The sequence below is a fragment of the Sinohyriopsis cumingii genome, chromosome 15 (genome assembly GCF_028554795.1).
Source record: "Sinohyriopsis cumingii isolate HCF-2022 chromosome 15, ASM2855479v2, whole genome shotgun sequence".
Lineage (NCBI taxonomy): Eukaryota > Metazoa > Mollusca > Bivalvia > Unionida > Unionidae > Sinohyriopsis > Sinohyriopsis cumingii.
The window spans coordinates 145,677,664-145,821,842 of record NC_142975.1 but is presented as its reverse complement, the minus strand read 5'-3'; the positions used below and the strand labels follow the sequence as shown (position 1 = coordinate 145,821,842).

The 144,179-nt window shown below is 36.4% G+C and overlaps 1 protein-coding gene across 2 annotated transcripts; it reads right to left on the bottom strand.

Moving 5' to 3' along the window:
* Positions 1-61,270: 61,270 nt before the first annotated feature.
* On the bottom strand, positions 61,271-140,432 carry LOC149782999 (casein kinase II subunit alpha). 2 transcript variants are annotated; one of them, XM_089934561.1, is made up of 13 exons: positions 139,902-140,432; positions 128,443-128,529; positions 122,386-122,497; positions 120,263-120,364; positions 111,002-111,052; positions 109,259-109,318; positions 104,680-104,763; positions 104,124-104,234; positions 97,924-98,025; positions 88,582-88,682; positions 79,455-79,603; positions 76,305-76,391; positions 61,271-64,456 (listed from the first exon to the last, which is right to left on the bottom strand). In XM_089934561.1, the coding sequence occupies exons 1-13, from the start codon at positions 139,994-139,996 to the stop codon at positions 64,356-64,358; spliced, it is 1,242 nt and encodes a 413-aa protein (XP_089790687.1). In that variant the 5' UTR covers positions 139,997-140,432; the 3' UTR covers positions 61,271-64,355. The 2 variants fall into 2 exon arrangements, with proteins under 2 accessions (XP_089790687.1, XP_089790688.1); XM_089934562.1 differs by lacking the exon at positions 128,443-128,529.
* Between the last annotated feature and the right edge of the window lie 3,747 nt (positions 140,433-144,179).

Sequence of the window (144,179 nt, the reverse complement as noted above, 5' to 3'; positions counted from 1 at the left end):
GTATCTTTTTCTGTTTAATTCAGTTCTTACTGGCTGGAAGTCGAGTTCATCAAAGTCGTTGAGCAAAGCAAAGTTTCGGAATTAAATGGAAAGTTGGCTTTCATTGTCACGTTTTATAGAAATTGCTGGGATATAATGCAAGCTTTTATTACTGACAATTTTGCTTCTTATTAGAATCTGGATTAAGTAGGTGTAGTGGACATTAAAATGTGTAATAAAAAAGGCGTCCTATAAATTTTATTTGTTTATCATTGACGCTTCTAGAAAGGTTATTTATTATTTATGAGAGAAGCATTAAGAACCACCTTTCTGGATCATTTATTAAGTTTCCACGACCAAACTAAGACTTTCCACAAGAGAAAAGGATGAGCATTTATCCTCGTTGCAAGTGGTTTGCAATTGATCATCTTTACGACTCCATGGTCTTAAGCTAAGTAACAGAAAGAAATCAAATCCAACACGTTTAGTGTAAAATCTGCAAATATTTTAATTTTCTAAGATACAAATTGAACCTTTTATATGAACTCTTATTATTGTGAAATAAACCCCAAATGATCCTAAATGTTCTATCGCAGGTGCAAAACTCAATGAATTTTCTAAAAGATTTTCGAAAATCCTGCATGGCCTGATGTGCCACATTGATGTATTGCAGAACTTCTTTAAATGCATTTACAATAGTCCTAAAATAGTGTTAATCCAGTCAATGAGCACATTAGTAGTTCCCAGGAATGCTTTTAATAATTCCGCTGGACTTATATCGTGAGAACAGTTACTCCACAGACTGATCTTAAGATACGATGAATTATTTTCGCTTACCTCTACTCAAAATAAAAATCTAAGACAAAATAAAGAACCAGGATGTGGATCATTATTTACTTTCCAGAAAATTGTTAGGTTCCATGATCATGCCATCATGTTTACAAAAATTACCAGTATCTTATAAAGTACGATCTACAATCATGGACAAAAGTTAGCTTGTTTACAAATGATAATTAGCTTTAACCACATCTCATTGAATTATTTATTTTAATGGAAATCTTGCATGACGATTAAATTGATTGAGCTCAAAACTGAAACTTTTAAGATTTTAAAAAGCTTGATAAATGTGAAAAAAAAGAAAACTTTTAGATTGGCTAATGTGATGCAGTGTAATCGTAGTGTCACGTGCTTTTGCCATCGTTAACCCGATTTTCAACTGGTATTTACTATGTGCATTAAGACAGACTTCTAGATTCACCAGAACAATGATGGAGAACGTGCCAAGATTCCGAAATGAAAAGAGACAGCTGAGAATGTTATTTTTATTTTTATTTTTATTTTTATTTTATATTTTTTTTGTGTGTATGATTTTTTTAAACAATTAAAAACATCAGCCCGGACACGATTGTTATGATAATTTAAATCATAATGCAATAATGATTAAGTTTACCCAAGACTTCTTTTTAATATCTCAAACTGAAATAATCACCGTATACTCTGTTGTACTGCATATACTTCAAAACTATCTGTAGAACAGTGTTTGACTTTCTGAAGTAACAACTGATGTTTCATTAGTTATATAAGGCTTTTTTTCCTCAAATAGGGCTCAATATGGGCCCATAGTTTTGAATTAGGTGACAATTGAGGCTTAAACAGGAAGTCCTATGTAAAAGTAGTCCATAGGATTAACCTTTATGTTACGGCTCAACGATTATAAATACAAAGGACCTTGTTAATAGTATCAAAGAATTATAACCCCTAGCTATTGTTGTTTTTGCAGGAAGTAACGTTTTAAATAAATTATATCATTTTTATGTATTGTGAAAAGTGTGCGATGATAAATGACTGTAAGCGAATTTTCTCGCTAAGGAACACATTAATTTCAAAGAATTACGTATAGATAGCGTTCGATGATATCTATAATAATGATGTAGAAATATGTAGAAGATTCGATTATTTGTACCCCGTACAGCGTAACGGAAGCGGCTATAAAAGACATGCAATCATGCAGTCTGATATGAATTTGCCTTCGTTTGTTACGTTTCAAAGTTACTTTAAACTTGAGTTCAAAACGATCCTCACCAATCTTTGTTTTACGTATTTAAAATACAAAAGAAAGTTATGGATAAGCAATTTTCTACCAGAAAGGTAGATGTGATTCAATGTGCATTAAATTATATGAATCGCAGAAGGCTTAAAGTGAAAACTTCCAAACAAATACAGATAATTACTCTGAACCAAATCCGTTTATGATTAGATTCTTCTCCTGATGTTCCTAAAATGTTTTCACAAAATTGATCCTTTATGATGAGAATAGTAAATGAAAATTGAAGATTATGATATGCTAAATTACACTCCTTGAAACATGCTTTAAACATCTTCGCACTTTTCCTACACGAGTTTGGAAGAAAAGATATATCTAGATTTGTGTTATCACAGACAGGAAGACATAAAATAGAAAGAAATATTGATGTAAAAATATTTAAGTTTTATTTAGTGACACAGTTAGTGTTACCAGAACACAAGAGACTTTGTTACAGTGCAGACAACACAATGGATATAATGTCTGAGGAAGGATCAGTTATAAAATGTAAAAATTACCACCACCAATTAAAAGTTCCGCATGATATTTAATGAGATTGTGACATTATAATCGTGCTCAAAGCTGCACCGGTGATATACATCAAACAGATATATCCCGTAAAATGCAAAGAACTAATCATATTGAACAGGATTTCGTTTTTACTTTAAATTAGTTCATGAATGTTATAAACCGTTAATAATTGTTGTACTTATTCCATTCAGTTGTTTTTATTTTGGGTTTGTGTTAGGTAGGAACGAAACAAATAATGTACATCTAATTAGGTCGAAAAATGAAAAGCCTGTATTATTTTTATATAATAAATATATGTCACATATGTAACTAAAACATAAAAGATATTAACATGTCCGGCTATCAATTAACCTTTTACTACAGACAGGCTGCTCATAACAAGTTCAATTTATATGTATTTTAGCATGGATTTCATAGTTTATAGGCTTATGATGGATAAAACATGACTTGATTTATAGATAGATTTTCATTTATGGGAAATCTCTGGAGCAGTTACTTATAAGTTTCGAAGGATGAAAAGGTCGTTGAGATAATTAAACATTTTAGATTTGCCAAACAAACACATGTGCATTAAAAAGAATTAGTTTCTTCATATTCCTGAACCAAAATTGAGATAGATCGTAAAATGTTGGGTTTACACTGAGAACAAGTTAGTGTAAACGTCCAGAGTATTGCAGATTATTTACGCACTGATACAAATTCGATCTCGTAAAAACATAAAGTCACTCTCATGTAAGGATATCAGCCTGGGTTCAGTCTTGATCAAGAAAAAATGATTATCCCGTCATAAATAAAAATGTCATCATGAATTTAACGATAATAAAACAAACAAAGAAACAAATAAAAATAAACAGCAACAAAAAAAATCAAAACAACAATTACATCAAGAGCTTTGCAACTGGAAATTGAACTACAGAAGCAGTACTTAAGTTACAGGCACCATTTTCCATCTCAATTCAGATGTTGATATCCAATATTTTAATTGCACATATCTGGCAATTAGCGTTGCATAAAACTTTAAGATTCCTGAAAATACCAATAATATCCATTAGGGTAATATTTGGTGTTATTGGTATTGTCGTGGTAAAATATATTCATATTTTGATTTCAAGAACGAACAGAAGTCTTTAGTTTTTTTTGGTGTCATGTAATTATTGTTTGGAATTATTTGTGAACTTTCTATTTTTGTGTCAATTCTACCTCAATGGTTAACGTTATCACCATTTACTCTTATTCTATTTTCTACTTATTCCATAGAAATTTTAAAGTTACAATAATCACCAGGAATTAAAACAGTATTTGTTTCGTTCGTTTCATTCATGTAGCAACATATATTGCTTGAGACCATTGGAAATGTTAAGCAATAACATATTCTGTTCTCTGCAAGTGGCTTTTTCCATTTTTGTTATAAACTGGATTTTCAAATATATCTTAGTTTAGTGTGATTGTTGCATTAACATAGATCTCTTTCTTTTATTGTTTTGTATATGCTTTCCTTGTTGATACTAAAATAATGTATTCATGATGTACTTATTTATTACGCTTGCACATCTTATCATTGATAATGTTCAATGTGCCTATATCATGCTTCATCATGCTTAAATAGGTTCCTTATGAATTATCTTATTAGTCAAAGCGTTTCGAAGATATTCCAATAACTGATTTGCCAAATACGTGAAAGGTTAATACAACAACTATGCCATTATCTATTTCTGAAAAACACAATCCAGCTGCTGAAACACCTACACAAGCTGAAAATGTTTACGTATTTGCCTCTAGCATATCAAAATTGTACCTGCTGTTTTGCATTTCTTTTCCGTTGTTTTCCTGAGTTCAAAATCCTTGATCAAGTTATTTCATACCTGTTTATTTGTTCATACGTTAGTGTCTTGTCCATCTGCTTCCAGAGTTTCGATTGTAAATTGGAATGATCAGCTTTACAACTTCTTAAATATCTATTGTTGATGTAGACCAATTATAAAGTTTAATAGTTTTTTCAAAACATTATGTGTTCAGCAGTCATAGCAGAGCTTATGTTCCTCGGTAAAATGTGTTTATAATGTTTTGGGTGTCACTAGACATTTTTTTATATATTAACCAAAGATTAACAAAGTCTTTTTAAGTTTACATTTACTTGAACTGTATTAAAATTTGCAAGTACTAAATCTGCACATGATATTGGGTACTCAGTTTTAAAGTGAGTCAGTGAATAGTCAGTTTCTTTAATGTCCATTGTCAAACGTTTGACATATATTAAACAATTTCTTCAAAAGTATGTTTATGTTTCTGTGAGAACAGATGTGTGATAAACAAAGTGAAACATGATATTATTTATTTTATCTAACGATAACTGTGGCAAACGATAAACTTACATTTTTGTAAAAGCATTTCTGGTTTTCGTATATTTGTAAACATTTCCTTTTTGTCTTCTATAAATAGTTACACTGTGGTTAATTGTTAATTGATAAATCCAACATCGCACTGAACAACATTCTCGAGACTGTAAAGAAACAACTTTAATTTTAACAAAAAGAAGATGTTATAAATAGCCACATCATCATCTTATGATTTTGAACCTTGAACAGTCATCGACGTTTAATAGTCCTCTTGTTCTTTCTTTGAACGTTCAAATTTGGTTATATATATTCGTGTGAACGTTTACCAGGTTCTCTAGCAAGTTCAACTTTTTTCGATTATACGGGATATTTTTGCTTCCTTGCATTTGCTCTCTATGGTTTTATCTTTTTTTTTTTTTTTTTTTGGTTCACTTTAGAGGCATCTTGCTTTTGTCCCCTTCTATTTAATTTATGAGAAAATGCTATCAAGTTGAAGATAAAAGATCATGCGAAAAATGTTGAATCGTTCATGATGGTTAGCATAATGACAGGAAATTCTATGAACACACATGAACTTGAATATTGTTGCATGATGTATTTTTCTCGTTAGACTTGACTGCGTAATGCAAAGATATTCAAGAAGTAATAACGTTTGTAACAAGTGTGACTGTAGGCACAAAACGCATCAGCAACAAAGCAACCGTACTAATTTTATTCATCAGGCATTTTTTTCTTCAAAACGCATTGTTATTATTGCTCTTCTTCTGTTATTAGTATTAGCTGATCCTTTGACATTTATATTTTTTTAATTACGAAACTTGCACTTTGTGCAAATAGAGGATAAGCTAACGTAAATGGCAAAATTCTGGGAAAGAGTCTAATTCCGTTTGCTGTCAGCTAGTCATATTTCAGTTCATTTTATTCAGTTACCAAGTTGTCAGTTCAAAACAATGTGCCTAATATTAATGTCACAATGTAAATAACGACATGTGACAATTATAAACTTTTAGCAGTTCTAGCATTTACAATGATTTCTTTTTATTTGTTTTTCGTACATTTTTTCCAACTCTTTTTTCAGTCTTATTTCTACATGTTATCGGAGAAAATAGACTTGTTGTTATTTTTGTATTCTATTAATTCCAGTTCTTTTCCTAAAGGAGTCTTATTAATCGCTTCTATTTTTAAATAACACAAATGGATGGGCTGGTGAATATTTTGAAATGAAAGAAGTTGAACATAAATACAATGATGATGATGATATAAGACTAACACAAGTGGTTTGATGATGAAGATACAAGCTCAAAACAAAATCGAATTTAATAAATTCTTCAGAAAGTATGGCTATACTATAGCCGACAATTTTATAATCAAATATATCTAGAAGTATTACAGTGATAGTGGGTTGAATTATACATCAAATCCAAAGAAGGATAAGGTAATCTAATTTCTATTAGAATCACCCCCAAAATGACGGAATAAACATTTATCCCCTGCTTAAAAGAGAGGAGAACGAGGATTCAGTTTTACGGAAGATTTAAATACTGATCATTTGGTAGATATTCATATTTTCCTACTTCTACCACAGAGGATGAATAGACTATGAAACGCAGAAGAAACACAACCTTAAATGTTACATTGAGCCTATTGTTCAAAGATGGAAACTAATAAAATACACAAGACTGGATACAACTTTGAATGATTAGAACGAAGTTAGCTATGGAAAGTAATACTTACTAGTATATAAATAAATCATCAAATAAACAAACATTTTAGAAAGTTGTGTCCAAAATAAGAAGCTGGTACTAAAAAAAAGATGCCATAGATAAAGAAGAATACCTAACTTAATAAAAGCAAATTGTTTGGAAAAGATTTATCCTAAATGAATATCCAATTGTAAAACGGTTATGTACGCCACAAGAATAAAAATAAAAGAGACGACATACAGAAATAATATTATTATATACCTTTGTCTGTACATAGTGTTTATTCGCTTTGTTTTTTTATTCCCCTGTTTTTTATACTGTTACAGACTATATGTCAGCCTTTTGAATACATCACTTCATTGCCTTGGTACTGATGCTTGGATTTAATATCAGTTTAAATGACTCTGTCGATTTCCATAAATGTTATTGTCCAATGATGCTACACATTTCATCACCATGTCGCTAGTTAACAAAAAGATACCGTCTCCATTGTCAACATAGTCCAATTTAACATTTGAGTCTGATATGTAATGTATATGTTTTCGTCCATGTCGTACCATTGCTTGCATATGCTTAATAGCTTCATTACCTTCATAGCATTGACATATACTGTTGCAAAACAATGTGCAATTAATGTTCTGGTTTGATGCATCAAAGATGCAGATTATATATACCCAATGTTTGTATTGAACCATAAAATATATTTGTTTGTTAAATCACTGACGTTTTGAATAACGATATATGTTAAACATGTTGGCACTTCATTGAATACTATAACATTTATCACATCGGGTGACAATGTTCCCTAGTAATCAACAGTACTAGCTCCATGATTATATTTACAATTGAGCGAAGATAGCAAGGCAGCACGTGTAGACTCCTTTAATATGGATGCATAGTGCTGTATTTCTTTGGTGCGTTGGTTCTCTTCAGTTATATCCAGTTTTGATGTTGTGAAATAATTCTAGCGCTGCTACTGATCCAATTAAATTGCTTCACATCAATGATACTATCTGAACTGAACGCATCGCCATCACTTAAAGGTAGTTTTGTACTCAGACATCAGTCGCATCTGGAAATAAACAAGATATTTGCATACTGACTTTAGTAACTCTGGTATAGTTTTGTCCCGTAAGAAGTCCCATTTCCCGAAGCTGCCTTCCACGCTGCCAGGTTTAGTAGATTCTTCTAGAACCACGTGTCACTCTGTGACCTTTATCTTTTCACAGTCATGACTCTCAGAGTTTAAAGTGTAGGTATCAAAATAGTTTAATATTAAAAAGTTATTTTCAACATAGTAAATGTTATCCCCTTCAGTTCATTTGATATGGTAGATAGTTAAAGTGAGTATGAAAAAACATTGAGTTGCAGGACAACGGTAATTTTGTTAATTAGTTTAATTTATTTATTTAATTTTTATTGGTTTGTTTGTTTCATTTTTGGAAAACTGGAATTCATTTACCAATGATAGTTTTGCCTTTACCTTTGCTTACAATTAGCTGAATAATGTTCACCTATAGTTCGTTTATGGAATTGGTCTATTATGTGTGGATACATTGTGCATATTTAGTGTTTATCACATTCAAGTGTAATCATCTTTTCATTGATATATCTAATCAGTTAATTTCCTTTATTGTGACACCAGATTCATCAAGGTTTTACGCACTCTGTACATTTCTGGGATTTTGTATTTCAGAGAGGGTCTTGGGGGAGTTGTTTTGTTTTTGATTTTGATATGTGGGTTTTATTCTGTTTGGTTGTATGTTTGAGAGTGCTTTGTTTTCTTTCTTTTTTTGTTTTGTTTGTTTGTTGTTGTTTTTTGTTTGTTTATTTTTTATTTATTTTTTTTGCTTTTCTTTCCTTCACTTTTTTCTATTACAGTTGTTATAGTTTTTTCTTCCAAAGGTAAAACATGAAATATCATTTCCTCTGAATATGATTGTACTATGCGTTTCACTTGTTTAACTACAGTTTCCATCAAATGAATTTTCTCTGAAAATGTAATAATTGAAAGTCTGTATTTATGCAAAGGTGTACTATGAAAGGTGTACTGTGCTTTTGCTTCATGCAGATGGTGTAAATAAAATTTCCTTGCAAAATGAGTTGCTTACTATTTGTGGTGATTTTTTGAGATTGAATACGAGTTGTTAAAATTATTCATGGTAAATATTCTGTCCACGAATGCATGACTGATAAAATCTTTGTGCGATTGTTGCTATACGTTCTGTGAATTAAATATGAAACACGTAACAATCCACGTTTTCATCAATATCTGTGTGACTTCCATTACCATTTATGTCATTCAAACAGCTTGCATTTGTTTACACCGTATTAGCTTTATTACCGTATCTGAGATTTAGGTGACGTGCAAGTTTTAACTCGTTCATTTTTTTAATGCGCAGATTGATCACAACAGTTACATTTTCTGGAAAATCATTATCTTAAAAAGTTTTCACGATCCTTAAAAATGCTCTACGTATTGTGCTTCGTCAATTCATTACTCTGATTTGGCACACTTATCTTAGCCTATTCGTCATCTTCTATAAATTTAAACAATTGCATACCTCTTGCCTTTAATTTTCGTGGTCTTTACAAAATTATGGATGTCAACTTGTTTGTCTTATTAAAATAATTTTGTTCATAAAACATACCCTATGTCGTTTCTCCTTTCAAGTCTTTTAGTTCGTGAATAACCGAATTCACTAATATTACTCGCCTGATTTTGAAAATTTCCTCGGCAAAGTTAGAATGGTGTCATACTACCAGTCATATTTAATGTTTTAAAATGTTGCTTGTTTCACCAATTTTCCATTTTTGTTTTCCAAATTATCAGTTATTAAATAATCGAATAAGCTGCTCCATACCTTTAATCTGCTTTCTTTCTTGCACGATTCAAGCTAAGTTTGTCTAGTGATATTTAGTGGATGTTATTTTATCCATTATTTTTGTTACGAACGTTCAACCCGGTTTCAGTTTAAGCTGGATTTTTCCACATTATAGTCTTTAGTATTCTGTTAAACCTCTCCAGTACATGTTCTTTTTGAATGATTAAGGTGAAATATACTCAACGTTACCCTTTCATAATAAAATCCTTAACTTTTGCTGCGAAACGTTCACTGATCAAACTATAAACTTGCAGACCTTTTCTCCTTGAAGATTTCGTTGAAAGCATCTCTGAAGTCACATGCGTTTCTTTTCTTTATTTTTATTCTCTCAGCTTTATCGTATTTCGAGATGTCGTTTATCACTGTCAAATCGATATGTATTTGTATATAGCATTGTATTATTCGTATGCTTGCATATCAACAATGTCTGACACTCATGGGTCATCAACGTAACTTGCATAAATTTGCCTGTATGAAAATATTTTAATTGTAATGTTATCCCAATGGATTGATATTTGTGTAGAAACTGTACTGTCAGATTCGTAATAAACAAACCGTACATTTCGCTCTATTTCAGACATTTATGATGGAATAAAAGAATCCAGTGAGGAAGCTACACTTGAGAAATTGTTTTACAACAATCAAACAGGACATCCATCGACAAATAGAACTTTTTTTTCAGCAATTTGCAACGTTTCCTCTAGACTTTCAAAATAAGGAATGATTTCACATTTGTTACATTCTGACATTTTTGGTTGATTCAAAAACAGATACTTCATATTCTTTTTAATCTTTGTCTATTGACTTCATACAGTTTACAAACGTTTGCCATGATACAAATTTGTACATTTACTCATGTCAATTATGTAATTTAATCCTTTTTCTTACGGTATTGTTTCATCAATCGTGATAATTCGTATTTCTATGTTCTCAACATTCACTTTTTCTAGAACATTGCATGCTATCTTTCTTTATGTTTAAAATCGAGAAATCAACATTTTGATTTTTATTTTCTCGTTTACAAGTAGCTTTAATTACACTGTTATTCCATCCAAACTAATTGACAAATATCCCTTATTTCTTGAAACTAAGATTGTTATTTTTATGATAATCTAATGAAATATTTGTATCTCTTCTTTGAAAACAGTCCAGTCTATGACAATATAGCGTTATACCATTATTACGTTCATATAATTAGTTCACTCGATTTTCGCTCTCTATGTTAAATCAAAGTATTGGAGTGTATGTTATTTTGTTTCAAACCAAATAATAACTATTGCTATGGAGCACCCTCTTTGCGTTTTCGAAATTTATAAGTATTATATGTTATTGTTGTCTCATGGAAACAATATTTGTTCCGCTGGAACATCTTCGCACAATGGTGCGAGGTTGTTTAAAACATTTTGAAACGGATTGTTTCGGGATTCTCACATTTATACTTCTGCACGTCTCAATGCTTCTAAACGTATTCATATTGATTAGCACTCGATTGAAAAAAGGCGCGATCAAGAGCATTTTTGGCTGATATTTTCATAGCATTTTCCCCTCACCTTCAAGTGACAGGTGCAATTATTGACAAAACTTAGATAGAGGAAGCTGTTGTCGGCGGCAAAGATGGAAAGCCACTAAAAAACCGGTAGGGCGCCACTAAAGAACGATGCCCGGATTCCCTCGAATTCTGTCGCAGCGTCAGAAAGTATGATCAATGTATTTAGGTGTGGGAAGCTGTTGATGGCTGCAAAGAAGGAAAGCCACTAAAAAACCGGTAGGGGCGCCACTAAAGAACAATGCCCCGAGTGCCTTGAACTCGGTCGGAGCGACAGAAAGTATGTTCAATGTATCTTACGGCAAGAGTAGAAAGAATGATTCATATGTAATCGAATACTTTTTTTACCCAGGTAATTACTGAATGCTTGCTTAAATGTATTTGCTAACCAACACCGATTAATTTAGCGCGAATATTTTCACCAGGGGCCCTTACATCAGATTATGTGTCTTACATTGAAACGCTATTAGATGCACTCAGTTTAATACCTAATACACGATGTTTTCACAAATAAGCCTCAAGATGTTTCATTATTGTTTTTTACGACACAAATTATTACAAAGACAAGGTGATTTTATTGGTATGATGTTGAATACATCTCCAAGCTGCAATGGACAAAACTTTTGTCATGAAAACCAAAATGTCGTTCATTAAATATTTGTCTTTCATATTAATTGAGGTAAACTGAAATAGTGCTAATACCCTTCAGCAGTAATTAATGCATAGAATTTGGGATGATTCATAACAATTAAGGAAAACACTATTATACCAGATTAAAACCAGTTTTCAACAAAGCAAGCGGCTGCACAACAAAAGCTGCAATGAGACCATATCTGCTGCTCTGTCCTTGTATTGTTGCAGTCAATTTAGGAGTAATTTGAAGACACGAATTTGAAACAGCTGATTACCGATATTTTTATTGCTCTTGTTGCTGATATTACTCCTGTTGTTTTTGTTTAACAGAATAAGACAAGAGGAGAGAGAGAGAGAGAGTTGATATTTCTAAAATCTTGAAGCTAATATAGTGCCTCACAGCTATTGAGCAATTATCCTGACCCCATTTCGATTGGTTTCTCTAAATATTTTTTTTATATTTTAAAAAATGTGCATTATGAAAACAAATTTATGTGAAAGACAACGATACACTGAAGTACACTTTAAAAGAAGCTAGAAAGCATGTATATGTGGTATTCATTTTCTACCGTGCTGGGAAGGGGGTGGGGTCCTGTTAGCATTATCTTAATGAAGCATTACATCAAGCTGCTCAAAGAAAACTTAATTGCTTCAGATTTGTAACGATAATTAAACAAGACAAACCTCTGAAGCAAATGTAATTTTTTAAAAATCCAAATTTATCGCCTGACTTTTGGCGCATGACAAGCGCATAAATCTCTACTGACCAAACGAAGAGAAACATAGCTTTTTTTTTCTAATTATGAAACATGTGTGTACCAAAACTGAAATTTTCAAATGCATTTACGTTGTATCAATATGTTGAACATGCTGAATTTATTGGTAGCAAAATGCGGACCTATCCACTTTTAAAACTCTTTTCATCTTCCATTTACCTTTGAGCTTGTTACATACCAATCTTTTTCATCCATTTGCAAAGATCACACCTACACATGATAAGCCACGTATAACTAGTATGGCGACTGCATATTTCCATTAAAGTCTTGATAGTTTTTACAGTTCCAGCGATAAATATTTCTCAGTAAAAGAAAACGCGATTCTATGCTCAATGTTTTGAAAAAAATATTAATCAAAAGAATGGTGATTGTTCTTTGGCGACATCAGCTAATTTAATTTAAGAAACAATCACGCATGCAAAAGATTAACCTGAGGTCTTCTATTAGACAAAATCGTATTTTAAATAATTCATGAAAATCAACTAAGATAATAAAAAGCAGCTAAATAATAATAAATAATATCTCTGTTTTAAAGCACACCAGCGTTCCGAGTAGTTTAATTCGGGTGAATATAGATGATCATTGTTCACACCTAAAGTGAGTCAGTTTCAACTAAGAATTCCAGTTATAGGATATTCATGTGAAAAGATCATTACTTGATGCAGAAATTCCAGATTTACTGTAATGCATTTGTGACCGGATACTTTCATTATTTGATTTGGAACAGTAGACTACAGAAGACAAAGACAAAAAAAAATTATTTAGAGTCGGGATTACATCACATATAATAAACCTTAGCGAATTTTAGCCATTTTAGCGGGCAGAAATGATATAGCTAGATAATTTTCTGTCGGTTGGGAGACCGGTTTATGTCCACATTCTTCTGTGAACAGAGATGTGTTTATTTACTCCTCTAACTTAACATTTAAATCGCGCTTGTATATAGAGTGGATTCCATGTTACAGGTGTACCGCCCACCTCTCTCCTATGCCCGCTATCATTTGACCAATACCATTAATCGGATTATATTCTACACATGGCGTAACGATCACCTGTGTGGTAAATTGGTCATATTAAGACAGATGTCAACATTTTACTTCCCAGTTCCCGTTTGCAATCGATTTGAAAAATAGCCGCCAAAATTGTTGATTGTGACATTAAAAACAAAACGTTCCGGAAGGTGGAGTAAGGAACATTTCACATCATCGCAGCTAATCAGTAAAGAGAATTTCATGGACATATTTGGACAAATCACACAAGGTGATATGTTAACATGGCATATAACAAAACTGTACACACTATATGTAAAGTGTACAGACTATGTGACATAAAATATATACAAGTCTTACATTTGGCACAAAATCGAAGTAAAGTTCTTTATAAATCATGTTTATGCAAATAAAAGTTATCATCACCAAAAAAAACCTCAATCAAAACAAGTAAAAGGTATTATCCAAAGGCATGCAAACGTAAACTTGATTTAATTCGACAAAAGAAAATGAATTATGAAATTTTTCTATTTCTATTGGTAAAATGGAATTATGCAAGTCGTGCACTGACATAAGTTTAAAACGGTCTTAAAGAATTGGATTTCCTCCACATCGTGTAGAGTAATATCTACACGATCTATAAAGCTAACAATAAAATATTTTCAATTAACGAAAAAGCACAATTTAGCAGAAAAAAGATAAATAAATAAATAGATAATAATAATAATAATAATAATGAGGACTTTGTATAGCGCATAATCTTAAGAAGCTCTAAGCGCTTTACAACATTAGATAACACCTATAAGATTAAAAAAAACATATATAATGATATGATTACAAAAACAAACGACATGAAATTAAAAAACAAAAACACGCTCAAAAATATTTAAGGTAGGAAACATTATTAGGCTTTAAGTTTGTTCTTGCAGTCGAAATAAGTGAGTTTTGAGAGCACTCTTGAATGGGATCACTGTGTCTTTGTGTCTAAGTTCAGTGGGCAATTCATTCCACGTTGCTGGTCCCTGGTGGGCAAAGGAACGTTGTCCATATGATTTTGTTTTCATAGTGGGAATAATGAGTATACGATTGTCAGAAGAGGAGCGTAAGTATCTTGCTGGTGTGTACACATGGGTGAGGTCGGATAGGTATGTTGGACTGGAGTCCATCAGTGAAACGTAGCACAGAGAACAAATGTTGTGTTTGATTCTGGATTGAATGGATAGTCAGTGTAGGGTACAGAGCAGCGTGTAGGTGTGCTCTGATCGTGGTACTCTAAGGATGATCCGAGCAGCTGTGTTTGAACCTTTTGAAGTTTCTGGAGTAGATATTGAGATGAACAAGATATAATTGAGTTACAATAATCCAGTCTTTAAAGTACTAATGAACACACAAGTGTTTTAGTGGCATCAACTGAAAGATATTTGCGAATGGAGCTGATGCGTCTCAGCTCAAAATACGCAACCTTGTATATGTTCATGACATGTTGGTGCAATGTGAGAGTACTGTCCAGAGTAACACGTAGGTTTTGTACTGATTGTGTGAATTTAATGTTGGTGTAGCTGATATTTATTGTTTGAGGTAAAGGATGTGAATGAGAAAGTCTTTGTGTTTTGATCAGAATGGCTTCAGTTTTATCATCATTCGTTTGCAGCTTGTTACATGTCATCCATGATTTCACATCAGAAATGCACCTCTCTACACCTTGGATGGTAGCATCAACTTCAGTTTGGTGGCTAGATTTGTATATTTGGGTGTAATCAACGTACAATTGGTGAGACACTGGATGATGATCTATGACACTTGAGAGCGGCTGAGTGTATAGAATGAAGAGAACAGGTCCAAGAACAGACCCCTGTGGTACCAAGTAGGACTTGAACCACAGTAAGGCTGTATCATGAATGCCAAATACATGCTGGAGACGGTGAAGTAATATAGAATGGTCTATTGTGTCAAATGTTGCAAACAAATCAAGGAGGGTGAGGACTGTAATCTTTCCGCTATCCAATGCAGAGAGAATGTCATTAACTACTTTTAGAAGAGTAGTTTCAGTACTGTGGCAAGGGCGATATGTAGATTGTACATTGCTAAAAAGGCTGTTTGAATTCAGATGAGATACAAGCTGGGAGAGTACAATCTTTTCTAAGAGTTTTTATATGAATTGGAGATTCGAAACTGAGCGTTTGTTCTTTAAATGGTTATGGTCTAGTGTTGGTTTCTTCAGCAGAGGCTTTACAATGGCAGTTTTGAAAAATAATGGGAATTCCCCTGATGTGAGAGAGGTATTAATAACATCAGATAGTGAAGGCAATACTGAATCTAAGCACTCAAGCAGCAGTGACGGTGGAATTGGATCAAGTTCACATGACTTTGGTGCACTCTTTATCAGGATTGTACGTACGAAATCCATAGAGACGGGTTCAAATGCTGCTAATGGCTGCCACTCAAATTCTGTATCACAACTGTATGGTGACGACGAGTCAATTGAAATTGTGGTGTCAAGTTTTTCTCTAATGCTTTGTACTTTGTCAGGAAAGAAATTTGCAAACATGTCCTAAAGGTCGACTGGAGAGAAGGTAGTTGGAAGTGGTGTAGATTTGTTCCTTGACATTAGCTTGTTAGTAATCTCGAAGAGCTCTTTGCAGCTGAAACTTTCCATGATCTTAGTAGTATAGTGGGCTGCTTTCGTTGCATGGACTATATTTGTGACATTCTTCTTAGCGGCTTCATAGATTTGCTTATGAATAGTGAGTCTGGTGGAATGCCAAAGTCGTTCAGCTTTACGGCGGTCTCTTTTAACAGTGCGAAGCTGGTCCCTAACACTGCTATACCATGGAGAACACTTTTGAATTGATACTCTGCACTTGGTAGCTGGGACATGTTTGTCGAGCAATGAACGCAGGCAGTTATCTAGTTGTTCTGCTGTACGAGGTAAGCAAGTTGTTAGGTTTGCTTGGATGTCATGTATTAGTTTGGTTCTATTTATCATACGGATGTTTCTCTTAGTAGCAGATAAAGGTGGAGGGTTAGGGACTGATACGTCAAGATGGCATATAATGCATAGGTGATCTGATGCAAGTTCAAGGGATACTAGGGAGGACCGTAGAATGTTATGATCAGGTCTATGAAGAATCCAGTCTAAAATGTGACCATATTTATGGGTGGGTTGGTTAACTGACTCGTTGAGGTTGAAAACATTAATCGAATCTAGGAGTTTTGATGTGTTTGGGTTTTCGGGACAGTCAAAGTGAAAGTTGAAATCTCCAAGAATAATCAGGTTGCCGCCTATCGAATTTCCATACTCCAGGAGATTCGGAAACTGCTCCAAAAAGAGAGATTCAGTCAGCTTGTTTTTTCTACTAGGAGGAGGGTGGTATAGGCAGAAAAAATGGATTGACCTTTGCTCCAATGTGAGTGTGGTTTGGACTAGTTCAAACGATATGTGGTCGAAATTGAAAGTTGTGGTGTGGTTAAGACGTTTGATCATGTAATTCTTTGTGATGACAGCAATTCCTCCTCCGCGAGAGTTACAGGGGAACGACTTGATGGAGTAAGCAGTGGGTGTTAGATCCGCGCACTTGGGCTCATCGCCTGATGGTTTTAGCCGTGTTTCTATCCGGGAAAAAACGTCGATATTCTATTCGTTGATAAAATTAACTATTTCTGTGCGCTTTTCCGGTGGTCCTACTGACTGGGCATTGAATAATGCAATACGCAGAGGTATATCTTGGACAGTTGACACAAAGGTTTACGAATTGATAGGGATTTGAATTAGGTTATCTAAATTAACGGTCGAATTTTTAAATTGTTGAGCCGGAAAGGGCATAAGGGAGGTAACTAGAATTCTTCTTCCTGTTCTACGCCGGCAATTTTGAAACAACGTTTCTTTTTTCGCTTCTGTTTACATTTAGGTAATGATGACTGTAGTCCCAGTTCGTTTAGTCTAGAGCACAATGTAGTGTGGAGAACCAAGGAGTGGTCATTTAAAGCAATTAATGAGGGTCCATCATAGCATAAACGGGTTGACTGGCGTGTATCACGTGATGGCGGTTTGTTCAATAACAAATGAAGTTGTAGTGGAGCAAGACAGCTGAGAAAAAGTCTAATTGTTCTCGTTTCCAAAATAAGGAGATGAAGAAACAGATACGAACTGAACAGCCAATACATAATGAACACAATAACGTAAACGAAGACAGGCAACAAGCACAAATATCATGAAAACGGCAACAACAAAAAAAGGAACAGCTGCTTCAAGCCTATTAAGCAATAGCGGCCATCTTGTGTAGCAGGCTTTGTTTACAAACATTCGATCTTGTTTTAAAAAAGTCTTTATAATAAACTGAAGCATTTCTATCCAAAAAGAACATGGACAAATTCAACAGAATGTATTTCTTTCCCTCTTTTTTATTTTTGTTTTGTTAATTGCTAAAATCATGTAAAATATTTTAGCGACATCCCGATATACCAAATCTTGAAATTAAAAAAATAGATTATTATATATTTGAAACAGCATATTCACAAAATAAGAGTTGTGCAGCGTTATGACCTTTGATCTTGAATATGTTCTCATGGAAAGAAGATCACTGAACTCGTCGCAGATAATGTCAAGATATAACTGAATGCTAAGTTTTGTTTAAATTGTTGTATTGTTAAGCCATATGGTTAAAAAAAAAATCGAGATAAAACCAGTGTACCTGCACTCGTTCAATTTTTTTTTTCAAAATACGTGCACAAACCTGGTTTGTTAAAAATCCATTTTTTGTTTGTGTTAATATGTTCACATGTCGATACTTATAAAAACCTGGAGCCCTGGGTGGCCGACTGGTCTAAAGAGCTCGTCGTTACCGATCACTGCCATTAACACCCGATTCCGCATGGGTTAGCATATTGGACTCGGTTAATGTGGGTATTTGAGAAAGTTGCAGTAGCTTAAAAATGTTAAGATGGCCGTTGTGGCAGCTATTGTGATGGTAAGATAGAATCAATGTTCAGTTGAGACCATTTCCTTGTCAGAAGGCGCATCAGACATGTATATCATCGTAACTACGCTATTTTCATTTACAACCAACTGTACATAGTAAAAAAAGTGCTTTATTTTTTAAATCCAACGTTAATACAATCATCCTTTCAGACGAAGTAGCGATAACAAAATTTTCAAGTTCTATTTCCCCACATTATTGGAATTTCGGGGGGGGGGGTGCAGTTTCGTTAAGAACCAATTAGACCACAGGATGAGACAGAATACCAAACGTCGTGACTTTCCTCTTAGGAGACATGATTAGTATCGTTACTAACTATTGCTAACGGTTAACGTACAACAGACTGCCAATGGACGATGTGCCGGTAGTATTATTTCTTTATTTAACGTGTGCAGTGCATGCCCAACCATTTAACAGCACCATCATCAGCAAGGTGCAGAGCCTGCAGTCCACCAGGGAACTTTGTCAGTTGGCAGCTGTTCACAATGTGCGACATGGTATGCAGAACTCCACAGCTACATGAAGAGTCAATGGCCTGGAGTCTCGGATATGCATTCTGAAGCGCCTGTCGCGAAGAAATAGTTCGATAGTTTCAACTATCCAACGAGGCAATACTCTGGAAATTTTTAACAGCAGCCCTGCATGCGTGTCATATGCCGCTGTTAGATCAAGGAAAACGACTACAATTTTAAGGTTTCTTTGAAAACCATTTTCAACAAACGTAGTCAGGGCAAGAACTTGATCGCAAGTGCTGCAACCAGGCCTGAAGCCTGTCTGCTCAACAGTTATGATGTTCTTCAATTCCAGACCTATTCTTTGGAGAATCAGGCGTTCCAGTACCAGAAAACAGACTGAAAGCAAGGAGATTGGCTCACCGCAATATGGTGATCTTTGCCTGGCTTTAGGATTGATATAATCTTTGCCTGGCGTCACAAAGTTGGCATGCACGTTTCCCTAACAACCCGGGTGTATAAAGAAACCAGCCATACCTTTGTCTTCGGGCCAAGATACTTCAGAAACTTTGCCTGATTTGACGTTACAGAGCACCTTTTCAAATTCTGCTGATGTATATGCCCCTGGAGTATTTTGATCTAGTTCATCAGACTTCTAATGGCAGTATTTTCGCCACTTATCTCGTTCTTGACCCCAGTAGTAATAACACAATATACAAACTTCAAACATCATTCGGTTTTCTTTTCAGAAATGTTCGGTATCGGTTTTAAAACAGTATAATATTAGGGTATATTAGAATCCCTATGGCGGAAAATAGCTCCATTCACTAATAAATTGACATTTAATTTATTCTAAAATGAGGAAACAGTTCATCGGTCACAACTTAGAAACTTTTATTAAAATAAACATAATAAACTATAAGTAAGTTTATGCCGGACAAGTAACCTTTAAAACAGACACAAACGTCCTACGGGTCTTTTCCAAAGTTGTGGTCACACATCATGCTAACTTCAATTCACATTTTCTATTAACTATAGAAAACAACGAGTGAAATTAAATAAATGTCAAAATAGTGAATATTCAAGTACAAAATACAATTACTATAGCATATAATGAATAAAAAAAAATAACAAACACTGCCAATTAAATATATAAGATAAGTCGAATTTTCTCACGCAACGCGTGATAAAGTGACTATACATTAATTGAAGCAAGCTGTGACAAATTAGGAACAAATATTGATATCCTAACTGATCGATTACATTTTGATCGCATGTTGTGTACCTATCCGTAATTAGACGACTTTTGAGGCTCTTGACCTAGCCTCGGGCAGCTTTTGTTAGCTTGCCGACTCTAAAGATTATTTTGATGGATGACGTCAAAGTTATGGTGAGTAAGACATTAATTTTTAATAATATAATTAGTGGGGGGGGGGGGGGTTTGACAGGATGTTTGTAAGTAAAAGGCACTCGTAATTAACGATTAACCACCAGGATTGCATTCAAAGCGTGGTCGATTACGCTAAAATAAAACACCCACAAACGGTGTTTATGATCTTTTTATTAATACGAATAAATAATATTATAACAGAGGTTAGAGATTTTTACGGAGATTCGAACCCGGGAAAGCCGGTAAAAGGTACCAATTGCTTTGCCAGCAAGCACCAACCCCTATAGGTATGACTACATTATTTATTCGTATTTATACAGAATCTATTAATGTTAACATGCATTCTACTGTAGAATTAGGATAGCATTTTCAGATCGGTTTGATGTCTTTCATATATTCCTAATAACTTGATTGGTGCCTAAGGAATCTGGAATGATTGTGTACATAGATAAGAATCAATAACTAGACCAACATGAGGGTGAGTCTGCTGCGCTCTATTACATATACCGCCGACTCTTTCATATCAATTTTGGTGGGGTGCCCATGATCGAGATGGTATAGGGGTTGGTGCTTACAGGCTTACACGATTAGTGCCGATTCTCCCTAGAGTGCGAATTAAAAATTCTGTAACCTGTATGATAATATTATTTATTTGTATCGTTTATTTTTGCATACGGTTTTACTTTTTAATTTCTTTCTTTCTTGTTTTGCCTCTCAGATTTAATGACTTTTTCAAACTGATAGAATTTCAAGGACTCGCGGCACTAGCTATATTAAACAATATATATATAGGTCTGGAACGCCATGATTGGTTGATAATGAATATAAAATTTTAGCGTTAAAAAGAATCCTTTCAGAGCTTATCCTATTTTATTTGAGATCAATAGAGACAATGTTTTAGTAATGGAATATAAATCCTTTGACAAACATGACTTTTGGAAAGTGCATTACTAATGTTTGCACCCGATTCTTTAATTGCGGAATTTAAAACACATTTTAAACACATATAATAAAAAAAAAGAAAAATGATGTGGGATATGTGTCTTTCACAAAACAGAGGCATGATGAAAGAATGAGTTTATGCTAAAAAATATAGGATTGATCATGAGCATTCAGAACTTTATAATTATTGAATTTTTTTATAACATGTTGATTCCATAGATTCACTATGAGAGCTGAATTCGTTAGCTTATTTCCAGCAGGAGGAATTTTGATTTGAGAACTGAATACCTTCTCAAAATCAATTTTTCGCAAAGCGGAACTGTTGCAATTGTGACCAGTTTGAATAGATGAATCCAGTGTGTGTGTGTGTGTGTGTGTGTGTGTGTGTTCTTCAAATCTGTCCACGTATCAGATTTTTGGCAAGGCCTAATCGACAAGGTGCCAGTTATTTTTGTATCACCGCTTTCTGGGTTAGCGACAGACTTTCCACTTCCTTGCAGCTGATTTTTTCGGCTCGATGACTTTCTTAATAGATCAGTTAGCTATTGTTACAACATGTATCACTGCTGTTGGGCTTTAAATACTTCCTTCATGGCTGATCGATGAATCAGTTTGCTATACCCTCAAGGAAACTATTCAACCCGAACATCTCAATCACGAACGTATTTGTATTCAAGCAAAATGCTCCATACGTAATGGAATGACTGAGATAATAGACAGAAAAAATGTGATTTGATCAATCCTAATTTTTGTTTTAAAATTAAAAATTGCACATTGGGCACAACAATAGCAGTAACCACGCGTAATTTGCGCACTCTCTCCACCCCCTTTGGGTTCCAAAATTTGCCTGTCTCTTGATCATGGTAACATTATATAACTGTCGCTTGACAGATTCCCCAATGATCGACCCTTATTGGGGAGTCTCTGTTGGGGGATCTGTACTCACATCGAGCGAGATATCCTTCATTTAATTTAATATCAAGCTATTCGACGACCGCGCTTCCCTCGCGTTGAGAAGGAGATGCTTGCTATTATGGGCTGGCAACTTCCCAACGCTGGGATGTACACAAGAGTCCAACACCGGAGACGATTTCTTTCACCAAAGTGTCAGATATCGGTGGTGCCATGAGTGGAAGCGGGCGAGATCCTTATCCAATACTCCTATCTTATGTAGGCTGGTGACTTACCTACATGGAGAAATGCCATAAACCCCTCCTGGAAACGGAGGTGATTCTCCAGAGATGAAGAGGAATAAGTTTGACGCTCCTTCCTGGCCCCATAGGCCCAGCGACTTCTGCCAAATTTGAGGGTGTTGAGTAAATCGCTAACGATGCGGTACTTTTTGTTTTGTCTCTAAATTTAGCTGGTTTCAGGTTTAGTAAATGGAGGCTTAATACGACAGAGTCGGACAACAAAACCTACTTAGCATGCACAGCGTATGTTTTTAATGCTGCCGCATTTTTGTTGTTTGTGGCCTGGTCTGGAATGGGATTTGACATAGGTAAAGGACTGACTTAGACTAAAGACAACAGAACAAAACATTTTTTGATCAACTCTCAACAAAATGAGACATAAAATAAAACGTGGACTGGGGAGAAAATATAACACAAAAAGGATACGATCGTTGAAATGCCAAATGATGATTTAATGATGTGTTGAGCACCAAAGAGACACACGTAGAAAGATAGAGTTTATATAGAAAATGGATATTTCTTTTATTGGAAATAGACTTGGATACCCGACTGGGATCATTTTGCTTTTGTTTTTATTTTAAACCATCAATTACTAATTGGAACAGGACGTAATATTCTTGAACTGGGAATTAGCGCCAGGAAAAGATATATCAAAGCAATAATAGCAGATAATATATTTCGAAAAATATTATCAAAATCGATACAATTATATCGCGAACATAACGATTCTTATTTATGTGTTATCGAAATATATTAAGAATTAAAACGTTTTTTAAAAATGTATCTACTATATAATATTCTAAATATGAATCGTGTAAGGAATTACATAATAATAATAAGTAATGAAAAAACTTGAACGAAAGGTGTCCCCAATATATTTCTTGAGCCTACTGACTCCAGCCTACACCAGAATACAGACTTAAATGTTGCCAAGTGATGGTGTGTGACATTATATTACAAATATACTGCGATTTATGTAAAGCGTTACAGACAACTAAGTGAATTTTTAAAGAATTTAAAACTAAAACAAAAAATCGAACCAAAATGTATCACCATCGGTTATCCATCTAGGAATTTCTTGCAGTGGCGAGGTGAACTTTTCTTTAAGGAAGGGGCATTTGTTGTAACAATGGTCATTTATTTTATAATAAATGGACGATATCAATTATGAAATTTTAATCGTTATGGAAGCAGAAACATGCATAAGCTCAATCACAACTTTATTAAGATATAATAAAAAGAATAAGTAGAACAGATTTAAAGGGTTTTATTGATTTGGCGAGAGGCAGAGGGGAATATTTTTTTTAAAGGTGTGGGGTGGGCGGTTAGCAGAGGCTGGGAAATATTGGATCATTGATTGTTGTAGTTCTTTACCACATGGCTTCATTAAGGGATTGGAGTAGTAATGACAGAAGGGGAGTATGTGATGGCATTATATTCCAAAACATAACGTGAATCAGGTAAGGGAGCTACAAGTGCTGGAAACAACTTCACTCGTAAGGTGTCCCAACTATATACTTCTCAACCTCTTGACCGTACCTGTAGAAAGAATTTTGGGATATCAACGGGGAACACACACACACACACAGACACAGATATATATATATATATATATATATATATATATATATATATATATATATATATATATATATATATATATATATATATATATATATATATATATTCACACACACCAAAATAAAATTCATGTAATATTTGACCATGATCCAACCCAAGACAAGAAAGGTACTGAGAGAAGGGAATGTAGTGTTATATTAGATTCCAAATATGAAGAATAGTGTATGAGATTTCAGAGCTGCATGTGCTGTTCAAAGACTCTCCGGCGGAAATGGGCAACCCGAACACTATATGCCTCAATGTTGGAAACATATTTAAAGGTAAGTCTAATTGGGGGCCCTGAGAGACCAAGTGGTCAAAACCGCTCCCAATCGCTGCCATCTCACCTGTCCTCGTGTTTTCGAATCTCAAATTCGGCTAATGTATGCTAATGTAGGTATGTGAGACACCTTTTCAGTAGCTTCCCGGAGCCGGTAGTTCTTTCAGGGGTTTTCCCGGCTTTAGCTCCGCTAGTGTACTATCAATTGCCGATAAATGACGTTAAGCCCAAAATTAAGAACAACAAGTCAATGTAAAAAGAAAATAAAGATTAATGCATACAAAGTATTTATTTTCAAAACAATACTGTTTTTGGTTGACTTGTCCCTAGTACCATTCTTCAAACTGGGTACATGTTTTATGTGCGTTGTTCGTTAGAGAGTTTTCAACAGCAGTTTCTGGCTATATCATACTGAAGTAATGTGAGTCAAGTACATGACTGGGGTTCGTCTGAGTTGGTACAGAACCAGCGATGCTTTTAATACGACTATCAACAGAGCTGCTGCAGTTGCCTTGGAGAAAGAGAATAACAAAAGTTTAATGACTTTTTTCTTCTTCATAATCAAATACTTTTAATGCAGTAAATCACTGAAACACAATATTTATTATTTCTATTCAACAAAAACATTCCCATAAGAATATAATTTGTTCTGGTACAAGCCGCGTCTGCATCATTATCACAAAATACACTTACTTAAAGTGCAAAATATTATTGGAACATCAACTGCCCATGAATTTGAGCTCTTGAAGACCACACCTATACCCAATGAAGCTGCTAGTACACTTCATATATCTGCAAGAATGGCACACAGTGAAAAAATCAAGATTTTCAACCTGACCGCACTTAAAGAAGGCTGATGTACAATCACCACATGTGTGAACATAAGCACTGTAAGAACAGTTCAAAGTCTGGCTAATAAATGATGGCAAGGTGAAAGGAAACGCAGAAAATTATATGTTGTACATCCATATGTCCATATCATTAGTCTCTAAACTATCAGTACAAAAACACGCGTACGTGTTCAGTTTAGTAAAGCTTATGCCAACCTATATCCACTTCATAAATTCCTGACTGCCCTTTTACTTCACAGTTGTTACATGATCAGATGGTAAGCGTTTATATATGATTAGAGAACGAGTAGCAGAGTAAGGTTTTGACCAAAACAATTATTAAAACAAGTGTACAGATGTCATATAGTAATTATCAAACTGCTAAACGCTTGATCGAAAATACCATCACATACAGCGTGTGTATCAGTGGCTGCACGACGTATAATGGCTGGAGCTCGACGAAATGAAAAATACATGTAGAATGCTTTAGGTACATAGGCAAAATTAGATATCTTCCAGAATAGTGTATTATTTGTGAACAACAATATATACATGTTCATATGTGATGATTCTGTAGTTTGAACACGAATCATCTACATGCGTCATATCCTATCGGTGCCCAACTTATGTAATGACTTAAAATACCCTATTTTATTACACTTTATAAAATGTTGTCGGGCATTTCTGCGCACCTAAGGTTTTCATTTCCAATTTTGGAGCAAAACTCATACCGAATTCGACCGATTGTCGAAAATAAAATACAGCCCCGCTTACCATTTGAAAAGATGCAATTGTCACCAGAATATTCTGTTCAAAATAAAATTAATTTTGGACACAAGGGATACCACCCCCGTGTTTTCCTGATTCGTTATATGAAATGAATTACTTTGGACTGTTTCTGTCAGAAGTTCAGTTGAGTAATTAGGTCAGGTTTATAGCTAGTTTTACAAAAATCGACTTAAAAATGCCAATAAATGGCAAGAGATATTAAGCAAACTAAACCGATCTTGTAAAAAAGTTACTAAATTTCAACATTTCATGAAAAATAAGCAACAATTAATAGGATGTTATGTGTTTACAACGTCTTGCTGATGGGGAAAAATTACTACAGAATTTAGAAATAGACTACACCCGGGAATTTCTTGAGAATTTATGTTCTAGCGGCAAGTAGACACGTTGGGTAGCAGACGATTTTATACGTGTGGGACAACTTCTTGCAAAATTGGAAACTTGGATTAAAATGCAGTACTGTTTTAAGGTACACATTTCCATCTGTTATATAATGTATTTATTTATATGATTCTAAAATATGCGTAGTAAATCGGATTTCAAGAACGTCATGGAGTGGGTCTACTTGTTGCCATTTAGAAATCACATTTTCATGTGGATTTTGAGTCTAAATGTGGTATATTGTTGCACCCTTTATGAATATCACTTTTCTTAATAAAAGTACGATCGTTCTATCTTGACACAAAATGTATTTTTGATCCAAAATAACACGTGATCCAATTTTTACAGAAATGACGTATCATTGCGCAGAATTACCCAACGCGCAGAATTGGCCGACATGGTGGTATAAAACTTATGCAACACTTTCTTGCCAAGACAATATACAAAAATTTTGAATGTGGAAAACTCGTGTATCAAAAGGTATCTCTACGCAATTTATTTGACATGTCTACCAAGTCTGATTTCATTATCTTGAATAAAATATGGATCATGATTTTGATAGAAAGTGTTAAGCAACAGGCAAACTGAACATAACACTAGATATATCCTTTCTCATACCATGACCAGTCAGTAACACATCAAAACAGACTGAGGCTCTATTTTCTCAAAGACATTTTCTATAAATCCAAGGTAAAACTGTTTCTACTTTCCTTTTATTCATTTTAATTGCGTAGTACTGAAAACATCCGCTATTCCCGAAAAACTCCAATACATCAACTTTAGTAAAAATGCTGACCCTGAATCTAATATAGATCGAAAAGCATCCATATTGTTTCCTGCAATGCCAATATATACCACGTGTACTCAGTTTGGTGAAATCAATCATTAAAATACTTACGTTTGAAGAAGAAAAATAGTTATTTAAGTGGCATCATCCAAGGTATTCATCAGATATATAAACAGAGCGGAATGATGAAAAAATCCATACACACTTGTTTCTGTTATCATGCTCACTAGTCTGTAAAACTAAACACCCAATAGAAGACCTTTGACCTTAAAATCAATGTCAGTCAGCTTGTTCTTTGCCATTGTCTTCGTAAGCTGAATGAAATAAACACACACACACACACACACACACACACACACATAACAAACGCAAGCAATAACCTTAGGCTTTATTCCAAGATAAGTGCGGTTGTCAAAACTCCTGCACAAAGGTGTGGATATGTTGGTCGTCAGATCTGCACCATTTTGAATGTTGCAAGAAGTGTTTAAATGAAAACCACGTGTATATGCAATTATTCATACAAAGGATAGGGATAACGATTTTCTAGATTGCCACTAGTGTGCCATGCTGAAATTCTGATAAACATCATTTTCATCCAGAACCATCCGACAATGCCATCCATTAATGTGAAGCAGCTATAAAGATTATTTTGACTAGCCATCAAGGCTGCCATTTTGAATTTTGATCATGCATTTTTTAAATATAGGAAAATCTTTTTAAAATATTGAAACTTAAAAACTGCATTTAGCAAAAGACACTGCTATATAAATAGTCTAGTATATGTAGGACATTTCACAAATATATCTTAAAAAGTTATCTTTTAGTTTTGGCCCAGAAAAAAAGTGGGAGCAACCGATACACGAATGGATAATATGACATTTGAAACAAATTAAACAGAAGAACTCTGAACATCAAAAGACACATCTGGGCCATTGTCTAATATGTGTACTAAGATTCACAGAACAGTTTTGAAGTTATAGAAATGAAAGTGAAAATAACTGGATGAAAAAAGCCACATGGATGGATATGTTAAAGATATTGAAACCAACAAATTGTGAACATCAAAGGGCATATCAACACCACTAGTCCAATAAGAGCACCAAATTGTATACATATATCTATATAATTTGAATATTGCTCTGGAAACTGTAGAGCGGATAATGGATAAGCATATGCATACAATCATTCAAATAGCACACACACACACACACACACACACACACACACACACACATCTGGATCACAAGTCCAATATGTGTACCAAGTTTCATAGAAATGCCTTGAATGGTTTGAGACTTTTGCTCTGGAAATGGAAATGTTTATGGCAAGCGGGTTGCAGTTTAAAACAAATCAAAAAAATGTTCGCGCAATATAACATTAGCTTATCAAGAGGATGTGTAACGGAGGAAACCTGTTGCATATTCATAACCATAATGTTTAAATATTTCAGATCCACACACACAAAAAAATAAGATTAAAAAGACCTTGGCAAGAAAGGTTGTCCCAATCATGAGGAACATCAAAGAATACGTATAAAAGAACGTTCTTTACTATGATGTTAAAGTCGATGTACTAAAATAAGTTGATTTAAAAAACGGAGGTTAATTTTCTTTTTCTTACTTTTACATATCACTGTTCCTGAAATCTGTTTCAGAATCCACTATCACTGTCTACCCCCAGAAGCCAAACTGTACTAGCTGGAAGTCACATATATATGGGTACAATTACAGGTTTGATAATGGTGTAGTAATTATCAAGATCCCCTCAAAACGTTTCATGATTTCAGGTATAATAGTATGTGTCGTGCTCAGATGCCAACGCCAAACAATGTCAGCTTAAAACAAAAGGCCCAGTTATGCTGATATAACTCATCTGCCTTAAAACACTATCAGTCAACCAAATCACTTACCAAGTTATATAATATTGTAAGAACATGGTAGGTAAGTTATCTCCCAGTCTTTATATCCTATTAAAATAACCTATTTTACTCTACCTGATAAAAATGCGCTCTATGTTAATAACGTAATTAATATGTGATCTAAAGATATGGCATAGATAATAAGCACAGTCTCTTGCTCATAATCAAAGTCCAAGATCATGATAATAAAAAATTACTTTCAGAGTCATATAAATTGAATGCGAAATATAGTCTCTACATCTAGACATATATACTGTATAGTGTACATGTAGAAATTGTTCTTAATCAGACTCTTTTATTAACATTTTGGTAGTACAAGACTACTTAACGAGTTTGATCAAAATTTGATCAGAAATATAGTTGCAATAATGTTGACAACTTAAGTCATTCAGATGCAAAATCAAATAAATAATATGCATGAATTATACTAAATCATACTGAACCATGACCTTAACAATACAGGTTATTTTACCATGCTTGATAGGGGCCCCGAGTGGCCGAGTGGTCTAAAGCGCTCTTGTTAGTAATCACTGCCATCTCACTTTTGTCTGCGTGGGTTCAAGTCTCGGATTCGGCCAATGTGGGTATGTGAGAGAGCTTGCCAGTAGCTTCTCGTGGGTCGGTGGTTCTTTCCGGGGTATTCCTGGGTTCTTCGTCCACCATTAAAACTGGCCGATATGTATAGCCTATCGTGTGCTGAAAAATGGCGTTAAACCCCACAACAACAACAAAAACAACAACAACCATGCTTGATCAAAATCCTATTAAAAGTTGTCTTTAGGGTAAGGCTGTCGTGTTTTTAAAAAATGGTAAACATTGAAATGCAAAAGATTCATTTGCATGACAGAACTGGCAACCGGCAACAAATATGAGATATTTGCATTAAGATTATTGACAGGAAAAATCAGGTCTTCTTAATAAATTCTACAAAACGTATTTTCCATGATAATTCAGATTACTTGATGGGATTACTGACTTGTTTACTTAAGCTTCTACTCAAATTTTCTCTGAAAAATGACCACTCTACATATCTAAACACCTCTACATATCTAAACACCTATGGAATACAGACTGCCAAGTCATTGCTCTTTAGCTCTAAAGATTCCATAAATGACGTTCAAGTATCATAGTGGGACGATATACGGACAATGGGAACTAGCATTACAAGACCCCTTGAGAAGATATACGGACAAGATTTATACGGACAAAGGGAATTAGCATTACAAGACACCCTGGGACGATACACGGACAAGGAATATGTTGACAAAAAGATGGGGCTGTATACGGACAAGGGAAAGTGGGGTTGTTGTATAGTGACAATAGGAATGGAACAGGTGAGGTGACGTCACGGTACTAGAGATTGGTAACAATGTAGCAAGGGGCTGACCTCAATCGGACCAAACAGCGGAAAAAGTACCTAGAACGCTTGGTGGGAACGGGACTGGCAGGACATAGACATATATAACACATACCACATACAGACATAGATGGATGAACAACAATATATCACACAAACAACTAACTATACATCCTACTAAAAAAAATCTTTAAGGACAGAAAGCAAATCTTTTCGAGGATATGAGTGGACCTGAAAATGGCCTTTGTGTTGTTTTTGTGACTTTTTGGTTGTTCTTAACACCATTTTGTTAACATAAAGGGCATCGCATAGGTCTTCTTCTCTTCATCAAACTTCTTATGACTTCTGGGCCATAGAGGAGAACTCTCTTCAGACAGCCTTGTCTCTCCACATAGATTCGTCTTTTTCAAACGCTCGTATCGGTGATCAAAATGATTGTCCATGATGATTTCACATACATGGGTAAGTCCGTGCGGAACAGCATCGACGACAAGGGGCTAGATGATTCTTCGTTTGTCCACATCTTGTAATGAGAACAGGTGAAGGGAATGAAGTGAACGGGAATAATTATAGTGGAAGAACCGATCGAAACTGATTTAGTGTTTTCACCAATCCTAACACGCGTTACAAAATTCAGTCACAGTACGGAGTCTGTCTTCCGACCCGAAGAGAGCTACATGTGACGTCACATTCCCTATATAGGTGCGCTAGCGTCTGTGCGCAGTGAATCAATGCGACAGAGTTTTCAAACATGACAGAAACTAAGAAGACACAGAACTGGGGTGCACAGGCCGTGGAGACTAGAAGCGATGGTATAGCAGCAGCTAGCAAAGTCAACACAGTCCTACTTCCAGAAGAGGTCGATTTTAATTGTCATTTAGTCGATTTTCTTTCTTCTTTGTAAGACTTTCTTCCGGTACCAGTACCTTCGCCACCTTCTCCTTCATTACCACACGTTGAGGATTTTAAACAGAGACAGAAAGAAGAATTGGAGAAATTTGTACAACAGCAGAAAGAAGCAGAACAAGCTTTCCTCCTTCAACAGCAACAGCGAGAAGAAGAGACGCGAGAAGAAAACGACTGGAAGAAGCAGCAGAGAAGAAACAAGGTCTAAGAGAGAAGGAGGACGGTGAAAGTCACACAGTGACGGTACTCTGATATGTTGGAAGTGTTAAGGAGTCTGAAACAAAAGTATCAGACTTATTTATTACGACCCAAGACAAAAAGACCTTCTCGAGCTACACTGAGATACCACCCCTAGCTATTTCTACCAAATCATTAACAGGAGTAAGTCCAGAAGTAGTCCTTAGCCGTGGCAAATGCTCCAGGCAGTTAAAGCGGATTACATCCCGTTCCTGAGTTGTTGTTTTTTTATAATTAAAAATAACAAAAAACTCAACAACCATTTTCAGGGTCAACCACTTCTCTCGAAAAGAGATACCATTCATTTTGCCAAAATCAATTAAAATTCAAAATCCCTTTTTTGCCCCATGATGTATGTGTGTGAATGCGTGAGTGTAGGTCCGTATTATAAACAACCAAAACCAAGAGACACTTACTTTTTCTATCTGGTCTATTCAAATACAAATTTTACAATCCAGTTCACCACACAACACTTTAAAAAGTTCATAGACTTCTTCTGTCTTTTCTCTCTCTCTCTCTCTCTCTCTCTCTGTTTTATTAATTTCTTCATTTTCACAGGTTTTCCTCCTTTTCTTCCTCACTTTCTCCTCTTCTTCTTTTCTTCACTTTCTGGAAGTGTCTGGGTTCTTCCTTTGGGGAGGATACCTATTCTTTCTGTTCGGAACTCCTCTGTTCTTGCTCCTGTTCTTTTTTAGGGCCTTATGAAGAGCAATGTGCGTTCTCTTTACAATGATAACAGGTATCTTAACTTTTGTCTCTTGTAATGCCTGTCTTGCTTTTTTTGACTATCTGGACATTATGTAGCCCGACGCCCGTTCTTCTTACAGATATAGCAAGTATCTTGATTTTTATCTCAAAAAGAAGGGGAGTAGTCCATCGGCTTGTCGAAAGAAAACTTTCGTATGACACCTCGCAAAGCTCTGATCAGACGTTCGATCTGTGTTGGCTCTTCCATCGTTCTGGTCGTTTTGAGAGTGGAATGAATATTGGAAGGGAAAACACTGGCCCTTTATATATACACTTGTCTGACATGGAAAAAGGGACCCATGACATTTAAAATGTAGGCATTTGATTTTTTGCAGTCAAGATGAAACGATCGCAACATATCGTGAAGAATGAAGAAGAATGTAAGAGGCAGAAGCGTGATTTATCTCCTCGCACAGTGTCTGAAGTCTTGGCTCAAATTCATGCCAGTGATTTTGAAGATGACATGAGTGAGCCAGAATCCAAGCCCAGAGATTATACACCCAATCAAAGTCCACCACCACCAGCAAACCTTGAAAAGTAATATCACATTCGAGAGACGGAAAAGCGTTCCTTTGGAAAATTTAGAACTACGGCTTACACGTGCACGGTGAAGTTTAAAGATTTCAAGTCCGACGTACCGTTGGAGAAAGCAGAGGGGTTCATCACCGAGATGTGAAATTCTTTGTTAACCACTGTCACGGAATGGTGGAAAGGTTGTTAATTAAATACATGTACTCGGGTTTCGTTTCTTTTTCTCTGTACAACGATACCCGAGGGTGATTATAATATGGTCTATGTATTTCGAAATCGTGAGTACGATTCGTCCTGTGCCACACGTGCAAGGTGCCTTTGATAAAGAATAACGAAAATTCTAAAGGTATAAATACGTTACTACATGTAAAGGACCTTTACAATACTAATGGTTTTGTCAGCAAGCGGCCTGCTAAAAGGATTCGCACAACTCCAGCTGTAGGGGTAGGTAATGTTTTGGGTTTTAAGTGATAACTAGTGTATTACCATATTTGCCTTTGCATGTTTGTTATAGTTTTCTTTACATACCATAATGCGTGCATTTTTTATTCTTGTTGCGACGTAGTGCAGGACTTATATTGGTAATGTAAAGCTACATTTTTTAAAAGAATTGTTTACTATTGTCTTATCAAGCAGGGTTAGGTTTACTATTGAACCTCTGTTTTGTAATTGCCATTATAATATAATCTTTTTAACTTACCATGTATAACGTCCTTACGTTATGTCTGTATCAAGTGTAGTACACTGTATCGGGTATATTTTCAGCTGAGTGAGTGTTTTGATGGTAGGAATATCCGGGGTGTCCGGTGTTGTCAGAGGGTAGAAACGTCCGTGTGTCCGGAGCGTTTAAGGTGCCGGAGCGTCTAATGTCTAGCGTCCGGAGTGTCCAGAGGGACTAAGGTGACCCAGCTGTAGAGCCGTCAAAGGACCAGGGGGTCCGGAGGGTCTAATATTTCAAGTATCCGGAGGGTCTAATATTTCAAGTGATCATAGTATTCCGAGGGTCCGGAGTCTATATTGGTTGTGAAATTGATTCGGAGGAGCTGTGGAGCGGATATGGTGCACGGGTGACGGAGTGCATCTCCACACATGTATTTTTAGCTGTATGCTAATTTTGGGTTAGTAAGACCCAGTGTATTATTCAGGACTGGAAGGATATATTGTATATCCGTTCTTGTTTAGTGACATAATTTCGCTACCTGAGCGAATACATTTTTTTTACTATGTGTAAACACTTACATTGTTTACTATTTGAGTGAACTATATTCATCTTTCCATTATTGAATCATTTGTGAAATCATTTATCCTGTATTTTAGGGTTACTGAACTAAATTTATTTGTATTTTTTTTGTTCCATCTTTGAAACTGTGCGTTTTTTATGTTAAATAGATCCAATATTTGGATTATAAATACGCACACATCTTCAGAATCCACTATTCATATAAATCGCCACATTAAACCATATATCTGTGTCGTCAAAACGTGTTCTGTTGTTAATCCGAAATATCCCACCCGGTTATCTTGTTACAACCACAACGAAACTACAATGTCAAGCCAAAGAAGACGGTCGCTTCAGACTTTCCATTCATCACGAAAGTTTGAAGTCCTCCGTTTGGATCGGGTTTAGCAGCCCAGTAGACTGACACCTTCCAAAGTCATCGAAAAGATTCTACACACACACGTGCAACAATTCAACAAGTTTCACATCACCGATGGAAAAGCGAAACTGTTCATGACCCACGTGTCTCTTCCCAAAGGGAAAGGAAAACGCAGAAAAGTGTTGTTGGTGGACGACCTTCGTAGCATCAAGCGTAGCCTCGTTCAAATTAAGAACCCTCAAGACCAGATGTGTTTAGCCCGGGCCATTATGGTGAGACGAACGTATGCCGACAAGAATGATACGGTAGAATGAAAAAGAGCTTCGCAAAATATTCGAAATTCATACAGAGCCAAGCAACGTAGAGAAGCAGAACTCCTGTTACAGCAAGCGGGGCTATAGACCTTATTCCGTTACTATTTTTAGCTTGCCAAGCCTATCCCATAACCACGTCCGGTACATTCATGCGCATTTGACGTAGGGCAACTCCAGTGACCTACACATCTTTTATGAATTGAGAATTTGTCATAATAGATCGCCGCAGGTAGTATTAAACAGTAACAAATGAAAAAATATTGAACTTATTATATTAAAGGATGCTGATGGAAAATATGCCATTTTAATGGAATCGCTGAAGCAAAAGTCTATAGAATTAAATATATGCAGTATAACGACAAGAAAATAAAATTATATACAGGTCTTCCAAACTGTGACACCTTTCTGTGTTTATTTGAAGAAACGTGCACTCATGCCAAGAGACAAAAAACAATATTAATGACCCACTTTTGTAAATAGCTTGTCTCCTGAGCCACACACCAATATTTTTATTAAGCTTTTTAATTACAATGTTGTCTTTTATATCTCTGGTTTGATGGTATTCATTGCATTTTCCATGGTAATGAAATATTTATGTTACGAAAACTTTTTTTGGTATACATTTAACCTGGAAAGAATGTTTTTGCTATGAATTGTGTTGTGGATGCCTAAGAAGTTACAAACTCTAAACATTATTCTCAAAGAAAACTAACACAGTTTTGTATGTATTTTGTTATTGATCATGCATTTCTGTGATTTTTATAAGACCGTGTATGTTGAAACTAGTCATGTGCAGCTATTTTACACCTCCATTGGACGATAGTGTAATTGATTATATTTGTTTATGCTCGCATGTGTGTAAATAGTAACTATTGTCTTCAAAATTTCAGCAATGGATCATCCAACTTTGTAAGTCCTATCTGATGCAGTTTTTGCTCGTTTCTACTTTTTTCTGTATTAGGAAGGTTACTGAAATATTCACTCATGACTGGCGAACAGACTATTTCTGTAAATGGTGTACAGATGTCAAACTTTACGTCTTTGTAAGAAACTTCCTACACGAACATACACACTGTCAATGACGACCGCTTAAAAGTTGCCCTACGTTGATTGCGCATGGGTTAAATATTGGAGTAGAAAAACCCAGATTTCGACTTCCGGAAAAAGGTCTATACAAAGACACACGCTGTGGCATTCCCAAAATGCAAAAAATTGGAAGACGTCTTGGTACAACCCTACACCTTTAATGTGCACCCTCAAGAAGTACGCGGACCTTTGTTGTTTCGAGAAAAATATTTCACAGACGGAAAATACATTCACGTCTATCATCACAATGAACATTTCGATGTTATTACCAGTATCTCTGCATTCCAGGGATACAGTTATTACTGTAAGAAATGTTACTCTGGCTATAACAATCGAGAGCAACAAAAGCATTGTGGATCGAAATGCTCAGTATGTTTGGTCTTGGCATTATTGGTACGTTGAGAACCCTCTCTGGACGAAGGGCAGCCACGAGTACATTGCCCGGCTTGTCAGCGCATTTTTGTCAGCCTTGCCTATTACAAACAGCATATGAAGGCGCAAAGTTCACAGCAGAAAAGTGCTTGTCAACTGCTGAGATTGTGTCCTACTTGTAGACAAGGCATACGTACCAATAATGCCAAGGCTCATGTATGTTCAGGAAAGAAACAATGTCACACTTGTCACCAAATCGTGGACTTTGAACACCAATGCTACATTCAAAAATACCATTCCAGACAAGAGGAGAACGATCACCACAAGAAGAAAGGCAATTTCATCTTTTTCGATTTTGAATTCATGCAAGAGATTTGCATTCACATTTCTAATTTCAGCGTGGCTCACCAAGCGTGCGAGAAGTGCTTCCAAGAACCTATCTTTAGTCATTGCCCTCACTGCAGCAAAGATTCCTGGAGGACGTGAAAAAATCTTTCGGAGACCAAACACGCCAGCCGATTTCTCGCAATGGATCTTAGACCCCATCGACGACTCGTGGAGGCAAGAGGACATCGAACGTTACGGAGATTGTCATCGCTATGCCAGGGTAATGGCTCACAAATTATTTGGATACGATGGATAGTTTATTTTGAGATACTATACGGAACAAAGTACCGAACATCTTAAAATGACTTTGAACGGAGCCAAAATCATTTCAATGCAAGTTGGACAAGTACAGTTTAAAGATTTGTTGAGTTACTTGGCCATGCTTTTGAGAAGAATGCCTAAAATGTTTGGAATGAGAGAAATGACCAAAGGCTACCTTCCGTACTTCTTCAATACCGAAACCAAGCAACATGTCGTTCTACCCCATTTGCATGAGGATCACGACGACCATCCCGACAACATGCGTACCGAACAAAGAGAAGCTTTCTACGATTGGTACCAGACTCACGCATCAGACCCCTTCGACTGTCAGGAAGAAATTCTAAAGTAATGTCGTTCCGATGTGGACATTTTACGGCGTTGCTGTGGAAAAATTCTTGAACTGTTCATGGAATACTGAGGGATCGATCCTTTGAAAGAAGCCTGCACCATTACCAAAGCGTGTTCTTTAGTGTACCGCCAACGAGTCGTGCCCAAAAACACCCTGCCTGTCATCATCGCTCAAACAACGAATTTTGTTAAACGTCAATGCTCGGTCAAAGCCCTACGCTGGATACAATACTTGTGCGACATGGATGACAGACGGATTCAACATGCCCGCAACGGAGGAGTCAAAGAGACTATCAGAAGGTATTCGTTGGACGGTTGGGACTTTAAAAACCCCAAGATCGTGTACGAATTTAACGGATGCTTATTTCACAGATGTTCCCTGTTACCCTCAACGTGACACTAAAAATCAGGTTTTACAACAAACGTATAAGAAGGCTTATACCTGGCCACTTGTCAGCGGTGCTTGAAATTAGAACAGCAAGGATACCAAGTGGTGAAAATGTGGGAACACGAATACGATCACCGTTTGAAAACCGATCCCGATGAAAGTTACAAGCTGGTGAAAAAGTGAAGCCGCGGAACAGTTTGTACGGAAGACGGACAAATGCCACATGTTTGCTGTACCAAGCGGAAAAAGGAGAAGAAATCAAATACTTTGACGTGTGTTCGCTGAATCTTTACGCGTGCAAATATTGTCACTTTTCTGCAGGGCATCCGCAATTGATGACGGAACAAATCGACCTCGACAACATTCGACAATATGACGGATTGATCAAGTACAAAGTCTTGCCTCCCACGGACTTGTACCATCCCGTTTTACCTTACCATTGCAAAGGAAAACTAATGTTTCCCTTGTGCCGTACTTGTGCCGAAACTTACAATCAAGATCAACCTTGTCAGTACACCCAGGAAGAACTCGCCTTGACAGGAACGTGGGTAAGAGTAGACTTGTTTAAAGCTCTGGACCTGGGATTCCAATTGTTAGAAGTGTACGAAATTTATCACTTTCTCAAGACACAAAAATACCAAAAAGGCGACGAGATTCAGAAAGGCATTATCGCAGACTATGTGGATGCCTTTTTAAAACTGAAACAAGAAGCCAGTGACTATCCTTCATGAAGCCACACTCCCGAAGACCAAATGACATTCAAAGAAAAATACTGGAAGCAGGAAGGCATAACTTTAGACCAGATCGAGAAAGACGAAGGGATGCGATCGTTTGCCATACGATAAAACTGGGATAAAACTGCACAAGGACCGTGTTAACCAAAGACAGAATTTTGACAGAACCTTCCCGCTACTTCCAGATGATTCATGACAAAACCACATACACGAAACACGTGGACGTCGTTTGTGAGGACTTGATCATAGTCAATTATGAAGAAGAACTGGACTTTGTAGAAGCCACGAATTCGGCTTACGTGACAGTCCAAGTTCGCTTAAAATTGTACGAAACCTTACGACTGTTAGGAGATCGCGTTCTGTACTTTGACACGCACAGTTGCATCTACATCGATCGCCTGGGTCAACGTCACCCTGACATCAAAGGAGACCATTTAAGATAACACATCGAGGACAAGATTCTAAGTTTTTCTAGTGGTGGTCCCAACAAGTACGGTTACGAATACCGTGAACCACAAGGAGAAGTGCTCACCGAGTGTAAAGTGAAAGGATTCACTCTCAATTATCGCACCAGTCGAGTGGTGAACTATGGGATATTGAAAGAAACCTTGCAGTCTGGATAAAATGTAAAATTTAAAGTGACCACCTAAGAACCTCACAAGATTGTACGTTTACCCACACACCAAATCGCCAGTCGACCATTGGAAAAAGTGTATCAAATCGTGTACTAGAAGCTAGTGTGACTTTCCAATCACTTCACTTTGCAGTACGGACACGTCGATATTGGTCAGCATATAAAAAGGGGCAACGTCCAAGACCGATAGTTCATTGTAACTACCAAGACCAAGCGAGAAAGATGAATACATTTAAACAGACATCATTCGAGTTCGGTGATTCTCAAATGTAGTGCGATGATGTGCCTTGTGATGAGAGCGATGCCGTACGCTGTGACCTCAGCGATGCAGTACCACATCATGGAAACTTTGCTATGACTACTATTACCACTACACCTGCCATGAAAAGTGATGATGAAGTGTCTAACCTTACGGATGAGAAAATGATACCACTCGTTACAGAACACCATATCACTTTACTGGTTTTCATTAATGTCATCCTCCACATGAAACTCTGCAGTTACCACCCGACGGATGTCATCCAAAACTGAGCCAACTCCTGCGCATTTCACCGTACCCTCATCGAAATGAACCTGTGAAAGACGAATATTCGTTCCCTGTGCGTTTGCCTGAATACTGCGTATTTGAAAGTCGATTTCAAACGTTCCAAGGAAAATGGCCTAAATATCTGGGAGGACCTACCCACGAAGTATTAGCCAGAGTTGGATTTATCTACTTGGGTACAGGGGATAAACTCAAGCGCTTTAGTTGCGGTTTGTCACTTTACCAGTGGGAGCAGAAAGATTTGGCTAACCTGGAACACGCTTGATGTGACCCTTGTCATTGAAGTGGCATACCATGTCGTTTAAGATACCAAGAAACGTTGGACAACACCGATACAAGTATTTTAACCCCATTTGAAAAGTAATATTGAAGGATTACCAAACGAACTGCCAGAGAAGATATACAAGGATGTTTAGCAAGAACTTGCCAGAGCAAAATCTCAATTGGTGACTTTAGAACGTTTTTGTCGAGAAATTCACAAGAGGAAAGTGAAAAGTCAACAAACTCCTAGATTTCTCTGGATTAAGTGTGCGTTCATCCTGTTATTCCACTTTAGACCGTTTACATTAGAAGATTTTATTGACATTCTTGATCGTTACCAGGAATGGCAGTGGTCGAAAATTACTCACTATGTCCATTACTTTTGCTATAGGTGAAGACTGTAAATAAAATAATACTGACTGACATGATCATAGATACTTTACAAGAGAACATTCGTGGTTTGCCTGTGGAGTTGAGAGAACGCATTTACCGAGAGCTGGTCAAAATACAAGTGAAACGCAAAGAACAATTGCATCAGTCACTTCACCGACTTTGTAACCACTGGTACCTGAATGCTATAAGAGGACTGATTCAGATGAAAGTGTTCCAGTGGTCAGACATTATTAAACTGGACGTGGGCGAGAAGAATTGGTTTGTTGTGACTCATTCTTTTTATTACAAGGTAGACATACTGCAAATAATTCCAGAGGAAGAGTTAGAGGGTTACCAAAATCTTTTATACAACGTAAACTTTTACACAACGTAACTGCAAGTTAATGACTAAACCATTTAGATTCGCCACTGGAGTACGATCATCTCTGCGCAGAAAGTACACGTATCGACTCTGACAAAAAGAGGTATTACAACGACCTACCATATCACGACCTTTATCAGTGGTGTTACAACAGATTACGTGGAAGGAAATCAATGAGAGTATTCAAACAGTGGAGGATTACCAACACTTTTTACGAGAACTGTGTCCCATAAATTGGGGTCGACGTGTGGTGCATGTCTTAGTGACTTGCTTTCTGTGATTTCGTTTACCAGTCGAGTCCTTATTGACTCTTTACGAACAGTACTTGCCAACAAATAACATATGAAAGCGGTACCTTTAAATGAGCACGAGAGACTCATATTGCTAAAAGTCTTTCTTTTTCGTCTGGATACTTCGCGACCACTACGGGAAAAAAATATTCGTCAACTTTTAGGTACTGAAGATGTGTACGACGATGTGTGTGTAGCTTGTGATTAGACCCTCACTGAACAGATGTACGTGACTGGAAAAATTGGGGTTTCGAGGTTGGACCAAAGAAGTGGTCAAGTGCCCCCGAGTTGTAAACCTAAGATCAAACGTCCAGTGAAAAAAGTAACTTTTAAACCCGTGTTAGAAGAAACAAAACCAGACACCGAGGACAACCACCCCCTTGAGGACAGGATTGTCATGAACATTCGCAAAAGACCATTTCGGGAGGACTCCAGTGGGAATATACCCAATGTAAGAACATTATACACTGTCCCTAAGACACCTTGGTTATCAAAAACATGTTGTACAGAGACTTGTTTATATTCCACTTTGATCGTTCTGATGTATATGTTATCGCCCTACTTAATCCTTTGGCTTCTATGTATTTTTCTCTTTCCTATTGTTCCATTTTTTAAAAATCAATGCACGTGTCCTGAAAATGTATAAAAACTCTTGACTTGTCTGTCTTCGTGTTAAAAGTGACATTCCCTGCACTATGGCTACCTCTGCTGTCTCTGCTCCCTCTTCCTCCACTGTCAAAGTCATCGACGAACACTTAGATCGTGCCAGTTGAGAGGCCTTGTATCTTCGCCATCCCTTTAACATGTTAATTGCCGGACCTAGCGGTTCAGACAAAACCAAATTTGTCAAACATAAACATCATTTGATCGATCGTAACCTTCAACGAATCTTGTGGTGTTACAACGAGGGGCTATCGATGTACAGTCTCTTGCTAGAAAGTCGAGACGATTCCATCATGATTGTGGAAGACATTCCTGGCGAAGACGACGGGATCGTGTCTGACCCCAGTCAAACCCGTCTGGGCATTTTCGACGACATGTTAGGAGAAGACGTAGAAGAAATTAAACTGTGGTTTACAAGCAAAGGGGATCGTCGTTATGCCAATGTAATTTACATCACTCAAAATTTGTTTCAACAATGTGAAGCCCATCGTACCATCAGTCTTAATGCTCATTACGTCGTCATGTTAAAAAGCCGTAAAGATAAATCGAAAGTGCAAGTCATAGCTAAACAGTTAGGAACGCCACGGCTGACTCATGCGAACGACGATGCCACCGCGGATCCAACCGCACACGCCTATTTCCACGTGGATTTAAACACACCAAACCCCCGATTATATGCGATTTCGTACCCATCTGTTTCACCACTAGTGCCAAGATGGAGGGCCATTCACGTACACGTCCCCGTTGTCGACTTAACAACAACAAACTTTATATAAAAAACTTCGGACACTTTGGGTCTGCCTCATACAGCATCAACATGACGTCACTTCAGTCTCATCTTCCCGTCAAATCTGATTCGTGTCTTGTACGGCAACAGTCGCGAAAAAATCCACAAACACGTGCTCGTGTCTTAGAAGCCAAGTCCCAAACAAGTCTTCCTATGGTTTACGGTGACAGCACGTCAATTACTGCAAGGCATAATTCACATTCCTCATCAAACCAAACGCTTTTTTGACAGAAACTGCTGACAAAACCCTTCTAAAAAGTCTCCGTTTACCTCAAGTGCAACGATGGCTATAAGAACAAGCCACGTACACTTTACACAAAACCATTCGACGAAAATTTTACAGAAGTTGCACCCGAGTGGAGAGCATCGATCATCAATGGCAAGCCGATTTAGCTGATGTCCCTCATTTCGCCACCTACCATCGTGGCTACAAATATTTGTTTTGTGTCATCGATGTCTTTTCCAAATTTGCATGGGTCGTGCTATCGACTTCCAAATCGAGCAGTGAATTAGTGTGAGCCTTAGAACTGGTGTTAAAACAAAGTGGTCTTCACCCTCCTCCATGGCAAACCGACTAAGGTACCGAATTTTTTTAACTAAGCTTTCCAAAAAAATTAAAGAAACGAGACATTCATTTTTTCACCACCGAGAATCCCGAAACCAAAGCCAGCATCGTAAAACGTTTTCAACGCGCCTTAAAAGAACGCATGTGGAAATATTTCACGCATCAACAGACTCTCAAGTAAATCGACATCTTACCGCACTTGGTTCAAGCGTACAACCAATCTTACCGTCTGAACATCGGACGTGCCCCCCCCCCCCAAAAAAAAAAAAATGTGACTCCAGACAACAAATTTCTCGTTTACGAGCGCCTGTTTGATACGTCTCGGACGGCGACAGCCCCAAAGAAAGGTGGAGTATTGGCAGCATGAGATTATGTGCGCATTGACCAAACCAAACACACTTTCGACAAAGGTTACTTACGCAAATGGCCACCGAACTATTTCGTGTCACTGGACGAGTGCGTGGTCATCATCCTGCCGTCTATAAATTAGAATACATGAACGAGGAAGTGTTAAAAGGAACGTTTTACTTGCCCGAGTTACAACGCGTAACCAAAAAGTAAGACGAAGTGTACGCCATCGAAAGCATTCTCGAACGAAGACCCGTAAAGTGGGAAAATGCCGTGTCAGAGACGTCAACGTGCGCTGAAAAGGATATCCTCCCAGTTCTGATTCTTGGATCGACGCTTCGCAAGTCATCGACTATAAAAAGAAGTAACCATCATGCCCTTCCACACAACCTCAGCTACCGCTAGCATCGCAGTAACCACTCCTTCCATGCAAAATCTACAAAAACAACCCTTGTGGGTGTGGTGCGGAGAACGTGCCTAAAACGTAAATCGTCTTTATTTCTACCAAATCTTTGTGGTGTATTGTGTCATCGGTGCTGCCGTTGCCAATTCGAGTTTGGAACAAGGAAACAAACAAAAATTGTGGACCATTTTACTGAGCAGTTGCATCGGGTTATCTGCTTCCCAAACCTTCCCTGAAATACTCCTCGAACGGGAACAACGGGAGCCGTATGCCCAACGATAGTCACCACCACAAGAACAACCACAACAGAAATCCTCTTTAAGACACTCCTCTGACTTCGAATGACCCCTCGCACAGCGGCAGAACTCTGGAATTATGAACAACAATAACCAATTTTACTTAACGTTACCCAGTGATAGTTCCATGGAGGTGTTTCCCAACAATACGTTGTGTTGTTATACTGACTAATTACATCAGGCCATACAACTGGATCATAAAGCCGATTGGGCAGTGACTTTGGTGGCAATGATTTACTCTACACAAATCAAAAACATCACTGAAAAGCAAAATACTTTCCAGGTCGAAATCCTGAACGTCCAATTGCAAGAAGAGATGAATAAAATCGATTTTTTAGGTGACACAAAGTTAGCAAGCAATTCATCATTCAGCATCTACAGTTGCAAATTTCTCCAGGCTATTATTTTTGCGGTGAACATTTGGTGGACACAATTGCTGACAGGTTCCAAGTAGCATTTAAGAAAGCCCTGAAGAGAGGCAAATTAGTTTTAAGATTGAGTACCATAAAGTGGCTCGTCGCCTACTGATGAAATTTCAGGATACCGACACGTTGTCCATCAGGTTTAACGGCAGTTTGTTTGAAATTTTGGGTGGACATCCACAGATGGTAGCAAGAATCTGATCCCGAAGATCAAAAGTAATATGGATTTTTGCAGGGATTTCGGATCACCTGTAGAACTGAACGAAGGACTCAATTTGATCTTTGTGTACTCCGATGTGGTGGAATACGTGGTGGGACACACCTCCGTACCGTTACTGCTTGTCATTCCTTTCGAAGTGGATTCTACAACAACCAATGACCAGAAAGGTGGAAATACCTATCACATTCACCGCGAATGTGTACATACTCACTATTTACCCGACAGTAAGTCGTATTTCTATACTGTCAACATTACTATAAAAGGAGATCTGAGACAAAATATTCCACTCTCCAAAGGAAAAGCCACGGTTTGAAATCAAAGGACAACCCGACTATTACATCGATCTGAATAGCAGTTACTTGTACTTGAACACGAAAGTGATCGACACATGGACGGACGGTCCTGATATAAAGGACGAAGATAAAGTAGCCCCCGAGAAAACAATTTCATGCATTCTTTCTTCAATGGAGTGGATTTGTACTTGAATAAGAAACTGGTCAGTAGCAGCATGGACACTTACCCTTACCAAGCGTACCTGAAAAATCTCTTGACGTACGGAAAAGAAGCCAAGAACACCCATCTGGATGCCTGCGTGATATGGAAACCTGACACTGCAGGCAAGTTTGACGATACCGATTTGATTACAGATATATTTTTTTTAAACACATTGTGGAATTCAGCATTCGACGAAACAAAATCAATGGACCCAAAAAAATTTAGAAATGATGGTTCGTTTTCATTCAAACATGTGGTTGCATTAGAAGTATTTGCTGAACGGAGTGGATGTCCGCCTGAGACTGAATTGTAGCAGTGCCGCTTTCCATTTGATAAGTGATGGTGTCTATTACAAAACCGTCATCCATGAAGTCAGACTCTACGTACGACGCGTGGAGTGTTACCTAAAGTGGGAAACGACAACAGTCCCACTTTGAGTAGAATGACCGCCGAGGATACTATACGACTCGTGGAAGTGAAAACTTTCACCATTCCCGCTGGACATCAATCGATGATCGAAGATCATCTGTTCCAAGGACAGTTACCCAAATGTTTACTTGTTGGTATTGTCAAAAATACGGCCTTCTATGGAACCTTCAAGGAAAAGCACTACAATGCGTCCATGATCGAGAACAAGAATTACTTGAGATCGTACTTGTCTTTGTACGAAGCCACGGGACAGTTAGGAACCAACACCAGTCACGGCATTACGTACGAGGATTATGCAGAAGGTTACACTTGTGAGACTTTAATTTCACTCCAGACCGGGGCAGCAACGAGGGACATTTTCACCCTATAAAATCCGACCAGATTCGTGTGGAACTTCAGTTTGCAAAGCCAATACCCGTAAACAACACGCTGGACATCATCCTGTATGCCGAATTTGATAATACGATAGAAATCAACAGTTTGAGAGAAGTCATTCTAGACTATTTTAAGCAATGGAAGCCTGTAATCCCTCTTTGAATGTTAGAGAATATACCGAAATGGAATGGAAGGAAACCGTGGAAACAGAACACAAAAATAAAGACGAAGAGGACATAGTGATCAAGTCCAGATAGCCAGAACAATAACAAAATTTAGTCTCTTGTTCTGCCAAATACATGGCAGGAAAAGTACGGATATGATCAAGAAAAATTGCAATGGATGTCAAGACGATCATCCCAGTCAAATTCAACACGATAAATATCTGAAACTGAGTCAAGAAGAAAAATTTGACGAGTATCTGAACGATGCTTGGAGTCTCATCTAGGAAGAAGCCGTGTTGCATCAGTGATGTAAAGACTTGCGTGATCATTCCTCTCTTCCACTGATTGCTCTAGAGATCCATCACATCGAAGCTCTCTTGGAACAGAGTACGGAGACGAAGCGAAGAAACGGTAACTTGTCTGACATTTGTAAGCAAAACGCCAGGATTTAATTGATGGCTTATCATTGCCCGTGAAGAAAAAAATCAAGAAAAAAAAACAACACAAAACAAAAATGGACATCTGGGAACTTTATTACCTTTTGAACCACAGTTCGTATACTGCTTCTTGGAATCCTGTCGCGTGTGCTAAACATCAACTGCCTCATCGCAAACCTCAAGACCATCAAGAGTATGTCATCAACAAGGATAATAGACATCTACCAGGAACCCACTGGGTAGCCGTCTACTTTCCTAAAGAATATTTTGTGGAATATTTTGAGTATTTTGATTCGTATGGATTGCCACCACTGGAAGATGACATCGACTTTATGAGAAGAAATGTATAGACGACAAGATTCAACAATGTGAAATTACAATGCACAGATTCCAGGGTGTGTGGACAATAGTGTGTGCATTTTCTTCATCGAGGCAGTCTTGGATAGTCTTTATAACATTTAGTGACATAATTTCATCGTCACTCTTCTAGAAACGAAGTAGATCGATGGTTTTGTGACCATTATGGCTACCCTTTGTCTTTAGCTAGGAAACGTAGTGTACATCAATGGTCCAATGACTTCCATCTGTGGAAGTCTAGCTTAACTTCACAACGTTGTCAACGTTGTCAAAAGTAGTCTGTTAAATGAAAAATGTTTGCTTGAAAATAAATGTTTTTTTTTTTTTGTTAACTGTTGGTTGTTAGGTATCTGAATTTAAAAAAATGCGTTTTGAAAAATATGTCTGTCGTTTGTTTCCAATTTTTATCATTATATTTGCTCGTTGAGTTCTCTCTCTCACCATCAAGTCAACTATCATAGCGATTTGACTCTAAACATTGTAGGGATGTTTTCTATCGCGTCCATGCTTGAACCATATAAAGTGGGATAATCTCCAGTGAGACCATCCAATGTTGACTCATCCTTCTACGAAGATGTATTCTAATTTAGCTAAACTAAAAGAAGCCTACACTGCTTTTGCACCGTGTCAGGCAATGATTGATACCTAAAACCTGAAAAGATAGAGAATGTCCGAATGTTGAAAGTGGTCGAAGACCGGATAGGAGAGGTCTTCAGAGAGGAAATCAAGAAAGAGCAAGAGTGGACGGAGAAGTACAGATTTCAGAATCAGAAAGAGCAGAGAGAAACAGCAACAGCAACAACAGAAGGAACCAGACAGAAGATTTGTCAACTGCCGTGTAGACACGAAAAAGTTATCCTTCTCTTTCCGAAGAAGCAGATGGGGACGCAATCTTAGACGATAAAAGATTGTCATAATTCCCGTCCACAAAAAGACAGCCTCTCGTGGGTCGGTGGTTCTTTCCGGGGTTTTCCCGGGTTCTTCCTCCACCATTAATATTGGCCGCCATGTATAGCCTATCGTGTGCTGAAAAATGGCGTTAAACCCCACAACAACAACAACAACAACAAAAAGACAGCCCTTTTCTGGACCAATCAATACTCTAGAAAAGAGATACTAATTCAATTGCCATTTGTATGTTAGTAAGTTAAAAAAAATAGAAACGTATCTTTAAGAACTTTTCTGTTTTATGTCTTAAAAATAGAAGTGTGTCTATAAGGACTTCGTTTCCGTGGCTTGTCAAAATAGTCTTTGTGTTTTTGTTTGCTGTTAGCGTTTGTAGGTAAAAAATGAATGTTTCTTTTAGGTCCGCGAATTCCATGCTTGTTTTGGGCCTTGAAAGTTTCGGTATCAGTGGATATTTTCCTTCACGTCCGTGCTTGAAAAATATAAAGGGAGGGCTCGTCAGTATAGCTCGCATGCCGAGCACCTTTTCCTCCTGAACTAGCTCGGACATCGTACCAGTGACGGAATGTGGGAATATTTCCACCTGTCACAAAACCAGGTGTCCCAATGTAACGTCATCGCTGCCGACCAATCGCATTGGACGTTACATACTGCTTGGGTTGACACCTGGTGCGTTCAATCGCAACTAAATCCAACTGTTAACATTAGTGTGCGTGGGTCCATTCCACCTCATGTAGAAAGCCTTTCATTCAGATTGTTAAGGACTCTAATAGTCCTACAATCTGACGGCTTAAATTAAATAGTGTAAATAGTGTTTTATGAACACATAAAAGCCTGGGGAATGTGGCTCTCTTTCCTTCCCCTAGGAGTAATTAAATAGCACGCTGTGCTTACTAAAACAGTCGTACATGTCCGGAAGAACGAAAACGACTTTAATCCAACTAAATAAGTAAGTAAGAATGGCTACTCATATTTATCATTCATTCAGGACAGAGACGTCGGCCGGGACACATCGGGGCTGGTCTCAAGAGGCAAACATAATAAAGGGTGGAAGCTCACAACAAGAAAAACGTGCTCCCACGTGCTGACAATGACTTACCAGTGATTAAATTAATTGGAGAGAATGGCACCAGCCCTAAATGGACAGATGTGGACTTACTAACCCACTTCAACATAATGAAGCAAAAGAACTTCATTACGAGGCCAGCTATTATTGCCATTTCTATCAGACTGGAACACCACTGGCGAGAAAACTGGTGGGAGCCACACTGAAAATTCAAATGGATGCCAGACCAGGACAGTGGTGAATAGAACCAACTGAACAAAGAAATGGGCCAAAATAGTCAAAAAAGGGTCTGCAAGAACTCCTATGGTCCAGACGGGAAGGCATCACTCTACGGCTAACCGGGATCAAGCCACCGTGGAGACCTTGGAATAGAGATTCTTTTCCCCAGGAGTAATTAAACAGCCTGCTGTGCAGGCTAAAAACAGTGGTACATGCACGGATGTGCGAAAACCACTTAAATCTAAATTAAGTAAGTAAATTCTGGCTACCTGATTCAGCAAGAGGACGTCGACCAGCCATAATGGGGGAGTACTACATCTTAGCATCCGCGTGGCGGCTATGACTATGCCACAAAGATTGGGGGAAATGAGAAACAAGAAACTGATTTGTTTGCCCGGGACGGCTAGGAGTAGTGCAGGACTTGAATGGATAGCTGCTTTTGCTGAACCATTGGTTTTCTAAGGCAAGATTGAGCGGTTATTGCATATCCCTAGCTGGTACTGTGACGAAGTTGCATGACGGGGGCATGGAAAGCATGCTGAAAAAACGGACAAAGGGACTCGCAGAATTGTGGCAGAATAAAGACAGTTGTCCGTCAATACCTACATGACAACGGGTCTCTAATATTCAATAACAGTTGAGTATACTTCTGTTAGTAAAAGGAACCTTACTCTGCAGTATTCAAACAAGAACATACCAGCTGTGAAGTGGCAGCCCGGTCGTTGATGTGGACCCTCATGAGAGGCCTTTCAAGAGTGGGACCAGCGACTAATGTGGGACTGGACGATAGTTTACTGTGAACCAATTGTTGCCTCACTTCTGAAGACCCCGGGCATACTCGATATTGAAAAGGTCGAGCAACCTACCAGAAATGCCTTAGAAAATCACTCAGTTTCCATTTGGCTTGAAACTGTTTTGGATAAAATCTCTATCTTAGAACCTAATTTGATCATTTCGATAACGCCATCAAAATTTCACTACTACTGTATTACTTATGCGTGATTCCAAACTGATTTGTTTATTTTAGTATTACGATGTACACTTTGTACACAAAATTCTAACTTTATGAATCATTTTGATAATTTCAGACTCAGTTTATTGAATTAATTGCACAAGTGGCTTACACATTATTGGTAAAATAAATTTGTCCATTAGAATAACGACAAAATTTAGTTATGTACGGGTTGGTGTTTCATGGGTCTGTGTCGCTTGCGCCTGTTTCCGGGTACCCTTCCTCCCTTGCCTCTACCGGACTACTGTACTATTTCCACCGTCTAAACATGGGTGCCCCGATGTGACGTCATAGTGGCGACCAATCGCTAATGGCATCACATCCTGATTTGGTTGACACCTATGCTCAGTGATGGCAGACTGAAATGCATTATTTAACATGCGTGCGTGTTGGTTTAATTCCCACTCATGGATAGCCCTTCGTTCAGGTCGTTAGGGACTTAGTCCTACGACCTGACGGTCTAATTAAACAGTATTCTATGAACACATAAATGCCTAGGGGATGAGGCACTTATTCCTTCCCCCAGGAGTAATTAAACTGCCTGCCGTACATAAAACCGTCATACATGCCCTACTTGGGCGAAAACGACGTTAATTTAATTAGTCAGTCGGTCATTCTGGCTACCCCAGCGTTAACATAGGAAGATGAATTTCTTCAGCGATTTAAAAGACAGCTGGTACTGGATGGAGTCTATGTGGTGGAAAGGTTTGCAGATGAAAGGAAGTATCTAGGGAGCCTAGACTTTTTGACCAGTCTGAAAGTAGCGAGAGATCTGGTGAAAGGCGTGATAGAGGAAGTGGAGAAATTAAGAGGCTTATTCAACCTATGTTAGAGTTGGAACACTGAAGGAGGCACTTGATGGTGTGATGAAAGTCAGGTATTTTGTTTAGAACATATAGAGAGTCTGACAGAGTGGTCTTTTGTGAAGTGGAGATTAGACCAATTAAAATGAAGAAATGATGAGAGAGGTACCGAAAAAGGAGGTGAAGAAGATAAAAGATAACTGGGCAAAGGAGAGAAAGGACAAATAAAACAGAAAAAAGAGGACTTTGAAAGACTGAATCAAATCTGGATCAAGGTTCAGGAAAAGTTTAGACCCATGGGACATCCTGACTGGATGCCAGAGAAGGAAAAGAAGAAAGGAATAATAGAGGAAGTGAGAAGATGGTGGAAGAAGTGGAGAAAATAGAAGAACCCAAAGGCCCTTACCAGGGCCACTCATATACCTGGAAAAGATTTGCTTTCTTGCCTAAAACAAAATTTGGTCAGTAGGTTATATAGCTGTTTGTGTGACAGATTGATATTCATCCATCTATGTCTGTATGTTGTGTTATACATGTCTATGTCCCGCCAGTCCCGTTCCCACCAAGCGTTCTATGCATTTTTTCCCGCTGTTTGATCCGATTGAGGTCAGCCCCTTGTTACATTGTTACCAATCTCTAGTACCGTGACGTCACCTCACCTGTTCCATTCCTATTGTCACTATACAACCCCATTTTCCCTTGTCCGTATACAGTCCCAACCTTTTGTCAGTATAGTCCTTGTCCATATATCGTCCCAGGGTGTCTTGTAATGCTAGTTCCCATTGTCCGTATAAATCTTGTCCGTATATCGTCCCAGGGGTCTTGTAATGTTAATTCCCACTGTCCGTATATTGTCCCACTATACTACTCTTTAATGAAATCAAGATTAAATCAAGAAACAAACTAACCCTGCCAAATCCAAATTAGCTGAAACTGTCCTGGTCCAAAAATTTCCTTAAAGACCATGTACATGGAGACCAAACGTTAAAAAGGTATATTCCATGACTGTTACAAAAAGTGTCAGCCTACCACAATCTTCCCTCAGAAAAATAATGCAGAAACAAATTGAGTCTAATAGAATTTACACATTACAGGCATTCTTGACTTTCTCTTTACTGGTTCACGAACAGTTCAACTGTATGAATTTCAGTCAATATTAATGACTATGCAAAATAATATGCAGGGTTTGTTTTATTTTCACAAGTCAGTGGTTCTTGCGCCAAGCAGAGGCAGTCAATTATACGCTTCTTTTTGGAAAACAAATCATGCTGGAAAGTAAACTGCATATTCATCGCATAAACAGAAATTAGGTTTTTTAAACCTTTACAGTGCTAAGAAACGATGTCATTTACATGTGCAAATGTGACAGACTTGTTCTAGGTTAGTAAAAGAAAAATGTCAGCATCAGGTTCAAGATCACCTAATAAATATATGCATAGGTATTGATAATAATAAAAATCATCCAACAGCTTCACAATATTATCTCATTTACCAAATTTTATTATCATTATAAATATTTTCTCCCAAGCAGTAAGAAGCTCAGCCAATCAAATGAAAAATCACCTCATTAATACAAGTAGACCTTGCTTGCAATAAAAAAAAAAAAAGGCATAATGACATAAACAAATTCAGCTCAGATCAGAATTATGGTGTCTAAAGTGGTAAGAAGCTCAGCCAATCCAATGCATATCACCTCATTAATATGCTTGGATCTTGCTCATTTGATATTTATGATGTGAGCATATATTCCAAGTTTGGTCAAAATCAGATCACAAATATGGATTCAAGCATGTTAACAAGCTCACCTAATCAGACGCAAGATTATATCATTAATCTGTGACGATCTTGCTCATGATCAACATCATCCAAGATCTTCATGATAAGCCCATATTATAAGTGTTACAAAATAAAATAAAAGACCACCTCATTAATCTGCATGCATCTTACTCATTACTGAACTTATCCGAGACACTGATGATACAAGCATACATTCCAAGTTTGAACAAAACTTTATCAGTCACCAGTGGTAATTAAAAAAAAAGCAGCCAATCAGATACAGGATTCCTTACTAATATGCAGGTTCTTGCTGATTATCAAATACATAATGATCTTGATGATATAAGGCCATATTTCAAGTTTGATCAAACTAGCGTCAGAAATATGGCTTCCACAGTGGTAACAAACTCGACCATCAGATGCAAGAAAACCTAATTAGTGTCCATGGATCTAACACATTAATGACCTCGTTTATGATCCTAATGAAAAGCATATATTCAAATTAGATCAAAATCAAAAAAGAAATTTGGTACCCAGGTGGGTTACAAGCTCAGTTAATCAAATGCATGATCACTTCAATGGCATCTTAGATTAAAATCAGATCAGAAATACGGCATCCTGAGTGGTAACAAGGTGAACCAATCACATGCAAGATCTCATTACTATGCACAGATCTCATTATTTCATTCCAACAGTTTGAAGTTATAAACACATCTGAAATCAGATCAGAAATATGGACTCCACAGTGCTAAAAAGCATTTGCTGACAATTTGACATCAAAGTACAAAACACCATGCATGATAAACACAGGGCTATCCCACTGGCTCAGTCAGTCTTATGGTCTGTTGAGCTAACATTTGGAACCTGAACAAAGAGTTCAACATTATACTAACCAAATTAGAATTGACATGAAACCATGTTAAGACCATTTTTTCTGCTGAGTGTCGAAACCATCTGGCACCATTTTAATTTAGTCCCAACTAAGTAGTCTTTTGGTGTGAACTCCATGGTGATAATGCAGACGACTTCTGGGTAACAATCAAGATTTTCAAGATGGCCACCATAAGGGTCATACTAGAAGTCAAAACAGCATCATTTTCATTCAGGACCAACTACATATCATAAGCCTTCTGATGAAAACTCAATGTCCATCTGACTTTGTGTTTAGAAGCAATGATGACAAGATTTTCAAGATGGCCATCGTAAGGGTCACATTGGAAGTCAAAACAGCATCATTTTCGTTCAGGACCAACTACATATCATAAGCCTTCTGATAAAAATCTAATGTCAACCTCACTTTCTTTTTATAAGTAATGATGACAAGATTTTCAAGATGGCCACCATGCTGACAATATCTGAAGCAAGATCAGAGCCATTTTTACTTAGGACTAACCAGATATCATAATAAGTCTTTTGGTAACAACCACATTTAGAAGTAGTAAAAATAAGATTTTCAAAATTGCTTCAATGGTGCTCATATTGGCTCAGCTCAATACCATTTTCCATTAGGACCATCTAAAGACTATGAAGTCTTCAAATGAAAACCCCATGTTGATATGACTGTCTATTCAGGAGTAGTAGTAATAACAAAATTCTCAAGATGGCTATATCTGGATCTGTGAACAGCACCATTTTAATTTAAAACCAACTAGACCTTCGGATGAAATGTGCGTGTAAAGTTTCATGTACTTTCTGAGACGTAAAGATATACTTGCACCAGTGAACATACAAGGAATAATGGACAACAGACCATCCCATTAGCTTTTCTGGTTGATGATGTTAAGAGATGGAGACAAGATACCCAGAACTTCAATTTCTTTTCAGTTTCTTTTCAGTGAAAAATAACTCACTGATTCGAAGTACATTCTTGTTTTAATGTGCTTTCTACAATCATCCTTCCCAACCAGTGACAAGCTCAAGTCTGAACAGACAGGATGTGAAGGCATGGTATTCATCCAACATCGATGCCTTGCACACCCTACTTGGAAGTTCTCCCATGCAGTTTTATCATTGCACAATCTTCATTTTGAAATCTTCCTTTAAGAATTTTTTGTGATACAAGCATTTAGGTAAGCTTTCAAACACAAATAAGTATCAGACATTATGAGCATTTCAGTGATCTAGATTTATTGGTGTTTAAGATGTGGTTCATTTATACTGTTTATATCTATTTATCTGCATAGAAAATCAGACTGATGAAAGTAATTGCTATGACATAAACTGAGGTTCAAGCTGGTAATTTTACCCAAATCAGAAAGGTTGGTATCTTTGCATACAGGGTTCAAAAAACATGAATAAATTCAAAAACCTTTATCAAGAATGTACAACTAATGTACATGCATGCATAATGTTAGCCATCTTCCATTAGGTGTAGGTGCTATGAAACTCATTCCACAAAATGTTGGCTACGACCTTCGAAGACTAACTCATTGGCATTCAGTGACACAGGCACATGTTTCTTTATGTGCAGATACCAATTCAGTGGTAGCACAATAGTTCTCAGCTATATCATGGCAGTGAGCTAAAATCATGTTAATCAAAGTATGATAGGAATAAAGTAATTAGCAAATCAGTTTAGAATTATTCTCCTGATCAAAATGCAAAAATAATACTTGCATGCCAAGTCTTATGTTTAATGTATACCAGTGTATAATATGCACCCAGTTGCAAACAGCTTATATTCAAATCAGCTTTACAGTACCAGCAAATCACAAACAACACCATTTGCTCCAAAGAAAAAATAAAATAAGAAAAGCAGAACCAATTTTGCTGGCATGTTAGGAAATCTGGGAATTGAATGTTCGCAGCTGGCTATCTGATATACACAAGTAATGAGGCAAATACAAAAGTAGTTTAAACATATGACAAGAAAAAAGAAAATCCTACAAAACAAGGTTAAAAATCTCAGTACAACGCACTCTTCTTACAGCTATCTGTAATGGCTTCTTCACTGCAATGACAATGGCAGCTAAAAATATTTACAACGCTAAATATATTATGGGCATCAATCGCGTTGACTTGCATGGTGTGATACATAGGACTGCATGTTTAAGATGACTTTATTTACCATTTTTATCGCAGTTTTTATATAATAGACAGTGTGCTTGCTTGTCAATCTATAAAATGTGTATAGATCCTGAAAACTGAGCAATACAGTCTGATCTCAATATTCCAAATATTCTCACATCTTCAGGTAGCAAGATACCAAATAATGAAATTAGTTGTTTCTTTGTTCATGGATCAATATAAATAAAAGAGTATTCACAGGAAAAAGAATGTATCTATCAACAAAATACATGTAGCTTCGGCTTGGTTTGGTTTTGTCATAAAAACATACTGTTTATCTTTTATATACTATAAAATTCCATTTCTCATCTTCTATAGCCTACATAGAAGAACTTACATGTTGTTCATTAAACCAGTATACCAAATTACTATTATTAGTGTCAGATAAACCGTATTTACTCGCTTATAAGGCGAGTCCAAATGCAAACTGCACAGATCAAGATCTACATCTGCATAATGTGCTGGTAGATCTGGGTCTGAGTAATCTGTTAGGAGTAATCAGTACAACAAACAAAAGAGACCATTATATGTGGTCACATAATTACACTGCAGATAAGGTTCTTTGTTATTTGCAGTTTGACTCAGCTTATAAGGTAGTATATATGGTACATTATTTTTCAAACGATTTCACACAATAAAGGTCCAGTAAGCACCTGAAATTCTATTATCACATAACTAGAAGGTAGTCTTGTCCCTCAGTGACATTGTTGCCTCACCATGCAAGGTTGTGGTTCCAACAATGATAGTAAACACTTTTCAATTTTGTTTCCATGATACTGGGATATTTATGCTGTATTGAGAATGGCCTTTCATTAGACTTTCCAGTATTTTCATGACTATGGTCAGTGTTAATGGCATGTCACAGTTTCAACAGCTGCATGTATCTCACACTGTGACATGATGTGTATACTGTGCTCTGAAGAGGCTATTAAATATGATGATGTGCAATAAATAATATACCCGGCAAAAGGAGCTTATCTCTTTCAACACAATCATAGACTGCTACAAATTATAACATGATCATCTTAATTTACTTTATCACATGGCATATCAATACAACAACAACAAAAAAATGAACAAATATTTTTCATAAGTGTTCTTGAAAAGCCACAGTACTGTTGTGTGGACAACAAAATGTGTTTTTCATGCTTGACATTTAATCATACGATATCTTTCCGAATGCACCAATAATATATCAACAAGTTAGGTGCCACTTGTTAATTTTTTTTAACGTTATTGACCATGGCAGAGAACAAACTAAAATGCTGCAAAATCATGGCTGCACAGCCTTAATGCATGCATTAGAAGTTCAAATTCGAATTCAACAGATGATCTGACAGAAACTGCTACCACACAGGGCAAATTTTGTATTATTGAATACAATGGATAGAGAGAAGAGAGGTCAAAATTTTAACAGGATAAATGATCACTCCAAATAATGTACAAGCTGTCAAGTGTTCATAATCAATTGATGTTGGTGTAAATCTAGACTAGAAACTAAAAGAAGTTGTATGCTCAAAGCACATGCATGCCATATATGCTTGCTGACAAGTTCAACTGCAAAACTGCACAGACCCAGACCTGCCATCTCATAATGCACCAATAGATATGGGTATACATAATTTGTTATGCATGACCAGCAGAACTTAACATTTAGACCATAAGCCAGCACATTCAGTGATGGTATATCAGGATCTATTTTGCTTAAAGTTAAATAAGCAAATATAAATGGCATATGCAACCTGTAAACAAAAACCTCAGGTATTTTAGTGTACGAGACTAGAAATATGGTTTGGCCTAAATCATCATTCAGATGAATTCTCAACATAAATCCATTTTCTTTTCATTATAACCAAGATAACCATTTCATAGTGGCAAAACTGACCAGAGACAAATCTGAATATTAAACCCTTTGCCTTTCCTCACTAACAATAACCCAGTAATTTAATGCAGTAAAAGAAAATGTTTACATATGTAAATTATAGCCAGAAAGTCAACAGCAAGTAAGATTTATATCAGACTGGCCCACAGTAGTATTATGCTATGGTAGATCAGACTGGCTCAGTTTTACTATGATATGGTAGACCAGACTGCAATATCAATAAACCTCTTACTTTTGCTAGTGGAAGTAGACTAACAAGAAGATTTGTGAAGAACTACATGTTTATCATCTTATAGAATATCCAGATCACCAATCCAAGAAAAAATGAACCAATTCTTTTAATGGAAATCAAATCCAAATTGCACAGGCTGTGCATGCCATCCATGGTCATTAATCTCCATATAAAAACTTATCACTATCAACATATAATGAATGTTTATTTATGTATAATGCAAACCAACTGCAAACAAAGTAGACCAAACCTGCCACTGAATAAATCTGTCAACAGATCTATGCTGTAAAATAATCAACAGAACAGGGTCTATTCTGCTTGACAGATCAGGGTATATGCTATTTGACAGATCAAAGTCTATACTACTCAGTATATCAGAATTTATGGTCAGATATATTAGGGCCTATGCTGTATTCATGTTAAATCAGAGTTTATGCTGTTTATAGGTCACAGCCTGATGTTCAGTAGATCAGGATTTATGCTGTCAGACCTATCAGGGCCTATGCTGTATTAGTATTAAATCGGGGTCTATGGTGTTTGACAGGTCAGAGCCTGCTGTTCAAAAGATCAGGGTACATGCAGTTTGCTGGAAATCATAAGCAACAGCATCAATATTGACCTGCAACCAAATCACAACGAATCCAAATCTGCTTGGCAAAAATGTACCATGAATAAACATGTACAAATATTTTAATTTGTTTATGTTTAGCCTCATATTTTTTTCTGGCTATACTTCCAAATAATAAACAAGCTGAATATGAATACTTCAAACACTAGCGTTATTGATTTTTATGATGACACTCTTAAATATACATAAAACTTCCCATAATCTGATGCAGTTTCAACAACAAAATTTTGACTATTTATAAAGATGACCCAATTTAAGAGGTTGCATTGGTACCAGAATGGTCAGATTGGGTCCAAATCATGTGGCCTGTCTCTAAAGGAAATTGGTTTAGAGAAAGGCTGATTTTAAGAAGTTTCATTGTTCACGAAAACATACTTCTTTAAAATCAAATAACATGCTGGAATGGACTGTCATGTTTTTCCCCACCGAATTGTGTTACCTTATAATAAATTACCAAGAATGCTTTAACAAGATTTTGTTCTGCATTTCTATTAGGTTTAGAGCATGAAATAAATTACCCTGAAGAAAAGCAGCTTGAAAAGAAGAAACAGTCTGCATTTCCAGATCACTTCAAAAAGATGCTACCTCAAATACTTTACAGAACAATCCTGTTACATGATATTATGTACAGAAAAACAATGAAAAGCAGAACAACAGAATGACATTCAAAATATACAAAACAATCACATGATCCAGTGAGAACTGACAACTCTTAGTCAAAGTTGCTCTAAAAATTGGGGACTAAATATGATGAATAATGGAAACAAATTCCATATTCAAAAAAATTTCCCCATATTGTACTGATTATTAGATCTTGAAAAATTCACTATATAATTTAGTAAATGAAATTCAAAATGTAACTTAGTCAAAAGCTATAAATTCAAATTATGTGGCAAGAATAGTAAGCACAATAATATTAAAAGTCCCTAGTCTTATCTAAATATTGTTTTGCATGTGAAGGGAATGAACTGCTACACATCAAGGGAAAGAAATGTTACAAAGATGCTTGTTATTCATATACTGTTACAAAACTGTACATGTACTTACTCTTATGATGGCAAAATTCATGGAAATGGGAGCCAGTTTCAAAAGAAAATGTGACTGCATAGTAGCTTATGTTAATAACCACTTCCGGATTTTTCCCGACCAGCAAATGGGAAACTGGGTCAATTAAATCAGCTTAGAGCTTTCAAACACACAACTAATTGCAGCATTTAATTAAAGAGATACCATTTACACTCATGTACAAGTCAAAGTGCAAGCAACAGTGACTGATCTGCTATCACATGCATCTGCAGTTCAGGGTCTATGTTGATTGTTCCACTTATTAATTCTAACAAATCGTCAAGACCCAGATCTGCCACAGCAGCATGTGATGGCAGATCTGGATCTGTGCGTCCTGAAGTTGGAATCAACTTATAAATGAGTAGATAAAGGTAAAATCAAATTCATCACAAGCCCATACTTCGTAATAAGCCCATTCCCTACTTTAATACAATTTTAGAAAATTATAACTTAGAAAACTTAATGCAATGACAATCCAATCCCATGTTAACCTGGATTTTGTGAAACGGGCATTACCCCACTACAGACATGCAGACCAAAATGTCCAACTGCAACAAATTCCAAAAGTTCGAAAGAAAACAAATATTGTAACAATTGCATGAAAATCTTATCAGGTCATCTACAAGTGCACAGACAAACATATCAAATTTCATTTGTCTATATGAAGTGGCTTTTTGCTAAAGTGTGCTTTTATGAAGAAAAGTCAAATTAAAAGTTTTTAAACTGTGCCAAAATTTAAGAACTGTACTAATGGCCTAAAAATCTAACAAGGTCATCCACATTTTCAATACAAATAGCTATCCAAATTTCATGTCAGCTGTGAGTAGTTGTGCAATCTAGTTAACAAGTTCCTCCAGATGGACAGTACCAAATCAAGGTCTTCCCCATGCAGAAGCAGGCGTGGTGAGGAGCATAGATATTTACAATATTGTCCCCTGGACATGTCAGGAGAAAAATCTTCATTTAACTTTATGATTACCTGAACAGCCCAATCTAGTTGCTAAAATCATGCCCAATATATCTGCTGATACCTGCAGGAACTGTAAACTATGTAACACATTTGTATCCTATCATTTATGGTTCATCCAGAAATCTTAAACAGGTTGTTTTCTTACTTAATTTCCCCTTTCTTTAAATCTGTGCATTCTAATGTTTTCCTTCTTTAAATCTGAGCAGACTTAGTATATATCCCTTTCTTTAAATCTGAGCATGCTTAGCATCTTCCTTTCTTTAAATGTGAGCATGCTTAGCATTTTCCCTTCTTTAAATCTGACCATGCTTAGCATTTTCTCTTCTTTAACTCTGAGCATGCTTAGCATTTTCCCTTCTTTAAATCTGCGCATGCATAGCATTTTCCCTTCTTTAAATCTGAGCATGCTTAGCATTTTCCCCTTCTTTAAATCTGAGCATGCTTAGCATTTTCCCTTCTTTAAATCTGAGCATGCTTAGCATTTTTCCCTTCTTTAAATCTGCGCATGCTTAGCCTTTTTCCTTTTAAATCTGAGCATGCTTAGCCTTTTTCCCTTTCAATCTGAGCATGCTTAGCATTTTTTTTTCTTTAAATCTGAGCATCCTTAGCATTTTTCCTTTCATTAAATCTGAACATTCCTAGCATCTTTCCCTTCTTTAAATCTGAGCATTGTTACTTTTCTTCCTTCTTTAAATCTGAGCATTCTTTACTTCCATCATTGAATCTGAGCATTCATACCTTTCTTTAAATTAAGAACATTCTTAAAATGTTTCCCCCTTCTTTTAAACCTATGCATTTTTATTTTTCCCCCCTTCTTTTAAATCTAGCAAGTTCACAAATGAACAACCGTATCTCTAATCACAAATATAGAACAAAAATCCTTAAAATACATGCAAGAAGAACATAAAACATGAACTATTTTATAAGAGTTTATTTTACTATCAAAACAATGTGAATGAGGTCTCTAAATCTGTAGAGAAACAACAATTTCTAATGATTTGTTTATCTAGACAGTAGAGTATATACCTGAAGCAGATACGTACATTAATGTAAATTATAGTCATATCACCAATTAGTATTTAGACAAAATGGCTGTATCATAATGAAAGTTATGTTCTTAAATATTTCAGTGCTTGTAACAGGTATACGGTACTTCTTCAAACACAGAAAGTTTTTGTGAATATTTCCTATACTAATTATGTTTGTCAGATTCACACAAACTTACTTGTCATCAGAAACATCAAAGTACAGAATTAAAGTCATGAAAAATTCTTAGTTTATTTTTTTCTATGATCCAATTTAGATACATACATAAAAAGTTTTAAAAATAGGAAAAGCTGCCTTCAATACAAAGATATGGCTCATCTCACGGGACAGCATGTTATGCTGATTTAAATGCAAATTTTACAACTTTACCTCGTATGAAAACAAGTATTCTTAAAAACAGTTTTCATGGATACAGCACAAAATTTTCTTCATACAAAAAAAATTCTGGTGAGCATCCAATTTAACATTTCAACTGTGTAGATTTTCCTTCACCTAATATTGTAAACATTTTCTTTTAACATAAGAAATCTAGCACTTCTTGCATAAACAGAACAACACAGATATGTATACACTTGTCAAGCTTAATTTCTTTGAGTTAAATTTTAAACAGACATTGGAGAAAAGGGTCAGAGAATCATATACTCAATTTACATGTGAGAAATGGAACAAGATTTCAGCTGAATTACTTGTAAAGTATGAACACACAAGAAATAAAAACATGAAATTTCCCAAATTTTATAAGTGGTTTGTTACAAACAGGTCGTGTTAAAACACTAATGTAATCATAAAATGTGTGTACCTGTGAGAAAATGCCACAAATGTACACTTTCCCCAGACTTTAAACTTGTGAAATGTTACAGCATATACTGTACATACTTGCTTATATGTGGAGTCCAATTACAAACTGAACATTATGTGATGTAGATTTGGGTCTGTTCAGTTTGTAGTTGCTGGCAGATCTGGGTCTATGCAGTCTGTTTGGAGTAATCAGTGAAACAAACAACATCAGCCCTGATAGCAGATCTGGGCCCATGATGTCTGCAGTCAACTCAACTTAAAATTCATCTGTTTGTTCCACAGGTAAAAGTCTAATCTTGAGCTTTTCCATCAAGATTTCCTTTGCAGAAATTAGATCAAAATAGATAAATTCACAGTATTACTGTCAACTGATCTTACTTTAAAAGCAATATCACCTAGATGCCCCCTCTTCTGCTATCCAACTTACACCTCTTAGAAAGTCACAGATCAAACACAGTTGACCCTGCTTAAAACAAAGGAACCAGTTCATTATAAAATTATTCTAAAATTTACTGAAAAAGGCAGAAATGCATTTATTGAATTATTTCACTTGTACTAGAAATTTTTGCATATCTTAGAAGATAGGATCTTATTTTGTTTCAAAACTATTCTATTACTTTAGTTAATAAGTATGTTTATTTTCCACATTACATACCTATAACAATGTTTCATGATGTTACAAAATTTCATGCAATGTCAAATAAGGCAAAGGGATCATGTACATGGCATCAAAATGTCCTCAATTCATTTCACCATGCTAACTTGACATTTCACTAAATCATTCTGCAGTTTGTCACATGATGAATATAAACTTACATTTTGCCTCATTTCAAATGAAATTCATTAAACTGGGGGGAAAAAATTGTTGATCTTTTTATTCACCAAGACTCGAAAAAGAAAGAAATTATTAAACTCATTGCATAAATTTCATCTGAAATGAGCTTTCATGTGATAGCTTCTATATAAATAGGTGCCACTGCTATTATAAATAATCATATAGACTTGGGGATCTGTGACTTTAGATTTCCAAACGATCATATGGATCTGTGGATCATATAAAAACAAAGATCAAGGACTCAAGAGTTGTTCAAAGAAATAATAAGAGATTCCTTTCTGTTGTGGTGGCCTAGTATTTGGTTAGAAAGTAAAAAATCTTCCAACACTCAGCTTCCACTAGAAAACTTTAATATTGAGCTTAATCTAGGGCAAGGACAGACAGATGGACATGCACTCTAATGCCAATGTGATCATTATGTTGATCTTTCATCAATGCAGGCTCGACAGACATGAATATTTTTAAGTACTTGGACTTGGAGAAAGAAGCCATCTCCGAGTTAGTGTTCTCTATATTTGGTTAACTTAGACTATTAATAATAAAGTTTACAAGTCAACTTGACAGACACAAATTTAGTTTTACAAGGGATGCATTCTGATGAGGTTAATAAAATAATTTAATCTCACGCACTGTCATTACTAGACACTAATGAACATAAAATCCATATTACACACTGAAAATATGAAGGATTCAAAACAGGCTACGAAATTCAATTGTGTCTATTCTTCATTAATTTAGAGCATCATTCCTCTATTTCTTAATACTTACAGCAAGAAATACCCAAGATTTTTCCTAGGGTCTCCAAGACTTAATAATGATCCTCCATTACAATTAGATATTGTACACATTCATGCAGAATTGAAACATGAAAAACTTCATCCTATTTATCTAAATTCCCAATCTGCTCATCTTTAACCTTCCCGAATAAGTTACCAAAAGACCCATTGACTCTCAGACCCTAGAAAAATTTCCTGAGAACTAATTCAAAGATCATGTGATTACATTTCCTCTGTATCTACAAGGCCTGTGCATGATTGTTAAATTACTAGGTTGCAAGCAGCCAGAATAATTGAGGAGAGAATTTGCAGTCAGTGATGGCATGGTGGTGAGGCATCATAAAAATACAGCTGCCTCGTCGATGTAGCAGTATCAGTCATCTGCAAGCAGTGGTCCATTCCATGCAGTGAAGAACAACCATACACAGATGATGGTGGTAACAAACTGGCAGATCCAAAAGTAGAACTGAATGGTAGATGTGGATATTGGAGGAGTTTTTAGTGAAGCAGAGGAGGAGAAGGATGAGGAATACAGGCAAAGAGACCTAAGACTGTGCCGCAGCTGTCGAGCTATTAGGAAGTGGTGACATACTGGGCGTCAGGACTGGGGAGCTTGACACCGGCACACTACTGTTCACATTGGGACCTGGATTGAAGAGAAGAGAAAGAAAACTCAGGCAAGGATGCACACAGAAATAAAGATGAAGCAGACAGGCACATGTATAAAATCTATTACAAGACAAGAACATAAAGGTACAATGAGAAAGACATTATCCAGACATCAGTTATATTCCCTAAACAGGAAAACCCAGTTTAACATGCTCTGATTCAGATAGAACACATCATGGAGCAGTTCCAGATTTTTTACAGCTTTATCAACTTCTTCCAACAAATTTCTGGATAGCTACAAAATCTCTATTGTAATAATAAACAGGTGTTTTATTTGTTAATCTCATGACATGTATTGCATTCTTGAAGAAATAAGACTGCCTTTCTTTATATCAATATGGATGTTAAAAGTTTATATTTGTTAATGTTCCTTGCAAATCTGTCAATAGAATATCAGTGGACATTTTTCTCAGCCTTTCTGTCAGATTTCCTTTCTCAAATATACCAGCTTTTTATTTTATAAAAAAAAAGAAAGATTACTGTTAATCAATTTGCAATGAATCAACAATAATATAGCTAATAGCTCTCCTTTTTCTTTGTCTTTAATGAATTGTATTGTTGTTCACTCCAAAGCATACAACAGACCAACAAAACGAACTCAAATCAACTGGCATACAAAATTTAGCACCAAGCAATGCTGAATAAGCTGCTAAATTTACTTACTTCCAAATCATCATTATTAATCACACAACAAAAGACTGGTGTAAACAGGTTAGTAAATATCACCGTGATTCAATGCAAAGTTCTATGCAAAGATAAGGCATTTACTGCATTTCTCAGTTACAGTGAATGTCACAATTTCAAGCTGCCTTTGGAACAGACTCATTTAAGATATTGTGGTGGTAGTGATTTTTGTTGCTACAATCAAACATGTTACTCCCAGTTATTGCTATGCAGCAGTGGAAAGCCATAGTTATCAACATATTTTAGAACATAGTTCTCAATATGTTTATTCTTTCATCTCTCTTTTACAGAATACTACACTATTTATTGGAGATCCCTCTTCACCTATCAACACTAATGGATACACCAACTGGGTCTAGAGATTGCACTGTACTATTTACAGTGAATGGCATATACATCTACATACTGAAAAATTACTGTGTTATGAAAAATTACTGTTACATCTTTCCTTACATTATTTTTGAAACAAAATATGCAATCATTCTGATGCATCATGATCTATGATGGAATGATTAATACTCAAGCTTCTTTGTACATATTTCCCTAAAAACTGAATTGTTTTACTTGCCTATTATTATGCTGCTAAGCCTTTTCTACAGAGCTAGTCCCCAATCCAACCAAGGACATTGTTCTATCCTCCAATTAGAAACTGGATTTGATTTTGAAGGGTTTAATGCCATTTTTCAGACATGATGTGCTGTACATGGCAGCCAGCATATCTGGTGTATGGTGGAGGAAGAACCACTGACCGATGGGGAAGTCGCTTGCAAGCTTTCTCACATACCCATGCTGGTCAAGTTGAAACTCAACATCATGTGGACAGAGATGAGATGTGCAATTGATCTATAAAGATGAGTGCCTCAGACCACTCTGCCACTCAGGGCCCCCATAACTGGAAGTTTACAATAAAAAATAATAAAAAAACCAACCTGTCTAATATATCAGTTCAAATCTGACAATCAGAATACCATTCTTCTTTAACCTGGACCTAGACAGAAAAGATATCAGAACGGGGAGGAAGGAGGACATTGGACAATAAATCGCAGGCTATTAGACTATAATTAAAGTTTTACTTCCCAAAACCCTATATTTTATTTGCTGTAAAGCACTAGCTCCTATTATTACGCTATGTGCAAGCCTGGTGGGAGGCCGATGGCATAAAATAAACTGCCAAAGTAATTTACAACTGTTATCAGTAGGATGTTCTACTGCAGAGGATGGCTTGACAACTTGTTGGGGTGATAGTATTAGACAGGGCTACTCAATTGCCCTCAATGGTGGATAAAGTATTCTCATCCTTAAGGGTCTCTGAGTGGCATAAAGCGCTCACCGTTATGGATTACTGCCATCTCACCTCTGTCTGCATGGGTTTGAGTCTCAGGTTCAGTTAATGTGGGTATGTGAGAAAGCTTGCCAGTACCTTCTCATGAATCAGTGGTTCTTTCCGGGGTTTTCCCAGGTTTTTCCTCCACCATTAATACTGGCTGCCATGTATAGCCTATCTTGTGCTGAAAAATGGCGTTAAACCATACAACAACAACATTTCATCCTTCTAAGCAATAGAGAATAAAGTCCACAATTGCAATTATAGAGTGGCAAATAGGATCAATGTATTTACTACAGCACCAATTACAAAACAAATTTCCAACTTTCCTTGTAAACCTGATCATGGTAGATACATTGTTTTATATAAGCCTGGCATGAAGGTGAAGATTGTACAAGAGTGGTGCACAAGGAACCTACTGTGCTGCAACAGCAATTTCTTGTTAGTGGCAATTCCCCCGAGACCAACAGGTCTAGAAGTGAAAACATCCAATTTCCATGCTCTTTAGTCTGGCACTGGAGAGACTTGAAAAGAGGTAGTATGTTGTTCAGCCTCATTGTGAATAAGTCTAACATTTGCTTTCCCCATAGATGACAGTGTCTCTGCTACCAACTGGTGAAAATATCATTCAATGAAGACTGTTCCCTTCTATAGACAAGTTGACATCAAAATATTCCTCTTGCCCATAATGTGGCAGAATCAGAGTGATCCCCTCTGAGAAAGTTACAGACCTCCAAGCAAGGAGAACAAGCACAAGTTACCGCATAAGGTCTGAGGAACACTAGAACTGATGTCTTGTCTTTGTTGACCATGACGAAGTAATGTCTAGTGAGGTTCAGATATGATTTTGGTCTTCCCTAAAAAAATAAAACCTGAAATTTTTTTTAAGGGGGGATGGGAGTCCTGAAAACATGTCTCAATAATTTCTCAATTTTTGCAGCAAACATATTACACTTCTCTCTTTTCATAACAAATCTGTAAAATAAACACCCAAGTAACTCAACTACATACAAATAATCCCATATATTCACTTGTCTTTTTCTCCAATGGACACAACCTGTTGATATGCCAGTCAAGCTCTTTTTGCGGCTTTGACAAAGATTTCTTCAGCCTTCCTTGTCACCAGTGACATTTTTTGGCTCAATGTGCAATCGTTTCTTTTCCTTCTCAATGACAGCCTTTTTCCTTTCAAGCTGATGCTTGTATTGGCGACACGCAGTGTACATATTCTGACAAAGAGCCACATCGATCGGTTCTCTCAGGCAAAAAATCTTTCTTCTTGTACTAATTAATTGCACTTTTTCCAGTTGCCTTCTGAGCTTCAATTTTTTCCATATGCAGCTTCTTTTGTAGATGTTGTTCCAAACTCTTACAACTGTTATTACCTTAATTCAGATCTTTTTTCCAGAGGTCACAAAATGCCAATCCTCTAGCGTTCAGTTTCTTATAAACTGAACAACTAAATTTCCATCAACTTTTTGCTCCAACCATTCATATTTCGATACGTCTTTTAAACCTTTATTTAAACTTTTTGTGTCATGGTCTCTCTCAACTACTCGGGACACCATGTTTTGCAAGCATGCTTCTTCTTTCCATTGCCATCAGTGCCATTGGTGCTAACTGACATGTCATAAGCAACCATGTTGGCAATGCATTTTGCTTTGAATCTGGACAAAAAGAATAATCAAATTAATTTAAAACTCAATTTCTGGCATGATACAACATTCAATATTTTGAAAATCATTTTACATATGGTTTCAAATGCATTCCTACAAATTGATATGATGAAAGCATATTTTGCAGATAAAGCACATCAAATGCAACACATTGTCTTTCCATTACTGCCGGGGCCCCGAGTGGCCGAGTCGTCTAAAGTGCTCTCCGTTACGGATCACTGCCATCTCACCTGTCTGTGTGGGTTCGAGTCCAAGGCTCGGCTAACGTTGGTACATGGGACAGCCTGCTGGTAGCTTCTTGTGGGTCGGTGGTTCTTCCCTGGGTTTTCCAGGGTTCTTCCTCCACCAGTTATACTGGCCACCATGTATAGCCTATCTTGTGCTGAAAAATGGTGTTAAACCCTAGAACAACAACTTTCCATTACTCACCTAAAAATGCATGTTAAACCTGTAATAAGACCAGATTTGCAATATTTGGGGCTTTCACTCTGCATAAATACTGATTTGTGTGATTTGGATTCTTAACGTAGCTTGAACAATTTTTCAGTCATATCGCTACGATGTCTGCAGTGTGGCAATTTACAGTGATGCCTACACTGGGGCATCATGTCGCAGACATGTAGCATGACATCCCACCCAGTCACATTATCTGGCACCAAGACGACCAGTCCTAACACTAATCTCTTAATGCTTACTGCCAAAAGAGGCAGCTGTTAGTACCATTTTTGTAAGTCTTTGGTATGACTCGGCTGGGGATCAAACTCACAACTTCCCACATCTGAGGTGGACGCTCTAACCTCTAGGCCACCGGAGCAGTCTTCATAAATACTCATATTTGCATGCAAGAAGTTATCATTGACTATGAGCTATAGTGCAACACTAGACCTATACTGGAAACTGGGTCCAATGCTGTTTCTGAAAGGTTGTTTATAATCACTCCCTGAATGCTTGAGCACATTTCCATTTGATCCATTCCACTGCTGGAACTCCTCTTTGCACAAACGTAATTTCATGTTTTTTGGGGTTTTTTTTGGATAACAGTCTCATCCTTGGATGGTGGGCCAAGTTTTGATATATCATTGATGCAAAGTCAATTGCTGAGGTTCCCAGATTCTTATTCTGACTACAATTCAGAGTGGTCATCAACAGCAGCAACAGATTCTGATTTCCAACTTTCAGAACAATTATGTATGAATATGGATCAGCTGGACAGTCAGCATCAATGTCCTGGTCAGTCAACAGTGGAATGTTATGCTGAATTTAATAAACATTTTATTTATTTGACATAGATCTTTTTAAGCATTTCTTTATTTTCCAAATTTCATTATATAAATAATCTTACAATTAGCTGTTAGGCATTGACTAAATTTTGTATTTTTGTATGATGAAATGTATGATCAGTTGGTTATGAAAAGGACCAGTAACATTTTCTGGTTAATGATCCTGTGAGCCTGGTGGAGTTTTTTAGTTTCACAAACTGACAGAACATCAAGAAAGGAAAGGTATCAACCTTCCCTCAGACTAGTCCTCAAATCTTGAAGTCTATTAAGCATAGGAACTGAATGGAAACGGAATAATATTGGTTAAACAACTACCCCTTTCTCTAAACCGGTGCTCAAATCATGGTACCTGTCTAAAGACTAATGTATATCACCCAGTGATGAGCGCTTGATTTTTCACAACTGGCTTTTCCATATCAGTGACCCCAAAACCAAAAACAGAAGATAAGCACCACACATTATACCTAGTGATCAGTACTTCTGTGGCTGGTAATCGGTGCCTGGTGTTCAGTGCTTGCTACCCAGTGAACAGTAACAATCGGTGAATATCACTCTGGACATCACCCCATGTTTAGTACCTGGTGACAGACCTTCTGTGATTCTCACTTTGGCAGATTTCCCAATGACTGTAACCAAGTACCTGATACCTGGTGACGGACCTATAATGAACATTACCCGCCACATTACCCATGCCCAAACACTGGGCAATTAACAGTCAGATAATGTAGATTTTATTGGAAAGTCCCTGGTTATGGTAACTCTACTCCAACAAATGAGATATCCTTGATTTAGATCCAGGTCGACTTGAACAGAAACAATGACCACACTTTTCTAATGTTGGGGGCAGGCAACTTCCCTATATGAGGAAGTGCTGAGGATTCCTTTCACACAGGAGATGACACAATCCTGCCAATAGATATTCACCACTAGTGGAAGTGGGTGACTTCTCTACATGGGAAGTGCCATGAATTCCTCCTAGCAAAAGAGGGAATCCTCCAGAAATAAAACCAAAAAAAAAAGAGGACCCTACTTCCTGGCCGTCTAGGCATAGCAACTATCCATGTCCTATACCTCAATAAACCACATATAACAAAATGTGCAGCCATCCATGCATAGCCATGCAAACTGGATAGGTGGTGTGTCCTTTTTATGCCCCCATTTACCTCACCTTGAAGCATTATTGAAGGCTGAAAGGAATATAATAAATAAAATGACAAACTGAACTATTGGGAAGGAATTACTTACCCTAAAGCCAGTCACCATTAGAAAGCTGAAATGTAGGCACCACTTAGCAAGATACTCAAAAACTTCAAAATGAATGAAAAGGGACAAGATAAAGCATGGAATATGTAGAAAAAAATATACAATATACAATATAAAAAAAAAGATACAGTTTAGAGTAATACTTCCAAGAAATGATTTAAATGAATAATTGTTTATCACCCATGAGACATGTGCAAGTCCAAGAAAATATGAAGATATTCTGGTTGAAGGAAGTGGATTGGGATATCAGACAGGGATCATGTATTTTGTTCACCTCCAATTACTACTTCTTGGAGGGAACAATGTCCTTGAACTGGGGACTAGCACCAGCAAAAGGTACACAAACACAGTAATAACAGCTAATGTATTATTGTTATTAAATTATTTGTTATGGATTCACTGTATATGATAACACATTAACAAATGTACTTGAATTATTAATGCTATTCATTTGACGATTTTCTTATTCATGTACAAATGCATGGTTCCCTGCACAAATTTTACATATTAATTATGCAATCATCATTTTGAGTATTTTTCATACAATATGTATCAATTTAAGTTTGCAACTGTGTCACTAAAGCTAATATTTTAGTGTCCCTTGTCTTGAACAGCCTTGATGACATACATGCAACATTTTCTGCATTTAACTGATTTGCTGATATTGCATGATGTTTTGCATAACAAAATGGCACTCTATGGCCCTTGACCGTCTCATTATAACTGGTTTTCCTTGTATAGATATAAACTAGCTGAATGGTATTTACAAACCTTATTCTTCTGTTTTATCACTTTCAACCTATAAATTATTCAATAAAAGAATCTGTCTGGATTATGATCTTTCAACACTGTCAAGATGGTTTAAACAAAGCTACATGATGCAATTAACAACTTTTAATGACAGCATTTAGTGTTTCTCATCACAATAACATCTCCATTTGCAAGTCCATGCAAGAGATTTATAACTGCATGCCATTCATCCTGAACATTCACAGAACAAAAAGAGCAGGAGAGGTAACTGTAAAGTATGTGCCAAAGTTAACGAGTTTTACAAGCTTCCCAAAATAGCAATCAACCATTTCAATTGTCAGATGGACAGAAATACTGTATACAAGAAAAGACTATATTGAGGTGATTTGCCTGCAATAGGAAGGAACTACAATGTTTCCATTGAGCATGAATACATCTAATAATGGTACGGCAGGAATTTTTGTAAGAATACTCATATGATCGCATGGATCAATTTTGCACTTTGGCATGTTATGGGCATAATGTCAATCAAGTGTCATAAGAAAAACATTTTATGGTGAGAAAGTAGTTGTGTACACAAGCCACAAAAACTGTATCCATCATGGCAAGGACATCATACAGAACTGATTCTTTCTGAGGTTCAGTGCAGTTGTCATTGAATCTCTGAAAGAAGAACTTAGAACCCTTGAAATTGAAAGGGTTGATTTATTGCTTGTGCAAACAAGCAGTAGGTAATTCCATCAGAACATGCTAATGGAACTTGCTATTCAGGATTAAGGATATTCATTGGTATCAAATTAACATGCATCACACAACTTGAAATATACTTTCAGTAATGCGATGTTAATTGTTAAATCAATGCAGCATATATTTGAGGAGATTGTATGTAACATGATGCAACAGCAACTTAAGCCCGGTTTTATTTGATTTTTCTTTAATCTAAATAATGTTAATATTAGGCAGAAAACTAGCAAAAGTAAAAAAGACACTTTCCAACTTCTGAAAAATACAACAAATCTTAGGAAATCATTAGAAATGTATAACCTGCAACCTGCCATATATAGATGTAGATTTCCATATTATGACAATATCTAAATAAAAGTGCCAACGAGAAAAATGTCACCAAGCCACATACACTTTCATTAATTATTAATAACTGGTATCTACATTAGAAACAGAAACAAATTTGATGAATCTCTACTCATTCCATCATTGCAAGATACACAGTTAAAGAACCATTCACATATATTTCTATGCAATAGCCCTCACTCTAGGACACTGGAGTCTAGAAAAACAAACTGCACAGCAACTTAAAATGTTTTCCATATTCAGAGATGCCAACCAATGAGAAAAACTCGCGACTCCTAGCCTCAATTTTTCAGATTCTAAATAGCTTCTATACAAGCATGATACATCTTCTTAGGAGGCATACACACCTTTACATTGCAGTAATATTTGAAGTCCAATGAGAATAAACATGGTGTATCCATTCCACCGATTCCAGCAGAGGATTCCTTCAATGTTTTGGCAGAACAGTAACTACAAACATTAGTTTTTCTCATGAATTATCCACATCTTTCTTTTTCTGCATCTCTGCCACTATTATCACCTATTAACAATCTAATCACAGGGATTTCCCTCGATTTTGAAAACTTAGAGGCATGGACTCAAAATGAAGAGTTCCTAGAAAATCCTGTCGAGATCCAAAGCAAATCAAGTAGCCGAAGCCTCTATGTAAAAATTCAATATGTTCAGCATGTTGCCTTTTTCTCCCAAGCAATCCTTCCTTCCACACATTGTTCAATGGCTGGGTATGTCTTGTGTTGTGTAACTGCAGAAAACTGCAATCAATACTTCCATTGCCAATAAAGACCATCTGTCTCCATTCTGCATGCCAGGCATAAACACCACTAGTCATCTCAGAAACTGTTCTCTATCTATCTTAGCCAGTCAAACTTCTCTACCCAATCTGGCTGTCTTTTCTTTGACATGTGCCTATCATTTACTTGATCAGCCTCATTCTCAAGTTGCATCCAAGACTTCTCACACCTCAGGCAAGACAGCTGGACATTTCCCCAAAAAATGTTTGTAAGGGAAGATGACTTATGACTACTTAGGATACTCAAAAGATACATGAACGTAATCCTCATCTAAATAATTGGGATTACATACCAGCTAAGTGTAATGATTACTGGTTGATTAATAGGAGTCATACACACATGCCTAATACAAATCAAAGGCAAATTTACATCTTGCTCAATGAAACTGACAACAAAGACATGTATAACAGTAAAAACAGAGACTTCAATAATGCTAGCAATAAATCTTTTATTTGATCAATAAGAAATTTCATGAATTCTATGTCAATGATAATCAACTGCCATGCAATTAGCCATCACTCTGCCGAGGAACTATATAATGCAATTGGGGACTTGTCAGGCACCTGCTTAGACATTTGCATGTGTACTAATAACTGGAGGAATCAATAAAATGCTGCTTCAAAATGTATCAGTGTGTTAACAAAACCTTATATCTATTATTTTTTTCACTATATACTTAAAAAAGGCAATAGGAACCGTATCAACCTATCAAAATATGCTGCCTCTTGGGGATCCATGATAGTCAAAACACATGCTTCCATGCTTCTGTTTGCTGCATCAGGACACTGGCCCTCAAGTAAAATGAAATCCATGTAATTGGCTGGTTTCTTGTAGTCTCCTTTCCTTTTTACTTTGAGAAACTATATTCTATATATCATTCTAAGATATCTTTGCTCAAGTACTCCCATCCTGCATTCCCATGAAACATTTTGTCCCATAAAAATTAATAATTCCACAAAATACAGAATGGTTGGCATCTCTGTTACTGTACTGCATAAAAACAAGCTTTTCAAAACATATAATTAAACTTCTGATTGGTTCATCCTCAAAGGATGCTGATTAAATTGGTATGTAAATATTTTTTCATATGGAAATGAATGACACAACTTTATATGGAAACATGCAAAATGAAAATAATAACAAAGTGACACCATTTACACAGGGTTGTAGATGAAAGTTTATTGCTTGGAAAGTGCATCAAGTTTCATGCAAACATAAATTTAAAGCTTTCACACAAGAATTGTATACTTTGTTCATCTAGAAAAAAAAACTTTGTAACATGGAACACACATGATTACCCATGAAAAAAATAGATGTACCATACAAATATAATGCAAAAATATTTCTAGTAATAATATTAATAAAGTATCAATTATTAAGTTGTATGCCTAGCATTGCTCAAAAAGTATTATGGGCTACAGACCATAAAGCTTTCAAGATCTTATTGTTCTTAGTCTTCAAGTACATACACATGCACACAAACACACACCTACTCTCATGTTCTAATTACCCACACTGGTGAAGGCCAAGTAGATCTTTGCACATTCATCCTTTTATGCCTTACACAGTAATACAGAAATGGAAATAATTAAAACTGGCACACAGATTTACGGCATATGTACATGTAACAGGAAAAAATTACACATAATTCAAAATCTATTATCAATATTATGACCATTTCACAATGAAACAGTTGCATGGGACAAAACAAATACAAATCCTTAGATATGGTGGAAATATCCAGTTACATTCTACTGTTCATTCAGAATTACTATGATAGTGACTTAAAAGTCCAAACTGGGCCTAAGACCTGACTAAAACTCTGTGTATTGGTCCAATTATGTTTTTTGTTTTTTAAACTACATATTAAAATGGTCTCTTGTCAAATCTGGTTGAAACTGATTGATCAATCCATGCAAAAAAAATAACATTCTTCTGATTTTAATTAAGACAATTGTATCTGAAGGTGCGCCAAAATCAATTAGGAAAATCTGGAACATATCAAAATACTGTTGAAGTCAACTGAGCATTTTTAAGGAATTATTTAAAGGTTATGCTGTTTTAGTTGATTAAATCCAAATCTGAGAGTTAATCTAGTTCAGCTGTGCAAATATGTAAAGTTTTCACATTAAAAAAACCTCTCAAATACACTAAAACCTTTTAAGCATATTTTATGAGGTCACACACATTTTTTGCTTTTATGTAATGATAACAGATCACTATCATTTGTACGAATCTTGAAGGATTTAATGCCAGGATGATACATATTGGTCAAACCATGGTATAATATATTTCAGTAATGGAAGTCATCCTCTGTTCAAATTGAACGGGATCCAATGCCCAAGTATTCTGTATTAAAATTATGGTATTGTGGTTTTTGGGAACAAGTTTTTAAAAGATTATTGTTTGAAAATGTTTACTGATGGCAGCTATATTTAATGACAAATCTGCATCAGCTGTAAAAACTTTAAAAATATTGATGCCAATATGTAAAATTTAGTTGAAAAAATAGTCAGGAGGTATTAGAAAATTAAAGTATAAAGAGTTGATCACTGTGTATCCTGGCTAGATAGAATAATCAAAGGCAGGAACAACATTTAGCACTCACTACAAATTGTGCATGTCTGACAGATGCAGGGCTATGCCATAATCTTTCTTGGCCCTATGGCTATGTGAGCTAAAAACTATCTGTCTAGCTATGTTTCACTATTAGTATAATTATGCTGTACTGCATCTAGCAAATTCCACAATTATGTCGAGTCTTAAAATTCTTTCATGTTTATTTAAAATGATGACTGCCTTTCTGTTCGGAGAAAGCTGTCAACAAGGAAACAGAAACATTATCAACATGCTTTCCAATAGAAAATAGCTGCAGTAAAATAGTACATTGAAGCAAATTTGACAAAAAACCAAATTAAACAACAAGAACAATACAAGGACAACTAATGGTAAGGAGGGATGTTGGTACCTATCTGTCCTGCAGCGTTTGGGAGTGGTGTGGGTGAGCTATGACCTGACATTGTTGTCAATCGACCCTGCTCTTTCACTATTGGATCTGAAAATGAAGGCAAAAAATAATGTATTAAAAGTTCGCTCATACTAGGGAATTGCTAAGGAATGCAAGTTAGCTGAAGCACGCAAGAGAGTCCTTGCTACCTTGACACAAGTTAGTGCATTCTTTTAGAAATGTTGAATAAGCTTTGAAAATGGGTCACATTGATAAAATCTTGGTGCACAAGTTTTCTCCCCTGATGCAGCTTTAATGTCACTTTGTTACAAGTACTGGAATTAAAGAGTCTAGACATTATTTTCCACAATTCCATACATGCACCTGGAAAGCTTCTCACAACTGGGGGGGGGGTGTGGCCCCCCCAACCTCATTTTACCATCTTTCATGATCAGTGCTAAATTGATATCTAATCTCATATTCTTAAACTGTAGTTAAACAAAAATACTTCTGAAATTTTCATTGCTTACTGTTCATATGTACTGGAAGGTTGTGTTGACTGGATTGGATTGATAGTATTTTTACAGTGCACCAGCATTTTTAGGCTATCTAGCGCCGTACAAAAGGTTATATGTAGGATCATTTAAAAGTGATAAAAGGTTTTGTATCGGCCAGCAAAAAAAATCAACCAGTTAAAAGTAAAACAATAAGATGGTATGGGTAAATAAATTTCTTAATAAAAGGAAGGCCAAGGCTGGAAAATCAATCCCCAAGGTCAACAAAGTGAGTGAGCACATTGCCAAATGAATTGTCCGTGAATTTTCGTAACTGTAACACTAAAATGTAATGGGCAAGAGCACATGTTGCAGAATGAATGGTCTTAGCTTCATAATGATTCAACCAAAGTATGAAGAAAAAAAGGCTTTTGGAAATATAATCAAATTAAAGAACCTAAACCAAAACCTTAAAGCAGATTTTTTTTTTTTTTACCATGACCTTGAATCAAAGATTTAAAGGGTGAGTTGGAATGTCATAAAATGAATGGTCTTGATTTCATAATGATTCACCCCAAATATGATAAGAATATACAAATCAACAATGTTGGTCAAATTCCATTCTGCAGTTTCTTGTAAAGTTTTTTTTTTATTGTACTTTTTTTTTCTGCATCATTTATACAAATTTGAAAACCTTCAAAGCCAGGGTGCTTTTTGTCGATTTTGCTCAAATTCTCCTTTGCAATTTTTGAGAATTCATTTGAAGGTTTTTCCATTTATTATGACATGAACCATCTCTGATAGCTGATCAGAATCTTTTGTACAAATTTGAAAAGTCTCCATTAAATTTCATCAAATTCTATTCAGGAGACATGGAGAACAAGTCATTTAAGCTTTTCTATTTTCAGAAATGGCAGCCATATTCAACGGATTATTCATTTGTAAAACTTTGATATTTATTCATCCTTTGATGCTTTCTGTCAAATTTGGTCAAATTATATTAAATGATTTTACAGCTCTTTTAAGGTTTTCTATTTCAGTACCAGTAGTCAGATTTGATGGCAGTACAAAATTTTAAAGCCCTCTATGCCAGGATGATTCTGCCGAACTGGGTCAAAATCTGTTAAGCAGATTTTGGAAAAAGAAGTTATAAATAGCAACTGTCGATGGTGGACCACACTTAAGGTCAAGTGAGCTAAAAACTGTAACTAAAACCTTAATGCCAGTTCGCAACAGCTGAGAGAGATCTGAGTCCAAGGTCAAATAGGCAATGAATGAAATGCCTTTACTTCATAATAATGAATGCCAAGGATGATGGGACTCAATCAAGGAATTTGGAAACATATGTAAATGAAACAGTTTAAACTTCACCTTACTGAAACTGTTCTGAAAACTCGATTTTGACATGGCCATGAATTCAGGAGTAGCCATAACAACATTTTCAAGATGGTGGCCATATTGGATGTCCATGCAGCGCCATGTTTCTTTAGGACCATCTAAAGAGATGCTGCCAGGATTCTATCTAAAGAGAGAGATCTTTTTCACAAAATAAGTGGTGAGTTGAAAAGAGGGGTGTTGGTGGGAAAAGAGGAAATGGTGAAAGTTTCATATTTACTGAACACTTAACAATCTTTCTCTTTCTTCCTGCTCCACTCTGTTTGAGCACTACTGAAATCAAATCCTCAAAAGATGTTTCCTGATCTCTCTTAATAAGCAGTTTCTGAGCTTAATCTTTGCAACCTGACTTCACAAGAAGTCTAATGTAATAACCCCATCTTAATATGTATCATTCATTCAGGTGATGTAGCATTAATAAGATTTTCAAGATGACTCCTGTGGTGGCCATGATAGATGTCTGTGCAACACCATTTTCATTTAGGAAAAACTACACCATGGGAAGGATGTGTGTTTCAAGTTTCAAGACACACACACAAAAACTCAAATTTAAGTAGTGATAACCTGTTCTAACAGATGGATGGATGGATGGACAGATGCCAGATGATGGACAACATACAAAAAATAAGCTCTTCTGGTCTATGACCAGTAGGGTTTAAAACAAAACAGGAACTACATTCTGCTCTAGTGTATACTGAAGTCAGGAGTATAATTTGAGAAAATATGATTAACCAAGATTGCAAATGCTTCTCAAAGTTCTGTAAGTCAAAAAGATCCAACTTATGTTCACCTTAACAGCTGACAGTAACTACTGCTATACAAAGTTAAGATTTCTAAGGCCACAAATCAATTTGTTGCTAAAATAAACAATGTGACCTAGTGCTAGTACATATTTGAATCACAATATACTAAAATAAAATTTCAAAATAATTTTGATATTTAATTTTTTTTTCTTTACTTTCTTTTTATTATTATCTTTTCATAATGATTTGCCCTTTAATAGACAATAGGTGCCCTGTGGTGGTCTTGAACAGCACCTTTTGCCCTCATTGGTAGTTCTCTCTTTTTCATTTCTAGCTGGAATGTGACAGTAAGTTTACAAAATTGAATTAACAATGACACAAGTCACCACCAAAAAAGTGAAAGCTTTGCCTCAGAACTTGCTAATGCTGCTAAAACAAAGATGTGATTGACACTGCATGTGAGGAAGTAAAGAGCCAGTTATCTGGAGCTTTCCCAAAATTTTCACAAACATGAATAATATTATGATTGAGCAACTCACAGAAATAAGGGTGCTCCATTGCTTCTCTAGCAGTCAAGCGCTCTTGATGATCATATCTCAACAACTTGTCGAGATAATCCAATGCCTCAGGGCTCACCAGATGCTGGTTCTCACTGTGCACAAACCGCTCCCATCTTTTCCTTGAATGCCTATACAGAACAAAGGGAAAAAGATATGTGAATACATTTACACCTCTTGGAGGCATAATGATCTAGTGAGTAATATATGAGAGTCACAAGTTATGATAAAGTGGGGGATGGGGGGCTAAATTTTAATTATTTAATATTTACCTACTATTTTGCATTGCCGTCTCTTTTCCTGGAGCTTGTCCAAAGTCCAAGGACTTTCCTTCCCCCAATTAGTAATTGGAGGTCTTAAATAAAAAATAAAAATGATCCCAGTCTGATACCTTAGTCCACTTGTGTCAATCAGTATATTATATCTCTTCAACTTTGAATCAGACTGAAGGAATATAAGAACATGAAGGGAAGAAGTAATTCTTCAATAATAGCAGAAAATTATTATATTACCAAAATTGGTTTTAACCAAAAACTATTTTAATAGTAATAATACATTAGCTAATACTATTGGGGATGAGGACCCAAGATAAATACCAACCATCAAAAGGTACAGCCTGCAAAAGACTTTTCTTGTGTGCCAAAATTCAATGCACATTTTGAGTGTGTGTTTGTGATCATTGTCTTTCCAATGACCTCTGACAATCTCGGCAATACAGCTGGTGATAATGATCATCCTTCAATAGACTGGAAGCAGCCAATGCCCAGCAATGGTAACTAGTGAATGAGCCCTGTACCTGTATGCCGAAACCAGTGGCTCAAGTGCAAAAGTGGGAACAGACCATCCTTTTGTTGTCTGGCTGCCTCTAGCCCTTGAGACAACTTCTATATGGGTCTTCAAAACTTAGAGCCCATTCTCCATAGGATTGAATGGAGACAGGATGGTTGTTCAACTGATCCCTTCCCTCAGACCAGTGGTCAGTCTGAAGACTGGTGTCTGGCACCCAGTGACCAGAGATGGAATATATGAGATTGGTACCCACAACCTGGTGATTAGTGCCTGGTACCCAATGTATGGTGATCCAGTATCCAGTTACAGATACTCAATGTCTGTCACTTGACACACTTCATGTGGCTGGTGCCAGACCTTCAAAAACTGTCAATTGACATGTTATCCAGTACCCACTGACAGACCTTCATTCACTGTTACTTGACACACTACCTAGTGACAGGTCACCGGGCCATGATCAGTCAGAAAATGCAGACCATACTGGGGAACTTCTGACCAGGGAACTCAACTCGGATGAAAGCAATTTAAAACTAGGTCTCTCTTCTCTTTCGTCAAGATGGTGAGACTCCCTACTAAGTGGTTACGACTCTCCTAAGCTTGGCAATGCTGATGATCCCTCCCTTATTGGAACTGAAAACTGATGTAACCTAGTGCCACAAACCACTCCCTTATGGAAGCTGGTAACTTCTCTAAAACGTTCAGTGATATAGACCTCTTACAGATTCTACTGGGAAATTTTCAGTGCCCATCACCATTGGCAGTTCATCATCCCGTTTCCACCTCATCTCCCTCCTTGGAGAAGGGTACATTAATACAAGGAATTTGTCATCCCATTTCTGCTCATTTGTATGGGCAAGTGGGGATGGGAATAACCCATTGTTCCCCTTTCCTGAAGAAATTGTGGGATGTTCTCTCGATACCACCCATATGGGTTAACAGGAACATTGAGAAGGAAAGATGTCTGCCCAATCCCTTCCTCTAGAATGATCGTGAAAACTTGGGAGCCAATTTCCCATAGGGATTGAATGGATACTCAAGAAAGGGTGGTCATTATACCAGTCCCTTCCCTCAGACCAATGCTGATAGGATTTTATCTAAAACGGGAAGCAGAAGCAGGGGGAGGAAGAAACAACCATAGTTCATTATTTACCTAACACTTCAATATTCATCCCTCTCTCTACCTACTCCACTCTAATAAAGCTCTATTGAAATCAAAATATTTAAAAGATGTCGCCTCTAGCTGTATAAGCCATTAATCTGTTGTTTCTGAGCTCAATCTGTTCTTCACCTGTGTATAAATATTGTTCTATACTGAGCACCCCCTTTCACAGTATGCTCTCTGATGGAGCATATGCATAACTAGCTTAGCCAGCTTCTCAAGCTGGGAAATTGTTTTTTATGGTTATGTACAATTTCCCACAGCTCACGGGTATTCTATTTTGGATACTTCTGCTCCAAACTAAAAATATTTGCTTACACTAGCTCTAAGTTTCACTTTGTTGAATCTGTGCTTTACCGATTAATATGCCCCGTTTATTATCTGTTCCATAATGCTATATTAGGGTTTTAACTCAATCAATGCCAATGTCTGGTCGTTTAGACAGAGGTATTTTGAAAGAATAAAAAGATCTTTACTTCCTAATTTCATGTTTAGATTCTTATTTATTTCATTTATCTTAACCATTATTCTGTATATACATTTAATTTCAAAATAATACCACAAAGTGGGGGGGGGGGGACTGGCATTGCATCCTTTTACTGTTACCTCAGCATTTTTCAGACTCCTATTTAAGTATTTTTGGGGTTCCAATAATCTGATATACTTCATAAATATCAGCACCATCACTGACCAGTATCTGCCAAAAGTAATCATCATCTAAAGATAAACCACACTGCAACATGCACTTTAAGGGTGAACACAGCTGAATAAATGTGCAAAGTAAAGTTTCATACAAGCAACAAACTAATTAGCAGGAGTTCTTGCACATCACTGCTCTCAAAGTACACAAATGTGTACTAATTTTGTACCATTCATGCTACTGCACACCTTGGCAGCATTTCTGAAATATGGTGCCCAGCTTAGTCAAATAAAGCTAGGATCAAGGATAAAATAACAAACAGAACACAAAAAAGCATATGACAGACAGCTGGAATGCTAAATGGCAAGTTAAACTAATTAATGTTGAGCAGCCAAGAGACATTAAACGTGCATAAAGTTCATGGAAAAGATGGATTATATTCTGATTATTTAATGTGGACTAAAGTATCAAATATAAACCATTTTTATTTTGAGCTCCAATTACAACTTAGAAGAGGAAGTACTCTCACTGGATTGCCTAGTAGCATCAAGAAAAGACATAGGAAGAGAATAGAATGTAATGTATTACTGCTATGGTTTTGTTGATTGCTTTTGCAATCTTGAGATCCAATGGCACTACCCTTGATTCATTTTAGACTTTTCTGCATCAAAATTAAATTTCAAGCAACTGAAAGAATGACACCATCAATCATTTGAAAACATCCACTTGGACAATAAAACCAGATGAGATACAAAGCTGCAACTTCCGAGTATTTGGTGTGCTAATTATACCAAACTGAAGGCAAAAAGTTATCTCAATTCAAACATGCTTTTGAAGAAGGTCACATCAGCTTTGAACCAAGTTCTTCCCGTAAGTTTAGTATAATTAATGTTTTGCAAAGATAATGTAGAGTACTAACAGTTTTTTAGTCGCTCTTTTTGTGTTTTCTTTTCTGATGTCTTTGGACACTTGATTTATTGCTGTAATTGGCTGCAATTTACTGCGACTTGAAGCCACTGCCCCAAACCCCCAAATAATTTTTATGATGTATGATGTTGAGATTTCATAATGCTCTTCCTGAAGGTATTTAATACAGGCAGAGGAAAGGGGGTTTACCTGAAAATGTCTGGCATTTCATCCTGGAGAAGATGGGAGAGTCATGTATCTCCATTTCTTCAAACCATGTATCCCAAGACAACATGCAGCATGTTAGCCACTAATAGCCTCAAAAGATCTCAGGAGCAAAGGTAGCACAGTGATTAACTTAACAGACTGGCAACATGCATGATGATGGTTCAAATTCTAGACCAGGCCTGAAAGACTTAAATGCATGTCTCTGGGCAAGTCACTTTATTCAATTTGCTTTGACACAGAATAACCTTAAATGTGTTGACGGTCAACAGAGGCAGACAAACCTACCGTTTAGCAGCCTGGGACAATTAAATGTTCGAAGTTTCAACCCAGCCAGACAATTGGATTTTTGAGTGCTTTGGTTTACTAACTTCGATATAAAATCAATTACATGGGTTGCCTACAGTAATTTGGCTTTTAATTCCTGGCAAGAGTTCATGTTCATACAAGATTCTATACCTACTTGCAAGAGTCAACCATGTGTAATGATCCCCCTTTCTGCCTACGCTTTGCAGTTCAGAAGTATGTAGTCCTTTTAATTTTGTGCACCATCCAACTTTTCAAAAGCCATCTATCCATACCAATAAAATTAAATGTAACATATTTTTTTAATCAAAGTACTTCATTTTTTTGGTCAAATCAATTAATAGTGTGACCTGCTATAACATGGTAGCTGGGAGCCATTGAACCCAAACGTCTTATAGACAGAACCATATTATAAGTAACCAGGTCAGTAAGCTGAAAAAAATAATGCATGTACCCAAAAAAAATTGCGCGGATTGTTGTTGTTGTTGTTAGGTAAAAAATGCAGGCGCAAAAATAGGTGCTTCATTGGCAAAGTTACCATCTTAAATTGACACATATTTAAATGAAAAATACACCTGTAGTAAAAACAGAAGGCATATATAGTATTTTACTTTATCCAGTGAACCACGCATTGGTACATATACATGTATGCTGTCTATATATACATGTCTAATGTATAGCATGAATAGAGTATCAACACCGTGTACTCACCCATGAATCTCATCACATACATTGAATCCACAAATGCAAGTAAATCCCTCAAAAATACATAGCTGCCAACCTTCCAGGCTCACATTTAGTGAAAATAGGGATAAAAAGTCGTGAATTTGGACAAGAATTCGTGAAAAATACCATGACAGTAACTCCATCCACTCTGACCGTCAATACTACACTATATCAAGTTTGCAATATAAAACTAGAACACTACATATATGCAGAAATATTTATTTATGAAGACATGATACTGTGGCAGACTTGAACTTCCTCAACTGCTTGATCGTAAATTTGTTTTCTAAACAGTTCAGACTTCTTGCCGGCTGGTTGATCTTGGTGACTAAAATTACTGACAAATTTTCTGCAGCTGAGCTGAAGAGGCCCTAAAGTCTTATTCTTCCTCACAAGAGAAAATACACTTTCGCTTGCACTGTTGCTGTGAGGAATGCACAGGAGCTGCAGCACTTTTGGTCCTTCCACAGGAAAATTTGGAATCGATTTTCGAGTCCGGCAACATTTGTCAGAACAAACGTTTAGCATGGTCTCCACTCTCCAGCTGATAAAGGCAGATTGTGTTCGACAAGAAAACTCACAAATAATGCTTCAGCGTTGGTAGCCTGCATTTCTTCCGCCAATTGTTTAAAATATTCCGGAACCGAAATCTGCGAATTCTTAGTTTTCCCAACTTCTACGTGTTTTTTGCAACCGACGTGCTTCCTCACATCATCTCTGCGATGGCGCACTGAGTGCAAAAAGCATGATGAATATCAATGTTTAATGTCAGAATGCACGGCCAATTTGTTATATATTCCAAATTAAACTTCACTTTTTGAGTAATAGAGTTCTTTTCTCTTAGTGGTGAAGACGTTTTCAAAATCATACATGCGATGCTGAACCTGAACTCAAATCAGTGTTGGTGACGCATGCGCGGAGCAAAATTCCGGTTAGGCCCCAGTTTTCTCTCAAAAGCATTTGTAAAACTACTCTTATACATACAGATTAAAATAGGCTAAAATGCTTGCTACGGGGCCAACTGTACTAATCGGCTGTAGATCTACTAATATCGCGACCAGCAGTACTGGACCGTTTCGGCAACTGCGAATATCACGACTAGCGCTGAACGGGAAATCGGTTATTTTATTAAAGATTTAAAATAATTGAGGATTGGAGAATTCGTGAATTTTTGGCTTGTGGCGTGAATCCGTGAATCTCTGAAAAAGTCGTGAAATTCACACCAAATTCGTGTGGGTTGGCAGCTATGAAAATATGCACACACACACACATTTAAAATATTCAATAATTTTGTCCCAGGTCATATCAGTCTGAATTCAGTGGGGAAAAAATAGCACAATCATGTAAAAATGATGAAGCACATTTACTTTTGAGTACGTTCCAAGTTGGTAATAGTTTGTGTTTTAAGTTGCCATTGGTAGCATTCGTAAGCATAAACTTTTTTCCTGCAAAAAGAAAACTTTCACGGCACAGTAAACGTGTTCCAGTCCTGTTAAAATATGAAAAATCCATCCGATTCCATTACTTTTATTTAAGTTTGGTACGGGCTCCCTTTGAAGAACAGTTCTTTGTTTTTATTGAAGACTTGAGTCTGCTTTCTTTGATGAAGGGTGCACATGTTAATGAAGATACCGCTAAAGGACAGCTTTGGAAAATCAAACAAATGCCCATTTCTTATGTTGGTGGCAACATCAAAATTAATTGTATTACATGTTTGAGACTGATATTTTTTCCATTTGCAAAGTACGTTTTCATAACAGTCGGTGCTTCAAAGGTAATCTGTTTTCTTTGAAATTTCAGCAAACTATCTGAGTACATTTTAAAGAAGGAATTGGCTGTCATTAAGTCGATTGTAACTACTGTTCCTTGCTGCCTATTGAATAGGCCAACAAGTACAATTACTTTTTTTTTTTTAATTTTTCATTTGTGGTAGCGGAGTGATGCTGCCTTCCATGCATGCGTCAGAAATTTAAAAAAGTGTCAACAGACGAGACAGATGCAGGTGTTCTGGCCTGAAGCCAAGGATTACTACAGAAAAGGTTTGTGTTCTGAAGGATTTAATTCTGAGTGAAAAGAAGAGAAATTTTACTTACCATCCACATCCAAATGTCAGTCAATGTAAATATATTAATTACTAGCAGCTTCCTTTCATGGAGCCTCCACTCCAAAACCAATGGTTGTATATACATGTTTAAACAGTCAACAATGTCTCCAATAAAAAATATTTTATAAAATCACCAGATGGTATATTTTGCAGCCAATTGGGGAAAAAAATGCAAGTTGCAAAATTAGCAAAGTCATAAGCAATCCCTGAATAAACTGTTTACACGTTATTTTTTGTACTTTTAAGTAAAACAACTTAGTTTACATGTACAAGAAAAATCTATATAAAATTTCAGGAGCCATGCCCCGATCATTGTCTTATTCATCTCTTCCCCAAACTAATAAACTATTTAAATTTTTTGTCCTACTTTTAAGAAAGATTTTTTCGCGTCTGAGAAAAATACATGTATGTGAAATTTAGGGAGCCACACCACTACCATGTTTTATCCAAATTTGTGTTAAAACAGAACGTGCTTATAGCAAGGTCACACTATTTGTTCCATAAAGGTCTAATGAGAAGATTATGTTTGCAAAAAAGTTTTTTTTTTAAATCACCAAATTTTTCATTCAAAATAAAATTAAATAAATATACAATTAACAGACTCTATTCTTACATTTTATCTCTGTATTATTTTTGTAAACTGAATTTTGATGTACTATAATTTAATTAAAAAAATGAGGTTCATGATCAAAAAGCTCTAGAAAAATACAGCTGCATGATTTACAGATGTTAAATGACCAATATGTTTGCTTCATGTATGTTTAATATAAATCTCACATGAAATAACATAAATATATCTGAACTTCTGGTTAGGTTTTCAATGAAGAACCAAATAACAAAATAGTAAATTACGAAATAAATGAATCCTCTTTTGAAACATGTGAATTTACCCATTTTCAAAGAGCTTCAAATAAATAGTGAAGAATTACAACTGCAATAGCATACTACAAAATGCCTTTATCCAACCAATAGTAATAATTGTTAGAATGACATGCAATTACACTCTTCACTGATTTTTCGTTCTCACCAATAAAAAAAAAAGGGTGCAATTCAGAATACATTCTCAATCAAACTTTCATTTGATAAGAAGCATCAAATGGCTTCAGAATGTGTTTAAACACAAGCTATACTGTGGTTCTTTGTGACAGTGATGTCCTTAGTGAACAACACTCATTAACAATACTGTGTAAGGACTAGAATCAAAAACTTTATAATGAAAACATCTCCAAACATTGCACAAGCACTTCAAAGGTATAATATAAGACAAGTGTTACTGTAATAAAATAATAAGACTACCTATCGTCTATGGCTTCACTTTGGCACATACTGGGATACAAATTTTACTGGATTTTATTTAAACCATGTTTTTGGATCACTTATCTCAATAGTAACAAACTTTACCAAATACTTCATGAATTTCACTCATTAACAAACCTGTCATGGATCCTGATGAAAAATGCATCAGAAATCTGGCCTCCAGTGATAAAAAGATCAAAAACAGACGCAAGATTACTTCATAAATATGTTGATCTCACTTTGTTTTAAATCCTTCCATGACCTTGATGATACAAGTTCATACTCCAAGTTGATCACAATCAGATCATAAATATGGATTATGGAAGGATAACAAGCTCAGCCAAACAGATGTATGGTTGCCTTATGGATATAATTCATTACTAAACTCAACCCATCTCTAATTATCAAACTCACCTGATATTTTGATGATATAAACCCAAATTCCAATTCAATTTTAAATTGGATCAAAAATACGGACTCCAGAGTGATAACATGCAATTGTCGCAGTACAGATTAATGATGCACAACGGACATGGGGCTATAATGTAAGCTCGCTTAGCCTTATGGACAGGTCAGCTAAACACTGTTGCAACCCGGGACAAACAATTCATCAATTTATACAACACAAACTTTACACTTCTTGTATGGAATCATTGAACTTGGCATTGTTTACAAATTGTCATTTAAAAAGCCAGACATGGGTCACAACAAGCCATAACATTCATACAAGATGCAAATTTCCACCAGTATTTTTAAAAAAATGCAAACCCTTGTTATATACACTCAACATGTTTACCAGACATGGAGTTTTGCCAATGAACAAGTCAAAAAAGTGGACCAAAAACAAAGGGTTTGATGATAAGCTACAGTAAAATAAATTGACTAGACTGGGCATCAAGTTTAAAAATTTTACATTCTTTTCTCTTAAATATGCTTTAATTTGTGAATTTTTACTCACCTGCCCAAGATATCGTTGAACCTTGGATCAAGATCTATCTGATATTTCTCTATGTAAGCATACAAGTCATCTGTTCCTAGAACCTTTGCTATTCTCACCAGCTGAAAGAACACAAATACCAGATTGAGTTTTTCATTATAACAATTTTTCCCCCAATTAAGATTATCTGATTTAAGCAGACTAAAAGCTTGTACATTTGTTTTCTCGTTTATTCCCTACCTACTGGGACAAACAATATAAACAGGGAAGCATACTTTTTTACCCGTAATATTTTCCACAAGTTTTCCATTATGAAGAACTTTCATACATGTATCAACTCTGATGGCTTAACAGGGTTTGACAAATCTTTCAAATGGAACCAAGGGGCTACATGAAAGCTGGGTCTGAGCTACCATATGCAGTGCTCCAAAACTGATTAAACTTGAGTAGCCATGGGATGACCCAATCAAAAACTTTGTGGTCATTTCAATATTTGATAACCAATGACCTTGAAAGCAAAACTTAAATGAATGGGAAATTAATGGCAGGAGGTTAGAAAAAGAATATCTTAGCTTGGGCAATTATAAACAAAAATGATAAGACCTATATTTCAAGCAATCATCAATGTAAAATGTGACCTTAACCCCAAAATCAAAAGGTTCAGCAAACATGTCATAGAATGGTCTTAACTTCATTAACACATTAACCCCTGGAGGTTTTTGTCATTTCTGCCTGAAAATCGAGTAGGAAACACATTTTGAAAGCTATTTCTGAATAGATCCAAAAACATCAAATCCCCGGTGATCTTTCAATAACATACTGCCTAGTTGTGTTAGAAACATCGTTTTTCATTGGCTATTTGACTCGTGCATGAGCAGAAGGGTAAAAGTTGGCGTTATTTTTTTTTTAAATAATTTTTTTTGTTGCTAAACAGAGCCATTATTTTTGTATGGAGACCACTCTTTATTCCAAATGCCCATCTTATCCTACTTTTTGCAAAGGCTCATTTGTCTGTTTGCAGTTCATATCGGTTTGCCTTAGATCTGAGACCAAAAAGTCTAAAATCCGGACACAAAATCAGATTCTGACCAAAGGCGAATTTTGGGTAGAAAAAAGTTGGGTCCAAAAATGAGGTTTTTTTATCTGTATTTTGTAGTGCAACTAGATATTCCAGACTATTTGGTATCATTGTAGAGCTACATCTGTCTACCTTTCGATAATACCACCCATGTTAGTGTATCATGCATGACCATGACGTTACAGAGCTCGGCAATAGGCTACTACCTCCTGCCCCATTAAGTCGTCGTTAGGGGTTAATGTGTTAATGATTCATCTGTTATGTTACATTTCTAGGACTGTCACACTGACCCCTAAGGACAAAGGAGTGAGCAAGCATGTTGCAGAATGAAGCAACAAGATTCATAATTATTTATGACAAGTGTAATGATAATCCATCGAGTTTTGAAAATACATGAAAATGAAAACCTTTAACCAAAATTTTAACAACTGGTGGACAATGACACCTTAAAATACTAAACCAAGACTATGCTGTTGAAGATACAGTTTACAATACACATTCTAATAATTAAATACATTGCCTTGAAAGTTATAGAGCATTAAATCAACTTAGAAGGAAGACTAAAAATCTTTGTGACACACATCCTGATGTATATATATATATATGAAGTTTAATCCTTTACTCTCAAAGGTTTGAAAATGAGAGGGAAAATGTTTCTTGGAGCGGTTAAACAACTTTCAATTATGTACTACTTACCTTTGCCGATTACATTACTACATCAATGCTTGGTACCATATTATTCCCTTCTCTAATTAGTAATTACAATTAAAAAAAAACATTATCCCATTCAACTTTCAACAATCAGAACATCATCCTTCTGTCACTTGGAGAGAGACAAAATGTATATCAGAGCAGGATAGAGGGAATTGGATAAATGCAGGTAAGTATTACCTAATTCAAATTAGCCCCCCGCTTCCCAAACTATATTTTAAAAGCAGTAATACATTACCTATTTTTGTGTTCCAGAGTTTGCCAGCCTGATGGGAGGACAATGGCCAAAGCTGGCAAAATGAAATGACCACTACTGACAGTAAGTTGCTCTACTGTAAACTGGAGGATAGCTGACAGCTTCTAGAACTGATGACAGAACTGGGTCCAAAGCATAAATGCCCTCAGTCTGTTGTAGCAATGATTGAAGGTCAAATGATGCAAAGTGAAGTGAGACCAACACAAAAGGGCTTTCAATAGGAACAGGAGATAATGAAGGTAATCAAATTCTTAGCCAGAAACCCAGACTGAAAGTAACACTAAATCAGTTACCACTCCGTGTGTGTGTGATTTGGATTTTTAACGTAGCTTTAACAATTTTTCAATTATATCACTATGATGTCTGCAATGTGGCAGCTTATAGTTATGCAGACCTGCCAGCCCTGACAAGTCCGTCTCAGTAAAGCAGTCTATTTTTTCCATAAGTTTGACTAGTTTTTAGTAAGGTGTAACAAAATATCATAAACTGCTATTGTAAAGCTGGTAAACATAATTAAAAGTTCAGTTTTCGTCATGTACAGTGATGATAAATATTATGTTCAACTGAAAAGTTTGTAAAGTATGCTTACACTTTATTTACCACTAGTACAATGCACAAATTTTAGTTCCAAACCCCATGCAGCTCAATGGCTTGATGCTGTCTCTCAACTTGACGTAATTCCTGAAAATACTTTTTCCATTTTACATAATGACGGCAATTCCCGCCATGAGTCATACTCAAATCGGCATGTTATGTCCAATAAACATAACTGTGTCCCTTCCAACTTTTTATTCACAAGAATCTGAATATTCCTTTTTATTTTTCCAGTATTGATTATTAACACTTTTCAAGATTCTTATTTTCCCTTTCATCTTAAGTATGCAGGGGTTTGATCAGGCAGACGCTTTGCATGAACAAATAGGTGCAGTTTAAACCATCTGATGTGCTGCTGTAAAGTTAGTCTGGTTCCCTGACCAAATTTCACTACTTCTAATATGAAGCACGGATCCAAATCAAACACGGATGAACAGATTTTCCAGATTTTTCAGCAATGATCATTTCTCTGTAGTTTTTGCTTTTATGCCTAAGTCTGTATTTTAAAGGTAATTTTCTTAAGACTTATGGCAAAATCAAAATCGAAAGAGGTGGCAGGTCTGGTTATGTCTACTAATGGGCATCATGCTACAGACATGTAGCATCAAATACCACCCAGCCACATTATCCTGACACCAGGCCAACCAGTTAGAGCACTAATCTCTTATTGCTGAGCACCAAGTGAGGCAGCTGCTAGTACAATTCTTATACATCTTTGGTATGACTTAGCCAGGGTTCAAACCAGTGACCTCCCACATCCAATGCAGACACTCTAACCACTAGGACACCCGAGTCATCCAGTTATCAATGAAGCATGAATAACCTTCTAATGACAAGGCAGGAATTTCACTCCTACTTGCTAGATGACTGTTGTGGGGTTAGGGTTCTTAAAGAAAACTTCACTCCAAAGTTCATAATGAGGTTTAAATAATGATCAAACAACGACACTAGAAATTCCAACTCACCATTAAGGATTGAAAGACTGGTGAAAGATGAGGGTCTGACCCGATAGTGGAGATCATAAAAAACAAATAATGGAGAGGGCTGCTCTAGAGTCCTTAAAGGTAGATGCTGAGCAAATTTTTTCCTCCAAGAGAAAAAGAAAATCCCAAACTGGAGTTAATGTGAAACAGGGTGAATCAATATATTTCCTGCTGCAAACATTGTATAAAGAAGTCCCCATTTTGACTTTATAAACCTTGGAAATTGACTGCAATCTCGCATGAGTGAGGCATTTAGCAAAATTGCTCAAAAACCAGTGTTGGTGGACTGATCATTTGATACAAGCCAGGTGTGAAAGGTTGAGAATCTGTTAAGTCTTGTGTAAGAGGGACCTTCTGAGCTGCGACAGCTGCTCCCTCCTCCAAGGGATCTTTGACAAACATGTTGTTTAGCTTGTTGAACCACAAATGCAAGGGCCACAGGAAACATATCAAGATGAGTGATGAACACTGTGTAGAACCTTAGAGATTATTCTGCAAGGCAGAAGTAAATGAATGAGCTTACTGTTCAATCTAACTGCAAGTCTACAAATGGCTATCCCACAAATTAAAAAATGTCTCTGCACCATTCTGTGATGACTGCTCATACATCTGGACAGGCTATACATTTCTGAATATTTCTCTTCCTAAAATGTGGCAGACTCCTGAGATCTCTGACATGGTCTAGTGAAGGTTCCAGAATTTTAAGCAGTGAGAATAGGCACAAGTACCCCTTGACACCTATGGTATGCTACAACCAATGTGTTGTCTACAGTGACCAAGATGCAATGATGTTTTACCCTGGTGATGAACACATGAATTGATAGAATAACAGCCTGTGTTTCTAGATTGTTGGTGTGAAAGCAAGCTTGGTCACAAGACTGCAGGCTCGATAGGATGGTTCCTCTGGTTTTAGGTGAGCATCCAGCCTGAATCTGAGGCATCGGTGTAAAGCGAGTAAGATACTGGAGCTTGAATGAGAACTCAAGAAACCTATCAAACATTTTTTATTAATCCAGATTGTATCATTGTGATGTATCCAGCTCACGTTATGCAAGAACTAGGGAGGATGTACATCAAGCCACCAAATGGAAACTAATACCAGTGCCACCTTCAGAGGCCAATGGAGATGAGCAGACAATAAGGTCTTCTAATCCAGTCTTGTTAATGGAGCCAGCATTTGTACGATTCTGCTCAGCGACCAATGACTGTTCCTTGGCAGGTGGGAAAATTCATCCCTACATAAACAAAATTCTGAGATTCTTGTAACTGGAGATTGTGTGTGTGCGTGTTATTTGGATTTTTAACATAGCTTTAACAATTTTTCAGTCATATCGTTATGTCTGCAATGTGACAGTTTATAGTGATGTCTAGCACTGGGGCATCATGCCGCAGATATGTAGCATGATGTCCCACCCAGTCACATTATCCTGACACCAGGCCAACCAGTTCTAACACTAACCTCTTAATGCTGAACGCCAAGTGAGGCAAGACTCTGCCGGGGATCAAACCCACGACCTCCCGCATCTGAGGCAGATGTTCTAACCACTAGACCACCAAAGCAATGTAACTGGGGATTGAATCACCATCAGAGAGAAAGATCCCTCAGAAGAACACATATGAATACTTTGTGCATCAAACCAGCAAAGTTTCAGAGGACTGGAACTCCTAAGGACCTTTAATGAGTGGCGGTTATACCCACCACCCTCATGAAGGCTGCTAGATCAAAATGATCAGTGTGAAACTGAAGATCTGATGAAATCAAAACTCCAGAAATTTACTGTGGGCTGTGAAGATGGGATGAAAGACAAATATCCAGAGATCTATGATATCTTCATCATGAATTGCTCTCTCTTATAAGGAATCTATTTAAAAAGGGAAAAACCATGATGAGCAATAATTTTCTCCCTTCTTTTAAAAGTAAGAAAGTAGATGAATAAAATCCCAAACTTCCAATGTTCTTTACCCTCTGTAATGCACCCTTCCTTAAAAGGCATACACCTCTTCCTGTTGAAATACAAGTTGACACTAGTGGAACAAATGGGGTACACGAAAGAGATGGAGGATTTCAAAGTGAAGCTGTTAATCCTCGCTTATTGTGGAAAGGACATGTGCATTGTCCATGAGGTCTTACCAAGCCTCTGAAAAAAGGCTGAATATGGGAGCAAGTGAACATTGGGCAGAGGAGGATTTGGCAGCAGCAGAGATTACTGACACATGGAGAAGAGCATCTCATGCGGGAGGTTGTGGGTTTGATCCCCGGCAGAGTCATGCCTCACTTGAGGTCCATACACATCCTACCATGAGCCATCCTAGCATCAACTTCTCATGAAAATGATGGATGGAAAGACTTAAACTGGGACTGATTTAAATTCTGATTATTGTTTCCCTGTTTACAGTACTTGGGGTGGTGTGGGTAATGAAGAAATGGGACCATGGACCTTCTGAGATTGGCATATTTCCTCACCACTTCAGCCAGGTCCAAGTGTTGCTGATCTTTTCAGTCATAATAGGCCACTGCAGGAAAAGCCCTCTGAACAGCATTTCCACATCAACTAGGTTACTAATAAGAACTTCTGAGCTGATGCAGCAAAACCTTTTATGTCTATCTATACAGAGGTAAAGGAGCTCTGAAAAGAGTGCCATATATTTTGAGAATACGTGTCTTGACGTCCTGGCCATAATATCTAAGTCTCCGCATTGCAGCTGAAGACAAAGATTCTTCCATCAACATAATGAAGGAGGCAGCCACATAAAAAATTTGGCATGCAAGGCTATTGTTATCAGTGTCCACTTCAGTTCCAAAGTATTGAGAGCCTTGATGGAGATACAGGCCCAGGTTCTTGTAAAACACCACCTGAGAGAAACCTGAATCCAAGGTGTGATGCTTAAGAGGTGATGCAGTTGAACTGAAAAAAGACACTACGATGCAAAAAATATGAAGTAATGTATAACTGTTGTTAAGCAATAATGAAACCATTCCAAATCTGATCATGGTTAGTTGCGTAAATTATTATGCACAAACTTTACTTTCTTCTCCTAGTCCTCCAACATTTTAACTCAAAAATGAGTGGTTTCTTCCTTGCATCTATTGGTCAAGACCAGGGGTCAAAGGATAGAACAAGACAGACCACCTCTTCTGCTGTCTTCCTCAATCTTGGCCTTAAGATGATTTCTGAGTTACCTCCATCACTGCCACCAAGTGAGGGTGACTGCAAATGGTCCTCCGACAGCCGATCCAAACTTGATAGAATCATAACCTTCAATAATCCAGAAAGTTTTGGACACATATCTGGGAAAAGCAAGCAGAAAACTTCATTTGACACCTTATCAGAAAGTCCACACCTCTTCATCCTCACCCAAAAGATGAGAAGGATCTTATGTGGTGGATTCTTCCAGGAACATGCCTGTGTCCACATAAATTAACAGTTCATTGTCCTGTCTTCACTCTCAAGGAAAGGCAAGTTTGTTTTATCTCTTCCTCCTCCTGGAAGAGGACTTCCTGACTTGGAGTTCGTTGTCTTGTCTCTTATCATGGGAAGAGATGGAAAAAACCTATTTATCTTGCCATCAAGGATAAATGAGGTCAAAGATTTCTGGCATCAAAAGTAGCAAGTGGTGATCCACTTCCTCTTTTTTTGATAACAAAGCTGGTTAAAGTCCCTGCTCTCAGTTGGGGTTGAATGGAAACCAAAAAAAGGGACAGTTATTAACCTGATCTCCCGCCTCAAACTGCTTCTCAAAACTTGCAGTCCATTTCCAATTGGGAATGAAAAGGAAAGGACGGTTATCAAACTAATCACTTCCTCTAGATCAGTCCTCGAAACTTAACACCTAATATAAAAAACAATGTCCGATGTCCAAAACGTGTCCAGTTTTGTTTTCAACAATGATGCTAAGTACTGTGATTAGTGAATTGAGACCAAAAATGACATTCAGCACCATATAAAACATGTGAACAGTGCATGATGTCCGGTGATTGGTGCCTGCAATCCAGTACCTGATACACAGTGAACTTGTTGAATCTCACCTGGGACATCATCCTGTGACTGGTATCCAAAGCCTGGCGCCTAGTACATGATAACCATTAAGATACCCTCTATGCCCATCACTAAACATTCTTTTGTCTCTAGATGCATTTCTAGTCTCTGGTGCCCATTGAATGGTGACCAGTAACAGGCATTCTACAACTGTCACTAGTTACATTTTCCATTTTTATTGAAGGTCACCTCTCATATTACCTGGTGCCTAGTCACTGTCACTAGGCAATAATTAGTCAGGTGATGTAGACCTTATTCAATAGCATGTTCGGAGAATTCCATTACACTTCCCTTAGGTCAAAAAGGTGGATCTGGGACTGTCAACTTCCATGCTCTGAAAAATGCTAAGGATCAGACCCTTTGATATCCCCATGTCCCTAAGTGAAAGCAGTCAACTACCTAATTCTGGACACATGTTTCAATGAAGTAGGCAACTTCTTTACAGCGTGAGTGCTGTAGCCCACTCCTTGAAATGTAGAGGGTCCTCCAGAGACGAAGTGAAAGAGGTGGGCCTAATAGGCCCAGAAACATTGTGCAATGTTCAAAACCTCATCCTACCAACAACAACAAAAATGGACAAATATTAATACATACGCAAAACAAGGTGGTGTGAGTGTCCCATATTGACATTTTACGTCCACAATTTCCAACACTTTAAGGCATCAATGAAGGATGAAAGGAGTAGGTAAAAATACAACAATGAACCAGAACATTAAATAGATAAGAATTCCTTACCCATAAAGTGGCTACTATTATAAGGATGAAACAAAGCACTGCTTCATTTATGATTTGAACTGTATATATCTGTGTAAATGGATGCAGATACACACAAAAAATCTTTGGTAAACCCAACAAATACAGCACAACAAAGGATATTAAAAAAATGCAGAAATCTGAACAGATGACTTAAGTGAGTGTTATGCACCCATGAGACACAAGTATAAATGAATGAAGTCCAAGAAAAAGAAGGATGATATTCCAACTGTCAAAGTAAATTAATGTATCAGACTAGATTGGATTTTCTTCTACACCTCAAATTAATTCTTGCTGAAGTGAATAATGTCTTCAAACTGGGGTGACAAGGACAAGGAAAAGATACAGCAATGCAATAATAGGAAGTAACATATGACTGCTGTTAAACAATAATAAACCATTCAGAGTTTGATTATGGCACGTTTTATAGAAATAAGTTATTACACACACACAAAAATTTCTACTAGTAATCCCACTTTTCAACTCAGAAATTAAATGTTTCTTCTCTGCCTCAAAAGCAGACCCAAGTATGGAAAGGTATATTATCTAATATTACTGGTCAGAAACCAAAATGAGCAAACATACAGAAAAGCAGAAGTTTATCATCAATTAATATGCTCCATCATATAGAAGTTGTATTAAAAGCAAGACCTAAATTATTTTGCAATGCAGTCTTACTTCAAAATACTATAATGCCTTGTGATGAGCAGGCACAAATGTAGTTACTGTAATACTCTGTTAGACATTATCATCATCAATGGGGAGTTCAGATGTTAAGGTATGAATGTTTGCTGCTAATCACTGGTCCAACATTTCATTTTAATTACAAATATGCCTAATTTTAATGCCAGATATCTTCTGTTTGCTCCTAGAAGGCTGACACATTTTCTCCTTTCCTTTAGTACTGTGTAAAGTTATGCACGATAACACAAAATGAAAAAAGTGTCATACCTGATCATAGTTGTCATGTCCATGGAAAAAGGGTTCTTTTCTAAAGATCATGCTGGCAAACATGCATCCTAAACTCCACATATCCAGCGAGTAGTCATACATCTGAAATTGGAGAGTTCATAAAACTTATGCAATGTTCATTTTAGAAACGTAAAATGTGGGGTCAAATGGCCCCTACCAGATTACCTACTGGGGTCATTTTGAAAACAAAGAGGCTCATGTAGGGTAGGCCTAATATCACTCGCTTAACACTTAACTACATGTATTTCACTAAAAAGGCTTGTGTTGTAGTGTAAGAATACATGTTATGTAAACTATCCCTCAAAATTTGTATCATGTTGATTTTACCTACTTTACAACAGTGCATCTCCTGCTAAAAAAATTCCAGAGAGGGCATAATTATTATGCAGTTTCTTGCTCATTATCAAAGTCATCCCCATACTCTCGATGCTAATAAACCCAAAAGATCAACAGTATGGCTTCAAGAGGGGTAAAATATTGAGCCAATCGGATGCAAGATCACCCTATTAATATGCAAGGATCCTACTTACTTTTGAAACCTTGATGTATCAAATAATAAGTAAGATGTCCTAATAAACTAGGCAAAATTAGATGCAAATCACCATATCTTTATGCTTGGATTTCGCTACTTCTGAACACACCGAAGATTGCGATGATATAAACCCCTACTGCAAGTCGGATAAAAACTGGGTCAGAAATATGGCTTCCAGAGGGGTCACAAGCTCAGCCAATCAGATGCATGGATCTTGCTTATTATCAAACACAACCGTGATCCTGAGGATATAAACCCACATTTCAAGTTCAATACATGTATCATAAATGTGGCTTCTAGAGGTGTAACAAGCTCAGCCTGTCAGATGCATATGGTTCACACCATACTGAGTAAGGACTTAAGTAAAAAATGTCTTGAATGTAAGGACCAAAAATCATCACCACCTGGCAGATTCCATACCTCCATACTGAAAAAGTGCACGGACTCTGTCAAGTTGTGTTGATTGATATAGTGACTTCTGTTTACTGTTTTCAGTGCATTCTTCGTTTATTGTTCGATAAACAAAATATCTGCTGGTAACTGTCACAATAAAGCTGTAAGTACCGATAAAAATAATTTAAAAAAATAAATAGGACTTTTAACTAATTTTCCACTTTTTTTTTTAAGTAAGCACTTTCTCTGAACTTGCTAAGGTTTAATAAAAAGTAACCATATTTGCATTTTATAATGACCAATACGAACCATCGATGCAAAATCACTTTCTTAGCATGCATAGACCTTGCTTATGGAAGCTGTCCAAGAGCTCAATTATATAAGCAATTTCCAGTTTGATCATAATCAAATCAGAAATGTGGCAATCTGAGTTGTAATAAGGTTAACCACCCAGATGCAAGATTACCTCATTAATATACATGTCTTATGTATATTTGATTTAATTAAATTGTTTGTTAGGTTTTCTTAAAAACTTTTATTTCATTACATGCTTTTGTAATGTAACTTTAGTTACTGAATTTGACATTTTCCAGAAATTCAGTTCAGTTTGACCTGTTTTTAGTAAATAATAATAATAGAAACTTTGTATCTAATGCTGACCTGGTTCCTGACCTTGATTCAGAAATCAGAGAGCACACAATTTTTTTTCTCTTTTTTTTTATTCTTTCTTAGAGTAAGAGTCATAAAGTGAAATCGAGGCTATACTTGAAGTACGTGACAAATAACATGTATCAATTAGGTTTTTCCAGTGGCCTGACCCACATCCAGGCATGTTTTGCGCCATAGCTAGATTTACTATTGATGTATTGAGAAAGAATAGTCATTCTTGCCATAATAAATGAGAAGTCAAAGTGTTTTATGTTGTGACCAGTTTTTTTGGGCTAATTATTTTGTTTTCTTCAAATTATTTGGAATCTAAGAGATTATTTTTCCTTGGAAATACTTGTACTCTAAATTAATTCTTGGACAAGGACAGTTATCGAAAATTACACAGAATTCAAACACTGGAATATTATTTTCTATGATTCAACAAAGAACTGTTGACACTTCAGTATGACACTGACCACAGCATACGTCATCGCCTTCCATTTTGGATCTCATCAGGATTCAAACTCAGTTTCATTAGGACTTTTATTACTAGGACTTCTATTTTTTAATTCTTGGATTACTCTTGGATTATTTTTGGATTTGATTCTTAAAACAAAGTTCTTTTTCTCATTTTATACCTAGTTTTTCTAGAGAAATAAATTATTTGCTAAATTTTACAATGCTTGTTATCTTCACTCTTCTCTTGTTGCATTTTTCAAGAGCCTAAACACATGGATTTTGCTCATTTTTTAACTCACCTGAGATTTTGATGACATAAACCTTTATTCAATTTTTTAATGAAAGCTATCAAAACTAATGACTCAAAGAGTGCCAACAAGAAAGTATGGACAGATGAATAGAAGCATGACACATGGACAATGCACAAGAGATGCATGGTTATACCACAAGTTTACATGGCCTTACAGTCTGGTGAACTAAAACCAGGGACAGCAAATATCCTTACCCGTGTTTTTCTTTACTTAAGTAATTAAATACAGATCATTATCACAGGCACTCATACAATGGTCTTCTTAATTTATGCAATAAATGTTTAATTTTCAAGCATTATATGCTTTGAATTGGTCGTTGTGGAATAGGACCACAGCACTGTTTTCTAACATTTCCATGTCCAGTGAAAATAAAGTGTAAAACAGTGGTGTCCATGGGACACAATTTAATTGACAATACAAACTAGCAAACCATGCTTTAATCATAATTCTAGAAAAGTTAATATTTATTGCTGAAAGGAATAACTCCACAAGCTGAGCACCTGTGGTCATCATCAACCTCCCTTATCAATATCCTTCCATGCTGGGATTTGAATTCCTCATCTTAAGTAACAATTCCAATCTAGAATTTATTTTGCACATTCAAGTATACATTGTTTTCTTCCCTGTACACTACTTCTTAAATAAATGCAGCACTGTTTCCATTAAGATTTCTCTTTGTTACATATTCTATCAGTGATCAACCATGTGATCTGAATTATTGCACAAGCTAATAAAATTCAGCCAGACCTTTCTGTCAGCTAGCAAAACTCGTCCCTGTTTCTCTGTTAATGATGCACTCTATTCAATGTACAGTTCATCATAACAATCAATCTGTTATCTTTGTTTTCTTGGGTCTTTTTTTATGTACCATATGAGTTCCAAAGATAGTGCTTTGATATGCCAAAGATGAGAAATTAATTTTCTTTAAGAGAAAAAGAAAAAAAAACCCACCCTAAATATTTCAAATTCCATATTTACTTCCTCACAAAGAACATTAATGCATGATAGATCTACAGTCTATTTAAATATCTATGACAGATGACACAATTACTTCCAAGACAAATCATTTCACTAACTGTCTGAGATGAACTCGCTTTGAAACTAATCCTAACACAGCTATTTTGAATTTTACTATTTGAAAATGTCCTAAAGAAAAAATATTATGTTTTCTGTTTAAGCTTATGTTTTTAATCCAAAAACCCATTATACCCATTCTTATAAATTCCTACTGCATCATTTATGAATAATTACATTCATAAGTATGACCAACCAAATAACTGGCACGGGTATGAACTGCCTGATATCAATGCAGAAGTGGCATATTGCTAGAACAAAGTTGCTTACACAGAAATTATAAACTTCTCTGGGCTTCATTTACAACCAGATCTAGCTCCATTGGGGCAATAGGGAAGCTTAATTTGGGTCTGGTTCATTGACTAGGGCTGGATCTCTTAAAAGGATTTTGCTGAACCAACAAAGAGTAATCTTAATGAACATGCTTCCTGTCCATTTTGAAAGGCCAGGGACAAATGCAAGCGACTGGTGTTGACTGTCCTTCATGTCTCAATATGCCACAGAGGGAAAGAGACCTCCAAAGAGGGTCTCTGGCTTCAAAGAACATGCTCCAGTAAAAATTTAGAAGTGACCACGACCATGTAGAGTAGTCCTACAATGTAATACATCTAGCATGATATTTATGTTGTTTGGGTCAATGCCTTGCTTCTAAAATAAATGTCAATAAGTAGTGTGTTCCCATCAGCTGGTGAGCTAGAGGCCAAAAAATTTCAGGAATATCTCACTCACTTGGAAGCCCATATGAATAATCTTCCGCAAATTAAACTCTAATTCCTTTAGTCAGACAATCAATTCTGACAATAACAAGTGGATGTTTTCAAGTTCCACTGACATATATTTCAGTTTGCTGAAATGCAATCAAGGCCAAGGAATGCCAGTCAGCTGAAGTTGGAGTATGTTTCTTAACAAAACAAATACAAACATAAGAATGTTGATGAATGTGACCCGACATCTTCAATGTGTTAAAGAAACTTAACTCTCCTTCAACCAACTTGGGCATTCCTCAACTATTTAATGAAGGTCACAAAGAATTCTAGAGATAAATGAGTACCTACATGAGACCAGAAACCAAAATTGGTTGAATTATGATAACTTGAGAAATTATCATGGTTTATCCTATCACCAACTGGGAAAGGTAACACATAGGACACTACTGACAAAACAATGCCAAAAACCTACACCACAGCTTAAACTAAGAATATACAAGAACTGAAGGTGTAAACACTCATCCATTCTGAACCCCATATTTTAAATACCAGAAAGCGTCTTTGACACGAATAATCAATAATTCCTGAAGCATGATTGAATTTGAAAGAACAAGGATACCATTCTAAGAACGTGGATGGCTACCAAGTATAGTCCTATGATGTGGGGGGAAACAGACTGGGTCAAGTCTTCTTTCCAGTTCTGGACTTCTAGAAAATTTCCATCTAATGGGAAAATGAAATTTTCTTACATGGACACATAAAATTTCAACCTCCAAAGATAAAAACAACGCAACAGGTATTTGGTTGCATGATGACAATTCATTTACTATAAATTTAAGTATTGATCAAAATATCATTGTCACAAAAGCACAAAAATTTACACACACCCACAGATATAAATGAATTCAACATATTGGCAAAAGTATATATTTTTTGTGGTTTCACAAATAAAAGCATTTCTTGCATGTACTTAAATTCTTAGCTTGGGTCCTAATGTTTTAATGAATGAAAATTTGCTTCTTTGGTTTTTAAATACATTCTTGATGAAATTCACTGAAACTGCTAACCCATAATAATTGTGAATTCACTGTAGTTTTATAAAATTTGACTCAGAAACCTTCTGCTGATGCTGTGCAATCTACTGAGAAAGCTTTTATTCTTTTTTTACTTGCAAAATGCAATCCTTTCTGTCTTTGAAATTGCTGAAGCAAAGCTGAAGTCAAATGTTGGCCATTATACTGCTGATCCACATGAAATTAAAGATTCAAACGTGAAAAAGCGAATTATTTCCCAGTGCCACATTTATCACAATTTGGAATTGTTAATGGATGAATGCAAGTGCAGGATCTATTCTTTATTCAGTACCAATGAAAAGAAGTACTAGATGTGATATTACTAATGAAAAAGGGGCCCAGAGTAACCGAGTGGTCTAAAGTGCTCTCCATTACAGATCACTGCATCTCACCTCTGTCTGCACCGGTTCGAATCTCGGATTCAGCCAATGTGGCTTCTTCTGGGTTGGTGGTTCTTTCCGGGGTTTTCCCGGGTTCTTACTCCACCATTAATACTGGCCGCCAAGTATAGCCTATTGTGTGCTGAAAAATGGCGTTAAACCCCACAACAACTAATGAAAAATGGGGCAATTAATAAGCCCTGTTCCACATAAGCCTTTACTCTTGAAAGTTTCCTTTCCCAAATTGATAACATTACATTTGTCAATACTAATGGCTTGGGAAATGTTTCAACATACTCTTAAAAGTGTGCATTTCATATTGAGATCTGGTTAAAAATTTAAAAGATAGTTTGTAAAATGCAAGGGGTACTTTCTTGATCTTGAGGATTTCAGTACAGAAAAACAATGCATACACTTAGAAATCCAAGAACATTTTATAAGTTTGAATCTTTCTTAATTTTTAAAAAATATCTCCTTCAATGCTAGTAAAGCTAAAATGGGTCTGCAGACAGAAACAAATTCACGTGGGCAGATTTCTGCAGATTAATGAAAGGACCATGTCCATTTAGGAACCCCAACTAGCACAGGTTGCTGAAGTTTACCTGATAATCCAGTAAGAGTTCTGGCCCTTTGAAATACCTAGAAGCTACCCTAACATTGTATTCCATTCCTGGATGGTAGAACTCTGCTAAACCCCAGTCAATTAAACGTAACTGCAAATGAAAAAGTCCGTAAATAAATAATATCAAAACGGAATTATCTCCAATGATGTGTTTTAAAAAAAATGTATTCATGGCCTACGTCTAGCTTGATCCAAATATACATCATAGAATGCATATAACAATTATGATGAATTTACTTTTTTTTGTATGTTGAATGAAAATGAAAATACAATTAAAAACCATGTACAAGCTGTCAATATTCAATATGGCAAAAAATTCTGAATCTTTATTCTCATCATCACAAGTTAACTAGTTTTAAAAAATCTGAATTTTGTTTACTCTCGCAGTTTTTTAAAAAAAATCAGAATCCTTTTACATTTTTTGATCCAATATGCATCAAAAAATTAGTTTAATTTGCTGAATGAGACATTCATGCTTCTTAAAACAGTGCAGTGCCATGGACAATTCAAGCTGGATGACGTAACCAACAGCTTACCTTTCTATTTTCATGATCTATCATGACATTGTGAGGTTTAACATCTCGATGCATGATCCCCATGCTATGACAGTAGTCCAGAGCCTGTAAAAGAAAACCGGAATGAAATGTTACAATTCTGATACAACAGAGAAACGTTATTAATGAAAACATGTACCATGGTTTTTCTGTCAAAAACTGGTGCCATCTTCTTTGTACTCATGCGCATACAAAGAATAGATGTACAAAGATTGTAGAAATGCATCACTGAGCGGATTTTACGATCATTTCTTGATTTGCTCTGAAGTGGGCTTTTAAAACGCACATATATAGACAATTGCTAAACATGGTACCAGAACAAAAGAATGCTTAATTTTACAAGGTTCCCAACATAATGAATGTATAAAAATAATTTCTACACCCTGGCATAAGTGAGCAAGACAGTTCTCTACTCTATGCAGTTGAAAATACTTTATGTTTCATTTGGATCTGGAAAATCAATACGGTTGTCTTATAAAATCCATAGTGGAAACATAGCATGCTCTCTCTCCAAAGAGTAGAAAATATGCCACTGCAGTAAGAGAGACCTAATGCACTTTCTAGGTACCAATCACATAAGAGTCTCCACTTTGCATCAAAGAACTTTGACAAAGTCAGTATCCTGGCTTCGACGATACATTCAGCAGCCTTGCTAAAAAAAATCGCCTAGTAGATGGGTCATTTGAAATTAGAAAAATGTGAAAGTAGGGAATATGAGGGCTGTTTGGAAAAGTAAACCCTTCTTGCAACAGTAAGTTCTTCCAACAAGATAACAATCTGGATTGGTCTATCAACAGGTCGAATAGACTGATGAACCACAATCATTAAGGTCACAGAGGGGCTATCTGGACGAGTTGAGCAGTTTAAGTTCTGACCTTCTGGAGAACTCTTAGAAGTGTCCATCCCAACATCCCTGCATAGATGGAATAACTCCAAGAAAAGCACCATGGTTATGGGCAAAGAGCATATGGACATATTTGCAACTACTTCTAATAAGCAAATTAGGCTCTACATGGCAACCAGTATATTTTTGTGGAGGAAGAACCACTGACCCACAGGAAACAACTGGCAAGCTTTCTCACATACCGACATTGGCCAAGCAGCCAAGAATAGGTCAGCATATGAGGCTCAAGTAAAAATACCTCTAACGACTTAACAGGGAGGCCGGCGTATGACTTTGTGTACATGTGTTTGGAATTTTTAACATACCATTAACAATTTGAAGCATATTGCTATGATGTCTGCAGTGTGGCAGTTTATAATGATATCTAGCACTGGGGCATGTGACCTTGTGAAAATTGAGTGTACCAGAGAGAACTGTCCACCCTTTATGTTGCCTGGCTGGCAAACCTTTGAGATAACTCCCTGATTAAGGTAGAATGTGGAAGCACTTACTTGCATTCAAACTGGATGAACAGTACATTAAACAATCAAGGATACTGGTTGGGCAGAATCAAAAAGTATACATGTAGTTTGGTTTCGGGTTGTATGACACTGCAACTTGTGAATTCAAAGTAGGGTCGGACTGGCAGACTAGTCCACTGCCCCCCATTCCACAATACTGCTGACCGTTTCAAGTTCCAAGACAAAAAACAAAAGATGTTTCACCTACTATGGTGTATTCCTGCACAAGGCATTTCACACGTTTCTTCACATTCAAAGTCTAATACTGACAATGATCTACATTATCAATTTTGCACAGCCACAAATATTTCCTATAAGCAATTAAAGTAAATAAAATAATATTTATTCAATGATATTCTTTTATTCCACCATTTATTAAAGATTTAAACACAATTTAAAGAAATTCAATTCAATATATAAAGACATGAAAAAAGTAAATCAAGTACTTAGGAAGCCCAATGAATTATTTATAAAGAGTGAAAAAAATTATATATAAATACCAAAACTAGCAATTGCCATTAATACTCACAAGTCATTCTTTTTATTAAAAGTTTATTAATGCAGAGAGATATAAGAAAACATTTCAAAATCTGACCTTACTCCCTTAGTTTTTAAAGGAGAAACTGCATTGTTTTCTCAAATCACAATGTTTTGATAGCTATTAATTAGACAAGTCCAACCATAATCCTTTAACTCATTAACCCCTGGCGCCGCGTTTATGCGTCAGGAGGTAGTAGCCTACTGCCGAACTCTGTAGCATCAAGGTCATGCATGATACACTAAAGTGGGTGGTATTAAAGAACGGTAGACAGATATAGCTCTACAATGATACAAAATAATCTGGACGTTCTAGTTGCACTACAAAATACAGTGGGAAAAACCTAATTTTTTGGACCCGATTTTTTTCCACCAAAAATTCGCTTGTGGTCAGAATCTGATTTTGTGTCCGGATTTTAGACTTCCTGGCCTCAGATCTAAGATCTAAGGCAGACAGGTCTGAACTGCACACAGACATGCGAACCTTTGCAAAAAGTAGGATAAGATGGGCATTTGGAATAAAGAGTGGTCTCTATACAAAAATGATGGGTCCATTAAGCAAACAAAATTATTGTAAAAATATTTTTTTAAAAAGAACTTGAACATTTACTGGATGCTGTATATCACAAAAATGTGGACTTTATTATACTTTTGGAATTACTATATTACAAGATAATGTGGATCTCATCATTCTGGATTACAATTTTTATACCTATATTTGACACAATTCAAGCATGGATTTTTATATAAATGGATTAAAAATGGATTTAATTACATAAAGATGGATAAAATGTAAGTTGTAAATTTATTTGTACATATTCGACTCAATAATACAACAACTGTTATTTATTTTAAATTGGTTTTGTCTTTATTTCTCTCATCTGTACATCTATCCAATTTGACTTATTTTTTCCCCATGTGCAACTCCAACTCACTGAACACATATCACTCCTTGCAGATAGATCTGACATGCAAAAACCACAAACCCCTCAACTTATAGAAGTGTCATAAAGAAATTCTCTTTTGGAAGCCCTAAAATGAGTGGGGCTTAGCTTGTAGTTGAATCAACTTATAAGAGAGTATAGATGGTACATATGCAAATACATGTATTGCACTTTAAGTACATGTATTGTGCAAGGAATTATTTAGTCACTTGCTTTGAATTTCTATCGGCTGAGACCAATGTTTCCTGTTGAATCATGTAATATCCATCAGACATATTTTCATTTGTATTAAGTTTTTGTTGTTGTTGTTGTTGTTGTTATATGGTTTAATGCCATTTTTCAGCACACAATAGGCTATACATGGCAGTCAGTATTAATGGTGGAGGATGAACCTGGGAAAGAACCACCGACCTACGAGAAGCTACTGGCAAGCTTTCTCACATACCCACATTGGCCGAATCTGAGACTTGAACCCACGCAGACAGAGGTGAAATGGCAATGATCCATAACGGAGAGTACTTTAGACCTCTCGGCCACTCGGGGCCCCCTTGTATTAAGTACTAAACTCACTGTATGTGTTTGTGTGATCTGGCCTTTTAACATAGCTTTAATAATTTTCAGTCATATTGCTATGATGCCTGCAGTGTGACATTTTATAGTGATCTCTAGCACTGGCACAATATGCCAGACATGTAGCATCATATCCCACCCAGTCACATCATTTTGACACCAGTCCAACCAGTCCTAACACTAACCTCTTAATGCTGAGTGCCAAGCAAGGCAGCTGTTAGTACCATTCTTATAGGTCTTTGGTATGAATCGGCTGGGGTTCAAACCCATGATCTCCTGCATCCAGGGCCGATGCTCTAACCACTATGCCACTGGAGTGGTCACTAAACTCGCTAATCTACAATATCTGTCAACTTCTGAAGTTAAAATTACACACCAAAAATAATTTATATCATACTCACTTTGCAGGGAGGGAGAGATATTTTGGACACTGAGATCTGGTACTGTAGTCTCAGATGTCTTATAATTTATACCAAAACAAAAGAAAATGCAAGTGAGCAAGCTAAATTTAATGGTACAAGGTATTTCTCCTTTGTTGAAAAAAAATATCTGAAAATCTTTCAACACAAATTAACCATCATAAAGTGTCTGTGATCTACCTGCAACAGAATGTGATGTAAACTTCTTGGACTACACTGTTTACATTGTTAAACTTTCAACACAGTGGAATAACTAACCCACTTCAACACATAGAGAAACAAAAATCATGTTAACTGTACTGGTTGTCAAGGTTGTCAAAAGACCAATGAAGATGAATTTCATCTAGCAACCGGACAGGAGTGTACGTGCATAAAATCCAAGGAAGAGGAACCTATTCTATATGTTGGACATGACTAAGGAATTGCTGAATTCATGTTCTTTTGGTTTGGCTCCCAGTTTCTAGTGGAGAGGGAAACATTTAGCTAGGACAAGAGAATTTGCATCCTGGAAAAAGAGTCAAGTGACAAGTAAATATGTGCATCTTCTTGTGATAACCATAATATTTACCAATTTTCACCAAAATCCATCAAAAATTAGTTGCATTCAAGTGTGTGTGATGGAAGCAAGAATGAATGGATGGACAATCATAAGGAATCCTATATAATCAAAGCCTAAAAAATCCTTACCTTTAACAATTCAAATAAGTAAAACCTGATGTCATAATCTGTGAAGGTCTGGTATAATTGCTGAAAGAAAAAATATAAATGAAGTTAATACCCATAATATGTGAATTCTGATTTCTGATAATGCTTCCTTCTACATAGTCAAAAGGAAAGCTGTAGAAGCTCTTTATCTACGTCAACACATTAACAATTCATTTCAAAATTTAAATTCAAATAAAGGAATTTAAGATAATGATTAACTACAATTACATTCATCTGTCAACATATTTACATAAGGTGTAAACAAGATAAAAACATTTACTCAAGTTCTCCAGTGGTTAGGTTCAACCATAGAAACAGCCTACCTTCCTTCATGACTGCATGGCATCTTATCATATACGAGTAATTACCTTTGCAACTATGCCGCCAATGTAATGTTTATTTACAATATACAAGGTTTTATTTAATACAATTATTTTGAACTGTTAGTTTAGCCTGATCCTCACATGTGAGTGAGAATGAGCAAGTGCTTACAAAATACACATGCGTCATACGTGCCATAAAACTAACAATCCGAAAAAGACCTTTCTATGTGGCATAAATTCTTTTCATGATAAAAATGCATACCAAATCTCCAATACATATCTCAAACAGTTCATAATATATTAAATGTCAAGAGTGCAATGGAGAGATGAACAGATTTTTTTAAAATTCAGGTAATCTTTAAAATTCTGATCAAACATATAATGCTAAAAGTACTAATCTGACAAAGTCAAATCAAATGCACACAAATGCATAAAAAGATTAAAGGCAATGTATCAAAATGGAGAAGAGTATAATAGCCAGACAGATGGACATAATTTGTAATATCAAGTGTCCATTGAAAGGACTGTGGTCTTCTAACTCAAAGAAATTTCCAAGAATCCACATTGATATTGTTCTTTCTTTTTAATTGCTGAGAACACCAAAAACCCTTGAGACAAGGCCTTTGATCAATCTCAACATAATACAAAGTCAGGTCACAGTGAAAGAAAATACATGTAATAAGATAATTCTGAAACTAGCAGCAGTCTGGGGTCGAAAACAATGAATTTTTAAGTATGTCTAACAATGGAGTGTATCAATATATACTTATTTGTTATGACTGATAATAACTTCCATTAAGGTATTTAATACTGCAGTAACATCAGTTTTCAGAGAATAATGTCTGAAAAGGGCTTGAAAATTTCAAGACCCTAGCACGTAAGTTTCTTCAGTGTACAACTTTTTAACATATGGGTAGCTAAAGGTGTAAATAGGTATCCTGGCACTTGGGTATCCATCTGTTCATAATTCATAATTACCCAGGTAATATAATCAGCTAGGAAGTACCTAGGCATCAATGAACTTGAACCGATCTAACTGTTATCCCTCAGTATATATATATATATATATGCCAAATAAATGTAGGATTATATGTTTATGAGGTCACTTAGTAACTAGACTAGCACACAATCACATACAACAACTAAGTGCATTGGTTTCTCTCTCAGGTATAATAAAAATGAAACAAACTGGCTTTCAAAGGTGTCAACATATGACCCTCAGAAATGAGTCAAGATGCAAGTAGATGTATCGTAGATGCATGGTAATCGACTTATCCTTTGGTAACAAGCAATTCCTATATGGTATTAGTCTTGCTACTTCAGAACATAGTGCCCACGATCCTCAACTAAACTAATGCTAACAATGAAATTGCAGGCAAATAAATTACAAAGATATACTTACTTTAAAGTCTGTGTTATTTACATGCTCAAATATTAGTGCTGGAGTCCGAGACTGAAAAAAACAAAAGGAAAAACATTTGAGAGGTTTTAAAACATATCATGGTCTTACTTCTTCACTAAACAAAATTAATGTTTAACAGAACCTGGTGTCTCACCCAAACAAGTGTGCTAGTCAATATAGCCCCTGTATCTGTCACACAAAATATGGTTCACCCAGCCCCAGAATCATTTCTCATGGACTTGACAAGGACTTTCACAAGTTTTCAAGCAGTATTTTTTCTTACACTAACTAAACTTTCTCCACAATGTACTTTGTTCATCACTGCATAAATAGGTACAAAAGGTGAAGAAAAAAACAATTAAAAAAATGGCAGTACACTATCTGCTAACTACCCATGTCTTGTCATTCAACCACTGAATTGTATTCCATTTTATGCATTATTTTTGGAGAATATTTAAATGACAACAATGCAGAATTTGATCTGTAGTCCCTAAGACAGATTCAAGCAGTTTTTGTGACACTTCAAGGAGCTGGTCAAAAAATTCAAGAATTGTTCAAAGATAAAAACAAATTCGAGGAGTTTTCAAGGCAAGCCAACAAATTCAATGATTTTCAAGATTGTATAAACCGTGTTTAACATTGCTCACCATGATGTAACAAGTTTTTGTACTTAAAGAAGGCAAGAAATGAAAGACAGAACTCTTTGCATATCAGCGTATAAACTTTAATATTATCACAAAGTTTCAGTTGAATGCAACAACAAAAGTAGAAGATGTGTATCTTCCAAATACTTGAATGCAAAACTTGGCATCATTTATAATAACAATGGTTCATGGTGCCATTAAAGTGACTAGTATATCTCATAATTACATAGATGAGACAAAAATGTAATCAAGACACATGCACACACATGCCAAAAATGATTTTGCTATTTAATTTATATTGTCTTAAAAAAGAAACTGCAATTTGATTTTTTGCTTGCAAAACTGAACAGAATTTTCAGTAAAATGTGTATGAATGTTGTCATTTACAGTACAATTATAGATATGTTCAAGTTTCTGTTATGTACAATGCCAGCATAGTTTGCAGAGCATGTACTGCACATTAAGGGCTGCACAATCAATATGGACAAGGATAAAGAGGCAAGGGATTAGGTATCCAATATGAATACCTGAGGCCACTACATTTGGCAATGTCCAATAAATACAGTCCACATCCACTCAATCTAGTAGAACTCCCTCAAACATTTTATGGCAGTCATAGTGCGTTTTATGGCACCCAACTAGTCAATACAACACATTTTGGAGAAGCCCCAAAACTATGCAAACCAGATTATGGAAGATGTCAATTTCATACCTTTGCTTGTAAATAAAACTACGTAGTACATTGTTTTTCAGTTGCCTAGCTAGAGATACCTATAGAACACAATCGGAACAAAAATGTGAGGTTTCAAACTTTACTGGACATCCTCCAACCTCTCCATTCATACATTAGTAAACTGCCTAGCAACAATGTACATCCCTGCTGATGAACTAATATACATGTGCAGAAATTTAAATACTGTTTTGCATCGTGTGATTAAGTTCAATGCACCATCACAATAAATGATATGTCATAGTGTTTCTTGTACTGATTATTAGCTTCCCTGTAATTTTCATATTAATCCCCAAGGCCCACCGTGAAAAAATTGTTGAAAGCAGCATACACATAAAGAAACAACAAAAAAAAAAACACTACAAACACATGAGACGTTCATGTAAGATAGTTGCCATTTATTACATTTGTATTTGAAAAAATCTGAAACAAGTTTTTTTTCTTCGGCTAAAACAAATATGTTTCCTATTTCACTGGTTTCAAAATTAGTTAATTAAAGTAGGTAGGTAGTTAAAAACATATAAACCAGCTGCACAAATTTTTTTTTTACCCTGGAGGAAAAAAGTGTTAGGGTCAGCAACAAGAAACACTGAATGGTTGGCAGACCCAAAACATTCTATTTTTTTGCCTTATATCAAGTATATGACTTGATTATATTGATCTGCATTTAATCAATAAATGTCAGAGACACACTTGTGGCAATAATTTTTGAAATAAATATCAGCTTGAAAACTAATAATTATAATTCACTTTTAACTTAATTTTGTTAAGAATAAAATGGCATCATATACCCAAAAAATATCTGAACTATGGTAGATCAGTATTTCCCTTTACTCTAATTTGTGCATCCAAGACTTCCAAATTTTCAATTTGACCCCAGTTCTGACACCATGGTTATACTCAATCTGACCCCAATTCTGACACAAAGTGGATTTCCAACTCAATCTTGCATCCCCAGGGGAAAATCATCACTACAAAAATTACCTGCTGAGGGTTTGAAAAAATCACATTTAGCTGCAAAAAACTGTATGTCACTGCTTTTTAAATATGAATGTGGATATAATATAGCATTAGTGTTGATTAGCAACCCACAGATTATCAGTCATAATACCTCCGATGGTAGCTTCGCACCACTGGCCTATCTGTCGAGCACATGAACAAGATGCAGCAAAAAAAAATACAATTTGTACTATCAGTAAAATACTGACAACAATGCAAGTAATACTTAAGTTTCTGCTCATCCTTTAGAAAACCTCAGAGTGCCAATTCAAAAAATTTAAGTTCACTACAAATTTGGGAACTTGTTTCTCTATAATGGATCATATCTTTAAAAAAAGCTTGTCATGCATTAAGTATTGCTTTCTATTTCCTTCTTATTTTATTGATCACATTTGCAAATTGGAAGGATAAACCATGGATTATTGTTATTTATTTCTGTTATTCGACCTACATGATAACATTTCAACTGGTCAATTGAAACAAGTTGACCTGACACTATCATAACTGCTTTTACATGGGGAAAATCTGCATAGTTTTTACCCATTTTTTCTTTATTATTCCACTACATTTTTTTTAAATTTGATACAACAGACATAATAAACCTTTTTACTGATTGTAACAATACTGCATACAGTTCTAGAAATTGGAAATAAACACAGCAAATAATTAGAGTCTCAAAAATGCTTTTGATACTTCGCATTTGAATGCAAGAGGGCATAATAACATTTACACTGATCACAATGAAACCAAATTGAAAGACACAACTAAAACATGATTTTTTTAAAACAAAATGGCAGTTTAGGAGTAGTGACAAGGAGACCTGAGCTAACAGACAACAGACCATTCCATACGCTGCGTCACTGACCGGCAGCGCTAAAATCATGACCAACCTGCATTTTTATCATGCAAGCACTCTTGTATCTGTTATGAAGTTGTGCAACAATAATTAACATTTGTACTTTGTGACCCATGAAACTATAACTGAAATAAAGAATCTCCAACAGCACATCCAGTAAGGACTTGTTATTTGAAAGTATAACACTGAACAGCCATGTCAACATACAGCTGAACATTATGTATCACGCACTGGTATCGCTATCATTAATGTCTATGACAATCATTCAAGTTCATTAATAGAATAAAATCATCTAAAATTACAATCTGCTGAAGCAAAATATAATGTAATGAGAGTCCGACAAAATGAACTGTTGACCCTGATATGCCTGACCGGGGGAGGGGGGGGGGGGCATATATTACTACTATAACAATCAGTAATATGCAACTCTGTTAGGATGACAGTGTCAATAGGAAAACTACAAGCCACATTTTCAAGAATATTCACACAGCTGGCAGCCAATATGAACACATTAACCCCTGGAGGTTTTTTTCATTTTCGCCTTAAATTCGAGTAAGGAACACATTTTAAAAGCTATTTCTGAATACATCCTAACACATCAACTTCCAATAACTTAATGCCTAGTTGTGTTAGAAACATCATTTTTCATTGGCTGTTTGGCTCATGCATGAGCAGAAGGGTAAAAGTTGGATATTTTTTTATTTATTTTTTTGCTTATTTTCGTATCGAGACCACTCTTTATTCCAAATGCCCATCTTGTCCTACTTTTTGCAAAGGTTCATCTGTCTGTTTGCAGTTCATACCTGTCTGCCTTAGATCTGAGACCAAAAAGTCTAAAATCCGGACACAAAATCAGATTCCGACCATGGGCGAATTTTGGGTGGAAAATAAATTCAGGTCCAAAATATGAGCTTTTTCCCTCTGTATTTTGTAGTGCAACTAACTTCCAGATCATCTGGTATCATTGGAGAGCTACATCTGTCTACTTTTCTATAATACCACACACTTTAGTGTATCATACATGACCTTGACAATACAGAGCTCGGCAGTAGACTACTACCTCCTGCCATGTAAACTCATCACTAGAGGTTTATGTGTTAAACAAGATATTTCAGACAAAATAATTTCCCATAAATTGCCATGTTAGTGAAGTTAAATTACTTGTACTAATGCTGAAATCAGGTCGATCTCACACAGATAGCATGTGCAAAACAAGTCTGATGTTGAATGTTCACCAACAGAACATATTTGAATAAAATCTGATTAATTTCAAACAGATACAAGGATTTCAAATATTGATCTGATCTCCAGAGTTTGCATTCATTTTTCCAAGTTATACTGGTCAACAGTCTACATGAAAAGGACTAACTAAATTTACAGCTGTCTCCCAGACTATATACATATCTTGAGAAGGCAAAAGAATTGTTGTACGACCAAAACAAGCTTTAATAAAATGTAAATCTTCATTTCAAATATCTGAAAACATATTTTGTACGAAATCTGATACAAATGTTCATGACAGGTAATTCACGTAGATAGTGGTTTGCATGATAAGAGCTACTACCGATGACTGGCTTTTAGACTATTTTAGTGATCCTCCACCATTTTGATTTACTATCACAAAAAACGTATCCACTGTTCGCCCCATAACCAAACAGATGCGAAATCACCTTATTAACTGATGTGGCTCTTGCTCATTATTGAACTCTTTTGATCTTGATGAAACCAATCAACATTATTCCACTTTGATCAAAACAGTAACATGGCCTCTAGAGTGGCAACAAGCTTAGTCCATCAGACACCACCTCATAAATACGAGAATTTCACCCATCAACCAAATCATCAGAGATCTTGGAATATTGTAGGTTGTATTCCAAGCTTAATTAAAATGTGTCTCAAGACTGGTAACAAACAAACAATGACCAATGGACGGACACTGTGGAAGCAGACAATGGACACAAGGCCATTCCATAAACAACACCTGGCCTTACCGCCAGGTGAGCTAATAATAATATAATAATAATAATAATAATAATAAACAATACATGTAATAATAACAAAATTAAAAATATTAAAATTTGGTGCACAATATTTGGTCCAGAATCAACTTACAAAATGAAAATCTATTCAGCGGTCACCATTGTTAAAAGGCCAACTTGGCTTTGACCCAAAGGTGGCTGCTTAGGACAGGTTTCAGTGCATTATAGTTAGATAGCAAGGGTTTCAACTGTACCCAGTAGATGGTGACTTTTTTTTACCTTGTATCTGAACAGGAATCCTTGATTACCAATCCAGTTTCCATAAAAAAGGTCATTTTACAGATTGGTCTGAAGGTAGATGAGAGCAGAAGATGCTTGCTTTTTATGATTCAGGATCAATGAAAGCATTGCCTGACAAAATTTTCTCTAGAACAAACTGGACCTTAAATGTTCTGGGCTGTTCCAGTAAAACATATATCCCCCCAGGGCCAGCACTTCAAAAAACTTCTGTAGGAGGTTATGTTTCAAACTATTTTGATCCAGACAGTGGAAGGTTGGTTAGGAAAATCACTTCTGTTGTGGGTTGTGTTAACAAAATGAGAAATTGCTGGTGGGGTTGTCAGAAGAAAAAAAAAACAAATATATATTTAAAATCTCATCTAACAACCTCCTAGTGGTCTAATGTGAGTAAAACATTGGGTCAGAAAATGATGCCAGTACACACGAGTGCATGTAATTTGCATACTTATAAAGCAGTGATAAGCGTTCCGCAAATTACATCAACATTGCGGATATAAAACACATGCTTTGCTCAGTATGCAATTTTTAATAAACTTTAAAAATTAAAAAGTGCATTTCACGATGTAATTCGCAATGCAAACAGCGGTCTAGCAGTGCTTGATGCAACATCCAGATAGCTGGATACTTTGGTTCAACTTCAATGGCTGTTAAACTAAATTTGATTGGTTCACTGGGCCCTGGAACAAGCATTTTATGGTAGTTTTAACCTTGTTTTCATCATGAATGTGATGGAGGAACATGGATCCAAAATAAACACATCAATTTTAGAACCTGTTCATTGACTTTGAATCAAGTATATAATCCAAGTCAGGTTATATGCTGGTTATGCACTTTTTAGTGTTTATACCTGCTCAGTATGGGGGTCAATTTAAAAAACGAACAGGCTTATACACGAGTATATACAGTATACTGTACTTCTGCCTGAGAGATGTGAATAATTTTATTTCTTGGTTTGTTGATTCTCATTGCTCAATTCAAATGCATCATTGAAAAACATTGATGCATTCTCATACTTTGGTACAAATATTTATTACAGATGCATATCTCCAGATATTGGTAAATAGAGCTTGAATAAGTTATAACAGTTCTAGTTGGAACAATGGACATTGTTAGATAAACTTTAAGTGAGCTAAAATGTAAACTTTTCGGCAGCATGTGATGCAGGATTGCTTAAGACTTCTCCATCTCGTATGCTCATCACGAAAAATCCATTTGTACCAACTGTTGAGGACTTTTTGGTAACCGTAAGAAAGGCATAATTGACATTATTCAAAGTTCTACAGAAATTACAAGAGTCAAAATTTATACACTCATACAGCTGTGGTAAAAATGATCGACTAGTACCTTTGCTGCTGTTGCCATAGCTGATTAGTTGGTTGATTTAGTTTGGTTTGGTTGGGGGGGGGGACAATATATTAAGTAGAAGAAGAACTCCAAAAGACCACCAACCCAAATTGGTTGATCTATGACAAACAAATCACTCTGTGAAATGTGCAAGTGATGTAAAAGCAAGCACCTAAGTACACTTGGGCACATGGAGCCACTGTTGATTTGATGTTTATCTCCAACAGCTGAAGTCATTTAGACCGGAGATCTCGGGTTTTGGATGACCATTATGGCCTTAACACCATTTTCTGATGAAGAGAATTTATATATGGCAGCCAGTTTTAATGCTGAAGAAAATCCAAGTACTTTTGAGACACCAAACACCACTTATGTAGAACCACTGACCTTCATCAAGTAACTGACAACATTCTCATTTACACACTGGAGGCAAGTAATCACATGACAATCATCTTGTACCATTCAGCCATGGAAGCCCCTCAGATCTGTATCACAAGACAAGCCTCTTATACCACTCTGCCATGAAAGCCCCTCAGGCCACGAGGTCTTATATAAAAGATTAGAAGTGGAAGATAGAGTCTGTGACAACTGAACTGAATGTGCAGAATATTAATGCTGTTGTTGTTGTTGGGTTTAACGCCATATTTCAGCACACGATAGGCTATGCATGGCGGCCAGTATTAATGGTGGAGGAAGAACCCGGGAAAACTCCGGGAAGAACCACCGACCCACGAGAAGCTACTGGCAAGCTTTCTCACATACCCACGTTATCCGAATCCTAGACTCGAACCCACGCAGACAGAGGTGAGATGGCAGTGATCCGTAAGGGAGAGCGCTTTAGACCACTTGGCCACTCGGGGCCCCTCAGAATATTAATGCTAGGCCATCAGTGATGATGATGGTGCTGTTGACAATACAGTTGACTGCAATGCCATTGATTTTACGAGTACTCTGGGGAAAAATGATTCCTTGTCTTGCATCCATTTTTTTAAATTAATGATAAAAAAATGTTTGACTTGCTATATTTCATTTGGTTTTTTTTAAAAACTTTATACAAGTCTTGCAACAGACTGCTCCGGTGGCCTAGTGGTTAAAGCGTCCGCCTCGGATGCAGGAGGTTGCGAGTTCGATCCCCAGCAGTCATACCAAAGACGTACAAAAATGGTACTAACAGCTTCCTCGCTTGGCACTCAGCATTATGAGGTTAGTGTTAGGACTGGTCAGCCTGGTGTCAGGTTAATGTGACTGGGTGGGACATGATGCTACATGTCTGCAACATGATGCCCCAGTGCTAGACATCACTATAAACTGCCACTGCAGACATCATAGCGATATGGCTGAAAAATTGCTAAAGCTATGTTAAAAATCCAAATCACTCACACACAGTCTTGAAACAAGCATAAAAAAGGCATCGATAACTGAAATATATGTTCTTACAAGAAATGACATAGTGTAAAAAGTAGGCAGAAATAATACAACATCACTTCCACAGGCACTAAAGTTTTTTTTTTGACAAACCATGGACAAGTTTACCAAAACACTTATTTAAAAAAATAATAACAAGGAATCATAGCATCTGACCACATTTAAAGCAATACAAGATTTAACTATTATTCAAACCAAAAGCAGCATGCCTGAGAACAAAGAAAAATAGCAAAACAGTGATCACTTTACTAAACACAGTTTAGTAAAGATACAAATTCATGATTTCTGTATTAGAACAGAAATCCATATTATAAAATCTGTATGTACGGATGTTAAATTAGTAGGTATTAAGGGACTGATCAATGACATATACGAATAATAAGCCACCATGAAAATTTGTAATTTCACAGTATCAGAGACCTACATGGCTGACAGACAGACAAACAAAAAGGACAAAAGATTGATTATAATGAATGAATACAAATAAAAATATGCAGTAGATTATATGATCTACAAGAATTCAGTACATTACCTCCAGCCTGCTGTCATTTAAATCGCTTATCCCCAACCCAATATTAAAATCGCTTCTACTGCCCACTAACCCATAGCCAGAAATAATGTTAATAAAAAAAATAGGGGGCAGTGTTTTTCAATTAAAATATATCTGACACTGGATCATACTTTTTTAAAAATGCTTCTGTCGTGGGTTGGTTGAACTTGAAAGTGACTTCTGGGGAGGTGGGGGTATGTTTTACTGGAACAGCCCTCAGCCTATTTCACGCCCAATTAACAGATGGATTATGAAAATGAATTTTTTACACAAGTTCCGTAAAATCAAATTTGGGGGAAGGGAGGTGGGGAGGGCATTGTACCCAGGTGCACAAGTGAGAGATTTTGTCTCCATCCACTACTATCCCAACTCAAACTTTAGTTCTTAAAATTCTTGTAAATAGAGGACAGAGTCAATAACATTTTTCTACTCACCACTGGATCCTTGACTATAGCCAACAATGAAATAATATTTGTTCCTCCTCTCAGATTTTCCAAAATCTTTATCTCTCTCTTGATCTTCTTTTTCTTCACGGGCTAAAAACACAAAAAAATGTTAAATTAGAAAGGGTGCAGTTGTTGTAGCTCTGGGACTGAGGCATTGGATTGTTGACCAGAAAAGTGTCGATTAAATTCCCACCATCATACCAGCTGATACTGGCTGTCTTTGGGCAAGGCACATTTCAACGTGGTAGTCACGTGATGATACTACAAAGGTCTAGAAAATGGTCTCGGAATAAATATAGCAAATTTTGTGCTCTTTCATTTTTGTAGTTTTATTACAACTAGTATATGACTTTGATTTGAATTTTTTCTACAACATTTGAAAACGACAGCTGTGAGATTCTGTGTGTTCATGCGACTAGCAATCAAAATCGCTAGTACCAGCTCAAATTTCATCAATGCATTTGTTTTATCGTCTTTCAGCAGATTAAAGACAAAGATTTTAATACTCACAATTTCTGAGAAAATAAATAATTTTCATATCGATTTCATGCAGGTTTAACTTGATTTAACAACGTTTAAGTTTGCTAGTCCATCCACAAAGCGGTTATGCCTTAACACCACCATGTTGGCCTCTTGTGATGCTAGACTGGTTTTCATACCTTCCATAAAAAAAATAATAAAGATATCGAACTGTCTGTGAAACAAAAAGTCTACCAGAAGAATGTAATCCACTGAGCGTGGGTCGGTGGTTCTTTCCGGGGTTTTCCCAGGTTCTTCCTCCACCATTAATACTGGCCACCATGTGTAGCCTATCATGTGCTGAAAAATGGCGTTAAACCCTACAGCAACAACAACAACTTTATGTATGCCTAGAATGGCCAGCATTTCTTCCAGTGCAGTGGGTTACAAGAGAAAATCAGGTTTCTCTTCCATATATTTTGTAGCACAATTGTTAGTTTCAGCCACAATTCTTTCAAACCATTTTCCCTTCATTAAAAACAAAAGTATGACATGCTTTCAGTGAATTTGGTGGCATATAGGGCATGTAGTTCACTTGTCTACACGGTGCCATTATCATCATCTGATACAATATAAATTTTCACAAACAAGACGAAGACGTTATTTCAATATCACTGCAAAATTCCCAAATTCAATACTGTGTATTTCTTCTCTTGGTGCCCCACAATGTTCCAATTCCAAATCGCTAACACAAGCCCATGTCTAACAACATATCCAACAAGTATCATGTGGAAAGAATTCCAAGAAACCCTCATTAGCAACTATATTTAGCATGACATCTTTCGCATCACCATTTGTTAACTCTATATCTGATCCATCAGTAGGTAATGTTTTAAATCAGCAAATTTATCAGTCACTGCAGAGGTAAGGCATATGTATGCAGCAGCTATATGCATCAGTGGTGGGGAAAGGTCTTAGAGAAAACATTTATCTTGATACAAATTACTTAAATTTAAAATTTCAGATTTAAAATTTTAAAAATTGGATATGCATCTTTCCTTTCTATGCTACTGAACCCAGTGACCAAAATTAAACCACTGTAATTGAATCAAATATGAGTTGAAAGAAAACAACAGTAAGCTTTGTATTATATCCTAATTTCTTTTTAAAGCATTTGACTTATTTTGTTGATTTACCGACACCCAACTAACACAAGCAAACATATATGGTGGTCATTTAGTCCAGATTATTACCAACAATCCAGTTTTCAGCTGGTCTGCCCCTGCTTAATCCATTTTGCATGTGTGCAAAGAATGTCTGGTACTGGTATTTTCAAGTTCCATTAGTAGCCCCCTACACACATTCCTCAAATTTGCATTCATTCTCGTTATATAGTGCTTGTGTGTATAATGAGGTCAGCAAACATGTATTCCAAATATAGTGTTATAAGAGAGAGCAGTACTGATTCAAGAGGGAATGATCTTTCCAAAGTCAGACAATGTTCATGCTCTTTTCATAGCATATATGAAAAGTTCACCATTACAGATATACAAAATTCATTACATGGTGGTGAACTAGAATATTTAACAATCTTTCCATGCAATAACAGACTATTTTGAAGTCATTAAAAATGTTCTTAGCAATGGGCTTACCTTCAGAATCTTGATAACAGCTTTTTCATTGTTGGTGATGTTGATTGCTTCAAACACCTCACTGTATTTGCCACGGCCCAGTTTACGTACTATCTGGTAGTCATCTTGTTGACTGAAATAATTAGTATGTCTTCATCACATTCACGCACTGCTTTTCTTTACTAGTATAGAAAATGCTAAGACCATGTTCTAACTGGAATTCTAGAGAGCAATGTGTTATAATGAGTAATGTTGGACAAATTCACAGAAAGTGTTTAGACAACTGTGCTCCTTTAAACCTTAAGTGTAATCTAGTGATGCTAGAGCAATTATACTATTCCAGAATGTACTGAGACCATGTTCTACCTATAGCATTAAGAAAAGTTCGTGTATTTTGGTGTACATTGTTGAAACTATTCATGCATCAACATGAGCTGTCCCTGCCAGTTCTGAATATCATCAAATGTATCCGATTTATTCTCTGTATACTTCCATAGCTGCCAACCTTCCAGGCTCACAATTAGTGAAAATAGGGATAAAATGTCGTGAATTTGGACATGAATTCGTGAAAAATACCATGACAATAACTCCATCCACTCTGACCACTCCGACTGTCAATACTACACTATATCAAGTTCGCAAAATAAAAATAAAACACTACATATATGCAGAAATTTTTAATTATCAAGACATGATACTGTGGCAGACTTGAACTTCCTCAACTGCTTGATCGTAAATTTGTTTTCTAAAGAGTTCCGACTTATTGCCTGCTGGTTGATCTTGGGGACTAAAATTGCTGACAAATTTTCTGCAGCTAAAGAGGCCCTAAAGTCTGTCTTACTTTTCCTCACTGAAGAAGATACTCTTTCGCTGTCTCTGTTGCTGTGAGTAATGCACAGGAGCTGCATCATTTTTGATTCTTCCACAGGAAAATTTGGAAGCGATTTTCGAGTCTGGGAACATTTGTCAGAACAAATGTTTAGCATGGTCTCCAGCTGATAAAGGTAGATTGTGTTCGACAAGAAAACTCACAAATAATGCTTCAGCATTGGTAGCCTGCAGGTCTTCCGCAAATGGTTTAAAATATTCCAAAGCTGAAATCTGCGAATTCTTAATTTTCCCAACTTCTACGTGTTTTTTGCAACCGATTTTCTTCCTCACGTCGTCTCTGCGATGACACACTGAGTGCAAAAAGCATGAATGAATATCAATGTTTAATGGCAGAATGCATGGCCAATTTTTGATATATTCCAAATTAAACTTCACTTTTTGAGTAATACATTTCTTTTTCCTTGGTGGTGAAGACATTTTCAAAATCTTACATCCGAGGCTGAACGGTAACTTTGACGCATGCGCGGAGCAAATTTCCGGTTAGGCCCCAGTTTCTATCTAAAGCATTTGTAAAACTACTCTTATACATATAGATTAAAAGAGGCTAAAATGCTTGCTACCGGGCCAACTGTACTAATAATCTGCTGTAGATCTACTAATATCGTGACCAGCAGTACCGGACCGTGTCGGCAAATGCGAATATCACGACTAGCGCTTAATGGGAAATCGGTTATTTTATTAAAGATTTAAAATAATTGAGGATTGGAAAATTCGTGAATTTTTGGCTTACGGCGTGAATCCGTGAATCGCTGAAAAAGTCGTGAAATTCACACCAAATTCGTGAGGGTTGGCAGCTATGTACATCACATAAAGTTATATTTTTGCCATTTTCTTACAGTAACATACCAACTGATCTAACTACAACGGCTAATGCTGAGAAATGTGAGATAACCAATGCAGTCTGAGATGGTTATATACTGGGAATAGTTTAAATAACAACTGACATGCCATCAAACACAATCTCCTGGTTTATTTCAACTAGATACATGTACATCTACCTAAAACTGAAAGTGATTTATCAAGCACAAGATATCCTTTGTACCAAACATTTTAAGTACAAACTGTTTTAAAGAACCTTAATCCAGAAAAGCTCTATATAGGCAGACCTGCCAACCTTAAAAAGACTTTTTCAGTAAGGCAGTCAATATGCTTCCAATTTATTTAGTAAAGTGTCACAAATTATCATATTTTTCATATACTAATGCTGACTTTGGAAACATGCATTGAAAAAGCCCAGAAATATGACATGTGACTGATGCAATGAAAGAAAACATTATGTTCAACTATAAAAGGCTAGACCTTAATTACCATCCAGTGAGGTTCAGAAACTGCAGTTGCAAACCCCACAAGGCTCAATGGCTTCTTGCCATCAATGAACTTGTGAGAAGACTTGGATATTTTTTAAATTCAATATGGTGACATTAATTGTCTCTCCCACCATTAATATGACATACCGGGTAATGCTGAACAAATGTGTTGTCCTCCTTGCTTTTATCTGCCAAGAATGTGAATATGCAGATTCTTTCAACTTTTTAAGAAGCATATTGTATCTTTCCCCTCAAACAGACAATCTGGCCGCATGATCTATTTTTCCGCTGTTATATTCCTAAAGTCTGTAATTTATTATGAGTCATTTCACTAACATTTACGGTCAAATCTTAAGTGTCTGCCAGTCTGCAATGGATCCTGAACATAAAATAACCAAAACATTGAAATATTTTTCAACAATCTACATTCACCATGTTGGAAGTAAGATAAATGCCATTTCATGTAATACTGTTATTAAAATTTTTATTTTAAAACCACATGCATGTTATGATGAAATATATAATAGATATGACTAATCATCTGATGAAAGCATAATTGGCAATCATCAATTTAATTCTTTCTTACATACAATTTCTCAAGTGATCACAGAACTTTCTTTTTACACTTCATTGAATTGCACTTTTTCTTCAAAACTGTTAATGTTGGACAACATTTTACACTTTTCCTGCAAATTCTTTTGTTTCTTTTGCAATTACTAATATACTATTTTCCAAGTCTGCTTTATATCTGGATTACTGGATAAAGTCTGCTATCCTTACAAATATATTTTGTAATTTGAGAGACAGTAGCCATGACAGCTAATATACAATTTCATTGTTATGGCAACTGGACATAACACTGACCTGAGCTGAACAATAATGTGTTCCTCAGCTGTTAGCTTTTGTAATCTTGATAATTATAATCATAGCTAAGGATCACACTGGGCTTCACCAATGTCACAAATTGTGGTTTTATTTCCTTAATTGCAATAAAATATATCATCTGGCAATATCACTGACAACAAAAATTTTGGCAGTGAAACTTGTACACACAATCTTGGGTTTGGAGAAATTCAAAAGCACCATGAAAGGAAGCCACAGACTTGGATATATAAAAAACTGGAATCTCGTGTAAGTTTCATTGGTGGGAATGGAGATCCAAGTTTGCTTATTGAATAAAAATCTACAGCATTCAGTGATAATTCTCAAGATTTAGGAAGAAATTCACTACAACCAAAGCAAGTAAAGCATGGTTAAAATTAATTTCTGAACTCCTCATTGAGAGAGATGTACTTTGTGAAGCTAGCTATGGGGGTGGGGGTGGGGTAATTCCTGAATGCATGAAATTGACGGTCGCATTATACGTCACTTATCTTACATTGCAAAGTACAAGCATAGGGTTTTAGTATTAAAATGTCATTAACTAAATTTCTTTACAAAACTATTATTTGGAAAATAATATACATAATATATATTTGCTTAATACCTGATGTTTCTATACATAAAAAGAGAGAGAGGCTGTAGATGTCAGGAAAGTAGATATTTTACATTCGATAATAAATTTATTCCAGGTGACAACAGTCATACCTATGCACTAACAGTGATGCAGGATGCAAAGACCATGAAAGTAGTGCAAAACAATCTTCAATAAATTCAAAGGACCTTTCATCAAAGGATGCCAGCACCAAACACCAAAATCCAAGACCCTAACATTAAATCACCTATTAAAAACTTCACTTGCATGTGAAATTTCTTCTTTTTTTCTCACCACCCAACCTCCAACACTTGTCAAAACATCCGCCTATGTCAACAATATTAACTTGGTCCCAACAATGTAGAGTTAAACGGTTAGTACTGTATTATGAAATGGCGACAAAATATTGAGGTTGCCAACTTTTTGGCGAATACTTTCTAAAGCCAGTGCCAACCCTGATAGCTATTAATTATCAAAAACCTGACTCCTAAGAAAAACAAATCGGAAAAGATAATCAGATTACTTACCTCTTTGCAATGAATTAAAATTGGGCACTTTATATCAGCATGTTGGAAACAAATGTCAATGTCTTCAACTTATACACATATTCATTAGATTCATTGTTATATGTAAACCCCAATGTGTATCAGCTTGTGATGCGCAAACTTGACACTTCCTCACTAATAAGTGTTAGAGGGTGGAACACCTTGAGGAACTTTAAACGTAAACTTGGCAGTGCCAAGGGAGTCTAGCCATTCAAATTTCAAAGTGTATTATGAATTAGGTAATTGGTTGCTGAGCTACATGAGCTGGAAAAACTTTAATCAATGCTTTCCACAAAAACATGCATCCCCAATCACAAATGAAAATTGATCATACTCCCTTCTTGCAGTTATAAAAATTCCAGCTGTAGAAAGTAGACACTTCAATTATTTTACTAATGTTAAATTTCTATGATCTGCAGTGCAGATTGTTGGCTCTTTCCCCACCAGTGCAAATCATAACCAAACATGGGTACATATGCAAATGTAAAGTTCTGTTTTGACTGACCCATTCTGATATTTTGTTACATAGAATGAAGTTATGAAAACTGCAAAGCAGACTTTACCTGCAACCGACAGCCATTAACCTAGGAATAATGCAACTGAATTATGGAAATAACCACCAAGGCACTTAATCTAAGGCTTTCAGAAAAGATATGGTTAAGCAAATAGTTTCTGACAGGTTTTAATAGTTTGTCAATTTGTAATATAAGGACATTCATCTAGTTTCTTATTCACACTGGAAAAAAATTCTGCTGTCATGTAAGTATTATTACCACATTCTCAAAAGGGTAAAATAAAAGGATACACTAAATTCTACCAACAGTGTTACTGCACTGTTTAAAGGGCGTATTGCACTAGCAACACTGATCCTGCTCTTCAATAAAAATGTATCACTGTTCATTAAAAAAAGGGATACGCAGCATGAAAGCAGTAAAGCTCAATAACAGAGGGACATTTCTTTTTGTCATCTATATTAGAGTTAAAGGATTTTTTATATTAAAAAAACAGAACATGTCTATTTTGTGGTTTAATCATGATTAGATTTCTTTTCAGAATACTTCTAATATATATATTTTCTGCAAAGGAGAGTGGACAAAAAAGTTAACACAGTAAACCTGTCTTGAAAGACCCAGTTCCTACAAATTCATGATAGGTCTGAACACTATAATAAACTCCATATATTGAGAAGCTTGCCTCTCAAGTCAGGCTTTACTGTACTAAGAAATGTCCAGGTTTATACTCTCACAATATTTTTGAGGTGGGCTTCATATGATATTAGTTTTTAGACCTTACAAATACTTCCTGTGCTCACTTTCCAACCATAAAACAACAACAACAACAACACAATAACCAAGACTAGAGTCCCTCAAATGAAAAGATGCTCCAAAGGACAAAAGAGAAGTTCCAGGAAACCAAGACTGAAGCCAACTCTGATATTCCTGATGGAATTCCAACATGCCAAATCCGGTAATGAAACAATTTTCTTGTACAACCATTTGTAACAAGTCTTTAGTGAAAATCCAGTGTCCATTCTGAAGGCGTTGCAGTAACACAAATTTCAACATAGCAAACATAGTGGCCATATTGGATGTCAGATCAATAAATTCTTAAATCAGGACCAACTGAATATCATGAAGAATGAAAACTATCCCATGTGATCATCCCTTCTCAAGGAGTAGCAATAACAAGATTTTCAAGATGGATGCCATTGTCGCCATACTGTATGACAGATCAGCACCATTTTCATTTAGAACCCCCTAACAACGTTATGCCATTTGGGCTCTCTTGCGCCCCTGCTACTTTCAAGCGCCTTATGTAGATGGTCCTCGCCAGGTTGCAATGGGAAATATGTCTGATGTACCTAGATGATGTCATTGTTTTGGGTCGTTCTTTTGAAGTAACACTCGACAATTTGAGTTGCATCTTCGACAGGGTATGCTCTGCAGGGCTGAAATTGAAAGCAAACAAGTGCAGACTCTTTGCCATGAAGGTCATTTTTGTAGGCCATGTGATCTCTAACTGACCTGGACAAAATCAGAACTGGAATAAAGCAGTAATTTCAACAGAAGCTGATATTTTTAGTTTTTTCTACAGGAATAATGACCTACAGTTCCTGAATTTCAAAAAGTTTCACTTTATCAGTTCCATCCAATTAAGATTAGTGTCTTCCTCCATTCAATACAGATCAGTACAAGTATTGATATTTATTTTTTTCTGCATCAATCAATGTGCCTGCCTGACAATTTCAGTCTCAGAGATCACCAATGTTAAGTCTCTTTCCCTTCACACCCAAATGATCATGATCTGGAGTGATCACATCCCACAACTGAAGAAAGAACATGTCATACATCTGGCTAAATATAAAATGGGGGATGTGGTTTTATTGGGGTGGGGTATGCAAACAAGTTACTAAGACATACTTTCTAAAACAAAAAAAAGAACATAAAATACAACAAGAAAACCACACACATGCTGTGCCATAAAGAACAACATTTTCTGCCCTGCCAACTCTTGCTATGATGTTGATCATATTTGATTTTGTTTTAGATGAAAATCACAGGTGAACAAACAACTGCTCTGCATAGAGTGAGAGTTCAGGCACAAGTCATATCTTGAAACATCTATGGTCACAGAGGAAATACCAGCATTCTTTTTGAATTATTCTTTGGAAAGAACAATATACAGCAGAATAGGCAGGCAATTGTGCCTCATCATCTACACATAACAGTATTACAAAACAGCCACCAGTGGACACAAGAGGATCAGAAGTACTTTTGGAAAAGTTCACATCAGATATTACTGGCCTGGAATGCAAGATGGTTAGAATTGCGAGATGATGGAGAGTGGTGGCAACTGTCAGATGAAGTGTGAATGAAACAAACACTGCCAGGTCATATGAAGAAAGCACCACACAAGTTTGTAGATGCTGGTTGTCCATTGAAGCATGTTGATATTCACTGGCACACTTGGACCATTACAAGAGTCTAGCATGGGGCAATCAATACAGCATAATAATATGGGATTACTTGATTATTCCAAGTCAAGATACAGTGACAATGGCCATGGCACTTGCAGATTTTTTTAAAAAAACATTGTGGTCCCATGTAGCTATACTCTGATCAGAGAAGATAGTCTGCAAGTTTGGTATTTCAAGAGAGGTGCCAACTTTTGAGCATGATAAAAAAGAAAAAACGACTTCTTTCCTCATCACCCTTTTCCCCCCATGAGAGAAGGTACAATCAGATGGTTCCACCATATATCTGAATCAATGCAGAGTGCTTTCATGAGTGACCATAATTCAGATTGGGTCATTCATGCCCATATGTTTACAAATCTGTAGCCCATGTACTGATGATTTTCACTTTGGCATTAGGTTGATACAAAGTTGCCAATCCTACTGTCGGCATATCTGGTCGCACTGGTGACAATGATACAAAACCAGAACTTTGCAAAGTGGATACAAGAACTGTAAGAGGCAGATGCCTATGCTGGTCAAGTGTGAAATTCAGTTCACTTGATGCGAGTTCTCAAAATAAGTTTTTCAACATTTATTCTTACGTGTGAACAAAGCTAACACAAGTGCAGGTCAATCAGTTTTGTTTTCTTTGAGAACCAGGTTTTAATTTCCTACACTCTAAAAACCTAAACAGTAGCCCACATGCAGGTTTGTTTTCTCTGACATTGCTTTAATTCTGCCAAACTAGTGACAATAATCAATGCACTTGAAGATACATGTTGGTAAAGAGATACATGACATTGAGAGCTTAGTGGAACATAAATACAAATTTAAGTAAAAATCTTCAATTAATCTTTTAGACTATTACAAATAACACAAAATATAAAACAAATCTGCAGTAAGCTGAGGCCAAAATGCATTCCCCCCCCACTTAGCACCAACTTTTATTAAGAAAAGGCAATTAAAAAAAACAACAGAAGGAATTTTTTATTTCAATATGCAAGTTATAACTTATTTTGCAAGGTGTTATTCTTCTATGAGAGAAAATAAAGTGAGTGAGAGACAGAGATTAGTGCTGGAATCAATTTCCCAATTATTATTCATTTCAGCAATAAATTTAATTCAGTTCAGTTTGGAAAAATTTATTAAAATGTAACTTTTAATGGCTGGGGCTGTTAAATATATTCCAAGATGGATGGCTGCACCTAATATAACTGACACCGATCGCAAGCCAAAATCAACACCCAACTCTTGATGATAATTCTTGACAATACCAATGTTGACAATGCTTACAGCCTTGATTTTCAGTGCAGATATACAAAGTTAAATATCTATCTGGGAAAGATCATTTAATTTTCTGATTAGGGGTGCAGGGAGTGAGAGGGAAGGGCTGAGATTTCTATTATATCCATCAAAAAAGTTTTGCAGAGAAAAAATATTTTGTGATGATGGAAATCCTAGTCATCTTTCCTCAAAAATAATGTGGCCAGTCCCTTACTTTTACAGTCATACAGTAGGCACTTTTGTTATCACAATCCAGCTGGCACAAAGTTGTGTATATTCAACTTGGTGAACACACATAACAGTTGACAATGTATTCCAACATTACTGCTTAAGGACCTATTAAATATACTCCCTGCCTCTAGCAAATCCAACACTTACCTCCATGATGAAGGGTTTATAGCAACAAAAACGTTACGTAGATTGCTTAACAACATTCCACAGAAATCTGAGACACAATATCTGCTATATACTGCATCAGTTCTGATTAAACAAGAGCCCTTCGAAGGGTCTGATGATCGAGTGGCCAAATACAAGTTTCCAGGAATCTATTCCTTCCATCTGCTTAATATTAAAACCATATTCCTGAGAAAACTGAACCTGACATATTTTGCAAGAAAACTATTTTCTTTTGTTCAAGTTAACAATTTCACCAGATGTATAGTTGTGTATGTGTAGTACAACATTCATTATCATGACCTTAGTCCTTGAACATATTATGATGGAAAGAGGATCAGTGAACTACTCTATCACATCAATGGACACCATCATGTCAATATCAAGCTATAACCAAATGCTAAATTTGCTAACATCTTTTCATTCAGGACGCAATAGACATCACAAGGTCTATTGGTCAAACCCCCATGTTGATATGAGCATGGATTTAGATAACAAATTTTGTATGATGGCAACTATGAAGGCCATATTAGGTTTTTGACATCGAATATTCTCTATTTGGACCAAATCTAGATAGGGATGAAGCCCATGCTGATGCAACAAATTTTTAAGACAGCCATCATCATAATGGATGTGAATTCCTCACAGTTTCAATTTTAACCAACTAAAACCCATAAGAGGGTCTTTCACTGAAACTCCCATGTCAACAGAACCATTCATTCAGTATCAGTAGTAACAATAGAGGTCTTGCTAGGATTTTAAACCTAACAGCCCAGGACTCCCCTCCACACTTTGCTCAGATATGAACATCAGCAATGGAAGGGTAGCTACATAGCAGATTACTGCACCTGGCAGGCACATTTTGTGCACTGCCACCAGAGGGGACTGTTAGATATTGTCAATTGACACTTGAATAGCCAATGCATTATTGTATGGCACTTCATACATTGAATGTTATTCAGTGCTAAAAAAAACATTTTATTTAGACACATACCCAGGGTTGACGAATTTTTAAAACAAATCACAATCCTGGAATACAATTACCACATGCCCAAAATTACCCCTTTTTTATACTATTATTTGTCACACACTTGTGATTGCTGCATCTCAAATATGAAAAGATATTAAACAAAATTTTGTTGAACTGACTTGTTTATTTATCAAAATCTTCGATGTAAAGCAAGGTTTTCCTCCATGTACTGAGGTCAGCCATTGTCTAATTCGTCTTTGACCTACTTACTGGGTCAGTATTGTTTATGTTCATTAGCATCTGAAGTGTGCCTTGCTGTATACAGTTGCCCTTTACACTTTTGATGCCTCATAATACGTTTCACTAGTGTTCCATTACACTAGTGAAAGCATGCACAAGGGACAGTTTTGTTATTATTCAATAAACTTGAAACATCTTGAAGTTAAACACTGCAACAGCAGCTAAACAAGACCAAAGAAAATTCAAAATACTTTAAGTGTTCTGCTGAAACAAAATTTTGGTGGCCTTTCCTTTTTATCACACTTCCACCAAAGGATGAGCAAAACTGTAATCAAAGAACCTTCACGATGGACCACTTTTGATCCCATTATTATATAAAATACTGGTAAAAATCATCTTGCATCTGGCTTATACTCTCCAGGTTACAACAATCAATTAATCATATGGCGTACTTAGTGGGCATCTCACTTGGAATACAGAATTCTTTAACTCCTGTATCGATATGGAGAAAATATTGATACCCTGATTAATTATTTTCACCCCCAATACTTAATACAGCTGATACATTGCTTACCTTTGCTGGCATTAGAAACATTTGGATCTTCATATTTATTTGTTATTGCTAATTGTTTATCTCAATTTAGATCATCTTTATTAGTTTGGTGCTGTATCACAAAGAGTTTTGAACCTTTGCAACAAAAACTTGTATTTTAAAAATGTCAACACAGGAGTCCAGGGGTCTCAGACAAAAATCATGCGTACTTGTATACCGATTTTTTTCTCTGGGATGCAGAAAATCACTTATACAGGAGTCCTCCGTAAGTATGCATTTGCCAGATGGCAAATACAAGGGCTTGTCAGTCCTGCTTCAACCATCTGCTCAGTGGGAAAATGTGTTGATCAATTCATCATTTTAGCTGTGCTGGTATTTACAATGAGAAAATGCAGTGGCTGAAAGACCCCCAGATGTACATGTTGTCACTGTAAGAGTACATTTGAAGAACAAGACCCAATAGCTTGGAGGCAAGTTCAAAGACATTACTTGCTGCAGAGTGGTGGGAAAATGTGCTGCTATTTACAATAAATGAATTCTGAGACAGAAAGACCCAGTGATGTATTTGTGTATAAAAGTACATCAAAATGAACTACTTCAGCTGTCATTATTGTGTTCATTTTTAAGTGTAGCCGAATAGTAGTGTAGTTCGTATGACCTCAAAATTATGACTTGTTGGACAAAATGCTGTTTGCAAATTAGATAAGTATTTTGGGGTTAAACAGCATATAGATGGAGATTGTAATGAGAATCAGCAGGGTGCCAGAAGCTGCCATAACTGATATTTCACATGGAACACTATGTGTGATGCTAAGCGTAGAATTTGGAACAAGACCTTTCCTTGGCCTGACATAATTCACTTTCACACAAATTGGCAAACAAGAGTTATATGTCAGTGGTGTAAGAAAGTTGGAAAATTAAACTCAATGGCAACCACTGGTTCTACTCATCTGGAAATTTTGCCACTTAGGTATGCCCAATATGCTTCTGGCAGGGGACTGCAACTTTTGCTGGTTGGACTCCTGATTTTCCCAAAATAGTAGTCCTGGACTCCAAGTTTTAAAATCCTAGAAAGACCCCTGAGTACTTTTAAAATGTCTTCAATTCTTTTCTGAACATCCAGCATATGTGCTTAATATAAGTGGTAATCAGTTCAAGTGCATAGTATCAGACAAGTATATTCACTTTGATTTTTACTGGTTCTTTTTGCATTTTATTAAACTGTTACTGGGTAATTTTGCCGTTTGCTGAAGACTGAAGGAAAATATCAAAGGCAGATTCAACAGTCCACTGTCAGATGCTAATGTTTCTTGAAAAGGAGATGTACAATGGATTTCAGACTTTAATTACTTGTGTCTATTACTTATTTTATATATTCATATGCTAATGTTGAAATAAGGTCAGTTTTGAGACAAAATGTGTTTGTTGATTATTAATTTCCTGTGTAATTTCTGAAAACATTACATTCCAGATATCAAAATGGAACATAATAAGTCCACACACACAAAAAAAATCAAAAGAACTTTTTTATTTATCATTTCAAGTAAATAAAACTATGGATATTTCGTACAAACTTATATTTATTGAGATTTCGGGCCTGTAAAAACTATCTTGCTAGCTGGAAAAATAATGTTAAAAAATATAATTTTTATCACATCACTGTTACATGTGATGTCTGTCTCATCAGTTATGTGATGTTCACTGACTTTTGAAGTTGTCCTGTTCACAATACTTTCTGTAAATTAAATAGTAAGATGTGCGATGTTGAGTCATTTTATGTTGTGTTTGACTAAAGAAAACTTTGATATATTCAACATTTGTCAAATTTACAGGCAAACCCTCCTTGTCGGTCCACTTTAAACATTATGCAAGTAAAATTGAGCTTTCTATTTTTACCAAAATTCCAAACAGTTGCTAACAACATTCAGTTTGCACATGGCACATAAGCAGTCCAGTTGTCAACCAATCAGAGGTCGTTTATAGTTGATCAGGATGCTTGCTGAGGATGTCTGTAAGGATGCCTTGTGACTCTAATGGGGATCGGTTAAGTGATGTGATATGTGACAAAGTAAGAGAATTCTTCAAACGGGTAGCAAATAGTCTAATATAAACTGTTCATCTTAAATTATAAATACACAATGACCATTACAATAAAAGAATTCAGTGCGGAACCACCAGTATTTTCTCTGGTTGTTTATTACTGACATCATGTAACATTTACAGAACAGAAGTCTTTGTTCATATTACATTTGTGCATAAACAGCTGTAATGTTAAGAAAAATTCTATACCAATTTATCCCATTGACATCATCAGATCAATTATAAATTATATTGGTATGTTTATGCAAACTCTACTTTGGTCGGCCTTAACCAAAAACACTAAGATTCTCATGTTAAATTATTTTCTAAATAAGCCTTACTATACCTGATTTGGACAGTCTACAAAATATTTATCAATGCATGCCATATTTACTACAAAATGTATGTTTCAAATAAGGATGCAATGTCCTTGTACATCCACACTAGCCAAGGTTCCAGTATCAGGTCTCGAAAATGCTTAATCATGTGTATTCAGATGCAAATTTTTCATCTGTGACGCTGAAAATCACTTATGCAGAAGTCCTCTGTGAATGCACGCAATAGGAGGCGGCAAATGTAAAGCCTTGCCAGTCCTGCTTCAACCACCTGCTGAGTGTGAAAGTGTTGATGAATTATCATTTTAGCTGTGCTGGTATTTACAATGATAGAATTCATTGGCTGAAAGGCCCCCATATGTACATGTTGTCATTATAAGAGTACATCAAAGAAACACGACGCAATAGCTGAGCAGCTCGACCAAAATGTAGGTCTCCACATTTTTTCTGACATTACTAATAATGTTAGAAATATAAGTGGAGACCTACTTTTTGGTCTACTGGGCAGCAAGTTCAAGGAATCTGACTAGCAGCTGAACGGTGGAAAAATATGCTGATATTAACAGTGACTGAGCTCAGAGGCAGAGAGACCCAGAGATGTACATGTGGTCATTATAAGACAACATCAGATGAACAAATTTAGCTTTCATTGTGTTCATTTACTAGTGTAGCAGAATAAGCAGTGTGTGTGACCTCGAAATCAAGACACGTCGCGACTTAAGACAAAATGCCATTTGCAAATTTGGATACATATTTGGGGTTAAACGGCAAGTTGATGAAGATTGTAATGAGATTCAAAAGAGTGCTAAGTTGCTAGAACTGATAGCTCGGATGTAACAGTAGCCAAGTGTACGAAACTGGGTGATGTCTGGCTTAGAGTTTGGAATAAGAACTTTCCTTGGATTGACAAAATTCAGTCTTACTTTAAAGGACAGAAAAGAGCGGCATGTAAGTGATGAAAAGAGTTTGTGTGTGCGATTTGGATTTTTTACGTAGCTTTAACAATTTTTCAGTCATATCACTACGATGTCTGCAATGTGGCAATTTATAGTGATGACTAGCACTGGGACATCATGCCGCAGACATGTAGCATGATATCCCACCCAGCCACATCCGGACACCAGGATGACTGGCCCTAACACTAACCTCTCAATGCTGAGTGCCAAGCGAGGCAGCTGTTAGTACCATTTTTATAAGTCTTTGGTATGACTTGGCTGGGGATCGAACCTACAACTTCCTGCATCCAAGGCAGACGCTCTAAAACTAGGCCACCAGAGCGGTAGTGGTGTAAAGAGTTTGGAAAATTAAACTCAATGACAACCACTGGTCTTCTTCATCTGGACATTTAGTCACTTCAGGCATGCCCCACTATGCTTATGGGACTCTTATTTTTACCAAAATAAGAGACCTGCACTCATAGTTTTAAAATCATAGTGAGAACTCTGAATATTTTAACCCTATCTACACCTTGGTGGATCAAACAGGTATTTCTGTGCTTTGGGTCTGTGAATTTCATTTAATGGGGTGGGAAACCACCACATCCAATCAAGATTAAGTTGTTCAAATTTGAGCACTGTTCCTATATGATCAACACAAGGGGAGCACACAAACTGAATGAACTCATAAATAAGTACTTTTCCACTGCATACTATGTTTATAAAAAAAAAATTTCACTCAAATCCACTGTAAAGGTTTCTCTCTGGTACATAGTCATTCTTTTGATGTTAAACTTATAAAGCATCCTTTTGAAGTCAACTGTCTATGCCATTTTCAATCCACTGTACAATGCACTGGGGTTAGATGCTATTGGTTTGCTGGTATAGTTGACTAAAGGATGCAACTTATGAAATCCAATAGCCATCATGTGACAGGGCACTAAAATATCTGTTTGATCCTCCAAAGTGTAGAAAGGGTTAACATATCAGAACCTTGGCTTGCGAAGATGATCCATGGCACATGAGCAAACGAGGCTAAAATGTAGGAGTTTAGTTCCTTTAATGTGTCTTACAACCCGAAAGAAAATATCAAGTGAAGATAAATGCTATTTTACACACATTTCATCAATGAAATGCAGCAAAAGGGCAGGTTATGAACTGCTATAGGTTGGGTCGGCATGACATCACAAGCATAGCGACCTACTTTCCGCCATATTGCGGAGGTGAAAACAATTGCTTAGTAACAGTACAGTAGTGTTAGTTATGTTCGATATGCAAATCATTTTAGTTTACCTGTATTTTGTTTATTATTTCTGTTTTCTGTTCAGAAGTGATGCATAGTCTTCCGTAAAAGCAGGATATAAAACCACGAATGTGTCTGTTGAATATTGTTAAAGACGTAATATATTTTAGGTTGATAAGGGTGATAGTGGTGTGTACGTGCACAGGAGTCTGACTTTTTATCAACAAAGTACGGCGAAATCTCTGACAACATGAAATCATCTTGTCGGTAATATAAATGAACACAAAAAGTGCAAGCGTGACCAACACAACCCTCCGCTCGATTTGACTTTTCTCACACGTCTTTTATCGCTTCAGAAACGCAAGAAAACTGAAAAACTACACATATACATTCAAAAGACAGTGACATACGCATAACTCTCGGACTATCATGTCATGAATCCAATCCACCGAATTAACCTTTATTTTGACCATTACGGTCACAAACCCTTTCTGTTAGAATCCATTGTGTCTGATTGATTTTCTAGAGGTTGCCACCTGGTAAAATTATCTGTTGTTTGTACTGATATTTTTTTCATAACAGAAAATAATAGTGGAGAAGAAAATATGTTACTTATATGAGAGATGTACTATTTATGATGATGATGCTGATGATGAAAATGATTGAGAGAAGGGAAAAAAAAAACAATATGAAAGGAGAATATATTACCGATAAGATAAGCTGATTTCATGTCAGTGATTTACCGTACTTTATTGATAAAACGTCAGACTCCTGTGGTACGTGTCACGTACATGTGTAAACGACAATATTCGCCAATTAGTGTCAAGGCAGTTTGAAGGCTGTTTGTTATATAGTTTGTGTATTGTACACTTTTCATTTATAAAATGAATATAAATGCAAGGTTCATAAGATCAGTTGGCCATTCTTGCAATGTCTTACATTTATAAAGAGACGTTGGATAGCGATGCCAATGCATGATATTTACATAAACTTAAAAGTTGTGGACATTAATGATTTTAAATTTTCAGCAAATATTTGGGTAAATTACCCAACAAAATGGCCTGAAGTGATTTTGCCTGATATCTGCAACTATCTTACAGATACACCTGGTAAGTTTGTTTTCTAACAAAATATTTTGTTGAAGTAAATTGAACACCTTTTTCTCAAACCTATTTTTCTTTAATTAAACTATATCAAAATCTGAAATTTTCAGTCGGTATTACTTGTGATCGTAATTATTTTTGAAAGTTCTCATTAATTTATATTTTTCCATAATTATTATTCTTTATTTGTCCTATTAAATCTTAGGCATATTTTAAAATGTTGTACAAATGTCACCCAGTCCTTATAACAATGGCGGTCGTTTTCACCTCGGCGGTCGTAACTATGCACTGAAAATGCCCAGATGTGAAAAAGTGCCCGGATTCCTGACCCAACCTATAAACAGAATTACCAATGTACACTGCCATATTGCATATGGTCAAACAACCGGAGTGTACACAATGTGATGGTTATGCTGATCCATACCTTGTACACCATGAACAATGATGCTCTGCTCACATCAATGAGTACAAAAACTAAGGAGATTTCAACAAGAGAACATCATCTTCAGTTAGCTCAACTTAATGAAACTTTTTAACTAGGCTACAATGTTTGTCCGATTGGTTTAAGACACTAGCCATGTGGGGCTATATTTAATCATGAGGTCAATGCACATGGCATAACATCAGCCTAATTCATAGCCTGCCCCATTCTAGTATAAAAAATAAGAGGATATTTACTTCAGTATATGTTTGGAACATATTCAAACTTTTGACAGTATGCTGAAAAAAAGCACTGGGTGTGAATCACACCAGCCTGCTCTACTGACACATATTTGCACATAAGTAGTGGTACTAACATTAGTACAAGTCCAAACTGCACACGCATAATCTACAACAGATCTAACCAAACCTCTGAAAACCAATACTTATTTTGCAAGCATGATGACAAGTTACGCCTTAATAGGCCTAAATACACATTGCTTTGGTGCATACATTATTGAATTTTATGATACCATTTGGGATCACAAGACCGTGACCCCTAAATATGTTAATGTTGGCATATATCCATGTCCTTGAGTCTAATTTTGAAATATGATAATGCACTGGTCTTTCTGAGATCCATGATAGGACACCACACTTCTCACACATAGTAAAAGCTAATATCAGACTGTAAATATTAAATGTTCATAGAAAATGTGGCACATCCTACTTTGAAGGTCTAAATAGTGACCGCATTGTTTAAAAACTGTATTAATGATATGCTTTCAAAATGAAATGTGTGTTCTTACCCCCATTCTACCACATGTGATTCATAGTCCCAGTATTCCCTAGGTCTATGGGTGTTAACATCGGCGTACACCCGTGCACGGCTTTGTGCGGGCATATTGGACAATCTTGATTTCTGGACGGCGTGACCGGCAATTATGCAGGTCAAGATATTACAAGCTTTGTATAATCTGCGATACAATTTTGACTATTTAATAGGTTTAACACACTGCATAAAATGACTAAATTGCGGTACAGGCAAACGTATATACAAAGCAATATTCACTAATATTCATTCCCTTACGTCACGAGTCAGAACAATATGTCCGACAATGAGAAAACGCAGGCACATATTTTCATAATTAGAACAATTTTTCTGGTTTCACTGAGCAGAATCTTGCTTTAAATGGCCTGGAAGTTGAAGCTTATAGCAGAAATCTTGGAAAAAGTTGAATTCAACACCGTCTAATATGCCACACAAAAGAACGGCATCATGGTTTTCACTTCATTCCCAGTGATGTTTTACACAAAATGGCGACCAATGGTTTCATACTCGGAAGCCTTCGGAAATATACGATATCTGCAAGTTGCGGTGGCCCGCGAAGATGAGAACGAGGCTATTTAGTGTTTGTAAGATACTTCACGTGGTGAGCTTTTTCGTTCGTCAAGAAAGATCTATAAGATATTTAGGCCTAGAAAGTCACAAAAATCTGTAGATGTATTTCTAGATTTCACACCATTACATTATATGCATTTGGAGTTGTAGTTGGTTGCATACACTTTGCAATTATTGGTTTCGGCATTCAAAATCTGTCTTTTATTCAGTTACTCTCATAGTTATTATTCCTTTGACATTTTTGGGGGGTACTTTTTAAGTTTATATAAACTATCAGCCATTGATATGGTATTGGTTTATTCTTATCTATTACATAGTAGAATATATTTGAGGACTGGTTTTTTATCTGTAATATTGTAATAGCCAGCTACAAAGCCTATTCTCTCCAATGAAATTCATAATCTGAAAAATAAATAAATTTATTTATAATATTGTCCTTTCAGAGTAATGTCATTATGCTTTTGCACTAACGCTACTGGAAATGGGAAGTGGCAGGCTTCCATTTAGGTAACTGGAAAAGAAGAATCTTTAGACAATTGAAAAGTTCTAGTAAAATAAATACCGCCTGCTTTTCTGTAATTTTGTATCATTTTCACAGTTGAAATTTTCAATGCAGGATGATATTTTATATTTTATATATGTTTATGTGTTCACAGATGCCTGTGCGTATGTTCCAGGCTTGATAATTTGATTGATAAAATCACTTAATTATTACTGTCAGGCCAGATTTTTTTATCTCATCTTGTATATACTGTCTATATTGTACATAACACATAGAAGGCCTCAAATCAGATTAGTTCTGAAACTAATTAAGTTACCTTCTCTAATTTGGCTAATGTGGGTATGTGAGAAAGCTTGCCAGTAGCTTCTCGTGGGTCGGTGGTTCTTCCTGGGGTTTTCCTGGGTTCTTCCTCCACCATTAATACTGGCCGCCATGCATAGCCTATCGTATGCTGAAAAATGGCGTTAAGCCCCACAACAACAACAACAACAACCTTCTTTAAAAAAAGTTTGTATTATTAGTAGTGAAGTGGGGTACCCTAGGGACAATGGGACTTACCATTAAAAACAGGGTCCCGGCACTCTGGGGACTATGTAAATTTAACATGGGGAAAACTGGCCCGGCACTCTGGGGACAATGGGAATTTAACATGGGAATATAGTTTGGGCCTGTATAGGGACAATGGGAATTGAACATGGGAATATAGTGTGGGCCTATCAAGGGACAAGGGGAAATGGAACAGGGTCGGGACCCTATTTTAATAAGGTCCCGACCTGATGGGTCTATGGAAATGGAACAGACGAAAATTGAAACAGGGAAGGGTCTCTATATTTTTTAAAAAAAATAAAAAAAATAAAAAAGGGGTAGGCAATGAAAGTCAAGGTCTTTTCGAGAGATTGGAGTGGCCCTGACAAGGGCCTTTGGGTTTCTTCTTCTTCTTCTAACTCCTCCACTTCTTCCACCAAGTTGTCATTTTTTCCATTATTCCTTTCTTCGTCCTCTTTTCAGTTTCTATTATCCAGTCAGGATGACCCATCGCTCTGAATTTCTGTTGGATCTTCATCCAGTTGTTATTCAATCTTTCAAACTCTAATTTCTTCTTCTTATTCTCTTCTTCCTTTCTCTCTTTGCTCCATTTTTCTTTTATCTTCATCACTTCTACATTCATTACCTCTCTAATTAGTTCTTCTGCTTTTATCAACTGGTTAAAAACCCCACTTTAAGTACCACCAGTCAGTCCAATAAAAGCTATTTTCTAGGAAGCTCCTGACTTCTGTGACATGATCCAAGGCTTCCTTTAAAGTACCTACTCTCACGTAAGGTGGGTCAATGAATCCTCTGATTCTTTCTACTTCTTCCTCGATCATTCCCCCTATTAGATCTTTTGCTACTCCAAGACTCTTCACGTTGTTCAGGCTACCTTCAAATCTTCCTTCCTTATTCAATCTTTCTACTACATAAGTCCCATGATCCAAAAATAGCTATGTCTCAAATCGTTAAATAATTTTGTCACCTCCATCTTCTTTGTTTATTCCTTATAATGGTGCGAACGATTTTGTTCTTGTTGAGTTGGATTATAGTGGTGTGAGTAGTGAATGGGGCCACTTTAGCCTCAATGGGACTTAGCATTAAAAACACCCCCTGGGCCACTATAGCCTCAATGGAAATTTAACATGGAGAAAAACCCTGGGCCACTATAGCCTCAAGCGAATTTAACATGGGAAAAAGTCTTAGGCTACTCTAGCCTCAAGGGGAATTGAACATGGAAAAAAGTCTTGGGCCACTATAGCCTCAAGGGGAATTGAACATGGGGAATAAAGTCTGGGTCTATTTAGGGACAAGGGGAATTGAACATGGGATTTTTTTTTTAAGTTTAAAATTTTTTTTTTAAATTAAAATTTAAATTTAAAAAAAGGGGTAGGCAATTGAAAGTCATTCTCTTTTCGAGAAATTGGGTGGCCCTGACCAGGGCCTTTGGGTTTATGTTAATGTATCCATTAACATAAAGGGCATCTACGGCATCTTCTTGTCCTCAAGCTGCGTCTTACTCGAGGGCCATAAATCAGTGTCCTCTTGAGGCAACCTTGTCTCTCCACGTACACTCTTCGTATCCACAGACTGGTGTCTGACTTGTCGACAACGGTCCACTTGGACCCGACATACATGAGCATGTCCGTCCTAAACATCATGGAAGACACAAGGGTGGATGATTCGACTGTGGTCCACATCTTGAAGCGACGAGAACAGGTGAATCAATGCAGTGAACTGCGCTTATTTATAGGTAGAGGAAGGATTGAAACGGATTGAGTTCATTCACCAATCCAAACACGCGTTACAAAATTCAGTCAGCCCGCATCCAATCCGAAGAGAGCTGTCTGTGACGTCACGTGGTCTATATAGATTCGCTAGCGCTTGTGTGCAGTCAGTCTATGCGACAGTGATTCAACATGACGGAAACTCAGAAAACGATCCATTGGGGTGCACCAGCAGGGGAGACTGCCCAAGGGAACACGGACTTACTTTCAGAAGACGTACATTGGGATTTTGTGGATTTTCTTACCTCGCAAGAATTTGTTCCGGAACCTTCGTTACCTTCTTCATTACCGCAAGTGGAGAATTTTAGACAGAGACAGAAAGAAGAATTGGAGAAATGTATACAACGACAAAAGGAAGCGGAACAAGCTTTTCTCCCACAGCAGCAGCAAGAAGAAGAGGTAAGAAAAAAACAACAGCAACAACAGCAAGAAGAAGTAGCAGCAAAGAAACAAGGGTGTGAAAATCAAACGGTCACGGTACTGTTGGACATTTTAGCGGAGTTAAGAAGTCTGAAACAAATGTATCAGACTTCTTTATTACGACCGAAGAGAATACGACCTTCCCGAGCTAAACACGTTAACCCTGTGACTAAGCCTACCGTACCACCCTTAGTGATTTCAACCCAATCATCATCATCAACATTACGCAGTCCAGAAGTAGGCCTTGGCCGTGGCAAAGGCTTAAGGCAGTTAAAGTTGATTGCTTGAACTCACCCCTACACCTAAATAAAAAGGCCCTTTTCAGGGCCACCCATATTTCTCGAAAAGAAATACAATTTCAATTTGCCAATAACTCAAAAAAAAAACAGCCCATTTTACCCTATAGTACGTGTCTTTGTATGAGTGCGTGAGTGTAGCTTCTTATTTT

Coding starts and splice junctions, on each gene's coding strand:
- LOC149782999 (XM_089934561.1), bottom strand. CDS start 139,996: ATGCCCGCACAAAGCCGTGCACGGGTGTACGCCGATGTTAACACCCAT. Junction 128,530..139,901: donor TCACATGTGGTAGAATGGGG/GTAAGAACACAC, acceptor TTTCAATTTCAG/CCCTGCAGAGCATACCCTGT. Junction 122,498..128,442: donor AAAACAATGACATCATCTAG/GTACATCAGACA, acceptor TAATTATTTCAG/TCAACAAGATGACTACCAGA.